The sequence below is a fragment of the Candoia aspera genome, chromosome 1 (genome assembly GCF_035149785.1).
Source record: "Candoia aspera isolate rCanAsp1 chromosome 1, rCanAsp1.hap2, whole genome shotgun sequence".
Taxonomy (NCBI): domain Eukaryota; kingdom Metazoa; phylum Chordata; class Lepidosauria; order Squamata; family Boidae; genus Candoia; species Candoia aspera.
In genome coordinates this window covers 94,900,340-95,044,518 of record NC_086153.1, presented here as the reverse complement: position 1 = coordinate 95,044,518, position 144,179 = coordinate 94,900,340, and the positions used below count along the sequence as shown (strand labels likewise).

The following is a 144,179-nucleotide window of genomic DNA, read 5'->3' as shown; positions in this document are numbered from 1 at the left end:
AAAATTTCTTGCCATATGTCCTTGGCATGTATGATTTCTACATCCTATGACCTTTTGCTCTCCTTAAATGCCTACTAATTCCTTCTTATGTTTAGTGCCTAAATTGGGAGAAAAGTTAGCAACATCTGTTCATTGTCCAAGGAATGGATTCCTTCTAAGGGATCAGTTCCTTCTTTCTCAATATTATGCTCTCTTTCCACAGGCCTTTCAGCTTTCTTGACAGCAGAGAAGCTGTTAACATGGGAAAAGAGTATTTCTTGCATGCATCTGAAAGTCTGTATAGTTCTCTGTTTTAGTATCTCCATATCAGCAAACACTTCTTGAAATAAATAAACTTATTCCACAAGAGCCACAAGTTCCCTGCAGCACAGCCACACCCCAAATATTCCCCAGGTATGATTTTTTTTTTTTTTATTGTATGGTATAACAGTTTGGTGTTCATGCTGCTTTTTCTTGCTGGGAAATCCTTGTGAGGTCCAGCAGCCAGAACTATACCTGGGGCATTCAGTGCAAAATATTAAATGCATACCACAAAATACTGAGGGATGCTGGGAGTTGTACTTTAGCTAAATATAGAGGGCTGCAGTGTATGCTGCACCAAGAATGACATTTATTCGAAGATAGCTAAGATTATGTCAAAGAAGGTATGTGTGCCATATTCATGTTATTGGTATGTGTGCCATATTGTGATATATTCATATTGTTCTTTCTTCTATTCTCCTGGTTATGGCAGAGCTTGCTGAGTCAGCCCAATCAAAAGGTTCCAGATGGCTTCTCTGTCAAGAGCTGTGGGGTGGGAGCAGGAATACTCCCTCCAGTGAGTATAGAGTACGGTGACTCTATGGTGTAGAATGTAGAGCATGGTGATCATGCTAAGAGAAAGAGAAGCAAATGCAAGTACATTGCACAGGCAACTGTAATGGGAGGAAGAGGACAAGAGCAGGCTCCAGCAGGCTCACATTGTCATTATTCACCATTCCATTATCTGCAATTTTATGTTGGGGTGGAATCCCCAAGAATAATGAGGCCACCTGGACATGGTTTAAACAGAAGTGTATTCATGCATGCACAAGGAAAAGAAAGGAAAGGAAAAGCATGACTACTTTGATTGTTTACTAGGGAAATAGAACTTATAAACTGAAAGTAGAACTGGAGGAAGAATAAGTATGAGTCCTCTATGAACGACTATTGAAGGATATATCAGTCTCGCAACAGAATGTATGGAAATTGGACATAAGGGAAGAGGAGGTGGAAGCTTCTTGGAATAGGCAGAAAAGAATGGTGCCACATGACATTACAGTGTGCCACAGAACCATGTGAAGTTATGCTAATATGAAGTATGCTGGGTACAGTGACGAAGTGGATGAGAAAAATGCGTATCAGGAAATGACGGGGGGGGGAATGTGGATTAAGGTTATTGAATAATGTGTACAGGGAGAAAAAGATAGTTGCAAAGAATGGTAGTCAAAGAGAGGAAGGAACTGTTAAGATTAAAAGAGGGAGAGAAAATAAAGCGTAATTTTGATGGAAGTATTATTTTTTTAAATGGATGAAAAGCACCAAACCGGAGATCTTTAGCAGGGTGAATGGAATTAAGATCTTTGAAAAAGAATAAATGCTGTGAGGATATTGACAGATGGTAAGACTGTAGCTGTAGAAGGAGTAACTGAAGGAGTATGAAAACATGGACGAGTTTTACTTCGGATTGGTTATGTGACTTATTTAATGTGTGTGTGTGTGTGTTTGTGTAGCCTGGATCTGTACTGATTACTGGAAGAAGGCTGCTACTGTTCTCCCATACAGAGGGAAAGGCAACAAGGATAAATGCAAAAGCTACACAGGGATTAATTTGTTAAGCGTGCCTGGGAAAGTTTTTTTGCAGAATTCTTATCAAAACGGTTCAAGAAGTGACAGGGAGCAAAATTTGGGAAGCAAAAAGCAGAATTTTCACTAAACATAAGAAAACTGGTGTAGAAATTTTAAGACTTTCAAATGCTGCTAGAGAAGTAGTGGGTATTATATGATTTGTACCAAGGAATGAATGTCAAAAGAAGCAAAAATGGCTGTGTGTTAACACCATGCTTCTGTCAACATTATTATATGGAATGAGAGTTGTATATGCTTGGAGCAACATATAAGTAAGCTGGGAATGGGGTACTTAAGAAGCGTGTACAGGTAGTCCTTTTTTAGCAACCACAATTGAAACCGGCAACTCGGTTGTTACACGAAGCAGTAGCTAAATGAAACCACAACTGTCCTTATGATCTCACTTCAGCTTTCCTTTGCTTTACAGACCTGCCAAGTTTGTAAATGCAACAATTTCATCACTGTCGTAACTCTGAATGGTCACTGTATGAGGCAGTCGCTAAACAAGGACTACCTGTATGATAGAACAAGAAAAGATGCAGTCAGTAATGAATTTGTACTGAACAAATATGAATATGAACACATAGTGAGTGACCACTGGGTAAGAGGTACAGTAAATTGAAATGATTTGGTTACATAGAGAGAATGAATGAGGGTTGAATTGTAAAAGAAATATATGAGGGAAAAATGGATTGAGAGGACGAGGAAAACTGAGAACTTCCTGGTTGAATAGAACCAATAAGATCCTCAGAAAGAGGGCGGTAAAAACTGAATAATAAAAGGCAATCTATTAAGTGGTGTGTGGATATGAGGGCAGCAAGAATGGTTTGTTAAGGTTAGAAAAGTATGGAGAGGCATAATGATTGGGGTTACTGTAGGTATATTTCCTTTTCTTTCTTCTAAACTCATTTCATTACCTTTTGGGCTTACTATTTCTTACTTCAGCAAAGGATCGTTACCTTGTCGTGGTGCTGGAGCTTGAGCACCTCAATGATGCCATGAGCTAAACCGTGAAGGGCCACCCAAGACAGGAAGGTCATGACAGAGAGGTCAGACTAAATGCGATCCCTGGGGAAGGTAATGGCAACCCACCCCAGTATTCTTGCCGTGAAAACTAAATGGATCAGTACAACCAGAGATATGTCGGTATACCATCGGAAGATGAGACCCCCAGGTCGGAAGATGGTCAAAATGCTACTGGGGAGGAACAGAGGATGAGTTCAACTAGCCCCAGACGTGAGTTGAGCTAGCCCCTAGTTTTGAGCAGCTAGCTCAAAGCCGAAAGGACGGCTAGTGGCCAACGGTGCTGGTGGTGAACGGCGAATCCGATGTTCTAAGGATCAACACACCATTGGAACCTGGAATGTAAGATCTATGAGCCAGGGCAAATTGGATGTGGTTATTGGTGAGATGTCAAGATTAAAGATAGACATGTTGGGTGCCAGTGAACTGAAATGGACTGGAATGGGCCACTTCACATCAAATGACCACCAGACCTACTACTGGATCTACAATCCAAAAAACGATAGAATGATCTCAATTCGAATTCAGGGCAAGCCATCTAATATCACAGTGATCCAAATATACGCCCCAACCACAGATGCTGAAGAAGCTGAAGTAGAGCAGTTCTATGAGGATCTGCAGCACCTACTGGACAACACGCCTAAAAGAGATGTTATTTTCATTACGGGAGACTGGAATGCTAAGGTGGGCAGTCAAAGGACGCCTGGAATTACAGGTAAGCATGGCCTGGGAGAACAAAATGAAGCAGGACATAGGCTGATAGAATTTTGCCAAGACAACTCACTCTGCATAACAAACACTCTCTTCCATCAACCTAAGAGACGGCTTTATACATGGACTTCACCAGATGGACAACACCGAAATCAGATTGACTACATCCTCTGCAGCCAAAGGTGGCGGACATCGATACAGTCGGTAAAAACAAGACCTGGAGCTGACTGTAGTTCAGATCACGAACTTCTTCTTGCACAATTTAGGATCAGACTCAAGAGATTAGGGAAGACCCACAGATCAGCTAGATATGAGCTCACTAATATTCCTAAGGAATATGCAGTGGAGGTGAAGAATCGATTTAAGGGACTGGACTTAGTAGATAGGGTCCCGGAAGAACTCTGGACAGAAGTTCGCAACATTGTTCAGGAGGCGGCAACAAAATACATCCCAAAGAAAGAGAAAACCAAGAAGGCAAAATGGCTGTCTGCTGAGACACTAGAAGTAGCCCAAGAAAGAAGGAAAGCAAAAGGCAACAGTGATAGGGGGAGATATGCCCAATTAAATGCAAAATTCCAGAGGTTAGCCAGAAGAGATAAGGGATTATTTTTAAACAAGCAATGCACAGAAGTGGAAGAAGACAATAGAATAGGAAGGACAAGAGACCTCTTCCAGAAAATTAGAACCATCAGAGGTAAATTCCAGGCAAAAATGGGTATGATCAAAAGCAAAGATGGCAAGGACCTAACAGAAGAAGAAGAGATCAAGAAAAGGTGGCAAGAATATACGGAAGATCTGTATAGGAAGGATAACAATATCGGGGATAGCTTTGACGGTGTGGTCAGTGAGCTAGAGCCAGACATCCTGAAGAGTGAGGTTGCATGGGCCTTAAGAAGCATTGCTAATAACAAGGCAGCAGGAGATGACGGCATCCCAGCTGAACTGTTCAAAATCTTGCAAGATGATGCTGTCAAGGTAATGCATGCTATATGCCAGCAAATTTGGAAAACACAAGAATGGCCATCAGACTGGAAAAAATCAACTTATATCCCCATACCAAAAAAGGGAAACACTAAAGAATGTTCAAACTATCGAACAGTGGCACTCATTTCACATGCCAGTAAGGTAATGCTCAAGATCCTGCAAGATAGACTTCAGCAATTCATGGAGTGAGAATTGCCAGATGTACAAGCTGGGTTTAGAAAAGGCAGAGGAACTAGGGACCAAATTGCCAATATCCGCTGGATAATGGAAAAAGCCAGGGAGTTTCAGAAAAACATCTATTTCTGTTTTATTGACTATTCTAAAGCCTTTGACTGTGTGGACCATAACAAATTGTGGCAAGTTCTTAGCGGTATGGGGATACCAAGTCATCTTGTCTGCCTCCTGAAGAATCTGTATAACGACCAAGTAGCAACAGTAAGAACAGACCACGGAACAACGGACTGGTTTAAGATTGGGAAAGGAGTACGGCAGGGCTGTATACTCTCACCCTACCTATTCAACTTGTACGCAGAACACATCATGCAACATGCTGGGCTTGAGGAATCCAAGGCTGGAGTTAAAATCACTGGAAGAAACATTAACAATCTCAGATATGCAGATGATACCACTTTGATGACTGAAAGCGAAGAGGAACTGAGGAGCCTTAGGATGAAGGTGAAAGAAGAAAGTGCAAAAGCTGGCTTGCAGCCAAACTTCAAAAAAACCAAGATTATGGCCACCAGCTTGATTGATAACTGGCAAGTAGAGGGAGAAAATGTAGAAGCAGTGAAAGACTTTGTATTCCTAGGTGCGAAGATTACTGCAGATGCTGACTGCAGTCAGGAAATCAGAAGACGCTTAATCCTTGGGAGAAGAGCAATGATAAATCTCGATAAAATAGTTAAGTGCAGAGACATCACACTGACAACAAAGGTCCGCATAGTTAAAGCAATGGTGCTCCCCATAGTAACATATGGCTGCGAGAGCTGGACCATAAGGAAGACTGAGAGAAGGAAGATAGATGCTTTTGAACTGTGGTGTTGGAGGAAAATTCTGAGAGTGCCTTGGACTGCACGAAGATCAAACCAGTCCATCCTCCAGGAAATAAAGCCAGACTGCTCACTTGAGGGAATGATATTAAAGGCAAAACTGAAATACTTTGGCCACATAATGAGAAGACAGGACACCCTGGAGAATATGCTGATGCTAGGGAGAGTGGAAGGCAAAAGGAAGAGGGGCCGACCAAGGGCAAGGTGGATGGATGATATTCTAGAGGTGACGGACTTGTCCCTGGGGGAGCTGGGGGTGTTGACAACCGACAGGAAGCTCTGGCATGGGCTGGTCCATGAAGTCACGAAGAGTCGGAAGCGACTAAACGAATAAACAACAACAAGTGGTAATTAAGGGTATCTGCAGGGGGAGGTGTCAAAAAAATCAAAATGGCAGTTTTTATAGCCAGATCATGGCTGCCATCTTAACTTCTTTCATACCTCTGCAAAACAGCAATAGCACACGTGCTGCCACAGCAATGCCAGATCAATCCATTATTTGGGCTGTGTCAGCTATCTTGGGCTTCCAAATCTCCCAGTCTGTGGGCTCCAAGTGATTAGCTTGATGGGTATTGTGTGAACTGGCCCAGCATATTTTCCCTGTGAAAAATGGCCTCTGGGGGGTGTGCTTATTAATGCTTGTGTCTACAATCCACAATCGGAAGCTCTGTAAAGCAAACCATGTAACACAGATCACTAAGGAAAACCCAACCAGGAATGTGAAGCTACTGATATCCACAAGGTTCACACTCTGGAGAGACAAATGCTTATGAAGAAACAATGTCAATATGTTTAGAGTGATTAGTTCCTTATGAAGTATGTAAAAGAATGCAATTTTACAGAGAAATCCTATTCATGCCTACTCAGAAGTCAGTCCTTTTATGTTTAATGTGAGTTACTGTTATGTCAGTAAGAACAGGATTGCAGACTTAGCAATACATGTGTATATACACACCCAAATATAAAATTGAAATATACATTCTGCCTCAACTTCCCAGCAAAGGTTGCATAAAGCATCCAGCAACAATGATGCAATTAAAATAAAGTAATAAAATATAACAATCCAATTAAAAACATAAAATAATGGAACTTCAGTCAGCAATACTTTCCATATGTAGGTATAGCCAAACGACACAGACAGCCAGTTAAAACCAACTTTAGTATGGTTACAAGTCTGCTTATACGCAAAGACGGTCTCAAGAAAAAAAAACTTCTTTGCCTGAGGAAATGAGTTCAGTAGAGATGGGGCTATCTTAGGCCACCCAGAGCCTAAGAACAACCCCTGAGAAGGCCTTCGCTTCAGCTCTTGTCAAATATGCTTCCTCTGATGACAGATTAGACAAAAGGCCTTTTCTGAGGATCCCAATACACTTTGTCCCGAGTCACATCATTAACAAAATGTTTTGAGAAGAAAATTCATTTTCAAATGAGTTAATCAAACATGCATGCCCTGCTTTTCTGAAAATTGTTCAGATGCTTGCAAATAAAATATCAATAAGTCTGATAAAGACAGAAGCAAAAGCCGTACATAAAAAAGTCAGCAGCAGCACGGCTTCAAAGCAGAAACGACCCACTTAAGAAAAAGAAGTCTTAGAGATAAGTTAAACATTGAAACACTGTTAAAAATGTCTTCAGTAGACATCAGAGATTGGCTTCCTGACTACAGTATCTGCTGTTTTTAGTGCCACCACCATTGGACCCCTGGCACCAAACTATCTGCTCTTGTGTATGATTAAAAACAAGGGCCAGCTAAACCAAGAAAGTTAATCAGGCACTGGATCCTACCTAACACCTATTCAGCAAATTTTGGATCATTATAAATCTGAATTGTTATTGTAGGCAACCTGATATCAACAACATTCCAATAAATGAATAGTGTCTATGGAAATATGGTGGATTATTTATTAACAATCAGAGATATTTCATCAGAGGGATAAATTCAGTAGTACACAACCAGGTTTCTCTTTTTGTAGCAAAAGCTTCCCTTTCCAACTTCTACATGTCAGTTTCCCAAATCTTGTCCAAAGGATTCGTGTATTCATGGAAATAAATCTGGGGGTCACCATGTGGGAGAAGGAATTCAATTTGCTAAAATTGCCTGTTAAACCCAATAAGATACATTTCCCAATAACATTTATTTACAATAAATTTACATGTTGGGATTATTGCTGTTATCTTCCTGCATCTAGTCACTTACTTAAATATAATTGTGGAAAAAACGCTATTAATCTATTGCAGAAAAGCAACAAATAGTTCTCTCAACTATGTTGTGGCACAAATGCAACTTTAAGGACTAGTAATGACTTTATCAGACTAAGGGGTTCTGATGCATGAAAGCTTACATCACCTTACATTTGTTAATCTTTAAAGATTTCATTTCCTTGTTCTTAGGCAACTTAAATCACAATTATTACTTCGTATTTGCCAAACCCACAAGGAATCACTAAAGCAAGGTGTTTTTGACCCCTTTGCACTAATAATACTGTTTTCTTCTGAGAGCTCAACCCTATTTAATTTCTTAAAAGTAGGTACCAGTGTGCCCAATCAGAAAGTTTACATAGGATTTACAGACAAGCAGATTATAAAGTAATGCATTTTAAAACAGTAGCTATTTTAATTCAACTAAACCTTGGCTCAAAGTATTCATTCATTCTTTAAAATCCCTGAAAGTAGTTTGTACATGTTTTTAGAAATGTAGTGTCATGAGTAAGGATGGCGAGCAGGGGGCTCCCATCCAGACTGTCAAGCGCATGCGTAGCACTGAGGAATTGTTCAGCCATTCAAAGAGACACAGATCGGGACCGCCTTAACCCTTGGGGGTTATATGTCTGGGTTTTTCCCACCTTCTTCAGTTTGTTAGGATTCCTGTTAAGTACTAGCAATAAATATTAGAGACCAGTTCATTGTCTCAGTGTGTTTCCTGGTTGTTAGGACATGTAGGATGGATAGCAATTTCTTTTATTCCCTTTTTTGCATGAGGGGTGGGGTGGGGAGGGGAAGGGAAGGGAAGGGAAGGGATTTTTGTTGCTCCAAGACTTGCAATGGCCTGGAGCAGGGCACTGATTGAATTTTTTGTTTTGCACTCTTCTTATTGATCAACTGGTGGGAAAGCATTGATTGACTCATGTTGTTCCTCATTTGTTCTGTGTGAAGATGTAGAAACAATGCCATGTGGAGTGCTTATTATCACAGACTTGCAGACTTATTTTTCTAGTATGAGGTTCAGATCTTAACATGGTTTCAGTTTAGTCAAATTAATACAATTGTTTTCTTGCTTGTTCATTGTTCAAATACCTAACCAGGGAAGATGATAATATAAATCTGGCCTTTGGTTGTTCTAACTTTCTGCTAGCTCAGACAGATCTATTCTAGCTTTGCTTACTATTACCTAGGCTCAATTTCTTAAGGGATCCTAGGCCACATTTAAATAGTCAGCATATATTGGTGACTCTTAACGAAAAGGCTGAATTGATGCTGTTTTGCACCCATCTGATTATAGAATCCTCAAGAAATTCTGTGATTGCCATTCTCATGTTCAATATTACCCCTTCCCCCTTCAAGGATCAATCCATATTCAACCATCATTTCTCCTTTCTGAATTCATGAATCCGGTATTATTGTGAAAGCTTGATGTTTGTGTTTAGACCATCCATCTACTATTTTGTTGGATTGTTACCATTTCATCATACTCTGTTGTTTGTATTGCATCAACAAATTTATTCAGAGTTGTGGCATGTTTATTATTGTATGCATTTCCTTTTCTCGGTCTTCCTGATCTGTAATTGAGCTCTTGACCATGAGAAACAATGGTAAAAAACTCTTTCTTGATTGGAGCATACCTTTCTTATGCAGATGTCAGTTCTCAAGACAGATAATCCACAGGAAGCCTTTTTTTTCAATACAACTCTCCTTGCCATCTAGGATCTACTGACCTTGCTCTGTTTGCATCAAAGTATTTTACCCTTGCTGCTTGAGTGGGGGTATGTTTCATTATTTCAAATATTTAGCTAAGATTATGGTCTCAGTGCAATTCACTATTTTTTTCCTTCAGATCTCTGAGAAGAGTTATGATTTCTACTAATCAGGGTACAAATTTAAAGATGTATGAGCCATATCATGTTTTGTCTCTAATTTCTTTGGGATGGTTGCTACCTTTGGCTGTATTGTGCCTTCCATGTTATATGAGTTTGGCCTTCATTGTGCTTCTTTCCAGGACAGTGCCCAAATAATTAACTTCTTCTGTTGATTTATGTATTGATTCATTTGATTTATACTCTGCCTTTCTACAGTATCTATTCTGAAGGTCACTCTCAAAATTAAAAAAAACAAAAACAGACTACAAAATAATTAAAATACTAAAATTGCTAATATAATAATTACTAAAACCATTAACTATCCATCTCGCTTTTTGTTCTAGTTTAATTTTTTTGTTATACTCTCTGTATCATGTTATTGGGACCTTAAATTTCTTGTCATGAACTTGCAGTAAAACCCAAGAGGTTATTCAAGGAGATAAAAAAAGTATCTTATTTAGCTAGGGTGACTGTATTGATTTATTCTGGAATCCTGTTTCTGTGACTATTGCCTTCCTTTGTTTTCCCTATATTCCCTATATTTTTGCAATAAACGCCTTTTATATCTATAGATTTGGCTTTACTGGCTTTAGAAGAGAATTTCTCCTTTAAACCTTCCTCAGTTGCAAGACAGCATGATTATAGAACTACTCCTTATGTTTCAGGATTGGTACAAGGTTTCTCAAGTTTTGGGCAGAAGAATCCAAAGTGTCTTCCTTCTCTTGACTAGAGTTGGTTTCAAGGAAAAAGTTCTAGGTAGAATGGCTAAGAATTCCCCATTTGGATACACAAAGGCATAAGTTTACTTTGAGTAGTGACTGCCTATAATCCCTTATAAGAAAACTCTAAGAAAAAGAGATATGTCAGGGAGTTTTTAAATTATCCCTCCTTCCAACTTGTAAAAAATGTTTGGCAAGTGCTGGGATTATTTTTAAGATTTTACAAAAATCCCAAATGGGAAAAGATGACTAAAATAAGGTTTCCAAAATAACAATGCAAACCCACATGCAGTGGGGGGCAGGAGTTGTGTTACATCTACTGTAACACAGTATTTAATCACAGTAGAAAATAGCAAGGATGGAAATAGGAAATCTCCTATGGGCCAACTTCCAGGAGAATCAAAAGAAGAGCACAATACTGTTCAGGAATCCAGCTGTGAAAGGAGGAATGAAGAAATCAGGTCAGAGAAAGGAGAAAGAGAACAGAGAGGAAGGGTTGCAAAATGAAACTACAACTGAGCTTCGGAAAAGAACTTGCTGGAGCATAGACTCATCCACATGTCCTACTAACTGCAACATGGGGATGCCCTGCTAAATATTTCTAAAGGAAATGGCCTTATGGTGTTGCCTTTGACCCATTCCAGGCTCACTGCAGAGGCAGCTTAACGTTGTCTTAGCTGTTCCAGTTTTAAAGAAGTGTTTTCCCTTTTCTCCCAAAGCCAGTCTTGTCATGGGTACAATCTACAGCACTTCATTGCTAATGCTGGAGATGCTGCACTCAGGGGCTGGGATCTGCCCAGCTCCAGTTGGTCACTTGAGGCTGCTGGAGCATGCCCTTCCTTCACTGGCCACTTTGGCCTGGGCTGCATCGGAGACCCACACCTGACTTCTGCAGAGGCATCTGCCCATGCCAGGCTCACGGAGCTTCAGAATGTGCTGATCAGCCATTATGTGGGCTCCTTGTAGATATGGCTGCAGACTGCAGTACCCTTTTGAAGGAGTGCTAGATTTGTTTTTAAATATGTGTCTAGTGTACTTTTAAAAAGCACTAGACTTGTGCTTAAAAAATCAGACTAATGCTCTTTTGTGAGAGGAGTTGTCCTCTGAGGCACAAGAGGTCATTCCAAACTGGGAAAGATTGCCAGGGGATGCCAGCTGGTTCTGTTACCAAGGAGTGTATTACTGGTTATCCAATAACATGTTTCACAATAGCCATAATTTTTATTTTTATTACTTGAGGGTGCTATCTTGTCTATTCTTGCAACATTTTGCCTACTCCATAGGCTACTTTTACTCCATAGTCACTCACTGCCAGCACTTTCTGATTTCTAATGTTCTTTCATTACACTGTTGAGCTAGAAACCAAATCCCAAAGGGAGCAGTCTAATTTTATACTATATGCTTAGTTTAGCTATCTTACTTATGCATTCTTTTTGTATCATACCTCTGTTAGGAAATGATGTTGTTTATAGTACCCATTTTATATTATGCATTTCTATTGTTTTAAGTACATAAGCTCCTTTCTGGTTGTCCAGTTTAGTCCAGGCTTTCTGTCACATAAAGCCTACCAAACCTAGACTTCACTGTGGAGATAGGTGACCAGCCCTTAGCTTTGGTATGTTACAGAAAGGATTTGACAAAGTGATCCTATGCTGATAACTTGAACAGATGTAAGTCAGGTTTTGCTTCTCAAAAGAGCTTTTCCTATGCAACCCATTTATACAAAAGCAAAACTGGTGAAAACCAGATTGTGCTTTTCTAACTCCACCAGTGGTCATTAAGGAGATGGGTTTAGCTCTTAGATAACTTCTTTGCTGACTTGATTCAGGACATCATAGATGGAACATTGGACTTGATTGTATAAAGTCTCCCCCTAAAGGCTGGCTTTCACTTATCCCCAGCATTCTATCAAGTTGAAGATAAATACTCAGAAAGCAGAAAAAACACCTATCTAGGAAAACTATGCAGAAGGCTAAAATGAATGTCTCCAGCCATCTTCTTTGCAGTGAACTTGAACTAGAATTCAGGTTCTTATTCAAGGAGGATAGATATAATTAGCTTAGCTAGGCTGACCATGGGCTGTATCCACCAGCCCTTGAGCCCACAGAAAGCTATATTGTGGCCTAGTGGCCGTCAGGGGTCCTGCTCCACAAGTGGCTGGGTGTGAGACCCTGTTCTTCAAGCTGGGTTCCCAAGAACAGTTGGGAGTGTTGCTACTGTACCAGCCTCCCTGCTGCATGGCAACCTCCCTGCCCAAGCTGCTGGAGGCCATCTCAGGTTTGGCAGTGGAGTTCCCCAGGCTTATGGTGTTGGGGGACTTCAATCTGCCTTCCCTGGGGCGGGCATCGGAAGCAGCCTGGGAGTTCATGTCTACCATGGGCCTGTCCCAGATTATTCAGGACCCGACTCGAGACAGTGGCCTCACCCCAGACCTAGTTTTCTTGTCGGAGCAGTGGCAAGATGATCTGAGGGGAGAATTACATCTTTCCCCTTTGTCATGGTCAGATCATGCCCTGGTGGCCTTGAGATTCTCTCATGCTGCCCTCCTCTGCAAGGAGGCAGGACCCATTCTATTGGTCCGCCCCTGGCAACTGATGGACCCGGCTGGGTTTCAGAGGGAGCTGGGGGTTATACCCAAGACTCTCCTGCACGGTCCAACAGAGACCCTGGCTGCTGCCTGCAATAGCGAGGTGGCCGGAGCCTTGGACAGGATTGCGCCTGTGCAGCCTCTCTTGCCCACCCAAACCCAGCACTCCTGTGGTTTACGGAGGAGCTGAGGCTATTGAAGAGGGTTAAGAGATGCCTAGAGCGCCACTGAAGGAAGACAAAAACTGAACCCGACCGAACACAAGCTAGAGCCGCGATTAAGGCCTACCATGTGGCGGTAAGAGCGGCGAAGCGCCAGTACTTCTCCGCTCTTATTGTGTCCGCAGAATACCACCCAACGGCCCTGTTTAAGATTACCCGATCCCTTTTGGGGAAAGGGGAGTCAGAAATCCATCAACAGGGCTATGTGGAGGAATTTTCGGGGCACCTGCAGGATAAAATCACTTGGGTCCGGACCGAGTTGGACCCCAAGCATGAGACAGAGTTGGAGGAGATACCCAGGGAATGTACTTACCAGGTTATCTGGGATCAGTTCAATCCTGTTGAACCCGAGAAAGTGGACAGGATCCTCTGGACGGTAAATGCCCCTCCTGGCTTGTGAAAGCAGTGTGGGAGGTAACATGTGCCTGGGTCCAGGCGATGGTAAACACATCCTTGAGAGAGGGGGTGTTCCCAGCAGCCTTTAAGGAAGCGCTAGTGCACCCCCTCCTCAAGAAACCATCGCTGGACCCTACTATACTGGACAATTTTCACCTAGTCTCCCACCTCCTTTTTTCAGGGAAGGTGGTTGAGAAAGTGGTGGCTTTGCAGCTCCAGAGAATTCTGGAGGAAACAGATTATCTAGACCCCTTTCAGTCAGGTTTCAGGCCCGGTTATGGGACGGAAACAGCATTGGTTGCACTTATGACCTCTGACTGGAGCGGGATGGAGGCAGTGCATTCATCCTTGCTCTTCTTGACCTCTCAGCGGCTTTCGATACCATCGACCATGGTATCCTTCTGGACTGACTTAGGGAGTTGGGGGTGGGTGGCGTAGTTCTGCACTGGTTCACTTCCTTCCTCCAGGGTCAGTCCCAGTCAGTGTTGATAGGGAGCGAGAGATCCGGCCCGCGGCCCCTACTTTGTGGGGTGCCACAGGGTTCGGTAGTTTCTCCGCTCCTTTTTAACATCTACATGAAACCACTGGGTGAGATCATCCGTCACTACGGGGTGAGATATCATCAATATGCAGATGATACCCAATTATACATATCCATCCCGGGTGAAGTAAGTGATGCTGTGGCCACCCTCCCCGAGTACCTGGGGGCTGTGGTGGCCTGGATGGGGGACAACAGGTTGTGGCTGAACCCGGGGAAGACAGAGTGGCTGTGGATCAATGGCTCCTCGATTTCTGGGAAATTGTCATCTTTAGTTCTGGATGGGGTTGCACTGCCCCAGACAGACCCGGTGCGTAACTTGGGGGTCCTCCTGGACTCAAGACTCCTGCTTGAAGAACAGGTTGCAGCCGTGGCTAGGAGGGCCTTTGTGCAACTTCGTGTTGTGCTCCAGTTATGCCCCTTCCTGGAGCGAGAGGCCTTGCAAACGGTCACTCATGCCCTGGTTATCTCCCATATAGACTACTTCAATGTGCTCTACATGGGGCTACCCTTGAAGAGTATCCGGAAGCTACAGCTGGTGCAAAATGCAGCTGCGTGGGCGATCTTGGGTTTCCCAAGATCAGCACATGTCACCCCATTGCTCCCCGAGCTGGACCGGTTGCCAGTCTGCTTCCAGGTCCAATTCAAGGTGTTGGTTATCACCTTTAAAGCCCTATATGGCATGGGTCCAGGTTACCTAAGGGACCATCTCCTCCCCATCACATCAACCCGTCCTACCCGGTTGTGCAGAGAGGGCATGCTACGGACCCTGTCTGCAAGAGAATTCAATCTGGCGGGGTCCAGGAGGTGGGCCTTCTCTGCAACAGCCCCTGCCCTTTGGAATATCCTTCCCCCAGAAGTGATATTGGCACCCTCTCTCCTGGACATTAGGAAACAGCTAAAGACCTGGTTCTGTAATTATGCCTGTGGCGGGAGAGAGAGTAGCCATTCCTGGGGATGGTTAGTTTCTTAGAAGGACCCTGCTCTGCTTGCAAATCACAGAGAGCTTCCAGCCATCGGAGTTTTTATCGTATTTATTTTATTGTGTATATATGGTGTTTTACAGTTTTATATTTTTATTCATGTTTTATTGTAAACCGCCCAGAGTCCCTTTTGGGAGATGGGCGGTGATAAATTTGATAAATAAATAAATAAATAAATATTGGCATAACATTTGCTTCCCCTAATGGCACTCCCTATCATGCTACAGCCATGAAGCTGGTAAATCCATATTTACACTGCACTCCCCTTAATGTGGGCTGGGGGGTGAGGATGGAGTTAAGTTTGGACAGGTGATTGGCCAGTCAAAATTTGCTCTGGTTTGAAGCAAGTATATCGTGTGGGTGTGGATATCAGCTGTTGCTTGGTATTCTATTGGATAGAGGTTTAGTGCTATTCCAGAAGGGGGCTAAACCCATGTTCAGTAACAGCCTGAACAACAGTAGACACACAAAAGAAAACTTGGCCTATGAAGCAGCAGAGAGAAAGATGGTTGCCTTTCTCTCCATCTTTACCTTGCAGATCGCCCCCACCCCCCACATTCAATTGTATCAGCCCCACTAGGTAGACCAGACCAAGAAATCAACTCCACAGGAGAACTAAAACTACTTTTATTGAGATTGTTTATAATAACCCGTGACCTATCATCCAGGTTATTTTGGAACATTGGTCTTCTACTCTTTTTATTACAATTTATCAGAGGAAGAGTTCTTCAGAACTTGAAAGGTTGCACATATTTTATCTGACTTTGGTTCCTAATAAAGTTATTATCCAGCAGTTATTATTTTTTATTAACTCTTGGTAATTAATGCAGAATTCTAATTTTACTCTTCATGTGCTTCATCCCTGAAAATAGTTGCTCACAAATGTACGTGCTGCCAAAACGTGATGTCATGAATAAGGCGTGATTGTGAAGCGAGGGATATTTTTCTCTGGGAAGATAGGTCTTATAAAACTCCAGTAGAGAGTCATGATCAAATGTTTCTTTGAATTGAATGTCTGATGGCAACTCTATGCATTCCATTTGAAAATTCAGAGATAATGTAGTTATGTCGACTGAAAATGGAGTCAAAAATATACCAAAATATTGATGATTTTTCCAGAAATCTTGAAAGCTGTTCTCAAATTCCTGTATCAAACCGAAAAGCAAGGCTGCATATTTCTCGCTGTTCACAGGACAGTGTTTAGCTAACGTATTAAAATGTATAAAATTATTTTCCATAACTTGATCTTGCCATACTTTAAGTTTCATTTCAAATGCTGTTATGGTTTGAAACATTGCAGTGATAAGCTGGTTTTCACCTTGAAGACGCATGTTTAACTCATTTAAATGAGCAGTCAAATCCACCAAAAATGCTAAATCTGTGAGCCATTTTTCATCTTCAAGTTCACAAATTTTCTTTTTGATTCCATAAACGACTAGATTTCATTTTGGAAATCATAACATCTTTTCAGCATTTTACCCCAACTTAGCCACCATATTTCAGAAAAGTAAATAATGTCGCCATAATCGGCATCCATACTGTTAAGAAACTCCTGGACTTGGCGATGATTCAGATCCCTTGGGCCTTATGAAATTAACTGCTTTGATGACAATCTGAATGATATTATCCATTTTTAAAGCTTTCGCTCATAAATTTTCTTGATGTAGAATGCAGTGATACTTCATCAAATGTGAGTTGCTGGCGGCACTTCATCATCTTCTATCAATTTTGTAAGTCCCTCACTTTTACCAACTATTGCCCGGGTGCCATCAGTAGATATACCAGATATGTTGACAATGGTTAAAGAAAATCGCTTTAATGTCATTTTTACTGCATCATACGAATCAAGAGATTTAGTTGTGTCTTTTAATGTCATCAAAGAAGCCATTTCATCAGTGACATTATATTCATTAACAATACCTCTAATAAAAATGGCAAGTTCAGCCATATCTCTAGCATCAGTATTTTCATCTATTGCCAAAGCATAAAATTTGAAATTAGCAGCTTTACTCTTCAAAACTCTCAATAGATTTTCCTGTTTCTTCAGTTCACCTGGCTATAGTCTGGTGAGACAAACTGATTTTAGAAAAATCCCTTTTTTTATCAGGACAAATTATATCTGCCACACTTTCAATACATTGCTTAATAAACTCACATTTGGTAAATGGTTTTGATTTTTTTGCAATCAGATTTGCTACAAATAACTAGCTTTTATAATAGAGTCCTTTTGAGTTGTGACTTCTTTTAAAAAATTGTTGAGATGACAGACTTTTTTTCAGTTCCGCTAATTTGTCTTTACGACAAATTCCTTGATACGTTTTGAATTTGGCAGCATGTTTTTCCGTATAATGCCTTTTCAAATTGTAGTCTTCGAAAACTGACCCATTTTCCCTACAAATTAAGCATAGTGCCTTAGTATTTGTCTCGACAAAAAAGTAATCATCTGTCCATTTTTCACTGAATACTCTTCCATCATCCGTGAATTTTCTTTTTTTATTTTCTTTTTTGGGTTCTGTTTTCTGTTGAAACGACATTGAAGCCATGCTGGAATAAATTTATTTAGGAATAAATATACTTTTAAAGAAATAACACAACAAGCCCATCCTAAATTGTTAGGTAAGCAAATAAACAAAGCAAAGTTTCATAATCAAATAAGAAAACGTACATGTCTACTTAATAATAATAACAATAAATGCCTGTGGTCACAGAACACATGTAGGTAAGTTGAAATATTATATATAACTCCAAGTCACCACAAGCTGATGTGTGTAGCAGGCGGCAGTGGTGTTAGCACTGCACTGCCCCCTCCCCTGCACAGCATTCTGTTGTTTCTACCTACACAGTCTGCGCTCGAGCACCGCGCGATTGAGTCATGAAAAAGATCACAAAATTATGTTAAAAGTTTGTGATTTGGGGGGGCCACATTACTAGCTGTTCAGGGCCTCATGTGTCCCGCAGGTCGCGGGTTGGACACGCCTGGCATAGAGTGTACTCTCATATGTGTCTACTCAGAAATGAATCCCTACTGAATTTGCAGCTGTAGTCAATTAATTTCCAGAATAGTAGTCAATAAATTGAATTATCAATTGAATTTATGTAGATATAACATCAGGATTCTTGATTTTAAAATTACATTTATTTACTTGAATGAATTATATCAATATTCAGCTCCATATCTTTCAATACTGAACCACTAATTCTGATCTCTCCCATTCTGAAGATTGTCACTGAAGAGAAGGCATAGCTGAAAAAGAGGAAGGCATAGCTTGAAAAAGAGGAAGGCATAGCTTGAAAAAAAGAGGTTCTCTGGACCTAGTCTGAGTTAAGGCCTGGTAGGGGAGCAAATCAGGTCACTCTTATGAACTTTTTAGGGAAGATCGCAGAAAGAATATGACAGTATCGATTTTCCTTAATCTCTTGGTGACTTTTGATAGTGGTGACAAAAATAGTCTCCTGGATCAGCTCTGCAAAGTGCATGATTTTCATAATGCTTCTGCTCCTACCCATATGACAGTATTCAGAGGATAATGCAAGGTGATCATACCTTATCCCCATTTCAGTGGTATGTTGAAGATTTCCCACCTATTTTTTTGAATCGTGAGTCACGAGAGGTTGTGCATTCCTGGACATGGCGATAGGGACAATAAATTGAATTTGAGATTTGATCAGGTGGACTTCTTCATCTTCTTCTTTTTTCCAATAATTGGGAAGGGTACCTATATAGGATTGTACTCTCCCTGCAAGATCAGGGGTTTTATCTGGAGGTGTTTCTAGAAATGGTCTTTATGGTGAGGACTGCCTTTTTCCAGGTAAGACTGCTCATCACTCATTCCTGGACGGAGATAACCTGCTCTCAATGATTGGAAGTCTCCATCCTGGTTTATTGCTGTCTGCTGTATATGGGTTAGCATGAAAAAGTGTATCCGATGCAAAATGCAATGCATTTTATGTTCTTGTCCATCAACTAAGATTTAATGGTGATACTTCTCTTGAGGGTGCTACATCTGCCAGAGATTCAGTATGCAACAACTTGAGAATGGACATTTTCAGTACAAGCCCCCCACCCACCTAGTTGAGACATTTCCTCCCTGTTGAGATATCAGTGACTCCAATCTTTTAAAGCTTTTGGTTCCTCCTTAAAACCTATCCTGTCTCCTGAGCATTCAGTTACAGTGCCCTACTATGCTTCTGAAGAGGTTTGGTATTCTCCTGCATCATAGCTTTTAAGCAGTTCATGGCCTCAAGCATGGTATTTTAGAGGCTGTTTATTGAATTATTTATATTTTAATTGTATTTAATTTATTGTTAACTGCTTTTAATGGTTTCCTTCTTTGAGATTGGTTTATGGAAAAGTGGGTTACAACGTTGCAAATAAAGTTTCATTGAAAGAAAGAAAAATGCATGACTGCTATTTTCAACGCTATGTGCATGCAAGCTAATGTCATACAAGAAAGTCCTTACTGGAGTTGGCTTGATTCCAACTGTGTCTAGCCCAGTGTGTGGGGTTTTTAATTCAGTGGTATGGTTTCACTGTGACATTTGGGTCAGAAGAAAGGGAGTAGTGTTTCACTTCCCCATTTATTTGTTAATAAGTAGGGGTTTTAAAACTTTAGGTTGTGACCCCACAGGGGGGTTGCTTGAGTGGGAAGGCTACAGTTTTGCCTCAGGCATGGTAGTTGAGATTGGACTTTTGAGTATTGCTCAGCTAAAGGATTGGTTTTCCACCTACTAGGCTTTCTTAATCAAATCACAAGGGTGCTATAAACTTCCCACAGTACTACAATATTATTTGGGTGCTTTGAGTATCTCTGCTGGAGTGGCATGCAGAAGTATATCCATAGCCTTTGGAGGATTTAGAAGTGTCTATCCAGTTGAAGTTCAGTATTTATATCCATTATTTTTTTTACGTTTCTAGCTTTTTTTTTAAAGTGGAAAAGGTTTTGTTGGGTGGTAAGAGAAAAGCAGAAGAGGGCCAATCTACTAGTAGTGATGATAAAACTAAGTCTAAGTCAAAGCAGTAGGAATAAAATAATTTATCTTTTTGTTCCACAAGTGTCTTTGCCACTGGAGAAGAACAACCTTAGTGTGCTATTTGTCAAAAAACACTGTCCATTGACAGTATAAAGCCAAACAGACCAAAACAATATCTAGAAACAAGTTCATTCCAAAAAGAGATTGTATTATTATTATCATCTGAAGTAGTAATTAAATGAAATTATTAAAAGTAAATGGTCTATTTTATTTTGCTTAGCCCTAATCCCAATGAAATCATTGGTTTTATTTGGAGGGGATAGGGGAGATTGCGCATATTCTTTTATCATTTTAGGGAAATGTCATACCACAAAGTTTGAGAAGTTCTGTGCTAGAGTGTTACTGTAAGGATTCAAAACACAGAATTTACACCAATTTCTAGTATTTGCTGCCTTTTAGACTATCCTAATGTTTATATAACATTTAAATTGGAAGAAAGAGCTTATAAATACTCTTTTGAGAAAGAATGAGAAAAAGTATTTAAGAGAGATGGACATGTTAATTTGATGATAGATTGTGGCGGTTGTCTTTGAACTAATTAGGATCCAGAGTACAAAAACAGTTACATTATCACTAGCTATTGAAGTAAACTACTGTTCATAATAAATTATTAATATTGAATAAAACAGGCTTCACTGTATGCACATTAAAATATGATGTACATACTAATTTCTGAAACTGAGAAAACTATAGAATCAGCAGTTCTGTAGAAAAACGTATGCAAGGAATCTGAACGTTCTCATGCTTACTAATTAAAATGCCTGTGAGCCTTTCTTACACAATTTGTGTGAATGTGACAAAGAACAAGTTTAATGATACTTTGAATGCTTAGAAGTGAATGTAATTGAGGCTAAACAGAACAGTGAAAGCATAACCTCAGATTCGTACGTTGTTGAAGTCACTTGTGATGATCTACCTGAAGCAAATGGTTGGTTCTCCATCCAGTGTTATTAACTTGAACTATATAAATTAATTATCCTGTAAGCATAGTGGAGTGTTCTTTCCCTTTTTAGCTGATGGGGACAAGGAAATCTTTAGTAAAGAAGAAACCTTCTCTTCTGAAGGAAGTGCATGGAAATAGCTAATATCCCAGCTGATACAGCAAGACATGATCATATCCTTTATGAAAAGACTCTTAGGATACAATTTATATCTTTATGGAATTCTGGTACCAAACCTGTACATTTATGTAAACACTACAGCTCAGGAATAACTTATACTGCAGTAATACGTGGATCCAACTTATGAGAGTAATTAAAATCAATGTTGAAAATGCTCCAAGTTAATAAATGTTAATAAAGTTATAGCAGTATAGCTAATTCTTTGTAATGGGTGGCAAGTCCTTTAAACAATGCATAGTCACTCAGAATTCAGTTAAGTCTTGGCAAGCATTGTTCCATCTACTGCAACCCCACACAACTATTGTCTAGTTTTGAGTCAATGCTATAGCCTTGAGCTTCGATAGTTCTAATGTGAAAAGACTAGTGATGTATTTTATTTATTAGCTACTTATAACATTTGCAGAATGATAAAAGCAGCAGTACAGTGTGATGCTGAAAGATCCACCCCTTTTGGGTAGGCATGAGATGTTATGATGCATCTAGAAAAGAGATGGGGCTTTCATCAGTCTGAGATACCTTGTCCTCACCTGCAGATACTACTGAATTTTTGTATGTTACATTAAAAAGTTCCCTGGATAATTTACATTAAATAAATATAAAAACAATTTGAATTCAATATACAGTAGACCATTACACTATGCTGTCAAAACCAGCAAGAAGTACCAGCCCCCCAAGCAAAGCCATAAAGGACCCCCAAATTAAATACACAGATTTTTTTAAAAAAAACTGAAAGGCTCAGAATATATGAGTTAGTTCAGTGGACAGTCAACTCTTCACCTTTTAAAAAAGCTTGGGTCAGCCATAGAAATTTTCCTGCATTTCCCCCCTTCCAATTCTCATTCAAATTTATGAGAGAGTATGTTTCAGCAATTCTTTACAAGGAAAAGAGAATTTTGGAGAAATCTCATGACTGGAATATGGTACTCTTGCATTTTTAGTTATAACTTGGTAAGAAATGCATATGAATTAGTTATATAATCATCTCTACAGTAGTTGGCAGCCTCCCTGATTTCCCACATGTCAATTAATCCCAAGAGATCATTCAGGAGGAACCTCCTTCCAATGGAGCTATTATACTACAGTAATGCTATTGCTTGCATCACTAAGAGATAGTCCAATTGCTGATAAACTGTTGAATGCTTATTTCCCCTGTAGAAACTGGGAGAATTCATCCATCAAATCATTCTGCCCACAAATTTGGTGGAGATTTTCAAAAGCTCATTTGTGCCTAGCTCTAGGAGACAAAAATTAGAAAAACTAGGCTAACGTCTTTGAGAACCCTTAAGCATTTCTGATCTACTACTGAAAAGGTCTCTCTGAGGTTGTTACTCACCTCAGTTCCTTTAGCAACCACAACTAGAACAGAAACCCTGAAAAAACTCTTATCATTTAGGAAGAAAAGTTATGGTGGAAGACATGTTTTCTTGAAACCTGGTCCAAGCTGTTCAGACCTGTGAACTAGTGCATTTACCACTACCAGTTAGAGCTGTAGAATTCCAGATAACCATTAGAGGTAGGTAACCCCCACCACCACCAAAAAGTCTTTCATGCCATCTAGTGATCACCTGGATTTTTGCAGATCAGATCTGGTAACCCAGTAAGATAGGCAAAATGTCTACTTCTGGCTGGTAATCTGATGGTCCTGTTCTGGAGCAAGTGCAGTTTCCAGACCATGTTTAAAAATGATCCCATATATAACATACTCAGATGGTCCCATTGTATTAACATAAAATTCCATGCTAGAGTGTCCCTATATTTTTTTTTCCTCCTGAAATAGTCTTTTTTCATTCCTTCCTTCCCTTTTATGCGGAATCCACATGATCTTATTGTTACCCTGTTGCAGTTCCATTTTTCTGAATATTTTTCCTTTGTCTTTTCAGTCTTTATTTGTAGCAATCTTTTTGTGATAAGATTCAGCTGCAGCTGCAACTTGCACTGAGATTTTCAAGGCTCATGTCATTGTGATTTCAAATCAAGTACTTCTTATTCTCAAGTTCACAGCCTATGTATTATTTCCTGTTGATCCTGGTAAGGTGAATTAGTGGTGATTTGCCCCTGAAAAGTCTCTTTATTGCCACAATCTCAGTGGAGTTTGTGGTGGTGGCAGCTGCTTTAATTACTAGCTTATTTTCATTTCCCCCTTTTTAATGGCAAAATAGTGTCATAAAAACAGTAAATAACCATCTTAAAGGAAAACAATGAGAGGAAGTGATTAATTATACCTCCGTAGTAGGAAGAAAATCTGGATGAGACAGTTTGCAAGGGGCAAATGAAAGGCTATTTCTCATTCATTCTCTAATTCTCACCTGATCAAGGGAAGAAATAAAAAAAGGACTGAAGTGCAAACAAGAAGCTTTTGTTGGAAGAATTTAAGATCTCTCCCTGCCCCCCATGTACTGTCTTCCTTCAATATTGCCTTCCCCTTGAGCAAGGTAAAAGGTTAAAAGTTACAGAATAGAATGGGTTCATACAAAGAGGATGCCAGAAAATTAAAATATGGCAGGAAACCCTAACTGTTTAGACAAAAGATTCCCTTCAGACTTAATCAGAGACCTTGTAAGACAAAAGGTCGCTCATTCACAGAATTTAGCAGAGCTCATTCAGGTGAACAGCCAACCAGATCTCCATAATCATAACAAAAGTTCCCTTCCAAGGTGAACAGTCCAGGCCAGTAGACAAAGCCACAGCCCCGCAGAGACCTGGACTGTCAGAACAGGAAACACAAACAGCAGGGGGCCTGACCACAGAGTTCCTCCTCTCTGAAATCCAAAAAACTGCACTTTTCTGAGAAGTTCTTAGAGGTGGGGAACACCTTTGCATAACAACCACCAAGCTTTCCTATATAAAGGGCTTGTGGGGGAAATACAGGTGTGGCCACCTCCAACCAGCATACTCTGTACATGCACTTGGAAAATAAAATCACCTCTGTTCAAGCAACTGCCTTCCTATCTTCATTCCCAGAACAGACCTGGGTAAGATTTCCTTCCAACATTTTCATTTAGCATATGAAAGGATGTTTACTGAATAGAAGGACATTTACTTAGGTAGGGAGGAAAGCATAGCTGGATAAAATTGAAGAGATTAAGAGCTGTGTAAGACATCCACTTGGATTCTACTTGGAACTGCAAAAAAACAAAAAACAAAACAGGCTGCTAGTAAAACTGCAGGTAGCAAGCCACAGTGTACAGTGCTTGAACAACATCAGAAGTTGGGACACTACACAGTTAACTGAATAAGTAGTTGCTACAATCCTTCCTAAATACATTTTTTCTAGCACAATAGCAGATAGATTTGGGCTGTTCTTAAGAGTGTTTACCATACATTGCAATAGCAAATCTGAAATTTTCCCCAACTCTGACTGTGAACTTTGAATGGAAACCACTTGAAACAAATGTGAAACGCCCACCTACAGGTCTGAGGACTTTGGTTCTTAAAGCAGCAATACCTATACAGAAAATCTAGTCTTCTTTTTTAATGCTTTTTCAAGGCTGGTTCAAAACATTTCTGACTGAGACAAAAGGCAAAATATTGGTTTCTCTCCCATTTCACAAAAGCAACTGCTGTAGTAGTTGAATCTTAGTTCAGTCCTGGGGATAGGAAAATATCCTTTACCATATTTGAAGGTAGCAGATGTGGTTGGAGTTGTGGGGATTGAGTATGGGGCTACTGCCTGGCATACCTTGTTCAGTCCTCAGACATCAGGCCAGAATCTGCTGCCTGAGGCATCGATCTCCCTCGCAGTGTTTCTCAACTTTGGCAACTGCAAGATATAAAAATAATAAAGGCAGGATAGAAAAGAAAAGAAAAGATATCTGGACGTCAACTCCCAGAATTCCCCAGCCAACGTGCTGGCTGGGGAATTCTGGGAGTTGAAGTCCACATATCTCAAAGTTGCCAAGGTTGAGAAACACTGCATGAATGAAATGCCTTGATAGCCAAATAATTAGAAAAATAAAAGCTAATATTTTAGAAAATTATGATTCCCCATCTTAATATGCATAGCCTGGAGATCTGATATATAATTTTACTCATTGCAAAAATCTAATGAATTGATGGTGACATCATATGTGGCCCAGAATTGTCTAGAGAAATTATGCAGGTACAGTGTGAACATCCTCTTTTACAGCATTGTCCTTTTAGAAGATATTGAACCCAGAAAGTTTTCCTGCCTCCTGGATTTTTTTTGTCTCAGACTGAATCTGAAAATATTTTCTTTTTCCTTCAGTTTCTAGCACAGTGGCAAATCTATTTGGTCACTTTAAATCCACAATTTAAATAAAATATTAAATACAGTATCTACATTGGAAATAGCAATCATGTACATTAGACTGTGGTGCTCTCTGAGCTTGGTTGTTTGCTTGCAGATGTTTCATTACCCGTCTAGGTAACATCATCAGTTCTAGTGACTATGGAGTTTGCTCCTTGTTTATATACAGTAGCTTGCCCTGCCAGTGTTGATGTGGGTGAGGTTTTCTCCTTGGTAGTTCCTTGATTAGGATATACCCTAATCAAGGAACTATACCCTAATCAAGGAACTATCAACAAGAAAATCACACTCCCACCCAAATGATGATGTTTCCTAGTTGGGTAATGAAACGTCTGCAAGCAAACAACCAAGCTCAGAGGGTACCAAGGACTCCACAGTTCAATCCTGAGCTACATATATTCACTTCTATTGGATGTACATTAGAAAAAATAATATTGTTGCTACTATGTTTTTGCATGAAACAGGAGTAAGGAACTTTTGGCCCTCCAGGACCAATTCACCAACATCTGGAAGGCGAGTTTGCCATTCCTGACATATAGTTTTATAAGAATGTAGACAACATAGTCAATTATTTCTGATTTTCTTTTTCTCTATAATGTGTATGTTTGCCCTCCATTTAGTGTAATGTTTATTGAGAGAGAACTAAAAGACAAACAGGCCCAAAGAGTAAAATATCTTTTATTTGATATGTATGGTTTTATTGAAGATATTGGACATGATCTGTTTTTCTATTTTATAAAACTTTTTTAAATAGTAAGCTTGATGTCTGGAGTCAGACAACCTCTAAATTGTATAAAGCAAACAAACAAACACCAAGGGATATTTGTTCCTTTCTCAAAGGACTGTTCTTTTTGGTTATCTGACATCTTTGAGGCGAGGATGATGAGAGAAAGTATCATGGATGCATGAAGAATCCAGCCAAATAATTCAAACAAGTAACCCAGAGAGGGCTACAGTAACTCCCTGTGGTCAGCTGAATTGTCCAAACAGCTGGAAGTGGGGGGGGGGGGAATGACTCCTCTGCCTTCCAGGAGGAGAGACAATGTCCTAGAGAGGACTTACAAAAATGGAGCCTCTCTAGGCACCCCATCTCTGTGGCTGTTTTTGTTTTCAAACATACATACTGTGGCTGGGGGGAAGGGGCAGAAACTGGTGGGAATGGGTATACAGTCCCAACCCCTTGTGTAATGCTGTTGATCCCCATTGGATCACCATACCTTTTTTTTTCCTAGCAGAAAAATGTGAAACGCCAGGAGTTGGGAAAGGAACCAGTCTCCAAGCCTCCTGTTGCCATACAGGAGGATCTTAAATAGGACTGACCACCATCAGGACATTCCTGATAGTGTGCTGCCAGTGCATGGAAGTGAGATGAAACAATGTTGAGAAGAGGGGCTGTCTTCATCAGCTGTGTCATGCCAACATAGCTTCTATAAAGACATAAATGCAATTCCTGTTACACATTTCCCTCCATTTCTGTTCAGTTTCTAGTTTCAGTTTTTTGTCAGCATTCATGACTCCCACTCTGTAAAATGTTAGTCATCTGTTACTGAAAGAAGAATGTTTCTCACTAATATCACCATGTTTTTCACATTAATTAGAACTGTGGTATTTCGAACTCCTTAAATAAAGTATGGCCTTTATTTCAGGAGTTCATGTAGGTTGGTGGGACTCTTAAATTTAACCACAACCGAGCTTGCTAAATAGTAGAAAAAAGGAGAGAGCGTCCACTCCTCTCACAATTAACCCCAGCAAGCTTTTGTGATTGCCTGGCTATCACAAATGAAAGTGCTAGTGTTTGAGGCTGGTTGTGGATGGCAGGAAGAACATTTGCTTATTGGTTTTTTAAACTATGTGCCGAGAGAGCAAGGAATTCCTCACAAACAATCAATCAGTTTCCTCATGAAAAAGAAATGATAGTCAGGCTTCTTAGAAAGGTTGATCTACCATTCCTCATCTTTTCCATTACATTTACTTCAAATCTCCCTACTGTTCATTGTGAGGGTTTGTCTTCATTCTGTTACCTCGACAAAGATTTATTCATAAAAATGTGTTTTTTGAAATAGAGACCAGATCTGCATACTATGCTAAACATAGGTAGGTAAAGGTAAAGGTTTCCCTTGACATTAAGTCCAGTCGTGTCCGACTCTAGGGGGCGGTGCTCATCTCCGTTTCAAAGCCGAAGAGCTGGCGTTTGTCCATAGACACCTCCGTGGTCATGTGGCCGGCATGACTAAACGGAACGCCATTACCTGCCCGCCAAAGCGGTACCTATTAATCTACTCACATTTGCATGTTTTCGAACTGCTAGGTTGGCAGGAGCTGGGACTAGCAACGGGAGCTCACCCCATCACGCGGATTGGAACCGCCGACCTTCCGATCGGCAAGCTCAGCAGCTCAGCGGTTTAACCCGCAGCGCCACCGCATCCCACATGCTAAACATAAGCATCTCTTAAAAGCCATGGGGATGTCATGCACATCATCATGTCATTGCACAAATAATGTGAGTTTAGTGATTGGCATTATTTTCTTGATATTTTGATGGGCATGATGTCACTTGTGCCTCCCTGCTGCATCTGTGCAAATACCTATGCGGTAAGTCATATGATTTGTCTGGTTTTGACTTAGTATGTTGTATGAACCCAGCTTTAGAGATTAGAAAACCATGACTTATACAGTAACTAAGCTGCGCTCACACAGTATTCTTAAGTCAAGGTTTATTTGATCATTGTTTTTTGAGAAACCCATAGTTGGCTGGGCTCACACAACATCCTAAGTCAAACCAATCACTACCACATTATGGCTTGGTTTGATGTGTGAACCCAGCCAATTATAGATTCACTAAACTGGTAAAGCAAATCTGTCAGTATAAAAGACAGTATTATAGATCTCATGTATGTGAAAGACAAATTGGAGAACTACCTCTGGATTCTCCTGGCTTACTGCTTTCTGTTTTTTTAAGTTTTTATTGGCTTTTATACTTTTAAGTCTGCTTTGATGTTTTAGGTTGTAAATTGGTGGTAGTAATTTTTGTTAAATCTGGTAGTATAGAAACAAAATAAAATAGTCTAAGGTCATTTTGTCCAGTTTACATAAGGTTCTGTATCTTAACTGAAAGAAAAATTTCAGTAATAATAATAATGGGATAATTAATGAATAAGGGGAGGATTAAGTATTTGTCTCTTTGCCTGTGTTAATGTTATAAGCCATTCATACCTAAGTTTAAGGCTTGGCACATATAATCATGCCATGCTGTAATGTAATTTGGTTGACCTATCTTACAGAGTGAAGCTTGCCATTGTGGTTTGTAAACCATGATTTATGATTTCGCATTTTGTTTCATTTATTTAAAATATTTATTTATTCATATTAAATGCACATCCACCTTTCTATTTATGAAAACTGTTAAGCTGGCTTACAACAGTGTCCATGGGAGGGGTCAAAATGTCAAAATGGTGGCCACAACCATGTGACTGAAGCCTTGCTTTTTTACATGCCTGACAGTTGTGGCATGGTTGTGGACACCATCTTGACTTTTTTGACCCCTGGTGGCTTACAAAAATTGTGATTTATTCAACAAACCAGGGTTAATTTATTCAATAAACCAGGGTTTTGCTTTGGAGCCAATCAAGTGGCTGATATGAATGTATTTGCTGCCATTGTGGGGAGGTGTCTATTGTGTTTTTATGGTTTTTAATTCTGTAAGCTGCCCAGAACACTGTGTGCGGCCTTATAAATCTGTTTAATAAATAGTAATAAATAAATAAATAGATAGTATAAGGCGTGAACCCAGTCCACCTGCAGCATTGAGCATTTAAAAGCTTTTTTGTTAGCCTGGTACCACAATGTCCTCAAGAAGCATTAGCATTCTGCAGTAAAGCTAGGCTGCTGAGCGTCCAGCATCGCTGACATGGCCAGCCTTGCTCCTCTTCTATTCCCCTGTAAATACTTCATCAAATTTTCCTTTGGGGGAGAGGAGGAGATGAAATATTTTTTATTTTATTTATTTATTTAAATTTGTATCACCACCCATCTCCCCCAACGGGAGACTCTGGGTGGTTTACAATAAAAATAATAATAAGTGATGAATGTACATTTCTAAAAATGTATGCCTGTCCCATGCCACTTTAAAACACTTTTTAAGAGATAGATGATACATGGCTAAGATTCAATACTGTCAGGAGGTTGGGACTTTCATTTATATCCAAGAATATGTGTGAGATAAATTGTGAAGTTGGATTTGCAGTGCTGTAACAAAATACTGTACTCCCCACTCTGTTAAAAGTTACTTTTTTATTTATCTTGCTCAAATAACATCCATTTTGACCAGCGTATTTATATCAGTTCATAGCCTCAGAATCCTGTGCTAGGTCTGTCTCCGACTCTCTGGCATTGAAAGAGAAGGCCTGAAGCCAGGAGTCTATCTAGACTTCCTTGTGTTCCTAATTGGGGAACTAATACTTGGTGAAGAATCATCATGACCAGCCTCACTCTGACTCCATGTGATCAAAACTTAATTCATCAGAGAGCCATATGACCAGAGTTTTGAGATCCTGTACGGTACACACATGCTTTTCATGATTCCAGCTTAAAACGATGGAACATATTTCAGCTTGGCCTTTTTGCTAGGCCTATAATTGTATCTTTGCCAGAACAGTTATGCTTTATTTCATGTTTTATTACACAGATCTAGCTGATTTTCAGAACAAGAGTTAAGATTGTATCGTTCTTACAGAAGTACTACTTTGTGTTTTGTGTATGTATAAGACACGGTACCAGGCTGCCCCAACAAAACAGTCATCCCACATGGTAGTTAAAATATTGTAAATATATCTAAAGCAATTAAAGGTTGAGTTCTGTGGCTTTAAAGCCAGAGGGCTGAATCTTGTTATGAGGTTCGAAGCTAGAAAGGTGAGAATGGTGATCGAGCATCCAGCATGTTCCAGAAAAAAAATCCATTTGTTGTAATCAAGATTTCATTATTCCTACATCCCTCTCTTGATTAATTGCTCATTGATATCTTCTTCTTTTTGCTTGCATGATAGTTTTATTAAAAACCAACCTTTCCTAGGTGTCTTTAAAAAACAGCAACAACAAATCTGTTTGTTGTTAGTATTTAGCTGTTAATTGGTAAATCCCAGAAAGACATGACATAAGAGACCCCTATGTAAAGTATGAAGTTCTTGCTTGGGCCTATTTCTTTCCTTCCAATACAAATTGGGAAGGAATGGGATACATGTCCAGAATCAGTGGACCATGAGTGATGACCAAGTCTCTTCACCGTCCAAATGGCTGGATTTGCACAAAGCTTTAAATTACCTTCTAGCATACCATACTATGTTGTGTGAACCCAGCTAAAGAAGTCTTGGGAATGAATTTGAAGCAGCTTATGTTTTAGGGCACTTTTACATATGATGCTAAGTATGCCTTGTAGTGAAACTTATTAACATGGGGTACCATGCACAAAAATGAGTAGTTTTTTAAAATTTTTTACAGTAATTTAAATATGTTTATGAGTTTATGTGTGTACACATATACACATAGCTTGATAATGTGTTAAATATCTTTATTAATAACAAACATTTAAAAATGCAGTGTGTTATATATGGATATCTTCCCACCTTTAAACACACACATGCACACACATTCTGGCATTTCTATTTGTGCTTTTTAAACCTGAAACAGTAGTGACAGACTGCACTGATTTCATCTTTGATGAGAAGATTAATAATAACTCTGATTCTACTATGTCTAGAAATAAATTGTGCTATTAACACTCTACCCTTATTTCTAGGAAATAGTGTTTTGTTGCTTTTTTCTTTGATGCCATGGAGTAATTCAGATTTCAGATCTAATAAATAACCTATTACATGGAAAATTTGGACCGAAGCTAGGATTTATACTTTCGAGCAAATAGTAGATGAAAATGATGGATTTTTTTTATCCTTTCCACTTTAAAGGACAACAATTATTTGTCTGGTATGGCTCAGAAGCAGTATATCTATTGCCATCCCAGTTTGGACTTGTGTCACTTTTAGCCTCAGGAATATCTAACTGATGATTAAATCCTATGGCATAAAATTCCCTGCAAATTACTCTTTTTAAAATGTTGGAGTTGAATCAATTTGATATGAAAATTTTAATGATTAAATGGAATAAACAGTTAAAGATTCCTATTTTGCCTAGACAATGGGGAGATGAGTTAATTTTAATACCAAGAACTGAAATGTGACTCACTCAACAAAATGTATTTTGGATTTATTGGGCATTGTGCTTATGCAGAAAAGACAGTATGTAGAAAAGACATAACTTGTCATGTTGGAGATGCAGTGAGATTGATGTTTCATTTAAACATGTTTGTACAGTGTCCTATTAGTGTTGTATTTTGGGAGGAAATTATTACACGTATGAACTTTGAAACAAGATTTAATATTTTCAGATGTTTATATTCTTTGAAATATATTTATTGCATGGAAATTGACATCTGGACAAAGGAAGTAGATTCTCCATGCTGAATTTATAGCTAGAAAAATTATTCTTCAGGCCTGGAAAGATAAATATATGGCCCCAACTACTCAATGGCTGTAGAGTTAATGTTATTAGAGATTTAAAATGAATCAGTTATCAACACGGATTAGTTAGGGAAGAGTGTGATGAAATATGGCAACCATTCATGGAAATGCTTGGGTAGAACTTTATGTATGAATCCACAAATACATGCCCTGTATGTTTTTATTTCTCTGTTTTTGTCTTCTTGTTTTTTTTCCTTCTAAGTTTGTGTAGTGTTTATTTTTCTTTCTCTTTGGGTTTTTTTTTGTTTTGGTATTCAATCAATACAAGCAAAACAAACAAACAAACAAACAAATATTACATTCCACCCCTGAAAATGGAGAGAGAGTTCAAGGCTGCCACTCATATACATAGCCCTGGATTCCTCTTCCACGGTTTCCATTCTATTGATAGAGCTCCTGATGCACCTTGAAGATGGTGCTCTTGGCGGAGCGGAGCGGCGACGCGGTGTGGAGAAGAAAGATACCCAGGATTACGGCTATCGCCTGCTTGCCTTTCCCAGAGTCTCAGACAGAAAAGCGAAGGGAAGAAAAGCCACTCCGGCGGCGGCGGCGGCGGCGGCGGCGGCAGCAATAGCAGCGGCAGTTTCCCCTTTCCCCAGCCCTGACTCTACGGGCGCATGCTCACTTGTGCCCGCAGCCCTGGACCATATTTGTCAGGACTACTCGAGAGACGGAGAAAAAAAATAAAGAGAGAGAGAGAGGATTTGGGGGGGTAAGGAAGCGGCTGGTTCGGATATGATTGCTAACCCATTAACTGCAATGCACAATGCTCGGGATGGCTTTAAAATTGCTTCCGTTCCTTCGCTGGGGATGAAAGTTGAGAGAGAGAGAGAAGGAGATAAAGGAAGGCAAGCGCACCTCCTCTGCCTCCCTCATGAAACGGGCAAAGGGGGGGGATTTTTTTTTATTTGGGAGGGAAGGCTTCCCCCTAAACATCAAGCGAAGGAAATGGAACTAATATGGGGAAAGTGGCCAGATGACTCTGAAGTGGCTGAGGAGTGGGTGGGTCGTGGGGGAATCTTTCCTAAAAACCTAAGTGCGTGAGAGTGAAAGAGGAACAAAAGAGCGAACCAAGGAGAGGGTGCCTTCGGTTTATGCGCCCCCCCGCCCGGGCTCTGCCTTTCCCCCCAATTCATGACGGGCATTGGGAGCGGGAGGGGGCAGGAAGGGGACCGAAGTGGCCGGGAAATAAGGAGGGCATTTCACAGTCGCCCACATATTGATGAGCCGGCGTGTGGGGGGGGGGGCGATTTGCGGCGTCCTGCCCCAGCACTGGTGAGCCGGGGCCAAGGAATTCTTGACACTTCCATAGGAATGCTGGGGAGGGGAGGAAAAAGGGGTGCCGCAACAAAGATTTGGGGTGTCGGGCGAGAGGGGCGAACGGTGGTAATCCATCCCATCGCTCACTCTGTTTTGTTTACGGGGTTCCCTTAGGAGAGAGAATAATGGCTTGAAGCGCGCGGGAAGGAAGGACTTTTTCCACCCAGGTTTGGCTGCAGCGGGATATACCGGTTGAATGTGTAGCATGTGTTGTGTCTCCTTTGCAGAAGGGAGGGAAAAAAAAGGCCTGTTCTGATCAGCGCGCAGCAGCCGCCACCAGCTTCAGCGGGAGTATTTATTAATGAATTGTGGTCATTTCGCTTCCTTGTCTCCCTTGGGCAGCTTATGGACTTTGTGGCGTGAGTGCGCGCGTGGCGGCGTATCCGTGTGCGTGTGTCTCGATCTATAGAAATATAATACTGAGCTCCCCAATTCCGCCATTTTGGGCAAACTTTGCACACGCACGCACACACCACACGCGCAGAGAGACGCGCCTAGCAGTTTGTAGTGGGAGGGAGCGCGCGCGCGCGGAATGGGGGGGAAAGCCTCTTGATTCCTGTGCACGTCTTTCACTAAGTGTAAACATGTGTGAGGTGGAGAGCGGGGCTCTTCCCGAGGGAGAAGAGTGCAATTCGAACCTTGTCAGCAAATACACACGCCCGGCCGGTGAAAGATACGGGGATCGCTGCGTATTTTCAGGGCTGCGGAAGGCGCCTCGTGTGAATTCCGCTTGCTATTAGCACCTAGGTGCCCCTCGCACTCTTCAACTTTGCTGCCCGTCTCTCCATAGAGTCTGCGCTTCCTGGGAAGCCTATGGATGAAACGAGAGCTGTGTACTGACACACTTGTTCTCAGCTCGTTATGGGGAGCCTTGGCAAGGGCTCGTCTGAAGCTCGCTGCGAGGGTGTGTGAACGGAGGCCTGATATGTGGTGCGTAGGGGAAGAAAACACAGAAATGTGTGTCTTGTGCGTGGGTGCTCCTGCGGCCCCCTCTGTTTTCTTCATAGGGCAAAGGAGGGGAGTGTGACAGGGGAAAAGTTTAAGAGGAGCCAGCAATCTCCAAAGGGAGACCCCTCCGTCCTCTCTCTTTTCGGCCTCAGGTTTGGGGCCGGCTAAGGAGACCAGGGAAAGCGAGCCGTCTCCCCTCCAGGAGGGTGACTGGAGCCCGGCAAGGAGAAGCACGGACCAAGTGAAAAAAGATGCTTGACCCCCTTCTTTCCTTGGAGTCGGAAGGCGCCCCGGGTTCCCCCGAGGATGGGGAATGTGGGAAGGGTGCTTCCAAAATGAGGGGACAAAAGACTCTGGAGCTTGCTCTAGGCAGCCTCCCCTTCCCGGTTTCCGTCGCAGCCGCCGTAAGAAAAACGGGACTCGATGAACAAACAAGAGCCTTTCATTATGCAACTTCCTCAGTCAAGCACCCGGTTCTCTTCTCCCGCCCCTGCCCCGTATACACCTTTTTGACCGCCGTGCAACAATCGCTCCGCTTTCTCGGACATTTTCCTGAAGATGAAGGGGAGGCAATCGGAAAGTTATTTTGGGCGTCCCTCGCCAAGCTGATTCAAGCGACTTTTCGTTTCTAACGAGAGGAAAGAGGCAGACGGGGTGGGGGAAGGAAGACAAACCCCGCTGCAGCCTGAAGGTAGGCTTGCGGGGGGGGGGCACTCGGGGAAGATGCGCGGAAAAGACCTGCACACTTCTTCGACTCCCCCCCCTCTTAATTTTAGCAAAAGGGCGGCGGGCGGACGGGCTGATCACAATATTTCTCCGGGAAAGTTTCAAGTGCAGCAAAAATTTAGTTCAAAACTGGCCAAGGAGGGACCCCTACTGGTCAAACGGAGGCATCCACCCTGGGGAGCAAAGTTCAAATTCAGTCCTCAAGTTTTACAGAGATTGTTTTTCGCGGGTTATGAACTGGCAAAGAATATACTAGGCAGATAATTTTAAAGGCATGTCCTTATCTTCTTTTCCTAACTGTTGTTTTCACTGTTTTTGTTTTGTATTTTTCAAATATTAAAACCTAAGGAAGAATGATATTTAAGAACTTACAGTGCTAAAGGCTTAATGCATAACACTTAAACATACTTGATATTTATATACAATGGTAGGTATGAGCTTATATTCTCCATTTATGTTCTTTGTTAGTAGTGGTCAGTTTCACTTTGTTTCTAATGCAGTTCTGTTGATCCAAGCCAACCTTAAACAGCTTTGTTCTCTTCATTAATAGAAATGTAGGCAATAGTATGAGATGGTCACTGCAAATGAACAAAGTTTTTTATGAATTGAAATTTAGATTTCCTCATAAAAATTGGAAGTAAGGTAAAAGTTCTGTATATTTTGAAGGTGGCACTGGTTGAAATGCTGAAACTGTATTTATAGTGTCTGTTTAACAAAGCTGGTTCTGTGAAAAGCTTAGAGCAATGAAGTTCTCTAAGGTAGAAAGCTAGAAAGTTAATGATGGAAAATTTGGGACAAATCTAATCATGTGTGGATTATAACTCTTTTCAAGGCCTGTTCTATGCATATAATGGCTGCAAAGAAGCTATTCTCAGGCCATTTCCCCACTATCTGCTTATAGTATCTTCAAGCATCACTCAGTTATCTTTGACATAATATAAAGCCTGTCCTTCATGAGTGCTATATTGAGGATGTGGACTTACCCAACCAGTTGATTAAAGCTAGCCATTTAGTTGGTGAAGTTAGAAGACTGACCCCCAATTCCTTACGAAGAAATTTTGTGAGACTGTTGTAAAAAGCCAGAGTCATAAAAACTTTTAGTCTGTGTTCTTCCTCTAATCGCCATCCTTCCAAGCTTTCATTTTACTAAACTGAGATTGTTTCATTTGGGCATGCTCAGTAATTGTACATGTGAAAAATCTGATGGAATAATGGATAACAGGGCCACTGCTTAAGTGCTCCCAGGAGGTGGCACTGTAGGTCTGCTGCTCAGCCCCTTAACCATTATGGGATTGATTGATTGACTGATCGATCGATTGATTTTCTATCCCACCTTCATGATTTTTATAAGTAACTCAAAGCAGCAAACATACCTAATACTCCTTCCTTCTCCTCTGGCCCTTAAGTTTTAAGCATCTTCTTGGAGCTGATTGAGGAGGTCACCTTGTTGATGTCACTATAGTTGATAATTCCTAGTTCTATCTTCCTTCCAACTAATGCTAAGTACACTACTGAAATCTTGAACATGATAGATTGGATATTGAGACTGAGTTCAGGAGAGACTATCCTTTCCATAGGTAGGCTAATGAGAGATTGGAGGAACAGTCTGTTCTAGTTGGAGGGGATCTAGTTCATGCCTTGGGAAGGGAAGGGATGGTTGTGTCTAGGAATGCAATGGTTGGTGCAGAAGTTAAAGAAAATTAAGGATGAAGGTGGTTGGTCTTAGCAACATAGTGATAAATGGCATGATACTATTTTGTTAGGCTACTGTTGACAAGTGTATATAAAATGCAGTTACTGTCAAAGGTGCACATTACTTATGTGTGCACACTTCTCCCAAAATATACAATACCTACTCCAACCAATTATATGAACATGTCTATAGTTTAAAATTTGGTTCACATTCTATTGTATGTCCCACTATCCAGAAATCTAGTTCAATGGGAACATAAAACAAGGCCTTTTCAGTGGCTATATTCAGTTTGTGGAATTCCATCCCTGAAGAGTACAGGGTTTCTCAATTTTGTTTAGTTTTATGTGGGTGCGGAAGGGTTTTCTTTTTTTGGCTGTTCAGTGATTACAAATATGATTAGTTCTACTCCTTGATCATGTTTAATTTCTTTTTTTCTTTTGCTCTTAACTTGTTTTTTGAGATGATATTTTTAAACACTTTCAAACTGAATATTGCCTTGGGAGCTTTTTGATGCAAAAATAATATATAAATGATGTTATAAGTTAATAAATATAAATAATTTTGAAACATTTCCAATTTTGGTTATTAGAATGAAATTTTTGGCATAATTTCTTCAGATGCTTTTTATTTATTTATTTATTTCAGTTTATATGCTGCTCTGATTCAAGCAGTGCTGTAAACAGCTAATGATCTGGAGGTAATAATCTTATCATTTTTCACTTATTTATTCTTAACTGGGAGAGATAGCCTTTCAATTGTAAGGATGGTATATTCTCATGTGGATGATATAATATAGGGGGATTCTCTTCCTCCATTTTGTATTAGGTGCATCTAAGTTTATTGTAACTGTTGACAGTGCTGGGAATATTGCTAGTCCCTGACAGGTAGTGTGACTTCATTTACTTTTTCCAGCTGATTGCTAAATCAATTAAATTAGATTAGGATAGCTTTTTCACATGCTCTGATGTATGTATTAGGAAGTTTTATAGCAGAGTTGTCATTTTAAAATTTGTCTCATTGAGTCACTCTGATTCTAAACAGTACATTTCAGTACATTAAGTTGTGGAAACAAAGGATTGTTTGAATGCAAGATGGTGTTTGTTATGCTTTATGTAAGAGCTTGGCCTTAAGCTGTTCTTGAGCTGAAATGAACAGGCTTCTCCTGATGCATGTTGACAAAACACTTTTCTGATTGATTGTAATTCTTTTTACACATTGCTTATTTTACACTGTCAGGGCAGGTATGAATAGTGCTGAATAGTGCTAGTGCAAAACATATTGATTAATGTTGAAAGGTTAAGCCAGTACTTCCCAAACCCAAGGAAATTACCCCAAACGGAGTAAAAGTGGTTTTTCTTTGGGTAACGACACACGGATCCATTACCCAATCACAACAGGGGCATTTAAATTGACTTAAAGTGTTTTGCCTACATTGAGTAAAAAGGATTTTCTGATAAGTGGTTTTGGGTAACGAAGGAAAAGGTTTGGGAAGCACTGGGTTAAGCAGTGCTATCTCATTTGAAACTTGAAGAACAAGCTAATCAGCTATAGAGCAAATCTGTCAGTGCCACAGTAATTCAGTAAATTAGATGTTTAAGAACAATATAACATTATTGCTAAAATTATTTTATCAATTTTTTTCGGAATAAATTGTCTTTAGAATGAGTTTATAAGGTTTGTGCTGAACGCCAAACCAATGTAGCAGAATGGGATAACTAACTGGAGGAGATTCCATAGCATAATAATATATTGTCTGGAAAAAATGGCTTTAATGTTCATTGAGGATCTTTTTACTTTTCTTTTTCCAAATGTGTATTTTCAGTCTTGATAAAACTATTTGTGGTTGTAGTAACAGACAGTCCTGAACTCCTGTCCATAGCTTGAGGGACTATCTAGTTTATTGTATTTTTGTGCTAGGATGAACTGGATTGCGCATTAGCTGGGCTGCTAAACTGAAATTGTTATTGCAGTAGAGACCTTCATTCAGCTTCAGAATGAGACCAATTTTCTGCTACAGTATAAGTGCTATGAAAATGTTTTTAGCAATCCATTGCTAATTTCTGATTTGATGATTGTAAGTTACGCATCGTGTGCCATGAGCAAATCCATCTGTCTTTTTCTTCCTTACCTTAACAACATATGTAAACAAAGAAAAGAGATGAGGTTAGCCAATACTCTGCTCTACAACTCAGGGGAGTTCCTTGATTACCTAATACAAGCCTTAGGCATGCAAGATAGAGTGAAAAGAAAATTAATGGCATTTATGGTTGAAAGAAAATACATCAAAGCCAAATATGCTGTAGGCTCTGAGGGCCAGAACCACTCCAAACTAAAATGGGGCAGCCTGCAATGTTGACATGTTTTCAGGTGAAACAGTTGCATCAGTGAGTGATAGGTTCTCAGATGATTATCTAGGATTATGTGCACAGCATGGTTCTTTGCAGGCTGCTTTGAAAAGAAGTACCACTGAATGCCATTGATCTTATTGCTAAATAAATGGCTATAGGATTTTGCCTAAATTAGACTGCCAAAAATAATGAAACTGATAATGATTATGTGCCATCAACTTGGTATCGACCCTTAGTGACCATGCAGATAGCTTTTCTCCAGGATGATCTGTCCCCAGCCTGGTCTTTCAAGTCTTTACAGTCTGCCCATTGCTGCTGTAATTGGGTCCATCCACCTTGTTGCTGTTTGTCCTCTTCTTCACTTTCCTTCCACCTTTCCCAGCATTAGAGACTTCTCAAGAGAATTAGGTCTTTGCATAATGTGTCCAAAATATGAGAATTTGAGCCTGGTCATTTGTGCCTCAAGTGAAAACTCTGGGTTCATTTGTTTGGTGATCCATCAGTTAGTTTGTTTTCTTGACTTCACCACAGTTCAAAAGCATCAATACTGTTTCTATCCTGCTTCTTTGAAGTCCAACTTTTGCTTTCATAGAGTAACACAGGGAAAACCATTGCCTGCACAATTCTAATCTTTGTAGGTATAGACACATGTTAGCCCCACTATGTATACCAGACCAAGAAAGTAACTCCCAAGAATAGTCCAAACTACTCTGTTATATTGGCTATAATAACAGAATCTCCCAAGTCTGATTGTGCTTTATTTCTGTCCCCGTCACTCCATCCCCACATTGCTGTGGAACTAAGGAGGTTCTACCTGAATTGTTTCCTCCTCCTTTCAGATTGTTTTGGGCTTCAGTTACACTTTTTACCTCATTGCATTGGGAACAGATCTGGCTTATCTCTATCAAGGTCATCTTCTTTATTCTCTACATCACATCATGGTACCTGAATATCTTTAGTCTGAGGCTTATTTCTTGACTGCTGGTTCTCTGACTGTTGCTAGTCAATCTTAAAAGGCAGGAGCTATACTTCAGTATCTTTATTACCATTTCTAGGGCTGGTTGCTCTACGTTATGTCATTAGTTTGGTCTTTTGGATTTTTAATTTTAGTTCCATGTTTTCACTGTGCTCCTTGACTTTAATTATTGGAGCTTGCAGATCATTTGCATTTATAGCTATCCACATACCACAGGTTATTGATGTTTCTTCCTCCAATTTTAAAACCACACTCATCTTTTTTGAGTCCAGTTTCCATTAGATTGAATAAATAAGGGGAGAACTCACAGCCTTGTCTCACTCCTTTGCTGATCTAGAGCCAGTCTGTTTTGACATGTTCTGTCTGGACTGTGGCTTCCTATTCTACATATAGGTTTTGCACAAAGATAATAAGATGTTCTGGGATTCCCATTTCCTAAGCACATTTTATAGCTTCACTTGGTTGACATATTAAAGGTCTTCTATAATCAATGAAGCATATATTGACTTATTTTTGGTATGCTTTTGCTTTCTCAGTTATCTATCTTTCGTCTTGGTATGGAGACTGATGTCTCCAGATTTTTTAGCAATTGTATTGTTCTACAGATTTGCTGCCGTAGTTTGATTAGAACCTTTACAGATTCTTCTTTTGTTGCTTTCCATATTTCTACAGATATTCCATCAATTCCTGGAGTCTTATGATAGTAATAACTATTTAATTGATCAAACTTCATCTTCTAGTACTAGAGGTTTTTTGTAAATAGGGATTATCTGCTAAGGTATTTTGGAGGTTGGTATTTCTACTGTACAGAAATTCAGTATACTTTTTTCATCTTTGCTTAGTCTTCTTTGAGTCAGTTACTATCTGTCCACTTGCATGCTTTAGCATTTGAGGTTGGAACCTCCTTCTGAGTTCAGAGATAATTTGAAAGACTTTTTTCCATGTCTGTTTCCATCTTCAATGTCTTTATAGATTTCATTGTAATAGCACTTCTTGTTTCTTCTAACAGTTCTCTGAAATTCCTGAGATCTTTGTCTTTCTTGGCTTTGGCTTCTTTTCTCTTCTTGGCAATTTCCACCATTTATTTTGACATCTAATTTGCTGTCTTCTTTTCTTGGTCTTTGGCAATCTCTTTTTCACATTCGTTCTTAACTTCTTTGATTTCATTCCATAATCTTGGTCCTTCCCTGCCCCCTCTCTGTCTGTAGTGATAAAACCAAGGATAGAGGCATCTGGTTGAAAGGTTGATTGGATTACAAATCTAGTCTGTGCTGAATTATCTTGAATTAAGAAGAAAAGGATAATCCTGCAAGAAGCCCCAAGAAGATCTGTAAGACAATGAGAACTGGGAGGCCTTTGGGTACTTGCCCTTGGACTAGGCAGACAGTATAAAAAACTTGACTTTTGGACCAGCCAGTAAGGGAAGGAAAAAAAAAGTTGTTGAGATTTTTTTCTCCATCTCAAGTTGAAATCATTCAAGAGAAGCTGTAGTAGTTGGGAGTCCAGCTCTGATCTTTCATCCTCCTAACAAGCCTTTCTTTATGCCAGGAAACGTTTCTGAGCAATCAGAAGCTAGCTTAACAGGCTGGACTTGAGCCTGGCCAGTGTGACCATGAAGTGGGCAGTTGAACTTGCAGTTAAGCCTGAAGGAGGTCACTGGGCCATCCAGGACTAAACTTAGCTCCTGCAGTAAACAGCCTCTTTAGACCTCAGAAACATAACGGTGGTGGTTTGAGCTCCTTCATCATTAGAGTCAGGTGTTAATGGAGTTCAAGCTCATGCAACCAAGACATTATTCCTACAGCCTTGTTGCTTGCAATTCTTTGGTCAACTCCTATAACAAGGAGAATATGTCTAAGTATATAGTGTCAAATGTCCAATCAGCTTTTTGTTGTAAGACTCAGTAAAGATAAATAATATTTGCTATCTAGATCCCTAATTCTGATTTTAGAGTTGGGCCAATTTAATAGATCTGTTAGCACTGGAGAGATTGATACTTGTAAAACTAGATTATGCTTTGTCGAAATGGTTAATTATTCAGACAGTTATACTGTAATATATGTATGTATAAGAAAACAAAAACAATAGTGTCATGGGGCACAGACTACATCCTGCTATTGAACATGAGAAATCATATAATTATATTGACCAACACCATTAACTGAATGCACAGTGTTGTCCTTAGCCCACCAAAAAGGCCACCTCTGCCCATCTTTGCTTGCTTTCCATCAAAAGTAGTATTTGCCAACTTCTGCCGGCACAAGCAATGTTTGTATGATATGCTGCACTCACTTTATTATAGGCAAGGCCTCTGTTCCAATTGGCTATTGTGTACTGTACACTGGTTGCTCCTCTCCTCTCCTGGGCTTCTGGACTTGTGAAACATTGGACACTTACGTTAGCCAGTCCATTAGTGAAGCATACAACCTTTGTTTGTTTTATTCAATCTATTAGTGAACTAGTGAAACAGTGATTTAAAGCAAAACAAAAACAAAAAGTGAACCATTAGTGAACCACTGAAATGGAGGACCTACCCTTCCCTTCCCCTCCCCTCCCCTTCTCTCCCCTCCCCTAAATCAGACTCATGGAAATGACTTAAAAGCATGAAAATGGCAGCGGCTCAGGAGGCTGAGGGTGGCCAGTAGTGACGAAGAGAAGCTGCAAGAAGGAGAAAATGTGGGAGAGAAAAAGTTCCTCAGTGTGTGTGTGCATGCACACGTGCTTGTGCACATGTATATTACTCCTGCCAATGAGTGCAATAAGGAAGCATGCAAGCTCCAAACCCCTTCCTGACAATTATAAAAAAAGGCGGAAAGACCCTATTTCCCTGCTCTCTTCTCTCTCATAGCTGATATGTTTCCAGTTTCCAGTTTCTTGGACTACAATCTTTTTGGCTTGTTGAAGCTCTCCTGACAGGAGTTGCAGAGCACAGTGCTAGGAGAAGTTACCTCTCTGAACTGAACCAAGGGTTGGGGGAAATTGATGAGTTTGCCAGTTTCCCTTTCTAACTCAAGTGAACAGCAAGTCTAGTGCAATGGTGGGATGAAGAAGCAGGGGAATCCCACCAATTGTGGAGGCCACCATCTGGAGAGAACTCCTGGCCAGCATTGTTGCCAAAGCTTGAAATCTGGTCAGCAGTTTCTTAAGCTGTCTTCATTTCCAGCTGATACCAGCTTAAGGCTGTCATGCAGAATTTCACAGACATTCACTGGGATTGCGTCATTAGTAACATGACTGTCCTGAATACTGAGTGTACATGTGCTACCATGGTGTCTGTAAGAAAGTTGTTCGGTGTTTCTCCTGAACTCTATATCTTGAAGTTCTCATTTGAGACAACTTTTTCAACATGCTAACAGCTCACTCTGTATATGAGTTACTAAACAAACATGTTACTATCTCTGTTCTAAATCAGAGTCTTGAGATTTGATCACTGACAGATTGAAGTTGAATCCAGACAAGTTGAATGTGATGCTAGTGGGATCTCTTCAGTTCTTGAAAGGGCTAGCCTTCTCTGAGATGGAGTTGCAGACTCTCTTTTGCATCAGGTCATCTGTACGGGTCAGTTAGGGCATCATAGATATGGCCAGGGGCTGATTGTGGAACAGATCACAAACTTGTCATGTGCAAGTTCTCACTCAAGGTAAAAATGACCAGGCTCATATTATTCTCCTTCACACACATTATGCTAAGACCTTGATCTCTGGAGAAGACTCTAATGCTGGGAAAAGTGGAAGGAAAGAGGACAATCAGCAACAAAGTTGATAAACTCAGAATGGTGATGGGTATACTGTTGGAAAACCTGAAGGACCAGTTTGGAAAATCATCATGGAGAAAACCTATCTATCTGTGTGGTTGCTAAGAGTCAACACTGACTTGATAGCACATAATCAATCAATCAATCAATCATCTGTATGGAAGTTGTTTTTGACCCCTTATTTCTTTTAACAAACAGGTTGCTAGAGCAGCTAGGACTGCCTTTGATTAACTCTGCTTTCAATTCAGGCCCAGTCATTTCTTGGAGAGAAAATTGTGTAATGGCAATGCATTTTTGTGTGTGTATACATACACATACACACTTGTAAGTGGAATTGCACTAGAAGTCAATGCAAAATCTTGGCTAGTGCAAATGTTGCAATGAATCACCTTATGGAAGTAAAATTTCACAAACACATCTGGTGATTTTTGTTATACAGCATGGACTACCAGCATAGATCTAGACTTAATTCTGGTTATTGGTGTAACCCTATAATGCCTTTCACAACCTGGTTATCAGATATTTCCAAGAATGGCTATCATTCTAGTTTTACTTGTCTTCTTAAGCTTACCTTCCATTCTTAACCCTGTGCAAAGTAAAACAATAGTGCTGAGGCAATGGCTTTCATCTCAGCCCCTTCAAGGCTCCGGAATGAGCTCTCCTCTCAGATCTACAGTTCCCTCGCTGTATTGGCCTTTTGGGGGATGTACAAAACTCATCACTTGTGCTTGGCCCTTTAATTTTTCTGCTTACCTTATTTGTTTTAGGAGGTGTTTTTATTTATACATTTGTTTATTTTTAGGTTTCCTTACATTGCTTTTATTCTCTGATAGGCCTGGGAACTTCCAAGGCAGTTAAGGAATAGTTTAAATACAGTTTAGCAAAGGAATCCATTAGGTGGTGGTGCTAACAGAATTCTGTGTGGCAAGTATTAAATAACACGCTTGCTGCAGACCATATCATGAACATGTTACCTAGCAAGGGAGATTTCCTTTCATAGATCAGGCTAGCTCTGTCTCTCCAGTTACCTGCCTTGCTCTTGAAGGCAGGGCTAAGTCCAGTGTAGCATAATTAGAGCCTTCTGATACACCCAACTGAGTTTTTGTTACACTTTTCAGGTGGTCTCTTTCTTTTGAATGAAATACTTAATGTTTTTGTCAAACACATAATAGCACTGGCTGAAATTGATGAGGCCTTGGCTAAATACCAAAATGAGGTTGACTTTTCCATCACCTTAACCCTCTTTCTTGATAATAACACTATATTGCCTTTTCTTACTTCAGAATCTTCATAATAATACTATATTGCCTTGTCTCACTTAGAAATCTCATTTCTTTCACATTGTGTTTTTGGCATATTAAAACAGCCTTCCCCATTCTGGCACCTCAAGACACATTGGGCTGTGACTTCCAGAATTCCTACTTCATTTTTAATTGATAAAGTCTTTGCCTTTGTTCTCTGGCCACTTCCAAATGAACAACACCTGAATTCTGCATTTGCAATCATGCTTAGCTCACCAGATCAAGGCCCAGGTACCTTGTTCACTGTACCCATTTTGCATGCATAATTAATGCAACTGTATAGCTTAGCAAGCCTTGCCAATTCAGTGTATGAACTTTAAAGAGCAAATGCTTTGGTTGACAAATGTATTTCCTTATTTTATATGTGTATAATGCATATTATTTACTATACCTGGACACTTATCTGACAATATAAGTATAAATATAATCTTTGGAGGGAGATGGGCAGTGATAAAATTTGATAAATAAAATAAAAATATGACAGCAGCCAACTTATCCAGTTACATCTTTACAACTTCTATACTTGTACTATTTTAGAATACGTATTCTTTATAAATATTTCTTTCATTTGCATAATAAATGTTTAAATCTATTGAATTGTTTGGTCTTACTTGTATATATACCTATTAAAAAGCAAATATTTTTAAAATCAAATACACACGAAACCTCATTTACCAGATCTTGATGCCACAGACTGCATGCAGTAAACTAAGTTTCCATTGCAATTTACTTAAGGATGTCATTGTGCAAATGATATAATTTACATCAATCTACATTGTGTGGTAATGCAAATAAAGTGAATTGATGCAAATGACACAATCTGTCACAATGACTTAAATCCATGTGATGCCTTGCTCTTCAATTTAACAAATTTTCATCAATGGACAGTTAATGCATTAAATCAAGGTAAGTATTAGTGAAGGCTAATAAATACAACTACGACTAACTAACTACAACTAACATATGTTTTACCCATAAGTTATAGAAATTAAGATTGGCAAGTATTTAGTACTTCTCAAAATTGAGATGACTCCCACAATGTGAGAATAAAACAAAGGTCCAATCAAAAATCACAATGGAACCAACATGGATAGTTTAGACAGGTCATATGGTTCCTGTGAGCACCAGTATGTCCATGGACACTTCCCTTGGTACTTACCACTTTACACTGAAATTTTGCACAACATCAGAATGCCCTGTCAGAACATAAATAGGGTAAATGTTTCAAACCATATTTTGATTTAAAGTATGCCATCTGCCTTAAAAAAAAAAGGGAGAAAAATGTAGATGGTAGATAGCACCTGTGATGGCTAGGGAGGGTGACAGTGTATCTCCTTCACAATGAAAGCAACCTTCATTGTTTTCAAAGAATGTTGTTTTTTAACTACTGGATTTCAGTGTTGCAGGAAGTTGTTATATATATGGCAGAAATGATACTGAACTGAAGAATGAATATATCTTACAATGGCACATACAGTATAAGAGAGAACACAATTGGGTTGGATGCACATACATATGTATTCACCTTCTGCTGTTTATACCTGTAACTATACAGTGCACATTCCCCATCTTAGAAGCCTAGGTCCAAAATTTGAGAATTCTTGAGCATAGAAGCAAACAAGGGTAAAAGCAGAGATTATAGATTTCCAAGGCAGGAACTGCTAAGTATTGTTCAGATCCACTTATGATATTGACCCAGACTATTAGGTCAAACTGTTTCTATACACTGTATTAGCCATTATGATATAGATGTAAAACACCAGTCACAGATAAGTGATTGGGAGAGAGAGCTTTTGTGTGTTAATAGTTTGGCTGGATGTCATATTTTGTCTATTGGCAATGAAAAAAAAATGTGAGGGGTCATTAGCATATGATTTAATCTTATGAGTTATAGGTAACTTTTTAGAACCATATTTTAATACATATAAGTAGATTTATGGGGAAATAGGAGGCAGAAGTATTGTATTAGGTATGCTTGCCGCCTTGAGATAGATGGATTGATGGATGCGGGGATAAAAATCTAACAATAATAATAATGTTAAAAATGTTAATGTTATGTTGAATATCCTTGTCAGTTTCCTTTTAGTCTAAAACTAGTGTTATATATTCACCTGTGTGTGAAGTAGTAAAACACTTTGAAACCAGAATTGTGGACTAACAATGTTTTGGTCTGATGCAGCATTTTTTTCTCTGTACATTAGGGTTTATTTCCCAGTAAGTGTCATTTGAGTCTTCCTAATGACTCCCAAGAGCCAGTTGATTCTATTTTGAAGGGTGATGGGATTTTTTTTCTGGCACATTGCTTTGTGGAGATACATATGATCAATCGTATAATTAATTATGACAACTTCTGTAATTTATAAAAATAATAAAGGCGGGATAAAAATAAATAAATAAATAAATTTAAAGTAAGTTTTAGTTATAAATCTTTGAAATCATGGCAAGCTGAAGTTGCCAAGATCAATGACTGCGATTGTACAAGAGAATGGATATTTGGCTATAATCTGAATGGTTCATCTTAGATAAAAACATATCAGCATTTAATTAGGCTTATATAATTGTCACAAATATCTTCAATTCTGAAACACAGTATCCCAGGCTGAAAAAAATTATATTTTTGTTGAGTTCTTGATGAAGCCAATGCATTTATCATAATGATGGATTCATAGCGAAAGAATACTTCCTATTAAAGATTTAGTGAAATCTGTTCTTACAAGTAAGGCTTATTCTATCTTAGTTCCAGAATTTGTAATTATATTTTATCTATATCTTTTGGACCTGACTGTGAAATAAATAAATAAAAATAAATAAAATATATTATATTTATCTCTCCTGTTCTTATAGCATTGCAGATGAACCAACTGCATAATAAGCATCCACTGGTGATTATAGGCAAAATCTAAAATGGAGATTTTGGAATTAAGAATATTACTAGGATTCGTCATTTTTTAAAATTTCTTTTAAATATTTTTATACCACTTCTCATGCCAAACAACTGCAAGCTCAATGTGCATTAAAATAATGTGCATTAAAATACACAGTATTTTGCAGTAAACTCATAAAGCAATTAAAAAGTTAAACTGTATAAAATATATAAAGAGGCTGTTATTGGAGCAGTACTGTTATAAGGCATAAAAGGCCAAGGTGAATGTTTTCATCATTTAAAAAAATTCCTGAATAGTAGTAGCTAGGTCCAGTGGGCTGTATGCAATTCTTTATGCAAGTACTATGCTTTGTTAAGTTCTTTCTTGCTTCTTGGTTTCCAGCTTTAAAATATGCATAATATTTGATAAATTGGCAATTTTTATATTAGTAAAGCTGGAAATTAATTTTAATTGTTGTACAGTATCCATTTTGCTTAATGCTCGAGATAGTTTTAGGTAACAGCTGGATTTTATAACTTGAAAATATACGTGAAACATGGTAGATATAGAAATGCTAGCTTCTTTATTCTAGCAGTGGTTTGTAAATTTAACTTTTGGGTAATTCCCATTAAATTCAGTAGGACTTACTTCTGAGTAGGTATGCATGGGATTGCATAGCTATTTATCTCCTTTTCCATTATGTTTTTGACAGTCTACCTGAACTCAGACTTTTCTCTGTCCTATATTTCTCTCCCAGGCATTCGATTTGATCAATATTCAGGATGGTGAAGAATCCTGGTCAACTGAGAAGTTTCACACTAATCTGTGATATTTTGCTTGATTCTAAAAGAGTTTTGTGAATTTTGGAATCATGTAGAACTTGTTATTTAAATATGGAACAGATGAAAATGTTTTAAAATAATGTGATAGGTAGTTTCTTAGATGAAAAAAGTGAAACTGAATTAGAGATATGACCTTCCTTATTTATTTTACAGAGTGTCCACCATGAACGAACCAGCTTCTAGTGGAAACGGGCAAGACTTTGATGTTTTTAGTGTAATGGACTGGAAGGATGGAATTGGTACCTTGCCTGGAAGTGATTTGAAGGTACTGTAGGTGCGGAGATGTACATAGAGAGATGTGCAATGTTTTATAAAAAGATGTGATTATTTTAATTAAAGAATTAAAAAGTATGTGAGTTTTAATTGTAAAACATTACATAGCAACAAAGTAACAGTAAAGGCAACAGTGCATAATATAAAAGCAGCAGTAAAATGACTTAGTAAAAACTTAGCAGCAGATTACACGTAAGTCTCAACTTTAAAATCTTAACTTCAGATTCTTAGAAGTAACAAACTTTGGAAAGAAACTTGATTTTTAAAATCTGACAAAGAAAAAGACAGTAAAGCCAGTTTTAGCTGAATAGACCCAGGAATAGCATTCAATAACTGGAATGTCAGTGCTGAAAAGACCTTGTCTTGAGTTGCCATCTACTTCATTTTTGTAAATAGTAGCACCTGGATAAGATAATACTTAAATCTTCTTGTCCTAAATCACGTTGGGTTCCATTGATCAGACCAACACTTCGAAACAATTTGAAAATTAATAAAAAATTATTAGCACATTCCAGGAAGCTGATATTAATATAATGCTATATTCCAACTAGTTCTTACATAGTTTAGGGGCAGTGCTATGTTTAATAACTTAATCTTAATTTGTCAAGGGATGGATAACTGGCAAAAGTTGACCTATGAAACTGAATGGGTAAAAGGTGCCTAGTGCCAGGCAGACATCATCAGAATATGAATGATAAGGATGTCACCTTGTTCAGAACAGATTGAACACTACTTCCTTATCCCTTCAAATTACTCATCACAGTACCTCTTTCTCAACAGGGCTGAATTTCAGCTTATGTAGTTCAGTTTGCCTTCTAGAGTTTTATTAAGACAGATCATAATATGGAGCACAAACAAGGTTCTGTGACATTCTATCTCATCCATTGAACAATACAAAAGCCCCACTCCATTTCCTGCCCCCTATAGGTAATATAAGATAATATGGTTTTTTTTTAATTGTTTATGAAGCTTCTATATGTACTGATTCTAGTTAAGGATATTGAAAACTGGTATTTCTTGCACACTGAGACGTGTTGCCCATGAGCAGTTTCTTACATCTTGCTGTTTATTTTATACATCTTAGCTGCTTCAAGTGCCCTGTGTTCAGAAAGGAGGATATGGTATTAATTGAGATACTCATCAACAGCATCATCTTTTAGTCGCATCACACTGAACTTCGTATGATCTCAGTCAGCACTCTTCTTTCAGTGAAGGAGGTTAAAGCCATGTTCCATCTCTGGGAGATACTAGTTTGAGATTTTGGATAGCTTCTTTGTGTATGCATTTTCTCTCTTCCTCCAGGGGCATACCTAGATGATTTTGTACTGGCTTTAGTTCTTCCTTTCTGCTGCCTCTATTTAGATGACCATATTAGAACTTCCGGTGTGAAAACGAATATCCCTTTCATTGCTTTCTCCATTTTATGCTTTAGAAGCATTTCTATTACGTTACAGTGAAAGCAGAATTGTGATATCTTGGTAAGCCAGGTAATGCATTCCTGTAATAAAATATAAATTGGAAAGTGCACTTCTTCCCTTCTGTTTGGTTACATTTTGGGAACTGGCTTTCTTATTATAATGACTTGGGGCTTCCACTGGAAAAGGGATTAGTGCAGCTATAAACAAACAACAGAAGGTTTTATTATTAATTTATTATTTCTCTAAGTTTGTTTTTTTAATACAGTACAACCAAGTCTAAATATGGGCCAAATGCACATATATATATTTTTTTAAAAACCCACATTCAACACATGAAAAGTTTCTTACTTAAGCATTAGAAAGATGTTTTTGATTTTTCTACTGCACTTACAGTTCAACACTGCTCATTCTTCTCCGGCTCCAAACACTTATATTTGACTTACTCTTCTCACCCAAAAGGCACTTCATACTTCACTCATACTAATCCTGCACAATCCTTCAGTTATTGTTGATCAGGGTCCTTTAACCAGCTAAATGTGGGAAGACCTCTCCTGCTTTGGGATAACAGTAGCTTGGGGCAATCATATTACTAATGATATTAGACGAAAGACGTTGCCCCTTGTTTAGCGGTAAAGGTATCATTGATCCCTTATGATCCTCAAGGGAATAGATCAGCGTTCAGGTGAGGGCTTTGAAAATATGGGGAGGATCTTAAGGCAATTCTATGTGCTTTGGGTCTTCAACTTCATCCAGAGCAGATTACTTTTGATAATTCAAGTAGTGAATTAAGACTTGTATTAAGTGAGAAGCCTTAGAATCACACCACCAACAATTCTAGTTGGTATGGACAATTTCTTCTTAGCCTCAAAAGAAGAGAAATCAAATGGAGGGTCATTCCAGAAAGAATATTTATTAGTAGTACATTGAAATACAGGTCCTTTGAATTTTCTAAAAAATTCACACAGCACTGTTATTTTTCTTGTTTTTAGTATAAAAAGATAGATTATTTATAGAAAGCAATTTCATACATGAGCCATTTTTTCCAAGTGAAGACTGCCTGAAAGAAAATTGCTCTTCTTGAAAAGTCATTCATTATTCAGATTTGTTTCAAACATTGTATGTTGCAAATTATTTCAACATCCAAATTTGTTAATAAAATGTACAGACAAAATGAAATAAAAGTGGTGCAGCAGTCTGGCATTTAATGCAATAAACAACTTTAATCTGCTGTAGGGTTTCAAGGTTTGGGACTTTTCCATTTGTTGGGCTAAGCAGTGTGTTCAAATCAGAAACACTTCAGTATATTACAATTGCTGTGAGCTGTGTAGAGGACTTAAAAGTTGATACCTTCCAAGCTGAAGAACATACATAAAAGTAAAGGATCCTGCTTTTCTGAATCACTTTGATGAGTACATACAGTCACCATCACCTCTGGATTCAAGTACTCCAATCAAATTGGACAAGCTGCAATAATTTAAAATTGCTTTCTGGTAAAGTAGCAGTATGTGGAATATTTTTGGTTTTTTGTACTTGTATGCTTTTCAAGTGCCATGTTTTCAAAGTGATGTTACAAGTATGCCTTAGTACATTGTCACTGCAGCTGAACAAGTGAATGTATCTATTTTAAAAAGGATTCTGAAAATAGATATAGCTGAGCCTGGAAATGCATTCAGAAAGGATGTGTGCCAGAACCTAATGGCCAAACAGAGGTAGCCAGGAACAAATATATTATCAATTCTGGTTTGCAACAACCTGAGAGCACTTTAAATATTCCATTTCTTTACTCAGAAACTGTATTAGTATCTTCCATTTACAAGCGATTCCCATTGTCATTGTGTGATGCAGGGGTGAGCAGATTTAAGGCTTGGAGGTGCTATTTTGATTATGTGTAGAACCTAAGGTAGCAAACAGGAACCAGGTGCAAAAGACATACACTTAAAGAATGCTGAGCCCAGGAGGACTCTGCTCCTCAAAGCAAATATCAGAGGATGGATTTTCTTCAGGACCACAGCAGGAGAGAAAATAATTAAATTCTCCATCTATTTCTGCTGCGGTCCTAATCCACTCTCCCAGCTGCTGCTATTTCCATTTTTAACCACCTGCATGTTAAGTGCAGTTGTCACAGATATGCATTGCTTTGAGAGTGCAATCCTTTGAAGCAGAACCATAAAGTGACCTTTCATTTTTAAGCAAAGTGGCTGTGCTGTTTTGCCTTGATTAATCAAAGTGATCTCTGCACATGCACAGAAGCCACTTCCTTCAAGGCAAAGGCACCAGTTTAAGGATGACTAGCCTCATATCCATGCTTTGCAAGGCACAAAGCAAGACTCCTCTTTTTGAAACACTGAAATGGAGTGGGCCCACTTTCCATATCCCTAGAAAGCACACATTTACTTTCATTTTGATCTCACTTAAAAGCATAAACACAATGCAAGTAGAAATTTATCAGAAAAGCAATAAGATTTGGCATCCAGATTACCAAATAAAATTATCTTTACAAGATCTGTTCAGTTTGAATGGGTTCAGGGTGGACATTTTCTTTTGTAGGCATCACGGAATTAAGCAAGTGGAAAGGACTTTTGTAGGTTTCTGCCGTTCTGTTGTTTTAGCAGAAAAACAAAATTCTGTTGGGAAGACTGAGGTGATGGTAAAAAGTAGTCTTAGGTGGACTTTCCGAGGTACTGTTTACAAGAGATTTAAGAGTTAGAATGCTGTCTTTTATTAGAACTGCTGCCTCTTTTAAATTATTGAAATAAATTTGATTTAGTTAAGTATAGTATAAATAAGAGAGCCAGTTTGGTGTAGTCATCAGCTAGAAACCAGGAGACTATGACTTCTAGTCCCGCCTTAGGCACAAAGCCAGCTGGTGACCTTGGGCCAGTCACTCTCTCTGTGTCCTGGGAAGGAGGCAATGGCAAACCACTTCCAAAAACCTTCCCAAGAAAACTGCAGCGGCTTGTCCAGGCAGTCGCCAGGAGTCAGGACTGACTCAAAAAAAAGTGTAAATAAGGTTCATATACTTCAATGTGAGCACTGAATAATAGTGAAGAAGCAGAATGTCAGGAATGTTTATGCGGAACATTCTAACATTGGCTGAAATGACCTTAATATCATCAATTTTGTACCTACATTGATATTATACGTAGTGTGAGCCTGTAGCACATCAAAGATTTTCAGAGTATATATGTATACTGCTCATTCTTGAACTACATAATGGTGTTAATAATACCATCAGCAAGTATGGCATTTTACAGAGTAGAGAAAAAATAGCCCCTAGCTCTAGGGAGTTTACGATCAAAAATTCATCGCAGGGGAAACAAAAGGGGAGGGAAAGAGTAGCAGAGACAGGAGTTCCCTGTATGCACTTGTTTTTGTAATAGTGCTGGTAGCTGAAAAATTGATGTTGCCTTTTTTGTTGTTGAAAAAGGAAACCGCATGAAAGCAGTTCGGTCTCATCCAGAAAGTTCATTTTCAAATGTATTTTTCCGTGGAATTATATGTGACCACTAGATGGTACTGGCATTCTACTACTTTTTCTTTAAATAGGCTTTCTTAATTTTACTACCATTTAATTCTATACCTTTGTTTCTCTTCTCTTCAAATTTCACTGATTTTTCCCAACATTTTCACCTGGTGTTTTAAGTTTTTTCATTTATATGCATGCTACCCTGAGAATTCTGGTCCTTGGAAGTCTAAAATTTGGAATGAATGTTTAAAGAATAAATAGAAAACTCAGACACTAATTTTTGCATCTCAGGAATATGTTCACTGAGACAGAAACACTCAGGGATGAGCAGCCTTTGCTCGTTATTTCAGTTAATGCAGTAGAGACTGTTATTTTTAAAATTCCGATGATAACCAATATATAAATTAGATACTGAGTAGGATGTAATAAGTGCTCCATGACTTCCAAATGAATATTTACGTATTTGACAGATTAGAATCTTTTAAATAACAAAGTACTTTATAAGCCCCAATATGCCAACACTTGGGAGAGGCAGGACAAAGAAGAGGCAATAGTTATGGTGCTATGCTGCAGTATCCCAATGATATCTAACATATATATTAGACCTATATATGTAGAATTGTAAAAGCCACATCTGATTTTACTGTCTAAAATTATAAGTTCACTGGCATTTTAAATGAGGGCTGAGATAATAGGGAACCGATATGATAAAGAATAATATACTGTATAGTACCATGTATGTATGTATGTAACATACACAAACTACAACTGATATGGAAACGTTTCCATTTTTTTACATTTTAAAATCAGTTTCGTGTGAATGAATTTGGTGCTCTAGAAGTAATCACTGATGAAACAGAGATGGAAAGTGTTAAGAAGGCTACAGCTACCACAACTTGGATGGTGCCAACTGTCCAAGAAGGTCAGTACAGTGATTTTAATTTTGTTTCTTGGAATCACAACTTCATATGGATATCAGTGTGTCTAGCTGTCCTAGGCAAGTTTGTAATGTCCGTAGTGCATATATTTTAAATAAGAAGAGATGGCATCTGAGCAGAATTGTTCTACAGATACTCTAAAATGTGTTCCAAAGAATGAATCTTGGTGTTATAGTAAATGCCTTTTTTAAATGATTTGGGACCATGGGGGGGGCGGGGTAGTGAAAATCAAGACCACTTTGGATGTGATGATGAGGCCACTCTCCTCTCACAGAAGGGAATATGTATTTGGCACAATCCAAGCATTCTTCCTAAATACATATCCTGCTACCTTTCCCGCTACTGCTATTATAAGATGCACAACAGGGAAAGAAAGGGCTCAACCTGTTTCTCTGCTAGCTCAGGCCCCAGTCTTGATCAGGCCTTGTGCTTGCTCTCTTGGCTTAGAAACAATAATCATGTTAAATGCAGTTAAAACATTCACATAAACTTTGGCTCCAGGTCAGCAGGATTTACAGGTAGTCCTCACTTAACAACCATTCATTTAGTGATGGTTTGGACTTAGATGGTGCTGGCAAAAATGACTTATGACCGGTCCTCACACTTATGACCATTGCAGCATCCCCACAGTCATGTGATCATGATTTGGGCACTTGGCAACCAGTTTGCATTTATGACCCTCACAGTATCCCGTGGTCATGTGATTTCCATTTTCTACCTTCCCAGCTGGCTTCTGGCAAGAAAAATCAACAGGGAATAGTGTGATTCACTTAACAACCACATGGTTCGCTTAACAGCCACGGTGATTCATTTACCAACCACCACACAAAAAGTCATAAAATCAGATCAGATTCACTTAATGACTGCTTTGCTTAGCAACCAAAATTCTGGGCCCAACTGTGGTTTTTAAGCGAGGACTACCTTCCTAGAAAACTAGGAAGTTCCTGTTAATGAATTCTGCTCAGAAGAAGGTTGCAGCTTCTGCTTTCTTGTAAACATACAACTCCATCTCTTAGATCACAGAATCACATTTTGTCTCTTGAAATAGTTAAATCATGATTTAGAGACTGAACAAAAATAAAGATGGCACCAAATAAAAGGGTCAGAGAAGGCAGTTACATGGATTGTTTAAGGTTCTTGTTGTTCCTGTTTATTTGTCAGTGGCGAAGCTAAAATGCAATCCTGTTCTTATGCTCACGGAAAACTAGTAAGAACCAATTAGGAACCAAGTGATAGGTTTTTGAATGTTTCAGAAAAGAGCTACTGCATTAATTTGTATTCTGGCCTGGGGTAGGCAGTTTCTGGCTTCAGGGATGCGTAAGTCTGTGTGGGAAGCACCTGGAAATTGTTTTGTAAACCCCACAGTGGTCTTAACCCAGTTTTAAAAAGACACAAAATAAACCTCCCAACTACTTCAACTCTACCCACTAATTTCCCTACTCACTGTGGCCTCACTCTCCCCAAAACATTATATTTGATTCCCCAATCACCAGAAGATTGCCCATTCCTGCTCTAAATACTGGATATATGCAGACTTATCCTGCCAGGAACAGGAGGACATATTTCAGCCATGAAAGAGACCCAGATTCAGCAAAACCATACCAGTGCAGAGAGGCTAAAGGAGATTGCCTTTGTGAATTCTCTTGTTGTCTTGCAACCTTCATGCTGATCCACAGTCCTCTGGAATACCTCTGCAGGAAGATGACAAATTCATTAAAATCACTTCTCCTTATTTCTCTTGAAAGTTCTAGAGAGCAGAATTTTGCTCATCTGGGATCCAGTCCAGTATCTTTTATATATTGAAATCTATTTGATAGAATATTTTTCTAAACTTCTCAAACTTGCAAACCACTTGGTAGAAATAGCTATTTAAATGTTGGCTTATAAGAACATAACTTAAGAAGTGCCCTGCTGAACCGAACCCTTGGCCCATCTAGTCCAGCAATCTGTTCTTGCAGTGGCCAACCAGATACACAAGAAAGAATTCTTCCATGAATTGGGCCAACCCTTTTTTTGAATCCAGCTAAGCTAGTAGCTAGCACTACATCTTGTGGTAGCAAATTCCAAAGTTTAATTACGTATGGTGTAAAAAAATACTTCCTTTTGTCCGTCCTGATTCTTCCAAGGTTGAGTTTCATTGGGTGATGTCTGGTTCTAGTATTTTGGGAAAGGGAAAATAGCTTCTCCTTGTCCACTTACCCAGCACCATGCATAATTCTGTACACCTCAATCATGTCCTCTTTCGTTGGCCTCCTTTCTAGATTAAAATGCCCCAAATGTTGCAACATTTCCTTATAGGGAAGCTACTCCAGTCCCTTGATTAACTTAGTTTCCCTCCTCTGAACTTTCTCTAGTCCCACTATATCCTTTTTGAGGTGTGGTGACCCAAACTGCACACAATATTCTAGATGTGGTCGCAACATTGATTTATATAAGGGCATTGTGATATTGGCATCTCTATTTTCAAAACAAATTCTTATTATCCTTAACATGCTGATGGTTTTTACAGCAGATGCACCCTGTGTTGACACCTTCATTGAACTGTTTACCATTACTCCAAGAAATAAGACTGTTATTGAGTAAATGTATTAGATGAAGCCAGAAAGATTTTTCTAATGTGTCAGCACAGATAGCTTGTGGGAAGCCTGAAGTCACTTTTCAAAATAGCATAAATGTGTATCAGTAATTAAAGATGTGCAGCATGCTGGACTCAAAAGCAGAAAGGTGCTTTGGAGCATGCAAGTTGTAATGCATAAACCAAATGTGTCTTTTCTGTGGATTTTTCTGCAACTGAGAAGCAGCCACACAATCCTGGGTAAAGATACCTCTGCTTTAAGGAATGGTAGACATATGCTATGGGTGTTTCCCAGCTGAAAGCCTTGGCCATTTTGTTTGATATAGTTTATAAATATATTTTTTTCACCTGTACATAATCCTAAGACTTCACTGCTTTCTTTCTTCTGCGTAGCATTCTCAGAAAAAACAGAAGTACCACCAAAACTGAAGGAAACTGCCAAGGCAGATGGGCTTCATTTCTGTGAAAATTGTTTTCAGTCTGCAACATCAGTGGGGTTTGTAGCTGGAGAAAGGACTTGCAGCCAAAAATGTGCCCATCTGTTTAAAAACAAGTAAGAGTTAATATAATACATGCAACACAACATCATAGCAAGTACAAATTCTGTTGTTGCCTAAGGGAACATTGGGATAAAAATACTTGCTGAACTGACAGTTGACTTTAAAAAAATGCAATCTATGTTGTATTATTGTTGCTAATTAATGCTGTTTTTTCTAAAGCAAAGGAGGAAAAGGTAGTACAGGGATATTAGAGGCACCAGGTGCCATCACCCAATCCTGTATAATGGTTGCAGGTGCAAACCGCCCACCCCTTAAGAAATGCCAGGGCAAGCACTGATGATCTCACAAAAATTCAGCCATCTTGGAGGGGTTGTCCTCCAGATTTATTTATTAAGAAAGTTTCTATGTCACTTCAGTGATGTCTTTTGGAGTTATTGTAGATTGTGTAGTGCTTTGGATGCCGCATTACTGACCCCTGTTCAGTTAGATAAAACAAGGCAGATACTTTCTACAATTATTTAAATAAGTTTATGAATAAAAATCCCCAGGAGCTTGAAACAGAATTGACATTTTACATCTCAGAGAAGCCGTATTTTTCTCAGTAATTACCACTGTTTGTTTGGGAACCGTAATATATATCTTCCAGATCAGTCATACGCTTGATTACCCTTCAGTATAACTCGTAGTTAAGTGTCAATAGGATGCAGCCCTCCAGTGCAATCTTATACATATTAGGGCAGCCATATTTTTTGAAAGAGGTGCTTTGCAAAGAACAGGAGCATGAGAAAATATCCAGAAGCAGTCTTAAAAGCAGCTGAAGTGAGCCTGCAAAAAAACATGGCTGACAAAGAGAGGTGCTTTATTCACATTCCTGTGTGCTACAAAGCACTTTTGAGAATTGAACAGTTCTGATACATCTCTATTAAGAAATAAATCCCCAAAAGTTTGACTTCTTGTTAAAGGTTGCAGCATTGGTATATATTAATAGAATTTTGCTTAGTATGATCCTTGTGATCAAAAAGTTTGCATTATTCTTTTTGATTTTATAAAGGTTCTATTTACATGCAATCCAATATATTGGAATTTACAGCAGCAAATTCATGTGTGCATTTGTTAATTTCAAAATGGAAAGAATGCATACATTTTGCTTTCTTCTCTGTCAATAATAATGTAATTCAGTTTGTCGCTAATATCAACAGCTATTATTGCATACTTGCTTTTACTGTGTTCATTTGAGTAATTTGTTTTACTGGGATTGTACTCATTCTTGCTTAATAATCTCCTCAGTCTTTCAATAGATTTGAGTGTTTCTATTATTCCACTTGACAGCATTCAAATCTGCTAGTTACTCCTTTCCTTTCAGATGCCCTGAAATTCAAAAGTACGTCCTTTGATGAGAAACAGGAAAGGAAACAGGAAAGGTTTGAAAGATGCAGAGCCTGTTTTGTGAATCATAACTTTTTCTTTGCAGTAATTAATGCAATTTAATTCTCATTCTAGGGAATCAAAGGAGGAAAAAGACACGTCAGAATGCAGTGATGAAGACTATTCTAAAGGCACTCAAAAAAGAAAAAGCAAATTGCCGTCCAAAGGAGAGGGTATTGAAGACAAAGATAAAGACAAGGAAACAGTTAGTACTCCTCAGTTGATAGTTCCAGATTAAGCCATATCTTCTAGTTTTAATACTGTTCAGTAGTCCCTGCATGTGGAACCTGTACATTTTTAAGCCTGTTACAGATCATAAATTTCTCAGTAGTGGATTGAGAAGATATCCAGAAGCAGTCTTAAGAGCAGCTGAAGTGAGCCTGCAAAAAAACTTGGCTGTCAAAAACATGGCAATCTATAAATGGAACGCTATATTTTAATCTAAATTAAATTGATTGCCCCAATCTCAAGAGATTACTAAACTACATGAGATTTCAGCAGTCTCAAATCACTCCCCCAAGATCTTATGAGCTTGATGTTTTTATTTGAAACCTCACAAAATATAAGAACGTTGAAATCTTGTAATATTCAACAATATCATGGCATTCCAGGCATTTGACAGACAGACAGATAATCATTTAATTTTGCCATTGAGAAGTATGATGAATCCTTGTCCTGTTGCATGTTGGAACTGGGCTGGAGTTAAAGGAATACCATAACTCTTCTGATCTGTTGCATTTATTTTCATGTAGATAGAATGAGAGAATAGTAAACTGCATCAGCTCTACAGTGTAGTCATATTCTTACAAAGAACATGTGTGTTGAGTGAATACTTTTGGAAAGTCCTGCACTGTAGTTCACTGTTAATATTGCAGGTCAAATTTGAATTTTGTTGATATATCTGATTCCAGTGTACTTAAGTTGTTCATCATACCATCTTCCTAGTTTAATCAAACACCACTCTGCAGGCTGAAACTTCATCCTCCACTGATTTTCACATGGACTGGTTTCATATTTAAATATTCAGAATACTGTCAGAACAGGAACTTCTGTGTTTGATAATTATGAATGATAATTATGCCTGCTGCAATATTTAATTCTGCAATTCAGGAAGAGAACTCTGAAGGAAGAATACTGAGAGTATCTCAGAGAGCTACAAGGAAAAGGAAACGAGAGGTGGCAATTTTAAAACAAAGTGAGTCGCTATATAATGCTTTAGCAGTATAAAGTTTTCCTTCAGTTCCTCAAAAAACATAAAATACGTCTTGGGGATAAATGGATTGACTGCCAATCTTCTGGGCATTGATCCTTCATAACACCACAGGTGAACATTCTCACTGTATGTTTAGTCCATAGAATAGCCGTAACTCCCGCCCTGTGGAACATCATTCCCCCCGAGGTGAGGTTGGCCCCAGCCCTGTTGGCCTTCCAGAAAGCCCTTAAAACATGGGTCTATCAACTAGCTTGGGGATACCATGGTAGAGCGCAGCCTATTAGATGATTTATATGACAATTAATGGAATGCACTCTCTGTTTGTTTTTTTGCCATTTTGCTTTTTTTGTTTTTATCTTGTTTTTATTTTAATTTAAATTTGTTGATGTTAACTGGTTTTTATACATTCTTGATAATTTTTATGTACGCCGCCCAGAGTCACTAAGTCAGATGGCTGACTATACAACTGTGAATAAACAAACAAACAAACAAATAAATAGAATACACAATTATGTTACCTTATATTTAGTTAGTGATATCACCTTATTATAATTGCTATGCTGTGCATAGCAAACGTTCAGTATTTTGTAAAAGAAAAAATTGAAGAGTATTATCCTTCAAGTTACACTTTATTGTTTTACTAAAAATGTTCTTCATATTCTGTCTTTAATATTGCCCACTCCACAGGAGAGTTTAAAGTAGAAGTATAAAGGAAATTAAGATTATTCACTTCCCTGAACACTGATAGGGATTTCTGTTTTGCATAGGTGAAATTGTTCAAATAATTTTTGGGAATATGCAGAAAATCAAGAGATTTATTTAAAAAAACAGTGATAAATAAATCCAAAGACTTACCTAAGTAGTCAAACACTATCATCATGGAGTCATTTTCCTAACAGAGTGAATATGCTTATTTAAGAAAAATGCAGCATTCGTTATCTGCAAGGTGATCTATAATTTTCACTTTGAATGTAACTATCTATCTCTGCTCTGTTAATCAACAGCAAGCTGTTGCAGTGCTGTTCACACAAATATAGTAACACTGAGTTACTAGATCTGAAGTATATGGGACAATACAGTGGACTCTTAGTTAACCGGCACCTATGGGGATTGGTAGATGCCGGATAAATGTAGTTTCTGGTTGCTTGAGAGTTACTATTAAACCCTGATTTCCACTAGATGGCAGCAGAGAGGTACAGATTTTTTTTTTGCGGATTGCCTGAGAGTGCTGGGGTTTTTTTTCTGGTTGCTTGAGAGTGCCGGGTTTTTTCCAGTTTGATTTTTGTGCCGGTTGCTTGAGAGTGCTGGTTGCTTGAGTTCCAGTTAACTGAGAGTCTACTGTATTACCATATCTACCCAAGAGTAATACAAGATTTTCCCCAAAAACAATTATTATCTGTGAATGGGGCAGGGAAGAGAATCATCCTACACTTGCTGGTAAGAATACTTTCAGTAGTTTGAAAACAAAAAATGGACAGATATCTTAGTGCAGAAAATAGCTTACACAAGTCATCTGTGACTGGGTTTTATTTTCTAATTTCTTTAAATGCTTTCATTTCTAATTTCAGCTTTAATGTCAAAGGGAAAGAAAGCATGGAGTTGGTCTTCATATTTGGAAGAAGAAAAGGCTATAGCAGCACCTCCTAAGATTTTTAAAGAGGTATGCTGTCCTGTAAAATCCTGACAGATTGGTTTGAGGAATATGTATTTTGTTAGATAATTGTTTAAATAAAGGTGAACCTAAAAAATTGACATGGCTGATATGGTTATCTTAGTTCCCTTGTTTATGAAAGGCAGTTCACAGCTGATACTATGATTTATATGTAGTAACTGATGTAGATGAGATCATCTCAGATGTCATTCTGGGTAGACCCTTGCATAAGAGTGGGCCTTTTCAGTGGTGACAACATACTTCTGGAGTGCCCTTTTAGTGGGACTGTGTTTAGCCCCTGCAAACGTTTTGAACAGCAGCTGAAGACCAGCAGGCTTTTAATGTGGTTGTTGTTTTAGCTAATCATGCTGCTGCCTCAGCTTTTAAACTCTGTTATGCATAATGTTTGAATTGCTGCTTTATACTTCGTTATATATTTGTATTGATTGATGTATTTAAGTTTGACTCTGTATGCTACTAAGTTTGATTCCCAAACATTATGGAAAGAAGTCACTGGTATTATTATTGCTTGCAGTCTGAAGTGTGAGACCTAGGTGTATGTATTCTGTGTTTGTTTTTGGTTTGTATGATGGTGAAGATCAGGTTTTTAACCTGTACCCCCCATCCCAAATTCTGGGATAAGTTGGGTATGTCTATTTATAAAAATAATAAAGGCGGGATAAAATTAATATTCTCTTTTGCTTTATTTAAGCTATTGTGCTTCTTTTTAAAAAAAAATTGTGTGCAGCCCAGAGTCAGTGATGGGGGGGCTTATAAATCTAAATTATAAATAAATTTTGGAGCACATGGTAGGAACAACTCCTACATGAAACAGAAACCTTTCAATAGTTGTAATAGTTAGATAATAGTTAATGGATTTTAAATTGAAATTATCTAGAATATTTTTGTGTAAACAAAAGAAATAAATAAACAGAAAAACAATAAAACATAAAATCGTATAATTTCACAGGCAGTTAAAGCATTCTAGATTATATTATAACATATCAAAGAACATAAAAACTAATACAAACTAATAAATAATAAAAGGAACAAAGAAAGAAAGAAGAAAGCAAAAAGCTAAAGTGCAAAAAGAAAACAAAAAGCAAAAGACAGAAAGAAAATAAATAGAAGGAAGAAACTTCCAGTTTCCTCTGCAGCAACTATAAGTACAATTACAAAATTAACTCCATTAATTAATAGAGTAATGAATTAATCATTACTCTATGATTACAAAAAAGCTAACTTTTTTTCTGTTATCCATTTTTTCCTAATCATCAAAACCACAAGTCATAAGTGCATTTTTTTCCGTTTCATGCAAAAAGTCCAGAAGGGGTTTCTAGTCAGCCATAAATGTAGACATTGTTCTTTCTCTAATCAAAGAAGTTAATTCAGCCATCCCTACAACTTCCATCATTTTCACCAACCATTCCTCCATTGTGGGTAGAGTCAAACCTTTCAGTTTTTGAGCATATGTCTTGCTACAGTTGTCATATACAAAAACAAAGTTTCATGACTTTTTCCAGTTGCCTGTCCCAAAAAGAAAGTCTCTGGACTCAGCTGTACTTTAATCTTTAAAATCTTCTGAATTAATATATGTATTTTTTACACGCCCACCAAACATGATAAAATATCCCTTCATGTTGTTCACATTTCAGCAAGAAGTCCCTTTATACATTCTAGACAATTTCTCTGGTGACAAATACCAACAATACATCATTTTATAAAAATTCTCTTTAAGGTTAGAACATAATGTAAGTTTTAATCCTTTTAGCCCATTTGATCATACATTCTTTCACTTGTTGTTCTTCTGTTTCATATTTCAACAGAAGTTCATACATTTTAGCAGTAACATGTTCATCATTAGTACATAATTCTGTTTTAAATTCAGTCTTACATTGTTCAAAACCGTAAAATCTTTTATCCATTTTAAATCTTTCTAACAATTGTACATAAGAAAACCATTGACAAGGATATCCTTCTATTGTTAAATCTTCTCTAGGTTTTATTTTACAATCCCCTTGAGAAAATTCTAATACATCACGGTACGTGAACCATTTATGTTTACTGATCATTTTTCGTCGGTAAGATGCTTCTTGCACTGAAAGCCACGAAGGTGTTTTTGGGCAGAACCTAAAGTTATATTTATCCCATACTCTAAGAACCCTTCCCCCTGGACATAATGATTTTAAAAATCTACATTCACCTTAGCTTTGTCATACCGTAGATAGCTATGCCACTCAAATCTCAGATCATGACCTTCTCAGTCCAATAACCTTCTGTTTCTCAGCAACATCCACTTTTTCATCCAAACTAAACAGCAGGTATCAAAACATAATTTCAAAACTGGTAAGTCCAATCCTCCTCTTTCCTTCACATCTTGTGCTATCTTATATTTAACTTATGGTTTTTTCCCTTGCCATACGAATTTAGATACGTATATCCTTCTGACATGGTTTAAATGGTACTTCAGTTGTCAAAACAGGTATTGTCTGAAACAAAAATAACATTCTAGGTAAGACATTCATCTTAATCACGGAAATTCTGCCCATTGACATTTGTAGTTTGTCTCATCTTGACATACTTTTTTTAACTTCATTCCATGAACCATTAACATTGTTATTTTGAAATAACATACAATTCATGTTTGTCAGAGTAAAAAACATGGTTTGGTCAAGTCTCCATTAATGATTATTCATGCTCTCTGTGAAGTATAACTCTATTTCACCCACTTTATAAAATTCTCTCCAAAATTCGTATCTTCCCAAACTTTAAACAAAAAAGTTCAGTTCAAATTATCAAAAGCCTTCTCTGCATCTAAAAAGAGAAATGCGGCTTGTTTTCCATTATATTCTTCCAAGTATTCCAAAAAGTCCAATGCAGTTCTAACGCTATCTTTCAGCCGTCTTTTAGGTAAAAACCCATATTGATCCTCATGAATAAAACAATTCATAATTTCTCTTTGTTCTTCTGTAATCTTCTGTACATTTTCTTTTCTAAGATACTCATCTATTTTTCTCACCTGTTGGAAACTTGTAAATCCATTCATTCATTCTTATACACTTTCTAGTACAAGCAGTAATGCAAAATCCTATTTGTAAAATTATTATTTAAAAAGATATATAGATAATCTTATTTTGCATATTTATATCTTCATGGCGTAACTTGAAAGAATCATTGTGCAAGGAGCAGACGTTTTGTACAAATCAGCATTTACAGTATTTAACTTAATATAAGAAATTTTTCAAAACCTTGGTATTAAAACTAGTTTTAGCACTGTGGTAGAAAAACTCATCCACTGGAGAGGATCCATATGGTCATTTATTTTTCAAAGCTAGCAGGTTCACTAAGTCAGTGGTTTCTTGTACCCACATAACCAAGAGCAAGAACCACTAGGTTACATACAGTAGGTCATATAGAGTATGTTGATCAAGGACAGTTTGATAATGTGTCTATGTTAATAGGAGACTCCAGTTGAGAGAATTGTTTTACAGCTGATAAGGAAACATGATAACAGAAAGGAAGACATGAGTATTCTTCATGGTGTGGAAACATTACAGATGCATTCTTTGAAAGGCAGCTTACTTATAAATATGATTTATGCCAAGTCTCTAATTGTTATTCCATCAAGCAATTCCTGTGCTTTGCTGCAAAGAGAGATAAGGAAGCACAGCTGTACTCATCTTTGTACTTACTGTCTCTGCTTAAGGCACCAACTCTAAAATCAATTAGAAACTAAAAGGCATAACTGGCACGGTAAAGAAAAACCCATTCTTAAAGGTCATGCAAAGAAGTATATGCAATACTGTATTGTATAACGAAACATATGATGACATAATTACTTAAACCTGAGTTCCAAATACAACTCTGCCTAGTAGGAATGTAAAAGATGAGAGAGGAATTACACAGAGCCTCTGATCCAGAAATATATTAACATACTTAATATTTAAGAGGAAGATAGTGTGCTTTATATTGAAGATTTTGATCTTCTAATTTATGTCCATATAGTTTTTCTTGATAATTGGAGGTGGGGAAAAAGTCTCATTGGTTGGCATCAATATGGAAGACCTGGAAATTTTTTTTTTTCCCGAAAGGAAGACAATAAGATCCATTTGAAATACATGTCCATCTTGGAGTATTTTAGAAATGCTTATGGTGAAATAAAACTTGACATTTTACTTCTAGTATCAGTCCTTCCCATACAACAAAAATGGATTCAAAGTTGGAATGAAACTAGAAGGAGTGGATCCAGAGCATCAGTCAATGTACTGTGTGCTTACAGTAGCAGAGGTGAGTGCCAGAATGCTAAAACAAGGAACTTGATTTTAAGAATTTTATCTACCTATATATCTATACTAACGGCGTTCCGTGAGTCATACTGGCCACATGACCCGGAAGTGTCTATGACAACGCCGGCTCCAAGGCTTTGAAACGGAGATGAGCACCGCCCCCTAGAGTCGGACACGACTGGACTTTACGTCAAGGGAAACCTTTACCTTTACCTTTATATCTATACTAAAAAAAAAATACTCTGCAGGCAATAAGAAAATAACCCCCTCAAATTATTTAAAACCAGGTAGTGATACAGAATTATAGATAAGAATATAAGAAGAACTTTGTTGGACCAAGCCAAACACTCTGTGTAGTCCAACATCATGTTTCCCACGATGGGCAACTGTTTGTTTGAGACTCACATGTCCCTATAATGACTTCATCACTATTGTTTTGCCTAGATACTTTCAAAGTCATACTTCCTTTGATCCTGGCAGTTCTGTAAAGCCACATCCTCTTTTAATTTAGCTAAATTTCTAAATTCATCTAAGTTGGTAACCATTGCATCTTTTACTATGTGTTGTGTGATTCAGCTTTGTTGATTAGTCCTAAATTCTAATATTACAAGAAATACATAAAATATTCCCTTGGATTATAGCTGACAAGAAGTATTGGTCTCCTACTTATAAACCATATAGATGTTCAGTGAATCTAGATGAACATGTGATATGTTTGCACTACTGCATTGAATGATTATACAATCTAAAGTTTTGTTTGAGAATTCTTAATTCTGAACATACCTGTGCCACTATTCAATAACTGACTCTGTGGTCTGTAAGTAGATATACTTTTACTCATTTGTATATTTTATATCTTACGATTTTAGATTTGTGGCTACAGAATTAGACTTCATTTTGATGAATACCCAGATTGTTATGATTTTTGGCTGAATGCTGATTCTTCAGATATTCACCCTGTTGGGTGGTGTGAGAAAACTGGGCATAAACTTCATCTACCAAAAGGTACTATGTTATCCATAAACAATTTATGAGCTATTAATTTTTTTTCTTTGTACTGTGTTAAGGCAGCGAAGTTACACTCTTATGGTAAGAGATGTGGGAGTCCACAAATAAAATTATATGCTGGCTTTGGAAAAAAAGTATTATATATTTTCTTTTCAGGTATTCTTACAGTATAGAATATAAATAAATCCTGAAACATTTAAATTCCAGGGTCTGAAGGTGTCTATTTCTTTATGTTCAAAGGCATAAATTATTCTTTGACCAATGCGTTAACGATTGGAGAGATGACGAATCACGCAGCACCCTCAAAAGGAAGCCTCATTAATGTTTTTAATAACTATATCAGTTTAAAATTAGGATGCTTGATTAGGATATGAGTGGTTTCAAAAAGGTATAAACCTAAATACTGTAATTATTTTTCTCCTCTTCCTTGAGCAGGAAGGAAAGAAATAATAAATGTTTGAAAGCACTGTATCTTCATCATCGTCAGTGTGCATCAGATGTGGGTTCAGTGCCTGCACTGATCCTTTTTCAGGAACTTTCTGTAGCTGAAGAGATTTTTGGAGAAAGTCTGCACTACTGCACATGCTCACAGGCAAAATCCTTTCTTTCTTCTCAGTTCCTTTTCATCTATGCTACATAGCATAGGATTTTTCTTTGTACTCTTGTGTGGAGCTGAACTGAGAATCATCCTTATGTTGTTTTGTTTCTTTTTAGACATTTGGTGTTTACTTCATTGTTTTGATTTTTTAAAAAGGAAAAAATACACTGGGAAGATTGAAGAGATAGCTCTAGCCTCAGGCCTTTTTTGTTTTTTACCATGCCTATACCTTTCACAACTCCCTTTGTAAACGCTTGATGGTGTCAAAAATTGGCCAACACACCATGTTACATTTGATCTTTACATCTGGGATCTCTTCTTTGAGAGAAGGCTTAGATGCTTATAATACGACCTGCATCCCTGTTACTGCCTTGACTTCAGTTTCTGTCTGTTCTAAGCTACTGCCAGCAGTGACTTAACCATTAGAAGCATCTTCTACACCAATACAAATTTTGGTATCAACCTCTCAAAACATTCAAGTTACCAGAAAGAGTCTGTCCACCTATGCTTAGGGAATCCATAGGTGCCTCTGCAGCAGAGGATGACAAGACTGAAAGCTCAAGGATACCAGGGCACAAAGGAATTCCTGTTCAGAAAGTTAAAGCAAATGTGTTAAGATCATCTTTGTCAATGTCTTCTGCTGTTGATGGGTTCATAGTGCACCCAATTAATTAGATCAGTGTATCCCTTGTCTTACAATACTGCTACTCTCTGACCAACCTCAGAAGATAAAATAAGAGACCTCTCTGTGTTACATGGAGTGGAATTTTCTGATCAGAAGACAGTTGGTCAGATCAGGGGAACTTTTATCACATTTATTCCTTTTCCCTTCTGAGTCAAACCCACATTCCATCACAGATATGTGAGTATCAAAATATCTAAAAAATATCAAAGTATCAAAATAATGTCTGGTTATATCATCAGGTTAATGATTTTTCCCTTAAAATTATTTATGTTTCCCAGCCATCAGGGCAATTGGCAGAAAGAGTTCTTGCAATCAAATCAATGCCCTTAAACCCAAAGAGGAAAGACTTTTATTTTCATTACTGTGCCAAGTTGAGAAAGATGGAGGAGTATGGTCTATTTTGGATCTTCAACTAGTGAAGAAATTCCAGGTGGTGGTTCTACTGAGTATCTTGGAGCTGGTCTTGTTTCCATAGATCTCAAAGATGTGATGTACAACTTAGGGATTCACCTTCTTACCATTCTTTCCCTCCCAAATGGTCATCACAGATGCATCAATGAACTGTGACATCTTAATATTTTTGGCCACTGAGTTGCCAAGAGTCACCTCTATATCAGCTACCTAGATTTCTTCACCATTGTGAATGCCTTCTAAGCTTTTGAACCCATTCTTCGGAAGCAGGTCTTACAGGTTACTTCCAAGAATATCATTATGGTCTATTACATCAACAAGTAAAGGAATACCTGTGTCAGTTGCCTAACACTTCTTTCCTTTTGTGATTCATGTCATGAGGATATTCTCACTACCTTGGTGGATCTTCTCAGCTGTGATCACACAAGACTCATGAATGAATGCTTTACCCTTCTATGGCTTTCTTCATTTTTAGCATCTAATGCTAACATTGATAACAATTCTGTTTTCTTGCATCACTGCATGAGAGGTGTTTCCTGTTCCTCTTTGGTATTGCTTTTATTTTAACAAACACATACATACATTGCCATTTTTGGTGGCAATCATCTCTACTCTTTCCTCCCTGTTTCCATCTCAAGAAGGTAGTCCTGCATTGTGACCTCATCTCGCTCCCTAATCTGACTTTTGCCTCAGTGAAGTTATTCCACTTCTCTCATGTATCTATTCTGAACCTAGAATTAGATTGTTCTTTTCACTTTTGTTTGTCATGTGTTGGCTTTTTGTGTACTCATAGTAACTCTTTCCACACAACATTGTAGTTACTTTCTTACTCTTTGGGACAAAAGAAAAGATTTCTGTTTCCTCCTAGCAATTTTTCCACTGGATTAAGGATGAGAGTTATTAACTGGCAAACCTCTTGCTTCTAAATGTTTATGGAGTCACCATATTAGAGCCATCTCCATTTTTGCAGGTTTATTTCAAGGGCTTTCCCTTTCAGTTCTCTTTAAGGTGGTCACATGGTCTAGCCTACCCACTTCAGTTAAGCAAGATTAACTGGATGTTTGGGCTCAGGCAGGTCCCTGATATTGCAGGGTGATATTATTATCCATCCTGGTTTGAGAATGAGACATTGGCACCAGTTCCAGGTAAGACTGATGCTCATCTAGAGTTGCTTACCGGTAACTGAGGTCCCTAAGAGTAGTCATCTCTGCATTCACAGCATCCTTGAACCATCCTGTCTGCAAGTGCTTACACTCATGGATATTCCTAAGTCCAGTACTGGAAGGGAATGCAGAAGTATTTACCTATAGACATGTGCAGATTTCCACTCAACACTTTTACAACTGCAGAAGGTTCCAGAGGAGGCTGCAGCATAGGCATAAAACTCATATGACCCCTCAGAAAACCACAGTCACAGATAAGCAATTGGTTCTTTGTAAATCACTTCCACTGGAGATGTTTTGAGGCAAAATTTACAGTTTTTGCAAATAATATCCAAAGAAGGTTTCAAGAAATCTTGGATTTAATTGAGGAAACTAAGCATATTGGATGCAGTGTCATCTTGGGGAGAGGGCAATTCCAACTTTGAATACTTTTGGTCCATATTTCTGTACTGGCAGAAGGTAGTTCTTTGCTTTTCTCAAGACAGACCAGAGGTGTCTTCTCTAGGACAGACCACAAAATCAAACCCAGAAAAATAGAGGGGGTCTTGGTAACAATGTGCAACATGGATCTTTTGTTATTGATCTTTTAAAAAGGTTTGGATATCTTAGATTAGTTCACTTGATCTTAGCCAAAAGGCTGAGAAGCTGGAGAGGTTGAACCAGTACAACTCCTGGGTTTTCAATGCTGGTATATCCCTGCCCAAAAATTAAAAAATAAAGGGTAAGCCTCTGGGGGTTTATGCATTCTTACTAAGGAAGAACTGCAAGGGCAGGGTGAGAAATATTACTTTCCTTGTACTACTACTTCCCACTAAATTAGCACACTATTATGTTGTGATGTTGAACATCTGCTTTCTTGTTATGTTGGTCTATGACTGTACTAATGATTTGAACTGAATTGCAACAATATAGATAAATAGTCACCATAATTGGACTCTAACTTTTAGTTTTGAAACCATAATCACTCCTTATTCATTACAGCATTACATTTTTTCTAGATGCAATAATAATATTAATTACAACTTTTCCATAGCTTTTAGTAATAGAATGGTTCTATATATTTCACATTGGTAGTTTTGCTATTCTGTTGTTTTGAACAATTGTTTAGTTGCCTTGGATAAAGTGTATCATACTTTACTATGTCGATTTTTGCGCCCCAAGTTCTTAAATTTTAACTTACAATTTTATTTGTACTGTTCTATGATTTTATAGCTTGTTTTACTTTAATCAGTTGTGACCCTTTGGGTTTGTTTTGCTGGTCAATGACCGAAATAAAATGACTGACTGACTTAGGTTAGTTCACACATAATGCTTAAGCCATGCTTTGGCACTATTTATTCAACCTTGCACTAATTCAGCATTCTTGACACACTTTTTTCATCTCTTCTACTTTTGTGGAAATAGTTACAGTGAAATCATCAAACATAGTTCATATTGTACCTTTATACCAGGATTGCAGATCCTTGTTATTTTCATTTCATAAAATGATAAAATATTAGACTTGTTAGTTACAAGAATTAGATAGACTTTCAGAGTGTGTTACCTGCAAATACCTCATCTGTACCTCACCTCTGTTAGAAAAGAGATACTTGTGACTTCTGAAGACGAGCTGGTGTTTTCAGAAGAAAAAAATAATACTGGCTAGTCTTGTTTTATAAATTAGAATGGTGCCTATAATTATATTCTCAAGGGGCTTTTAAAAGTTAATTTTTTTTCAGTTTGTTCCTGAAATGGACAGTTTGGCAGATACTGAATGGTGATACTAACAGAAGCAGCTGCAATTAAAGTAAGTGCACTTCAAATTAAAAGAATACTTTATTTGTTTTATTCTTTTTTATGGTTTCCAGGATATAAGGAAGATGAATTTAATTGGCCTGCATATCTGAAGAAATGTAAAGCTCAGGCTGCTCCTAAATCCTTGTTTGAAAACCAAAACACAGTAAGTTTTTTTATTATTATATTTATTTCTGTGCTCACATTAGCATTTGTGTAATATGTTGATATGCGTAATCTATCTGAAAAAGCAATAGTTTTTATCAGTGTAATCAACTCCTTAAACAAAGGAAGAAGCTCCTAAATCTATTTATCATAGGATAAGTTCACATGAGCATAATCTGGTAATACTTAAATATATAGTAAATTTGCACATGTACAGTACCTGTCTCTTTACTTACTTTTTAGCAGATTTTTTTTGTATTTTATATATCTTTTTTTTTTCTACGCAACTTGGATTTATGTTAATTTAGTTACTTGATAATGTTTGTTAAAAAAAATAGAATTAAAAAAATGAACATCAGAATAGTATTTTCCTATATGGGTAGAAGGAGGTAGCCATCAAATAAACTCTGCTTTGCATGCTTTTGGTAGAGATTAATTTCAGATAAATTTGATAATTATTAAAATAATAATTGAACTCATATTTTCAAGTCAGAGTATAAATTAATGTGACCTTGTAAGACTTACATCAAAGAAGCATCATCAAAGGTTTTTCCCATATCCTTTTTTGAGTAGCTGACAACAACTCTCTCCCTTTCATTGCCCTAGTTAATTAAGTTTAAAGGATGATGATGTGGGGGATTACCAAATGGATCAGATAGAAACAAAGGAAGGTGAATTCAAATTCATTTTGAAATAAGCCAACTATTTGGTTTGGGGAAGAAGAGTTTATTTTATCTCCAAGCCAATCTGATGTAAGATGACAATACAGATATCTGTAATACATGGTCACACACTTCACTGACTTCACATAAGTCCTAATTTGACTAAGTGATTACATATTCACCTTGGTATGGCATTTGGTAAATGGTCACCAGGATTTATTTTCTCTTTTGCCCTACCAAGGTATGCAAATATTTTCGGTCCTTATCAGATGGAGATGTGTCATCATCCATCACTAAACTATTAGAGAAGGACCCAGATTGCCAATAAAACATTTTATTTCATAATAAACTAGGAAGGACAAAACTATTTTGAAAAGTCTGTGAAAGGTTACACAGTTTTAACCCTCAGTATAATTTTTTTTTAAAAGTTCAAGATTGTGGAAAGTCAGAAGAATTTGGATGTATAGTTCATTATTAATCTGCAGTTTTAGTATTCTTTTATGCTGTCTTGCTTTATGTGGTTAAAAAAACAACTTCCCACTCAACATTACTGTTAAACCTCTCTTTGATTAGACTGTGATCCCATCAGGATTTCGAGTAGGGATGAAGCTTGAAGCAGTAGACAAGAAGAACCCTGCTTTCATATGTGTGGCTACAGTGACTGACATCGTGGACAATCGCTTCCTGGTTCATTTTGACAACTGGGATGAAAGCTATGACTACTGGTATGACTGTTTTGATGATAGAAATTTGGAGATCCTACCCTTTTCCCCACTGACTGTCATGTATTGTAATTTTTGTATATAATTAGGATGCTCAGTGTTTTAATCATTTCTCTTCTAGAAAGATTTTATGTGTTATAGACCCCCTTAAAGAGATGTGAGTGTTGGTAAAAGAGTGAGGAATAAAGGCATAATAAATGTGAAAGTCAGAAAGAAAATAAACTGAAGAGCGCAGAAAGGGGTAAAAAAGGAAATGTAGGCTAGAAAGTAGGAAAATACGGTGGAAGTCATAGAAAAGTTGTTGAAAACTTTTGCTTGGTCCTCCTTGTGTTAAGACTAGAATGTGGAAAGCCAGAAACACACAAATAATGAAGTTGGTGAGACTGACTCTACCTTTTTCCTGAGTGGGCAGCGCCTCCGCGGTCTACTGATGAACCCTGTTGAATGGGCAGTATTGTTATGCCAGAAGGGTTGAGAGGGACAGGGGCTCCTTGAACATGATAGGTAGACAACAACTTAGAGTTGTTTCTGCTCAAATTCAGTTGGCTTCCTTCTTCACCTCTAGCTCCTGCACACCCCATTCAGCAACATGCAACCCCAGCAACATTACATGCAGTGATTGCAGTGGAATAGAAACTAGGTTTGAATAACTTGCCAAGGGAGTTGCTTTCCCATGAATTAATCCCATGGATTGGCTTTAAGTTACAAGAGGGCCCCCTGGTACCTCATGGGTAGGCACAGTCTCCAAAGCTCTTAATATGACATTGTGATTGGCTCAATTCACATATCTGGAAAACTTTGAGATGCTGCCAGAGTAAAGCTTTGAAAGGACAAAGTCTATAACCTCATTTAAAACTACACTGTAATTCTAAGAATACAACCAGCCAGACTGTAACTTAAAGAGAAAACACAACCCCCGTAATGAAATGAGGACAGAAATAGAACCATTTTCAAGGGCCATTTAAAATCTAGGATAAATAGGGCCATGCTTATTTCTTTGGGAAAGAGGTTGCTACTGAAATACAGTCTGCACTGCTTTCCCACCTGATCGACCTTGTCGCCTGGCTAATGAGCAGAAACCATTTATGGCAGTCAACCTGATAATCTGGTCCTTTAAAAGTCGCAGTGGTGCCACAGGATGTACTCAACAGAAAATCTTAGTGTTGCGCCACTAACACTTAAATTTATATTCGCCAAAAGCCTTCCCATCATCCTCTTCAGATTCTACCCCCCATCCACAGGTACTTTTTCTTAGGGAAAGCAGCTGCAGATACCTTCAGATTTTGGGAAAAGTGGAAAGGTTGTTTAACCCTTCTCAGCAGTTTGTCCCTTCAAATTCCTTTTTTTTGTTGTTTGTATGTTACTTGGACACAAATGGAAAAATAGCTGCCCAGAAAATAACTGCCCATTCCTAATTTGTAATTAATGTATGATTTTATTTCAGCCTTGCATTTAACTATATTCCTGGTTGTGAATATGTAGAATATGTAGTGAAGAGTCGTTTCTCCTGTACCAGCTTACTATTATTTATTTGTTTATTTAATTTATTTATATATCCTGCCTTTATTATTTTTTATAAATAACTCAAGGTGGCGAACATACCTAATACTCCTTCCTCCTCCTATTTTCCACACAACAACAACCCTGTGAGGTGAGTTAGGCTGAGAGAGAGTGACTGGCCCGAGGTCACCCAGCTGGCTTTCATGCCTAAGGCCGGACTAGAACTCACAGTTTCTAGCCCAGCACCTTAACCACCAGACCAAACTGGCTATGAATATGTGGTGAAGAGTCATTTCTCCTGTACCAGCTTACTATGCTTCTTTGCTGGCTACAAGTGAAGTGAGCTTCTACCTCCACTCCCAGTTGCAGCTGACAAAACATTCAACAAGCGTGCATTTTATTTCTAAGGTGACACCTTCCATAAGTCAGAGACAGGCAGAAAGAAAAAGAAAAACCTTTATCAAGGATTATACCTTTGGGAGACAGTCGATTACTAACAAGACCACTTCCTTTAACACAAAGCATGCATGGGTTACAATTTCTCATCTGAACACAAGATGGGGCCATAAGATGATCTGTGTATTATGAGATGGTTATCTTGTCTTATTAAACAGAAACTTGCAAAGAATAGTTAGTTAGTTAGTTAGTTAGTTGATAGTATTTATAAACTATCCCAATTTAAAAAAACCTGAACAGTAGCATGGGTAATAGAAGAAAAACGCAGGCAGAAATTCCATTGTGTTTTGTTTACTAATGCAGAATATTTTTTTTTAAAGCCAACTATTGAAACTAGCATTTTGTATATAGTCAACTATTTTTAATGTATTTATTTTTATGTTTCATTCTCTTCTTACTGATATTTAGTAGTTACAGCTACCTGGGACACAACTTTTTGTAGAACAAAGGCATCTAATGTAATACAATTTAAATATTCATTTTTCACCTCTCTGTATACTTAAGGCAATTCCCAGCATCTAAAAAGATGCTTATGAGCACAAGAAATACAGCAACAAAATTTGATAACAATAAAATAACTATAAATTAGTTTCAAGTAAAACTTATTAATATTCACTGAAATATTCAACTATGTTCAGTGATAATTTCTAAGCATCCATACAGGGCATTCTTTCTGGATTAGAAACTTTTAAGTACAGTTTTGTTTGTTAGATTATTCCAAGCCTTAAGCCAAATGTTTTTATTAGCAAATGTACCTTTCAGCTTTTCCTAAATATGTTCAGACAGTCTCCCTCTGAGAAAGCATTCCAATAGCATATGGAGTTTATTCAGTGTCCCCATTTAACAGGTACTCCATACGTGCCCCACTGGCCTTGAACTGTAATAGAAGAAAATCTTAATTGCAATTATGGTATCTTTAGGAAAGATACACAATTAAAACAATGTTTTCCCTGCAGGTGTGAAGCAGCTAGCCCGCATATTCATCCAGTTGGATGGTGTAAAGAACATAGAAAAACACTTGTAATTCCTCCAGGTCTGTATAAGATAGTGCAACTTTACATATTTATTACACTAGATTAAGATTTACAATGAGAAATTATTAGTGTGCCAAGAATTAAAAATATTGCAGTTTAAGAGTGTGTGAGTTAGATAAACATAAATAAGAATTTATTATTGGATGTTATGATTGGACAAGTTAGTTTCACATACATTTTGGATAATGTTTCAGTAAAAAGGAAAAGATTTTAATTATATGTAGAACTTAAATGAATGAAAAGTTCATATGAACAAATGATACATGAAAAAAGTAAAAAAGGCACCATGCAATCACTAATAATTAGAAATAAACTGTATAAATTGTGAATAATATTTTGTAGCTATAAAATTAGGACATGCAAATCTACTTATTGAACAGCCTTTACATATGCTATAAATATTTAACCTGTAAGTGAATTAATTGTAGCTTCTCTGGAGCAAACTCTTTAATATAGCCCACACATATCAGGGTGCAATTCATTACCATACTATGAGTCACTTGGAAAAGCGATACTTTGCAAAATGTTAACTATTAACAGGAGGCATTTTATCAACACAGAAAACTGAAATGGGCCTACTAGGATTGAAAAAAATTCTCCCATGATAGCATTTAATATGAAACTATCCTTTGTATATACAGTCTTGTCAGAAATTTTGTTCAGTTGAACTTCACTAAGAAATTGCTTGAGCCTGTGAATATCTATATTTAAAAGATACGTATGTTCATACAGGTAGTTCTCACTTTCCAATCTCAGTTGGGTCAGGCAACTCTTGTTGCTAAGCGATGGGATCGTAAAGTGAAATGTCACATCACCGTGCCAACTTATGATTTCAGTTCTGCTGTGGTTGTTAAGTGAATCACTGTGGGTTGCTAAGTGCGATGTCACATGACCGCAAGTTGTGACTTCCTACTGGCTTCCTCATTGACTTTGCTTGTGGGAAGCCAACAAGGAAGTCACAAATGGCAGTCACATGACCGCAGGACACTGCAGCCATCATAAATGCACACCAATTGTCCAACACCCAAATTGTAACTGTGGGGATGCTGCGACAACCGCAACTTCATGGACCAGTTGTATGTCTCCATTTTCAGCCCCATTGTGAATGAGCAGTCGGTTAGCAAGGACTACCTATATTAGTATATGATCCAGCAAAGCATTGAACTAAAATGTGCAGACCTCCCAGATTCTGTTGCCTAGAAGGGAAAAGTTGCAGCAGAATTTTTGGGAGACTTGCTGTTCATTATGTTTTGTAATACTGGTTTCTGTTTGACATTTTACAACTGGAGTGCATTGGATTATTTTGTCCATTCTGTCTTTACAATGAAGTCCCTCTATTGCATGCTATCCAAAGCTCTTTTTCTTACATATAGGCTAATCATATATAGAAGAAAAAGTAGAGCTATGATGCTGGAATATGTCATGTACACTTAGTGTAGAAAGTAAAAAGAGGTATAGAAAGATGAATTTGAGAGCAGCTACTCAAAATATTCTTCCTGAGGGATGGTTTCTACTGAGAAAAAGAAAATATACTCAAAAGTGTCTTATTCTGATATACTGTGCTGCAAAGGTAAACCTGTTTTTACAGAAACTGTTTGAGTAAATATAATTGCTCTCACCTCCTTACACAAATTTGCTGTCCATCTGGTTATATTAGCTCTTAGAGGGCTGATCAAAGAGCCAAAGAGGCATTTATCTCCCAAGATGAGATGTGAGACATCCAGGGACAGCTTCTGGAACTTAGACAGTTTTAGGCTACCAGATCTAGAGGGCTTTTTTGTATCTCTCTGCTGCTATCTAGTGATTGTCCTGAATTTTGCAGTCTAGATTTGGTAGCCTTAGTTATTTCCATTAAAAAAAAAACATTTGTACAGTACTGTGCAGTGGGGAATATTTATCCCTCCAGAAGTTACTGAATTGCATCTCCCAGCAACCTTCAGCATTAGCTATGTTGTCTGAATCTGCTGAGTGTTGTGGATCATCTGCTACAAGGCTGGGTGACATCATGCAGGTAACATTTATTTTATTCCTTCTTTTAACCGAATGAGGTCTGAAACACATTCAGTGCACGATATATTTAAATCTTGTATCATTATTTATCAATTAGACTATCCCCATGGCAAACATTTTTCTTGGGAAAAATATTTGGAAGAAACCAGTTCTTTACCTGCACCTGCTAGGGCTTTTAAAATGGTAAGAAACATCTTTTGTATTTTCATACTTATTCTGCTTATTATCCATCACCACTGTTGCTGCTGTGATCAATATTATATCTATCCTTATGATCTTGTTGCTTTGACTTTAGATATGCTTTTCCCATTTTTTATCTTGTGTAGAAGTCAGCAGTAGCTGGCCTTCAGGCCAAATCCAACTCCCTGACAATAGCTATTTAGTCAGACTTAAATGTCTGAAGTTTTATTCTTTTCCTTTTCATCCTTTAATGACATTTAATGAAAAGAGAGTTGAGGAATGCCCTACCTAAACATGGCTTATTTTCAGTGTGCCATTTTGCTTCCTGAACCAACACAAGAAAAAAGACGGCTTGTTAATCACTAGAAACATGGTTTATTTTGTTTTTATTTATTTACTGAGCTTATAGGGCTTTTAATTGGGATTAAAAGCGATATAAACAAGTTTTAAAAAAATGTATATTATGATTACATAAATGATAAAACTGGGAGAAATACTCAGAAGAATAAAATCAATCCTGCCGCAGGAAGGATGGTTACAGTGAACTAGCCCCCTGATAGAACAGCCAGAATTTTCACTAATTTCCTGAAAGTCATGAAGGAGGGGCTATTTTGATGCTGTGGGAATATTATTTGATGGAAAGAGGACAGCAACTGAGAAGACATGATTTCTTGGCTCCTGAAGATGGCATTCTCTGATAGAAGTGAGTTATGTGGGTGCCATGAGATGCACCCATAACTACTTGACCCACTGCATTTTGGACCAGTTGTAGCTTCCAAATGCTCTTCAGGGGCATTTCCATGTAGAGTGCACTGCAGTAGTCCAATTAAGAAGTCACTGAAATGAGTCCAGATAATCAGTTTTCTCCAGAGTTCTTGCAGCTGCAGCCCAACCACTTTTTCCACAACCTTCCCCAAAAGAGGAGGTTGGAGACAGGTCAGTAGTTATCCAGCATACCTGGGCTGAGCAACGACTTCTTGAAGAGGGGGCACACCACTGCATAGTTCAAAGAATGCGTCCTCTCTCAAGGGTACATTAACCACCATTCCATCACCTCCCTGGAGGCTTTCATCAGGACAGGGGTCCAAACTCAGATGATTGAGCTGCTGCTACAGAGAACTATGTCCATTTCCTCAGGATTTGCAGGGTCAAACTCATCCCAGATAAATCATCCCAAGGTTGATTATCTGAAGCTAAAGGTCTAATGGATGAGACCAAAGGGTGTATAAGTCAGGATGGACAGCTATCTGTTGACAATTCTCAAGCTCTGGGTTTCTTGAATCAAATCAGGAACTTGGACTAGATGGCTAACAGGCTTCCTCCAACTATATGGTTGGGTTCATATTTCATGTATGAACCATGGTTTGTCAAATTAGCTGCAATGGCCATATTCACATAGCACACTAAGCCATACCAAAATTAGTCTTAGCACTTTGCCTAGATCTGATCCAGAACCAAGGTTATCTTGAAGACAAAATGTCTGCGTTTGATAGTTGAGTTTTATTTGTTTTCAGTGTGTAATAGTATATTTTCAATTTAGTTACATTAATCAGTTTGAGTGTTAAAATAATTTTGTTGCAGTTTGGATCTGCCAAGGCGCAAAAAGTGTTTGTCTTTCTTCTCTGTCTCCAAATCTTAACCAGATATTTAAGAGTTTAAAAATGATTTAATTAAATAAGTATAAATACTATCTTTTAGACAAAGTATCAGGCATTCCTCATAATCTCTGAGAATAGTTTTAACAAAATATAAAACATAGTTTTGTTTTTTTTTAATTGGTGATGATATTATTATTGCTATGATTATATTGTTTTTTCTTTCTATAGTAAGCTACTTTGGTTAGCATTTTATAGACCATTGTGGTATAAATAATAGATACAATTTAAACTATTTTTTTTTTATGTTGTAGAAACTTTCTCATGGATTTCAGAAGAATATGAAACTTGAAGCTGTTGACAAGAGGAATCCTGGGCTTATCAGAGTAGCCACTGTGGTTGAATCAGATGATCATAGAATTAAAGTAATTTACATTCTTTTTTTCAGCTCTTGACTTTTAAACAGGAACGTCTATACTCTGATGAACAATTATAAATGATAATACCTTATTACACACAGTACTCCTCTGGTTTTTCCATTCACTTCATTGAATAAGAGGAACATAGCTTCACAAGTGCAGAAATGCCTTCATTCAAGGCAGCGGGCTAGAAACTGGGAGACTGAGAGTTCAAGTCCAGCCTTAGGCATGAAAGCCGGCTGGGTGACTTTGGGCCAGTCACTCTCTCTCAGCCCAACCCACCTCACAGGGTGGTTGTTGTGGGGAGAATAGGAGGAGGAAGGAGTACTAGGTATGTTCCCCGCCTTGAGTGATTTATAAAAATAATAAAGGCAGGATAGAAAATAAATAAAGAAATAAAGTCTGTAACAATTTAAGTTCCATAATTATACATGAAAGGGGTTTTTTTTAAATGAGGTGGGCTGATCTCAGATATATACTCACCAGTTGTAACAGAAAGTCTGTCTGGAATGTAGTGTGGTAGACTGCCCAAAGAATACCAAGGTAAGGTCTTGTTTCAGTTCTGTTTAATAGAATTTTGGTGGACTTTCAATCAAAATTGGCCTTTAACTTCACAGGTATCTGTACAGTGGGCAATCTTTTTGCAATGAAGAGTTGCACATAAAAGTAAGCAGCACATCAGGGCTTGCAAGCTATGAGTGGACATGAGGCTTTCACACATACATAGACACCCCATAAATTTGTACACTAGATCTCCTGTAAACACATATTCAAGAAAAAACACTCACTTTCCTGCTGTCTTTCTCAGTTTGCAAGGATTGTGAGGTTTGCATCCTGTGGAGATCCCATATTATGCTTCCCTCCTAATTACACTGTTAATTTGTGCTGTCAGTAGTTAAAGAAAGAATCAGCTGTTTTCAGTGTTAATCCAAATGATTGCACCAGCTATTTTTGCTGTTACACTATAGTGAAGGAAGTGACACATTAGTTTGGGAAAAGAAGTGGGAAATTAACCATGGTTTGTGATTTCAGACCTACAAAGTCAATCATCATCATATGATTTATCTCTGTCTGATAACCAGAATTTGATCTCTTGGGGTATATTTACTTAACTCAGAATTACAGTATAACATCTGCACAGAGATTAGAATAAAGAGCTTTCAGGATCTAAACGTTTGATGCTTCACTTTGGGATACTTGGAGTACAATTTGCAACAGCTTAGTTAAGAGAAGTTATACAGTTTTCAGAATTATAACTCAGGATGCATTCATTTGCAGTTTTAAATATACTATTTCATAGATTCAGTTTAGTTGTTCAGGACTTATTTAAGCAAAGACACTTGCAGCAGGCCCAAAATTCCTGAAACAAATAAAGTCAAGCAGAACACACTGGAATTCACTCTCCTGTTTTCGCAGCATGCCTTGGACTAAAGCAATAGGCTCTATCAAGCATTTGGCAGGCTTCAGAAAAAATGGACTGAGCTTTACCATTGGGAGCCAAACATCATGTGGAGATTGGATTCAGGAGCATTTGTATATTCAAGAAACTTTAAACTCCTGCATTAAAATCTTAAAGAATGAGTTGGAATATAACTGGAATTCCTATCTCAGCAAAGTAAATGTAAAGCCACCATAATTAGAGGCTGATAAGTACTTTTGTACCATTTGTCATTTACAGTTCTTCATAAAGGTAATGCATGCTATATGCCAGCAAATTTGGAAAACACAAGAATGGCCATCAGACTGGAAAAAATCAACTTATATCCCCATACCAAAAAAGGGAAACACTAAAGAATGTTCAAACTATCGAACAGTGGCACTCATTTCACATGCCAGTAAGGTAATGCTCAAGATCCTGCAAGGTAGACTTCAGCAGTTCATGGAGCGAGAATTGCCAGACGTACAAGCTGGGTTTAGAAAAGGCAGAGGAACTAGAGACCAAATTGCCAATATCCGCTGGATAATGGAAAAAGCCAGGGAGTTTCAGAAAAACATCTATTTCTGTTTTATTGACTATTCTAAAGCCTTTGACTGTGTGGACCATAACAAATTGTGGCAAGTTCTTAGTGGTATGGGGATACCAAGTCATCTTGTCTGCCTCCTGAAGAATCTGTATAACGACCAAGTAGCAACAGTAAGAACAGACCACGGAACAACAGACTGGTTTAAGATTGGGAAAGGAGTACGGCAGGGCTGTATACTCTCACCCTACCTATTCAACTTGTATGCAGAACACATCATGCGACAAGCTGGCCTTGAGGAATCCAAGGCTGGAGTTAAAATCTCTGGAAGAAACATTAACAATCTCAGATATGCAGATGATACCACTTTGATGGCTGAAAGTGAAGAGGAACTGAGGAGCCTTATGATGAAGGTGAAAGAAGAAAGTGCAAAAGCTGGTTTGCAGCTAAACCTCAAAAAAACCAAGATTATGGCAACCAGTTTGATTGATAACTGGCAAATAGAGGGAGAAAATGTAGAAGCAGTGAAAGACTTTGTATTCCTAGGTGCAAAGATTACTGCAAATGCTGACTGCAGTCAGGAAATCAGAAGACGCTTAATCCTTGGGAGAAGAGCAATGACAAATCTCGATAAAATAGTTAAGAGCAGAGACATCACACTGACAACAAAGGCCCGCATAGTTAAAGCAATGGTGTTCCCTGTAGTAACATATGGCTGCGAGAGCTGGACCATAAGGAAGGCTGAGAGAAGGAAGATCGATGCTTTTGAACTGTGGTGTTGGAGGAAAATTCTGAGAGTGCCTTGGACTGCAAGAAGATCCAACCAGTCCATCCTCCAGGAAATAAAGCCAGACTGCTCACTTGAGGGAATGATATTAAAGGCAAAACTGAAATACTTTGGCCACATCATGAGAAGACAGGACACCCTGGAGAAGATGCTGATGCTAGGGAGAGTGGAGGGCAAAAGGAAGAGGGGCCGACCAAGGGCAAGATGGATGGATGATATTCTAGAGGTGACGGACTCGTCCCTGGGGGAGCTGGGGGTGTTGACGACCGACAGGAAGCTCTGGCGTGGGCTGGTCCATGAAGTCACGAAGAGTCGGAAGCGACTAAACGAATAAACAACAACAACAACATAAAGCCTCTGATATAAATAATAAATAAATAACCTACTAATGATTTTGTTTAAGTTGTCCGAGAGACTACAAGGAAAATATACTTTGTTTTAGTCTCACCATTTTGTATCTTTGTGTTTTAGATCCACTTTGATGGCTGGGATAGTATTTATGATTATTGGATTGATGCAGATAGCCCTGACATACATCCTGCAGGCTGGTGTGGAAAAACTGGACATCCTCTTCAGCCTCCTCTTAGTAAGATAGTAAAAATGTAAAAACACAATAAATATTTGCCAGTCTGTTTTCTTCTGGGTCAACAAAATAATGTGGCATTGGTTACTGTTGTAATAATTCATGTGGAAACCAAGGGATCTCCTGGGGAACACTGATGATCAAAACATCTTATAAGTATAATTGTGGGTATTCTGATTTTCAAGAACAGAAAATGTATACATGTTTACTAACCCATGAAAAAAATGACAGATTCCTTCAAAGCCGTAGAAATAATTGTTTTATCTATATAAATACAATTTGATTGAGAAGGCAGTCAAATTGTTGCAGTATAATTCAAATATTTTATCTTAACTTGGACTGTCTTTAACATTTAAAAAGGGATTATAGGGACTCATTGTTTACATTCTAGTATGATTTGAGTAAATATGAGGCACACCTTCTATTCTTGCTAAAGTTGAAGTTGGTTTTTATGCTATTTGTCTAGGTCCACTGGAATTAGTAGAAGCTTTAGAACAAGGAGGGTGCCCTACAGCAGGCTGCAGAGGAGTCGGACACATAAAAAGAGCCAGGCATATGGGCCATCACAGGTACGTGTTATGAAGAACTGATGCTTCAGTAGCTCAGCCCCATTAGAAGGCGCCATGAATTTGATTTAATTGCTGTCCATGAGACAAGATATTGTTGCTAAGAAAAGGACAGTCGGGTATCCATTTAGTTAGATTGTTCTGGAGATCATTCTGAAACAACATACAGTATGTTGTTGGTTAATTTTATTGGCATAATTCAGGATTACCATTCAATTGCATTACCTCATGGTAGCCAGAATATAGCACCTGATCAAGAGAACACTCGCAATTGAGCAATGAAGTTTCAGCTTTTCATATATGGTGTTCTCTAGGACGAGATTTCTCCTTAGCATTCAGTTAGGTATATTTGCCTGTGGAATATGGCCATTATTTTGTGCGGAACTGTTAGTCTGATTCCTTGATGAAAATCAAGAACTCATTCTGTATTGTCATTAAAGCTTAAATAGATTTTTTTTCATAATTTTGCTCCAAGTTATAAACAAAATAATTGAGGTCCATATGCTATTATAACTCAGAGTCCAACCAAATGTTTCAGCTGTATCAAAATTGATCAGCAAATTTTATGCATTTGTCATTTGGCAAAACCACAATTCAAGTATTTATCCAGCTTCAATATTTTACAATGAATGTGGAAACTAATACTCTATCTTTTCTTTAGCCTTCAGTTTTTCAGGCCCTCTTGCCTACATTCATCCTATCCATATGGGATATCAGGAAGAATATCTTTCTTTTGATTCTATCTACATTTGCTTTTCCTTCCCCTTGAACTGGACTGGACTAGAACATAGAGTTTACCTTTTGCCTTAAATAGATTTTTTTAATACTTGTATTGTGAATGCCAGATGGCCAATAACAAACAAAAAATACATCCAATGACCAGGCATTATATCGATACTAACTAACCCATTTGGCTAAATCAGTAGTTTTGAGAAATTAGGCTTACTGGGTGTCATTTTCATCTCTTGATAAATTGTAGGCGTAAATGCTTTCCTTGAGCTGGAGTGGAAAATAGCATGTGCAGAGAGAGTCAATAAATACATACTGCATTTATTATTGTATTTTGTATATCGGTTCTGGGAAACATGAGCAGAAGGGTGCTATTATCTTATGGGCTTCCTGTCAGCAACTGGATGGCCACTATGAATAATAATGAGGAACTAAACTATTAAAAAGCATGCTTTTGTTTAAATAACAACAAAAATAGTTGTAATAACTTGCATTTGCTGCCACTGTGGTTTGTAATTTAATGTGGGTACAAATTTGCTATACAAAAAGCATGGAAATATAATAATGTAAGTACTATTCAGGGAACAAACGTAATATTGATATCTCCCCCTGAGCAAATCCATGTTGTCCCTGAACTCTCAAATTGCAATTCCATTTGAATTAATAGAGGCTGTGCAAAATGGGTACAGTTATTCCCATCAGGCTCCAGTCCATTGATTCTTTTATCTCTGTTGAAACTCTACTTAAATATGCTTTTGGATATGTTCATGACAAGGTGCATTTATGTTGTCAAGTAAATGTCTGAAAGCAGGTTGATCAGTCATTTTCTGATAGCACAATGCTTAAATTGGATGAAAACGTGCAGTGATTAATTATGACGGTTAAAATGAACATCTTTTTAAATGCAAATGTTAAAAAGGACCTCAGGGTTCTACAGTGGTAAAAAAAAAGTTCAGGTTTGCATACAAATGAATTACTCAATATCTTGTGTTTCTTTATGAGAAACTCCGTATTACATGCTATATGGAGTAGAGTAGACTTTCCAACTGTTTTGTAACTCACACATCCAAGTTATTAAAACACATACACTTGTGGTAGTTCAGTCTGCTAGTCTTCTAAACCTTATGTATGTTCACAAATACAAAATGACAAAAGAATTAAATGTAATCCATTGGCTGGGCTCACCCGCAGTAAACAATAGCATACACAAGAGCTAAAATGCAAGATGGAATATTATAAAATTTAAAACATCTGGGAGAATAAAAAGGGCCATATCATAGTTGCCAAGTGAGCCCTTCTTGGGAGGACATTCCACATCCTTCTTGCTGCCACTTTCCTCACCTTCTTTGGTGGGGGCATTTGGAGAAAAGGACATTCACTGAACATTGCTTGAGGCTTCAACAAGACATAGAGGCAGATAGGCTTTAGTTGTATAACTTATTATTTAGCTTAGTTGGAATGGCACTGCAGTTATGCAAGTTTGGGAGCTAGGATTGAAAGCAACTGCATATCAGACAGTAATGGGGGTGGAGCAAAGGTGATGAACTTGACTGATACTAGGAAGAGTCGCTGCATTGTTTTATTGGCACACGCTGAGCAAAAAAGGTAGAACCAGAATCTTATCAGGATGGACCTGGCCAAACAGTGATTATGAAAAATTTCGATGGAGTCAAGGGTGTCAGGATAATGGAAAGTGTACCTTAAGTGCCTTGACCAATCACAAATGAAGATGGCAGGGACCAACATCAATGAACTGCTGAACCTAGGTTTGTTTTTTTCTCACTGCTTTATCTGTTTCTGTGTTCTTTAGGTTTCTGGTTAGATCAACTACCTGACTAAAGCCTATAGCAATTAGGAAAAATCTTTGTATTTTGAAATAAAAGAACAATAGAAGAGAGTATCTGTAGCTCAGGGTTGAACTGGGGAGTCCTTGGTGTTCTCTGAGCTTGGTTGTTTGCTTGCAGACGTTTCATTACCTGACTAGGTAACACCATCAGTGCGAATGAGTGTGGGGTTTGCTCCCTGTTTATATTCAGTAGCTTTCCCTGCCAGTTTGGGTGGGGGTGTGGTTTTCTTCTTGGTAGTTCCTTGATTAGGGTATGGTTTTCTGCCTGATCGTTTGTCTGGTGTTGATCCCTGCTTGCCTGGGTGTTGGCTGCTGGAGGAGGTACAGTATGTTCTGGTCTTTTTTGTTTCCTCCTTAGCTTTTTGTTGTCTCTTTTGAATGGTGTGTAAATACGGTTTATTTCTATGTGTCTATTGATGGCTGACTTGTCTGAGTGCCCAGCTTCCAGGAATTCCTTAGCATTTTTGGATTTGGCTTGATCTAGGATGTTTAGTTTCCATGTTGAAACTACGGTTGAGTCTGTCCATGTGTTGTGAGATTAAGGAGTTTTCATTGTGTTTCTCACTACCAGTTGGTGTTCATGGATGCGCTCTGCTAGTCTTCTGCAGTCTTCTAAAAGAACAATTTCTGTGAAAAAGAATTACTTAGGATTTTTGCCTGGCTGGTAGAGCTTACTTGCTTGGTTTGCTATTGTCATAAAAGCATTGATTGTGTTTCAGATTTTGGGGTTTCCCTCTATAGATCACCAAAACCATAAAAAGAACGCACTGTAGGAAGGAGCCGTTCTGCCAGCCAGCAGCAGGTAATTAAAGGAGTAAGCAAGAGTGTTTTCAGAGATAAGGCTGTCACTAGTCTACGTATTGTAAGCCCAGAGAAGAGGGAAAACCCCAGCTTCCACCTGAAACATGAAGCACATGGAACTCCTGTACTTCTGGGGAGAAGTATAATTCCCAGAGGATCTCAGTGCTTTGAATATAATTCATTTCTGGCCAGTAGGTGTCTTTAGTTGGCATGTTCATCCTAGGCTATTGGTGTAAAAGATATTCAAAGAGGTGGTCAACTGACAATTCACACAGGCAAATGTTCAGTTCAGTCTTTTACTTAGAGGGCACCATGAAGAAAGTTGGGCTAAGAGGATTTCCTTTTAGCAGATAACATCATGGAAAAGTATTCCAGAGTCAGGCTGCCACCACAGAGAAGGTCGCCTTTTTTGGAATTCAGATGCAAAACTTGCAGCCCTACAGCCACATATGGCTCTTCAGATCTTGAATGGAGCACCCACAGCCCCTGTGAGCATTTCTCCCAAATTATACCAGTTTTTAATTTTCTCATTGTCCCTTCCAACTTCTTTGTTATGGCCCTATCCCTGTATTATGCTTTATGGGAATCCCAGCAGTAACGTAGCGGTGTGTGAATAACTATTGCAAGACTTCATCTGGGTGGGCTTGTAGGTATTCTATCAGTCTGAGCAGAATCAAAAGTCTGTGCATCAAGTGGCAAGAATCTTTCAAAATGCAAATTTAACCCTTTAGAACAAAACAATCCCATCCAAAATAGACAAACAATGGACAAAGCACCATAATCAATATCTCCAAAATAGCACTGGATTATTTTCTTTTTCTTTTCTTTTTGTCCTCCACCCATCTGGTTGTAATCAACATATTGGTGATCTCTTAACATAATCACTAGAAAACATCTCTCAATGATTTCATGTAGAAATTTCATGTAGAAATTTCACTTGGTTTTGAGAAATTAAATCTAGGTTTGAATGGGGCTGGATAGATCAGGAACAGGTGTGGGAGAAATGCTGATACACAAGATTCTAATACAGTTGTAAGAGTTTCTTTTCCTCACACTTGCTCCTATTGCGCTGCTTTCATTTGGAAGGATTAATCACTGTCATCTAACCCCCTATTTTTCTAGTGGAAGTTAGTTTTGCTTAGTGCTCTTAGAAATGAGAGCAAAGAGTTAATACAGAAATTCAATGTTTCTTTTGCTTTGTGTGGCAGTGAAACTAGGACATAACACTGAGGGCTCTATTGTGCTATTAAGCATGCTTAGGATCTGTGTAGTACTTACTTAAATTTAAATCCTAAAAGCCTGAAAAATCCCTTCTTAGCAAAGTTGCTGTCAAGTGAATTGTATAATTTCTTATTCTTCACAAACATCCAGTTTTCATGTTTTACTTGAAGGGGATATCCAATCCCATTGTGTTCAAAGGCTATGTCTCAATGTATGGAGTAAATCAATTAACATTCACTGATTAATGGTAGGCTTGTTATATTGAGACTTGGAGCCTGTCTTTACTCACTGTTTTAAAAAACTGTTGGCTTCAAAGGATAGGCTGAGTGGAAAAGACTCATGGTGGTTGATGGCTAGCAGTCAATTTTGCTAATAGCCAGGGATTAAGATAAGCAAAGCCAGTAATAGAGGGAACTAATTAATTCTAGTTTTCTTTCCATCCTCTGTCACTGCAAAATCAAGAACTTTCCTGTCCCTATACAATCAAATCTGAAGGCCTTTATTTCAAATGTTGTTTCCATCCACAGGGCTGCAGATGTGTATACACTAATGTGAACATAATTCTCTTTTGTTCACAGTGAGGCTTTTATCGGAATACAATAGAAAGGATTGAAAAAACATATTAATGGAGTGGGGAAAATCCCAGGCTAAACATCATGGTCCGTGGAGGTAGAAAATATACTGCCCATGCATGGCGGGGTCAGCAGGGAAGTATATAAGAAAGAAACAGTAGAATTAATGATCCTGGGAGCAGTTATGCTGGTTGGCTAATTGAAGCCTATCAAAAAACACACATTACATTTCAGCAGTTGGTCTCAGGGTATGTATATTCAACACTGCATTCATGTTTGTTGATATAGTCACATGTGAATCCCACACAACTGCACACGTGCACAGGATTGAGTTGTTGTATTCATTTTTTGTGATTTTGGTTTTATACCTCATAAAGAAAGACAGTTCAGCTGAACAAAGGCAGTTCCCAAAGTACTGAATCCAGTCTTCATCCCTTCCAGGCTTGTTGTGATGATTTTCCTTGGCATGAACTTTCTGAGGCCTTAGGCTCATAGGCCTGCTGACTTAGGAGTCTAGGAATTTAACATCAGGTTTTCTGCATGCAACAATTTTTCTACCAGTGACTTCATTCCTATTATTGAACTGAAATAAATAGGCACACCTCTTTTGAGCATAAAAAGATCAGGATGAAAAGGATCATGATGAACAGCGTTACAAGCAATATATAATAAAAACGGGGGGTGGGTGGGCAGAAGGAAATTACATGAACATGAAAATCAACTTGAAAATATTTTAATTGTCCTTTATTTTATTATTTTATTTTATTTTATTTTATTAAGTATACTAATTCAAACAGTGACCAAGAATACAAATGAGTGTAGATTTATCCTTTCATTGTTGTAAAATAATACTTGGCTTAGGCCTACAAAACAATGCACCTGCATTCTGTCCATCCACTGACCAGTAAGAAAGTGACAAAATATATTGACCCTTTGTGACTGATGAAACTCAGTAAAATGATAGATGAGTCTTATTTGAAAAGTATATATAAGGATGGAGTGATCCAAATTATTGAATAAAAATGGTATGAATAAAAATAGATTAATATGAGAAAGAGCTTCTTTGAATGCACTGCTTCTTTAGCTTAAACCCCAAAAAGCCTGGTGTCATGGACTGCTCAACAAAATAAGTAAACAGTAAACAAACCAGACTGTTTTTGTTCCCATTGCAGCTAACATTTCAAAATGATTATGCCATACTCTTTGGTTAGGACTCTGAAGAGGTTTGTGATATTAAAAACAATTCTGTCACAATGAGTGATAAATGTGGGATGGTATGTGGAAAAGTATCAATGGCTTTGGAAAACAAGAAACAGCATATAAAATGTTAAGGGTTATTTTCCTTTTCTTCTCTTACATGAAGAAAGGCCTTCTTGGGGGAGAAAGAATTAACATAACATATTTCACCTCAGGTGCTTCAGCTTATTGACAAAAAAAAGCATTTTTAAATAAGTTTATTGAAGTTTTTAATAGTAAAACCCAATACAAACTAAGCTAGAAGAAAAAAGAAAAATAAAAGTAAAGTTCAGAAGGTGCAGAAAAAAGAAAAAGGAAAGGAAAGGAAAAGAAAAGAAAAGAAAAAGAGAAAAAAGTAGAAAAGAAAAGAAAAAAGGCAACAAAGACAATGATAAAGAAGTGGCTTCCAACCTTCAACACACTGAGCATAAGCTAATATAACAATTTTTCATCCTCTTTTAAAGTTACAAATAAAAATACTCTTAAATAAAAATACTCTTCTCCCCATAGCCTAACTATTATCTACTGTATATGCAATCCAGAAATTGTCATCTTTTCAGTCCTGGTTCAGCAAAAAGTCCATTATGAGTTTCCAGAAGTATCAAACAGATAGTTTATCCGTGATCAAATAGTCCAACTTTATATTTCTTCTTTTTGCTCTTCACAATCTTAACCTTTAAATCATTCCAATGGCATCACAGGATTTGATCTTTCATCAACCTTTGGCATTCAAGAGGAGTCTTCAAAGCTTTCACCAGCCTACTTCGTAAATCTCATAAAGGGGCACTGTCCAGGATTTCTTATCACAGCTGTTCCACATCCAGATCCTTTTCTTGATTTGTCTTTTGTATTCCCATTTTGGTGATCTCAATTTTGTTGTTTTCCATGCCTTCAAACTCTATAATGTCTATATCAGGTAAAGGTTTTTAATTTTTTTTCTCATCTTCTAAAAATTTATCCATTGAAATCTGTATCCTTTCTGAAATTTGTCTGACTGAAGACGTCTCCGTGAACAAGCGGAGATGACGACCGCTGTGTAGAATGAAAGACCAGCGAATAGACCAGTCCTTCGAAGCTCTCTGGAGCAGGAGAGAATGGGAGATCGCCCACAAATGCTCTGAATGGCAGCTCCTCGCGAGGAGACAATAAACAGTCTCCCATGGGGTTGAGTGCTGCTCTCAGCAGTGGCAGAGCCTTCAATAAGAACACTAAGACAGAGGAACTCACTTTCTAATCACATTCAGAAATGTTTAATTTGACCATTTCATGGATATTAGAGACCTTCAAAACAGCAAGTTTAATTTGACACCTGGTGGGTTTTACCTTCTTGTTTGGATTTAAGAAATATTAAACAGACTTAAGAATTTAAAATAATATACAATTGGTAAAAAGAAAAAGAAAAAAGGATTTTGATTTAAGAAACTTTTAAACAGATTGGGGGACCCAAGAGATTTGGAACATTGGTTATTTTTGCTGTAAGATTTGAAAAACAAGTATATAATCAAATAATATACTCATGGGAAATGACTGAAACGGCACTAAACCCATATTAGGAGCTAAGGCTTGATGAAGGTTACAGGTGGACACTAGAGAGAACTAAACAACCAGGCAGGAAAGAGTTTAAATGGCTAAGCCGTCTATCATCTTTTCTTATCTTAAAGAGTTTTTTGATAATTGGACTGAGATATTAATAACAAAACGAAAGCATCTTTTTAATATATTTTCTGTTTAGTCTAGCAGGAAGAGTGCAAGAGTATTTTGTGTGTTCCACTGAAAGCACTATATCTGTGTGTTCCTCAAACTTTGAGGAAGTGATGTTAGACAGTTTGTGTGGCACTTAAGAGGTGTGTGAAATACAATGCCAGCGTCAGCCCCTAAGCATGCCCATTTTATAATTTCCTGACTTCAGAAAAAAATATTGAAGGGGGGCAAGTAAGTGAGAATAAGATCTTTGGATGATATCTTATGGTATCTTTGGTATCTTTGCTGACTTCATAAAGTGGGTTACCTTTTCAAAAGTTAGGGAAAAATAAAGCCGGGTGTTTTTATCTGAACAAACTAAATTGAAGAACAGAGGTACTGGAGACTAGCCACTTTCATGGAACAGTGGGTTGGAACCAAGATTTTCAAACTGTCTTTTGGGGAACCCTCAGATTCCTCAAGTAGTTGATGGGGTTCCATGAAAGACTAAAGAAAGTTCATTTGAACACAGGCAGTGTTCTATTACTAGAGCTTTGCCTCTTGATCAAAGATTACGTGTTTTTTTTTTAATGAAAAGCTCCACAGCCTGAAAGTTTGAAAAACCCCGGGATAGACTGTGAGCCTTACTTTTCTTTCCTCTTCTGGAACCTTATAAAATGCAAGCATTCTGCTTCATATATTGTATTTTTCTTGCCAGATGGTACAGCAGGGCAAGAATATTTAGTTAAAATAATGTGCTGCTATATAGTCTCAAAAGTATTGATGCTCTAGCAAAGAAGAAAGGAAAAAAGTGGGAGAGGAAAATCAACCAATTAACATTGATACACTTCAACATACTTGGCAGAATGGGATACTGCAAATAGGAGCACAAGGCATTCATGCTTCTGTCTGCTAATGAATTCCAACAAATTGCAGAGAAGTTGGAATCAATATGATGTTTGTTTCAACTAGGAAGTGTTTTCAGTGTCTAATCTTTTGGTTTTTCCTTCTCTGTCTCTAATTTTCAGTGTGGTCAACTGCCCATATTCCGAAATAAACCTGAACAAAGAGCATACCCTTTCAGACCGTTTAAGTGGAGAGACGCCTCAGAATAATCCACCGATGCATTGGAATCGAAAGTCTGAAATAAATGAAAGATCAGCCTCTCCTATAATCAAGTAATCACAATCTAATGAAATTCTGGTAGGGCTTTATTGTACCATGTGTTTTACTGTGGCTGAAGTTGAAGAACATCTGGCATCTGTGTGCTGTTCATTTCAGGAGACAAGGGTGAACTCATAAGGCTGTGATTGATATTTTTTAAAAATGTGAATTCTTTAAGTCAATTCATTTTGTATTTGTGGGAAGAACTTATTTGGAAGTTCTTTTGACTCATCAGGGTGTATTTCTAAGGCTGAAATTAGAGAAGCGCTTTAGGAGTCTGCAGTAAAGGCTGTAGGTATTCTCAGGGGATTTCTGTTTTTTCTTCCTCTTGAGCAGCTTAATCCCACATGTCATCAGAACATGTGTTTGAATTGTTCTACACTTTGAGGCTTTTCCCCATAGGCAACATGAGGAATTGCTATTCAAGAAACACCAACCCAAGTTCCACTGGGTGTTGGGAACAAATTGGTGTTTTGAATCCTGATCAATGTAAATACATTTTGTCAATGGCAGTTATAGCAGTTATATACATGCTTATATTTATAATGCATGGTTTTACTGAAGACAGATCCTTCAACCAGAGGCACACAAGCTGGGGAATTAGGTTATGATTACACATTTTTTGTTTTTGTGAAGGTAAATGTATGTGTTTGGGTAGAGAATCAAACACCTGAAAATGAGGTTTGTATATATTATTATTAATATACTCTGTGTGTGTGTGTGTGTTTAACATATTCAGTAAGCAATAGAGGAAACAGATGCCTTCAGGTGTTTGTGTAGAGGAGTTTCTGAAATAACTGTAAAACTCAAACTTTTATCATCAGTTTTTAATGGTTTGGTTTTCTATAGAATTCAGTCATAATCTAATCCATTTCAGAAATGAAGATCAGATATTCACCATAAAGGTTCCTTTCTGTTTTGTGCGAAGGACACAACCATAGGAGATCCCCCCCCCCAAATTAGGAAAGGTAAGGGGCAAGGATTAAGTTTTCTCTGCTTATGGCCTTCCAGGCTTTATTTCCCTTCCAATTATTTCCATCGAAAGACAGTCATGAAGAAAATCTGCCACCATCCCTCATACAGGAAAGTTGAAGAGAGACATTCCAGACAGAAAGAATATCCTGCCCTTTAAGCTACAGAATGGCACACATTTTTTGATGTGCAAAAATTATTAAAAAGTAAGGATGGAGATGAATGCCTCCTTCACACCAAACAGGAAGGATTTTTCAGAGTGAATATCTAATATTGCTTCCCAGTCTGATGTTCAGAAAATCCACACAGTAAGATTTGTACAAGGTGTTAGGTTTCCAGAGCGTATATAACTTCTTACATTAAATTTTAGAAAGAACTATTTGCTTTAAGACCTTCATGCATTTTGCTAAAACCCATGGTTGCAAATAAATGTATACAGTACAAAGACCTTCATGCCAAAGGCCATTTATAGCAGATACAGAAGTGTCAATTTTTAAGTGTTATAAAAGCATACTGATCAAAGTAGAGGTTGAAGATCAGGTGACTGCTTTGCACATTTCTAACAGAGGCATGTTGATAGAAAAGGCAGTAGACATTGAAAAGACAATGTTTATTGCCCGTCATAAAAAACAAATGCCATAGTCTGAAAGTTTAACTTTGGACAAGTCTGTCTCATCAGCAGGATAAGGAAACAGAGTGCTGCAAATCTTACATATGGCTCTCCTGTCATGGTTATTATTCAATAAAGTGAACCAGTCTTACATTTCAATCTTTGATTCTCTTGATGAATAAAATCAGAACATATTAACCAGCTTCCAGAAGCTTTATGTATGGGCAGAGGCACCCACAGGATCTAGTGCTTTCATGAAAATGAGGAAAACAGTGTTGTGCTATCATGACAAAAGTTCTATTGCATTTGTATGTGTATTCAAGTTCAGTAAAATTTACATCAGTAAAACGGGTGGAGTTCACACTGCATTCGAGGAGCGCCATCTGCTCCCTCTTTGAGCCTCCCATGGATGCTCTGCTTAAGGAAACAGGGGCAGCCTAGATACTGTTGTTCACCCACAATGGAAAGGTACATTTAGATTACTGTAATGCTCTCTTTGTGGGACTAACTTTGCCATTGGTCTAGAAGCTGCAGCAGATATAAAATAAGGCAGCCAGGTGGCTGAGTGGGGACCCTGACATACAATGTTAAACCTCTGTTGCAGTAACTGCACCAGTTGTCAAGTCAGTTACCACATCAGGTACAACATTTTGCTTATGATTTATCAGGAGCTAAATACCTGGAGACCAAGATTCCTGACATACTGACTTTGCTGTTAAGCATAGGAGGTCCTACTGCACATTCCAAGATTGTCAGTGTGCCATTATGCTTCCTGGTGGGTAGGTCTTCTCATTGGTGGCTTCTGCATTCTAGGATGCTCTCCACCCATGAGGTGTTCCTTCTAAGTGGCTTTGGAGACCTATTTCTTCATTTAGGCTTTCTTTTTATGAATATTGGATGAATGGTTCTGTTCTGTTCTGTTCCGTTCTGTTCTGTTCTGTTCTGTTCTGCTTTGCTTTGCTTTGCTTTGCTTTGTTCCTCTTACACCCTTTTTCATTAAATTTGTTTTTCTTATCTGCATTTCAATTTGCTTTTATTATTTGTTTTAACATTCAGTTGACATGCATTTCTTAACTGTGCTTTAATTTGCTTTTATTACTTGCATTTGTTTTAATATACATGGTTTGGAGATGCAATTGCATGGAAATTGATACATAAATCTATTTTATAAATAAATACTACTACAGTTGCCCATACTAGGGAAAAAATAGCTGTAGGTCAGTTTCTGAAATCTTGGACATATACATGTTTAAAATAAATAGCCAGGTTTATGCTAATTATAATTAATAAATAAGAAGGTAGACTCATTTGGAGGCTAATATTAAGAGCATATATAGTATTATATTCAGTAATATTCAGCTTTACTTTCTAGTTTGTTTGCATTAATGCAGGGTTTTAAAAGGTTGCTCTTTTTTTAAAATAACAGTAATAGAAAATGTCCCAGTCCCAGTCATACTGGAGTAAAGCCTGCACCTCATTTACAGTCATCAAAGGAAGAAGACACAGATGTGAAACTTCTTTGCAAAAAGCCTCTAATGTGTGATGTCAAAGAAAAAAACTACAGGTATCTTTCAGATTTGTTTCATATACTGAATACTGTACTCTGATCTATGTAATCTGAATACCATTAACTGTTGCTTCTCAGAACAAAATCTTTTATTCAGCCCCTTAATTGTATCATATAAATGATGCATTCTACAAATCCATTACTGTAGCTAAATTCTTGACAGTCGTTCCTAGACAGTTTGTTGTAGGACTTATAAATGAGGATGGTATTGTAATGATTGCCTATCCTAACAGACTCAGACTCACAAGCAAGAGCTTAAGAATATCTGGTTTATTAAAGAATAGTATGCAAGTACAGAGAAAGCTGAGCATGAGCAAAAGCGCGCCAAATACAAACTAAAAACCCTCGGCGCAAACGTAATCCCTCCCCTCGCCCAACTGTTTCAAATTCCCCACCCCAGGTGCTGGTAACGAGTTCTGCTGATCTCCTGGGAAGAAAACCTTGAACACAGTAGATAACCCAAACACATTCCATTCCCCTGAAGACAGATAACAAACCCAGCAGAAGGAGTTCACAGACCACTCCCAGACAGAACACGCATCAGCAACTTGACATGGGAAACGTTATGATGTACAATGCACATTGAAACGGTGAACATGACAGGTGTCATTCAGTTCTAGGTATTGTAGTGTTTCTAGTTTATCAGGATATTCTGAAACCTTGAAGATTAAGAATATTTACACTTGCCATTTAAGATTCTAAATGCACAAACTATTAACAAGTTCATCAAGTTGGGTGTTTTTAGAAAGTCAACTCCATGAATGACCTAATCCCTTGATCATTACAAGAACTGCAGGACATAGTCAGACATTTAGTGTAAGGGGAAAAAAAAACCTTTTCCTAATATTAAGCATTATGTGATAGAGTGCAGTGCAGTGCAGTGAAACAATGCAGGAAGTTGCATAAAGATACTAGCAAGTTTTGTAGATACATATTTTTAAAAATATATAAAATGAGGCTCCTAATAATGTCATTAACATTTCTTTAGCTAGCAGGGGCAAACAGAAAGGGTCATAAAAGTCACGAGTGCAGCTGTGACCATGCGGTCAAGGCCCTATTACTTTTTGCCATCGCACATGTAAAAGAGAGCCGAACTTTGATTGTCACAGCCGCCATTTGAATGACTTTTTTGAATCTGCCTGCAAATGCCCCTGTTAGGCTTTAAATTGGTACGTGTTATGATTAAACAAAGGTGGAGAGAAAATCTATGCATGAAAAGAAGTTATAAGGATGTTTGTTCTCCTGTTGGGTAAGGGGGCTGGAAAAATCTTTTTTGTAAACAGTCTTTTGTATCAAACCTGTAAATGGGCACAGGTTAAAATCAAGCTTTGAATTCTTACAAAAGCAACTAGGAAGATCCACACCATTATCGTTAGTTATTGCCTACATATTTTATTATTTTTATTATATTGTTTTATGATTTGTTTCATTTTATATACAACCTAGAGCCTCTGAAGTGAGGTGGTATATAAATCTTATGAAGATACACAATTTAAAAAATGATAATGGCATTCTCAATATTTAGCAATACATATGTTTTTATCTAAAGTTCATTTACTGCTACATATTTATTTAAATCTTGAAGGATTTTACAATGATAGCAAAAGACAAAAGCAAAAAAGGAATCTCGTGTAGAAATGAGCGACTGAGGTTAGCCAGTCCAAAGGGAACCTATAATATGCCAGAGTTGGGGCTTGCCCAGAGGACATCTATAGAGGGGGGAAAGGGTCAATATGGTGTTTGTGACGACATAATTTAGGCCTCATTCTTTTTTATGTTCATTGCACATGTAATGCAATGTAAAAAAAGTGGGGCTTTGATCTCCAGGTTGTTACTGACATCTTGACTTTGTTGACCATGGATGCCCCTAGGTTTGGGCAATATTACTGGCCTATAGTTTTAATTCCATTCTTAAATTAAATGTTCTGTAGTCCTTCACTTATCTATAGAAATTCTTCTACATTCTTTTCTGCAGGTATAGATGTTTATTGCTTTAATTTTTTAAAAAGAGAATACTTGTGTGTGAAAGAAAAAAGAAAATAACAACACTAATATCACTAAATAAAGGGGACAATCTCTGAGAAAGTCGATGTGGTTATTATGCCACAGATAGGATAATGGAATATCCCAAATTTAATGTTAAACATGCTATATTCATAACATCCATAGTGTTAACTGATTATAACAACACGTGACTAGGGATAAAGCACTATGTTGGGAAAGTTAACTGCATGGAGTTCATATCTCACAGTATTGTTTGGATTACCAAAGCTTCCTATTTAATTAAAAAGCAATTCAATCCCTTGAAACCTGGATCAAATTATTTTCAGTAATTACAATGTCTAGAAGCTTATTTTTCAATATTAGTGTCTTCCTATAAAGGAGAACAGAATAGCCAGAAACAAACATTCAATCTTTTCTAATTATTAGGAAATTCTTCATACCAGTGACAAGAACTGTAACAGAAATTCTACATCCATTTAAAAACTTCATTAAACAGCTTCTTTACTATTTTAATGTTTATGTTCTATTTATATTTTCTATTTATTTTTGTATTTTCCAGATTCAGAATGTATAATAACTCATTCTTCCTGTCACATTTGTTTCTTGAATCCAGGCTGTTTTTAAATGAGCATCACATACCTTTGAGAGATGTAACATAGCCACAAAGAAGAAAAACATTAGATACTAACTAGCTCCTAAAAGTAGTAACACATTTTTATTAACCAACAGAATCTTGGTTAACCCACTGTAAACTCAACAATGACTAAATTTTCCTGGAATGAGTGTCTTGGTCTTCAGTAGTTAGGCTCTTCAAAACATTTGAAAAAGGTGCTTCACAAATGTAAAGGAGTGCAATCCAATCATTTGTCTTTGATTTGTGAAAGCAGCCATGCCTTTTGCAAGGTTCATGTGGCTGCTTTGAAAGTGAGATATCAGAAACTGAAGCAGCCACAGGAGCCTTGCACCACTGTTGGCTGCTTTAACTGTGTGAACAGAGGTACTTTATTTTCAGTTCTCTGTCTTGCAATGCACTTTTGAATGCTTTGCACAGCCCTATTTCGTGGCTTGGAGCTACAGTTTTCACTGTTTTGGTGATTCCAAATTGGCTTGCCCTTCCCAGGACACAAGGATGCACTTAGCTCTCTTCATACATACATGCATAACCAGAATCTGCTTCCTGAACCTGGAAAAATATGAATGTGAATGGCTGTTTACACATGACCGCATTCATAGGTCACACTAAACCATGCTTAACAATTAGGTGGGTTCACAGCACATTAAGCCATAAACCATGATTTACAACTCACAGTGGTGAAGTTCATACAGCATACTAAGCCAATATCAAAGCCAATGAGTTAATATTGAAGTTTTCTTCACTGTATTCTGAACATTATTGAATTAAATAATAAAGATGAATGTGGTCTTGCATTGCCACTAATGATAGGGAGTCATGGGTAACTGTCTTTATGTATTTGAATCTGCATTTTGTTTTGTCCAGTTTATCTGTTTTCATTACTGAAGAATATCATATTTTTCAATATTGCACACACTTATGAGACTTATACTTACGATTGTAAGTGCAAATAGCAGTGGAATGATTGATTGAGTCACCTGAGTGTTTTTCCAATAAATTCCCATGTAACTAGTTTCTGTTGCAGTTATTTTCTTTAAAACCATACTGTCATGAGTGCCGTTGAGCTAAAGTAATCAGCGCAATGGCACTCATGACAATGACAAGGAAATAGGTGAAGGGGTACAAGTTAAGTAGCCATCAACCCACAACGACTAACGGCTAACAAACAATAGATAAACGGATCACGGAGCCACCCAAGCCATCAGCAGCAATACCACGGGGATCGCCCAGCTGAAAGCAATCAGCAGAAGAATGAAAACCTGAGGATGGGCGATCCTAGAAACCCTCAACCAATGGCAGGGCAACGCATGGGACAAAGGGGGGTGACGTGACCGAGAGCGAGGGGGCGCTGACCGGCGCGGGGTATTTAAACCCCGCACCGGCGCGCTCCTGTCACTCTCAGCTTTTTCTAACAACGTTGTACCTATCCTGAAATAAACCAGAGCCTGCTTTGCAACCCAGTGTCTGAACGTTATTCAGAGGTAGGCAGCGCATGACATAAAGCTGAGAGTCATAAACTCAGCCTCGCCGAGCCCCACCGGACGACAACGAGCCGCGGGAGGAGTAGACGGCGAGAAGACCAGCAAGATGAGGCCGGAACGGCGCGGGCAAGGAGGGCGAGCCGCGCGGCAAGAGACAGAGGAGGACCGACCGAGGCCAGAGGCACCGCGGACTCCCGGAGCCATGGACGCCCGCCCCACCCGACCCGAGCCTCAGCTCCAACCCCAAGGGGAGATGGCGACGGAGGCAACCCGACCGCGGGAGGGAGCAGCACGACTTCCGAAACCAGCGGAGGACCCCGCGCCCCACATCGCACCCCAGCAACGGGCGTGGAGCGACAGCCCCACGGTGCTCGACACGGAGGAGGACGACGGAGACACCCATCAGACGGAGGAGGAAGCGGACCCGCGGCGGAGGGACGATGAACCCCCCCCCCCCGAGGACGCGCCAACGGAACCGGCCCCAGCGGCGGTGCGGGCTGTGGACGAGGAGGCACGAGCTGAACTCGCGGCCATGCGGGCTCAGCTGACGGAACTCCGGACCATGCTCCAGGCGCTTATGCCCCCCGCGCCACCCAATGACGTCCCCGCACAAGCCCACACCCCGAGCGAAGCACCGAACCCACACGAGCCAGCGGAAAGCCAGCAGACGGCACAGGCGGCCGACACCACATCCCGGGAAGCGAGAGGCGGGGCCGCGCAAAACGCCCGGGCCCCAAAGGACTTCCCCATCTTCTTCGATGGGACCCCCTCAAAACTCTCGTTTTTCGTCACCAACGCTAGGGAGTTCATGGGGAGGCACGGACACTCCTATGACTCCGAGGCCGACAAGATCGGCGCCGTGGCAATCAAACTCCAAGACAGGGCGGCGGACTGGTACGTCCAACTGTACGAGTCCAGCTCCCCCGCCCTCGCCACCTTCCCTGCTTTCATCAACGAGATGAAAAACTATTTCGAAGACCCCCTAGCCAAAGTACGGGCGAAAAGCGCACTCCAGAGACTTAAACAGGGCGCACGCACGGTCCCTGACTACGCCCTGGAGTTCAAAGCCCTCGCGGGAAAGGTCTGCGACTGGTCTGAGACCACCCTGCTGGAAATCTTCAAAAAGGGGCTCAACCGCGACGTTCTCCAATGGGCCCTCTACCGCGACGACCCAGAAACGTTACACGGGTGGATCCACCTCGCGGGGAAAGCCGAACACGCGCACCGCACCTTCCTTATGACAACCACGGAAGACACAAACTACGTCGGGAAAAAGGTACCCGCACCACACGGGGGGATGGCCGGCCCCATATACCCTAAAAAGAAGTTCAACCGGGAGCCCTGCGGGAGGTGTGGCAAATTAGGGCACAAGACGGCGGACTGCTTCGCCAACCGACCGCCGACCAGCGCGCCCAAGCCCGCCCCGAAAATTAGCCCCAAACCACCCAACCCGGGGCCGCCCCCTCACCGCCGAATGACCGTGGCCACAGCGACACCGGAAGAGGGCTGGGACGCTTACTGGGGAGAAGAGGACAATACCGACCCCGACCAGCCGGCGGGAAATGCCCCCCGCTTGCCCTGAAACGCGTGGCGAGGCAGGCGGCGGGACAGCAACGCGAACCACCTCAACGAAACGACAAAAGCTCCGTAATATTGGCAGCAATTCAACTCTCTGCCGGCAACGGAGCCACCACGGCCGCGGCACTAGTGGACTCGGGGTGCTCAAAAAACCTTATCCACCCCGACCTAGTCGCCAAACTCGAACTCCGCTGCTTCCCCCTCCCCACGCCGCTGGCATTCCACCAGCTGGACGGCTCCACAGCGGGGGGGAAACCAGCCACGCTACAAACCGAGCCGGTCACCCTGCAAATGGGCACTCACACCGAGCGCACATCGTTCGTAGTCACGCCCATCGGACGGCCCATTGCAGTCCTGGGGATGCCATGGCTCGCGAAAAACAACCCGCGGATCAACTGGGCGACCCGCACCTTCACATTCGGCGACGGCGAGTATCGAGCACCAGTACCAGCTGGCAAAAGCAACCCCACGGTAGGACGAGCGGAGGCGACCACACAAGACAACGCCGCTACCACTGCAGACCTACCGGAACAATACGCCGACTTCTCCGAGGTCTTCGGAGAAGCAGAGGCAGACCAACTACCCCCCCACCGCAAGACGGATTGCCGAATCGACCTACTGCCCGACGTCCCCCTACCTAGACCAAAGATCTATTCGATGACCCCGAAGGAGATGGCAACCCTCCGGGAGTTCATCGATAAAAACCTAGACAGGGGATTTATAGAGCCAGCATGCTCACCGGTCGGAGCCCCCGTCCTATTCCGGGAGAAGAAAGACGGGACCCTACGGCTCTGTACCGACTACCGGGGCCTAAACGCGGCTTCCCTGTCCAACAAATACCCCTTACCCCTGGTGAAGGACATGCTCGCCCACCTGTCCACGGGCAAAGTCTTTTCCAAATTGGACCTGCGCGAGGCGTACTATCGCATCCGAATCAGGGAGGGGGACGAATGGAAGACGGCGTTCAACTGCCCCCTAGGCGCTTTCCAGTACAAGGTACTGCCCTTCGGACTCGCGGGGGCCCCTGGGGTGTTCATGCAGCTCATCAATGAGGTACTGCATGAACATCTGTTTAAAGGGGTCCTGGTCTACATCGACGACGTCCTTATTTACACAAAAACATACGAGGAACACGTAACCTTAGTCAGGCAAGTCCTCGACAAGCTCAGAAGGGCGCAGCTCTATGCAAAGCCCACAAAGTGCGAGTTTCACAAAGACCGCCTAGACTATTTGGGGTATCGAATCTCCGGGGACGGCATCGAGATGGACCCCGCAAAAGTCGAAGCGGTACTAAACTGGGAGCGGCCCCGCAACAGACGGCAACTACAGAGCTTCCTGGGATTCGCGAATTTCTACAGGTCCTTCGCCCGGGGGTTCGCTGAGATAGCCCTACCCTTAACGGACCTCCTCAAAACCAAAGGGGTGGGGGACACCAGACGCGCCAAGAACCCAGGCACAGTGCTGAATTGGACTCCCGCGTGCCAGACCGCATTCGACAAGCTGAAAGCGCTGTTCACGACGGAGCCAATCCTCGCGCACCCGGACCCAGAACGGCCGTTCGTGGTCCAAGCCGACGCCTCAGACTTCTCCCTGGGAGCCATCCTCCTACAAAAAGACTCCACGGGGCTCCTGAAACCATGCGCCTACCTGTCAAGGAAGTTCTCCGAGACAGAGAGGCGATGGCACGTCTGGGAGAAAGAAGCCTTTGCGGTGAAATCGGCACTAGAAACATGGCGTCACCTACTCGAGGGAGCCACCCAACCATTCGAGGTCTGGACGGACCACCGGAACCTCGAGGCCCTACGAACGCCTAGACGCCTTAGCCCAAAACAGGTCCGATGGGCACAATTCTTCAGCCGCTTTGATTTCCAGTTGAAGTTCATGCCGGGCAAGAAGAACTTCCTGGCCGACGCCCTCTCCCGGCTGCCCCAAGACGAAGAGCCCGCCCCAGACACCATTGGGACGGTCCTATCCGCCTCGCAACTGGGGATGGCCGTGACCACCCGAAGCGGCGCACGGAGGCAGCTCGACGCTACGGCGCAGCCGACGGCGGGACAACCGGCGACGGAAAGAAGGCAACCGCAACTACCAGGGGGAATGCGCACGGACCTCGCCGCCGCCCTCAAAACCGACCCCTGGTTCCTGGCAAACCCCGACAAGGTAACGATGGCGCAAGACCTAGCATGGGGGGAAGGCAGAATCTACGTCCCGGACTCGCAACGCCAGGCGATCTTGCATAGGTCACACGACGCCAAGCAAGCGGGACACTTTGGGTTCCTCAAGACCCTACACCTAACACGGCGGCAATTCTGGTGGCCCGCGCTCAGGCGAGACGTAAAAACCTACGTGGCGTCCTGCCCAACGTGCGCTCGGGCCAAACGGGCACCAGGCAAACCCGCGGGGCTATTGCAACGGGTGGCAGAACCCTCCCGCCCATGGGAGGAAATCTCTATGGATTTTATAGTGGACCTCCCACCCAGCCAGAAGAAAACGGCCATTTGGGTGGTGAAGGACTACTTCTCAAAGCAGGCCCACTTCATCCCCTGCACGTCAGTCCCATCCTCACAACAACTAGCCAAACTCTTCCTCATCCACGTGTACAGGCTACACGGATGTCCCGCACGTGTGGTGACCGACAGGGGCACACAGTTCACCTCCAAATTCTGGCGGGCCTTCTTGAAGCTGACGGGGACCCAACAGGCCCTGTCTACGGCTTGGCATCCGCAGACGGACGGAGCCACTGAGGTTCTTAATGCCACCTTAGAGCAATTTATACGATCCTATACGAACTACCACCAGGACGACTGGGCTGAACTGCTCCCGTTCGCCGAAGTCGCATACAACAACGCCGTCCACACGAGCACGGGAAAAACCCCGTTCGAAGTGGTCTCGGGGCGCGACTTCGTCCCCATACCGGAGCTACCTCAACCCCCGGAACCCCAGGTGGACGCCAGCGACTGGGGACGGAAGATCGCGGAAGCATGGCCAGTAATCACGGCGGCGCTGAAGGAGGCACAGGCTGCTTACAAAGAGCAGGCCGACAAGCACCGGCGCCAACAACCGACGTTCCAGGCGGGGGACATGGCCTATCTCTCCACCAAGTTCCTAAAGTCAACCCAACCCTCGAAAAAACTGGGGCCTAAGTACATCGGGCCGTTCCGAGTCACGCAAATAGTGAACCCGGTAGCAATACGCCTGGACCTGCCACACAACCTCCGGAGGCTCCACCCGGTGTTCCACACCAGCCTCCTAAAACCGGCAACCACCTCCCGATGGCACCCAAGCACGCCTCAGCCCGCACCGCTTATGATCGACGGGCAACACCACTTCGAGATAAGGGACATCCTCGACTCACGCAAGCAACGAGGAACCCTACACTATCTGGTCAGGTGGAAACACTTCCCCCACCCGGAATGGGTGGCGGCGCACAACGTTAAAGCGCCTGACCTGACCAGAGCATTCCACCGGGCATACCCCGACAAACCGCAATCAAGGTCAGCAAAACCAACCCCCCCCCCCGCAGGCCTCCCCCCGCCTCCCGTGCCCCAAGGGAAGGGGCCCCCCCCAAGCCCGCGACTTGGGTGGACCTTCCCCCCCCCGGGACTCACTCCCCCCGCCCCGGGCCCACGGGGTGGTGACAAACGATCGCCAGCACCCTCCCCCCGCCCCCTGGCCGCGGGGGAGTGGCAAGCAAGTCAACAGGGCAACCTGGGGGCAACGCCCAGGAGACACAACAAAGGCGACACACTCCAAATAAGCAAAAAAGGGCCCTACCTGGAGCTGAGCAGCACCCGACCAGCCACGCCTCTCGCCTCGCCGAACTGAGCCAAACAAACAGGGTGTGGTTGGAGCATGCGCACGCCAGGTCAGAACCCGAGCATGCGCACCATGGACACACCCTGGGAAGGCACGTGGTAGAGGGAGGAGCAAAGGGAGGGGCGACAACTACTCCGGCGGGAACTTTGAAAAAAAAAAAAAAAAAAAAAAATGGCGTTTTGACAGCTCCATGGGGGAAACCCAGAAACCCGGGGGAGAACACTATTCGGAAAGGGGGCAGTATGTCATGAGTGCCGTTGAGCTAAAGTAATCAGCGCAATGGCACTCATGACAATGACAAGGAAATAGGTGAAGGGGTACAAGTTAAGTAGCCATCAACCCACAACGACTAACGGCTAACAAACAATAGATAAACGGATCACGGAGCCACCCAAGCCATCAGCAGCAATACCACGGGGATCGCCCAGCTGAAAGCAATCAGCAGAAGAATGAAAACCTGAGGATGGGCGATCCTAGAAACCCTCAACCAATGGCAGGGCAACGCATGGGACAAAGGGGGGTGACGTGACCGAGAGCGAGGGGGCGCTGACCGGCGCGGGGTATTTAAACCCCGCACCGGCGCGCTCCTGTCACTCTCAGCTTTTTCTAACAACGTTGTACCTATCCTGAAATAAACCAGAGCCTGCTTTGCAACCCAGTGTCTGAACGTTATTCAGAGGTAGGCAGCGCATGACACATACCCAGTTGTTTGCGCTGTTACTGATACTAGAAAATTGTTAATTATCTTCTGCATTTCAACATGGAACATCTAACAATTAAAGCTTAATTAAGTGCATCTTTATTTGTTAGATCATAGAATTGTTGGTTAATCTGTTCTCTAATCAAGCTTGGGTTTTTTTCACATCACTGCAGTTGCAAAAGAAAATACATCTAACAAGTTTTATTTTTACTTGGAAACACAGGAAATTAAAACAAAGGAATCTGATGAACAACATTTTTTATACAACCAGTTCATGTCATAATAGATTTCGTGCTGCATACCTGCTTTTATCATTTAAAAATCTGAGAGGGGCATTTCTGCTCCATAGGTGAGATAATGAAGAGTCCTGCTGTTGGGTAGCCTGCTGTTGAGATAAAAAGGTCAATGTCTTCCTTTTTCAGCACATTTTAGTTAATGCATTTCCACATTAAATGAAGGACAGAGAGCTCTTTTAGGGCACTTTCAGGCTGAGCAGCAACTGGTTTCCTCATCTAGTGCCACCTTGTTATAGGCACATATGTGGACCTTTGAAGGAAATAGGGAGAATATTGCAAATAAATATGGTAGCTGTGCTGCTCACACAGCAGTGGTAAGCCAGAATTCTTAAAAGGAAAAATAATGGTCTGGTTCTAATCTAACATAATACACTAGGTGAATCTACAAAGATAAAAATTGCTTTATGACTTAGCTGTGACCAAGACTAGTGATAGCAAATACAGAATTCAGATATTCCTTCCCTTGCGCCTTTTGCCCACATTCTTACTTCATCTGCATGTCTAGTTGAAAAGGACTGATGCTTTGGTGTGCAACAGCTTATGGTTTGGCATAATTTCCTAGCCCTGAAAATAGTTCAGTAATTTTTATGGAGTATAATGGGGTACTGTAAAGTTCACTGGAGGATCTGAACAGCCTTGAATGTCTTAAGCTTGACAGCTGTGTAGTGGAATATATCATGAGAAGGTGGCAGGAAAATTATAATTACAAATTATCATCCTGAAAAATGCAAGTTTGCTGTTTTTCCTCCCTTGTTTTCAAGGTTGTCAGCTTCCTGCAGCTTCAGTAGTCAAACACCAAAGGTTTCTGGTCGACGTTAGTTCGTTATGAAGTTACTTATTCATAGAATGGTAAAATATCCCACTAAGGCACTGTTCTTCAGTGGTTCCTCCTTCCTCTGAAGCCAGCTCCAGTTAGTGGCGATAGGGTGGGGAGAAATACACCCTTAGCCTTCTGCTTTGTTGGGTGCCACAGGGCCCAATACTCCCCCTGCTCATTTAACATCTACATAAAATGGTTGGGCAAGGTCATCCGTCAGCATGGGGATAAGTGTCATCAGTATGCTGATGATACTTAGTTGTACATCTCTGTCCTGGGCCATCCAAATGAGGTGCTTTCCCAGTGCCTGGAAGAAGTATGGGTCTGGTTGGGGAAGACTTGGCTTCAGATCAACCTTGACAAGACTCAGGGGCTTGAGCACCCCAGATCTAGTGATTTTCCATTATTAACTCTTAATGGGGTTGGTGCACAATGAGGAGTTTCTACTGGACTCACAGCTCCAGCTTGAGGAGCCTTTGCACAAATGCACCTTGCACACCAGTTGCGTCTGTTCCTAAATTGGGAGGCATTGCTCGCAGTCATTCATGCCTTAGACATCTTTTAATAGGACTATTGCAATGCACTACACATGGGGCTGCCTTTGAAGGCCATTTGGAAGCTTCAGTTGGTCCAAAATAAAGCAGCACATATACTTTTGGGCATACCATGATATGCCCATATAACACTAGTGCTACTGGAATTGCACTGGCTCCCAGTAGGCTTCTGGGTGCCATTCAAGATGCTAATGGTCACCTTTAAAGGCCTACATGGCGTGGGACCAGGTTACTTGCAAGACCACCTATTTCCAGTGGTTTCTACCCATCTCACAAAATCTGGCAGAGTGAGCCTGCTCTGGGTCCCTGGGTGAAGCAGTGTCACCTGCTGGGTCCCAGGAAGCATGCTTTCTCTATCATGGCACCAGCCCTATGGAACAGTTTCCCTTGAGATATGGATGGCCCTGACTCTTGGTCTTTCAGAAGGCTGTGAATACCTGGCTCTTCCTCCAGGCATTGGGGCTGGGATGTTAGTTCTGGAGCTCTGGCATGAATGTATGTGATAAGTGGGAAGTGAGATTTTTATTGGGGCCTTGATTTGGTTTCTTTTTTATTTTAATGGAAAGTTATGTTTTATTTTGTTCATTGCCCAGAGTTTCTTGGGTGGATGGGAGACCATATATATTGGGTAGATGGATAAATTTCCTGTAATTTCTAGATCAGGAATATACAGTGCTTTTAGTTTTTGACCACTGTGCCTGCAAAACAGTTATTTCATGCCCTGATTATTTTATTTCTGGGTTATAATAGTGGTTTGCTTGCTTCTTCCTGTCTTCACTCTTCATTCATTTGTTCATGTCCAGAACTGTAGCTCCCCACTTTTCTTGAACTTCTGCATCTTTTGAGGCAGGGTCTCCACTGGCTTTGAATTTAGTCATATGACTTGGTGGCTTCATACTTTTTAAATACCTTACATGCCTGAGCAAGTAATATGGTTTGTAGATCAGAGGGTGTTGTCATTTCTATTCACTAGAAATGTGATATCACATTTTTGGAGTTTTATATGCCTGGTATCCATTTGGTGGAATCAATTACCTTTGACCCATCAATTAACATTAATATAAAACTTTGGAAGGAGCTTAAAATGATGTTATCTGATGCCCCACTCTAGGGAAAACACTTTGCCTTCTAGAGATCTAAAGATATAATTGATTTGTGTTTTATTATTTGTGGAAGCCAAAGGAGATGGAAATAATTATGTTGGTTCTTGGTTTTTACTATATTATAGCCAGCAAAGTGGATTGTGCAAGTTAGTTATTAGTTAATGAAACTAGACTTGTTGTTAGCATTTGTTTTGAGAAATAATTTGATTTCAATTTGTATATTGTATTTTAATTTGTATTACATATCTTATAAAATGCTTAGCTAGAAGTGAAAAAAAACACATTATCATCATTATCAGTTAATTAAATGTGAAAGTTTTGTATTACTTAGGGGAGAGCACACCAAGGAACTTGCTGGGAAAGATGGCTGTGAAGAAAGAAAAATGGAAAATGAAGAGTTGTCTGTAAATGAAACCAAAGGTAACTGTTATTTCATGCTATACTTGCTATACAAGAGTTTTTATAATGCCACAAATTAATACTTTAAATTGGTTTTATGGAATAATTTCATTAATGAAGCATTTCAGGAAAAGTCAGATTTGAGATGGTTGCCTTCATGGGACTGTTTCGTTTTAAAATTGTTTTTAGGGTATAAGGTATATCCCCCTGAATTCTACCATGGAGTTCATGTTGGCAAAAAATCAAGATATAAGTAAACATGCAAACAATGAATAACACTAAATGACAAAGGTGGTATTAACTTACTTATTATTTTTAAGAGGTAGAAATCTTTTGAATCCCAAGGACTCTAGGCAGTGTACAGAGTAGAAAACTTGCTAACAAAGTAGTATATTGTCGTCGTCATCATCATCATCATCAAACTGGTAGTTGTAGACAAGGAAAGAGAGCAGTTCAACCTGTAAAAATGGAGGAGAAGCAGTCTCACGCAGAAGAATGTAGAGGTCAAGCTTTCATGGGTGATAGGTGGCTTGTGATTGAAAAGCTATGAGTTGCAGTGAGTTCTTCAGTCAGGACTAGTTTGTGGTGGATTTGTGGAGCTGGTAGTTATTGGCAACCAGAGAAAGGAGTTTTCAGGAAAGTTGAACAAAAACGTTACACTGGAGTGCCCAGTGAGGAATTTCAGGTTCGTAACTTGAGGAGTTAAAAAAAAGGCTGTGAGAATTACATCTTTAGGTATATTTCCAGTTGGAGCTGAAGCAATTCAGCTTCAGAGATCAGGATGTCCCCGACCCTGTTGGCCTTCCATAAGGCCCTGAGGACCTTGTTATGTGCCCAGGCCTGGGGCCCCAAGTGTGTTAACGGCCCCGTTTCTTGATTATGTTAACATCCATGCATTGTTTACTTGGCAACTATATATATTTAGTTTGTACTTTTAATTGTTTTTAATTATTTTAACTGTTTTATGGTTTTTATGATTGTAAGCCGCTCAGAGTCACTTGTTGAGATGGGCAGCTATAATGAATGAATGAATGAATGAATGAATGAATGAATGAATGAATGGTATACTTTCAAAGACAGGGGGAAAAAAGATGGCTCAACAGTTTCCAGTGCATTGTTTTTCCTGACAAGCAAGCACATAGAGTAGCTAAAACTGTGTCCAAGGAAATATAGTTATATATCTAGCTTAGAAATAATTAGTATAGATTAGAGTATTTCTTAAGTAATGTAATGCTATTTGGTAATAATGAATCAAATGTGCTGAATACGTTAAACTGAAAATATCTTTTTTTTTCTTTCCTTTACAAGTGTGGTCGTATGCATGTACCATTTAGAACTGGATCTAAAACTTGTTTTATTATTGCTTGCAGACAGCAAGGAAACCAATAGCAGAAGTTCCCATCTGCAGCCAGTCATTTTATCTTCCAAGCTCACAATTCCTGCATTTCCATTGCGGTGGGAACAGCAGAGTAAGCTCCTTCCTACGGTGGCTGGAATTCCTGCCAGTAAAGTTTCCAAGTGGAGTACAGACGAGGTATGGCTTAAAATGGAATTTTCACTTTGAAAGATTAGAAACCTTTTATGGACTTTTTGCTAAAAGAAGAAAAAAGTGAAATGATGATTTATGGATTATATGATTGAAAAAGATGAGAATTAAATAAGAGGCTGAAGGGATTTCTGGAATAGCTAAGGGGGAGGGGAGATGATGGATTTGTTAATATCTGTTGAAAAGAAGGTTGGAAGTCATCTACTTTCGTTTCTTTAGTTGTTCCTCTCTCATTTTTCTTTCTTTTTCTTTGCACTTTATTTTCTTTCTCTTTTTCTTTATTAGATTTGTTTTTTAATTATGAAAAAGAAATCTTTAACAAAAATTATTTTTTAAAAATGGAATTTTCACTGATGTTCACCGTCAGCTAACATTGCTTGATAGAGTTCTATTAGTATAGAATATAATCAATTGTGATGATATATTCATAGCATATTGCTATTGCTCTTTCGATTTTGTCCATTTTACTGTGAGGGGTTGCTATTTAGAACTTTCTTTCATAATAATGTAGGCTAATGAAAGTTAAAGCTAATCTGTTTATAGTTTTACATTTTTTCTATCTTTTGTCAGGAGAAAGATATTTTGTATTGTCCTTTTTATTTATTTGTTAGATTTATATCCCACCTTTCATTCAGGCACTCAAGGTGGCATAAATGGAAGTCCCTCTTCCTATTTTTCCCCTCAACCACAGCCCAGTGAAGTAGGTCAGGCTGAGAGTGAGTGGATCCTAACTCCCCCACTGTCCTTCCATGGTGTCCCTCTGCTCCTAGCAATGCTGAAACCACATCGGTTTTCTAAATGTGCTTTAAAGTTAACTTGTTCCCATTTTCTTCCTCCACCACTGCCATAGAAGTGAGAGAATAGAGAATCCAGTGTCTGGTTTCTTTGCCTTGGGTGAAAGATGGGGAATCTCACAGGTGATGTGTACACGTGCTTTGGCTCTGTATCTGCATCCTTATCTTGTTCTTCTGAATTTCAGTGAACTGAATTTCAAGTTTATTGTCAGACTGTATTTTTTCATGTATCTTCCTTAGGATAATTTTAGTACAGGTCACAAAGTCCAAAATTAGTATCTTCTTAAGGGGATTCAAACTTTACTTCTTTCTAGGTATGTCCAAAACTTACTGTTCTGGAGATATTTTAGGGAACATTGGAATGCTCTGTTTCTCCTCCAGACCATTTCAGTCTGGATGTTAATCTTCCAAACTGGAAGCAATACAAACTATTCTCTACATGGTGTTCTGGATGAAACAGGCCTGTTTTGGTGCTGGATTCCCTTCAGTGTTCTGTTCCCAGACTTTTGGTTTCCCTTCCTGTCTATGAAAGCAACACTGTTCCTTCTTTATGTCCTGAGTAGTAAACAGTATGTTCTTCTGACTGAAAGTGTCCCTTTCATTTTGCTGATGCCTTAGATGTCAATATGTAGTCAATTCATTTCATCTTTCACTGTGCTGAGCTTTCTTATGTTCTTGCTTCATAAATTCCATGTTCCCACCATAATTCTGTGTTTGCAGCCTTGGATTTTCTTTTCCAGAATGGCAACATCAGCGACTAGAGGTCCTGAAGGCTTTAATCTAGCTGTGTAATAAAATACATTAATCCTCCAAAAGATCCTCAGCTCTTCCTCTGTAGCAAGTTGAGGGCCATCCAACCTGGAAGGCCATCATCCTGCACTATCTCGTCAATCACTTTATATTGTTTATCAATTTAGTTTTCTTGGTAGAATACAGGTTGGTTTATCACTGCCTTCTCCCATTCAGTATGCCTTTGCTATTGTCACTAAAATGATCATCCATCTCCAGCATCTTCCTGTATTGCTGCTACTTGATATAGGTGCCTGCTTGCTTTAGCTGGGCAGCTGGGATGACCTTCATGGCTTGATTGATCCCACTGGAAGTATCTATCTATCTATCTATCTATCTATCTATCTATCTATCTATCTATCTATCTATCTAATTTCTCACCCCCATCTCCTTCCACCAGAGGGACTCTGGCTGGTGTACAACAAAATAATCAATTAAAACAAGCACTCTTGGCTGCCAACATCCTTTGCTCATCCCTCCCAGGAATACCTCCATGCTGCAGTGAGGCAGCATAGGCAGAGTGGGGTTGGTGTTAGAGTCTAAATGGTAAGCAATGTTGGCCATCAGCCAATAAAATTGAAGAGGTAGAATTCATGATTTGTAGATGAAGTGCTATTACTTTAAACAGGACTAAAAGAGGTTAAGTGGAGAATAGGATTTAGAGAATTTGACCATTACTATTTACAAAATTGGAAGAAGGCATAGCACCCTTACCATCTTTTGAAACAGATTCTGATTTTTCTACTTCCTATCATTTTGCAGCAAGATATTGAGCTAAATGGACGGTTACTCTATTATTCTAACTCTTTCACTCCGCTAAACTTGGTTGGCAGGTCTCAGAGTTCATACGGAGTTTGCCAGGTTGTGAAGAGCATGGCAAAGTGTTCAAAGATGAAGTGAGTATAACAGATCAGTCCTTTGGTGATCAAGGTTCAATATTCTTACAGGGTTCTATATTAATGTTTAGTTGGCAGAAGTTAACAACATTTTTTTAATTAAATCAGCCCTGTTTTTAATTTCATTTCAGAAGACAGTCTCTCAGCATGGTTTTCATCAAAATTGGTTTCAGTGAAACAGAACAGAACCTGTAAACAATTTTGCCCTAGAAATTCAAGTGGAACTTGATTTCTCGAATCAAGGCTGCATTTTTCTGTAAAAAAAAATGGAAATACGCCTTTATTTAAGCATGGTTTGTTAGAACTTTTTAAAGTGTATTTTAAATTACAGCATGTGACAATGTTGTGTACATGTGGCAATGTACAATGTGTGGCAAGTTCAAATTTTCAATGTGATGTACTCTTCAGAGACTATAATTATTCTTGGAAGTAAGGGATTCAGTAAAAAGAAATCCAGCAGTGATACTAACCTCCCTTTTAAAAAATCAATTAATTATTTTTTAATATAGTGGAACGTTGTTTACTGCATGTGTAACAAACTTGTGAATTTTTAAATGCTGCTAATCTAGTACCAATCCAACCAACATGGTGAGCAGTGTAATTCAGTGCTATCAGGGGGACTTTGAGTTCTCCATCCCTATTTCTTGCTTGTGAAGGAATGAAAAAAAGGGGAACACTAAACTAATGCAGTGGCTTTGATGCCATTTCTGTCTTGGTTAATACAGAGAGAACATTTAGGAAAAATGTACCACTGTAATAGAAAATACTAGGATTTCTCTGAAGGATATGATACAACATAATAACTTTACTGCATATATCTCCTATTTACTTTTTAACCCGACTAAAGAGTTAAAATTGCCATGCAGGAATTGGCATATAATCAGTGTGACAGCGTTCAAAAGCTCCATATCAGGGCTGTGCCAATCCTTTGAAAAGGGGGCTTTGGAACCATATCTCATCTTGAATTTGCTTGAAGTGGCTATGCATGCACACACATGCAGAGGCAATTTTAGGCAGTTTCAGCATCAATGAAGCAGCTTCTTTAAGAACATGAAAAGAGCTTTGTATGTGTTTCTGCCTGTTCCAGAGCACTTCTTCTGGAGCCTTTATGTATCCTAAATACAGCAAAAGCATCTCAAACAACACACTTCTGGCTTGTCTGTATTTTAGGAGACAAATTTTTCCTATTGGCATCACATCTCTTTAGTCGTTTGGTAAAAGTTAAAGGAAGCTCAGACTTAGCTAGAATCTTATTGGCATGAGGCGAATAGGTGCTCAAACAATTCTGGAGTAGTTTTTACGAAAGCCATCCTGACCTCTGTTCTTATAGCTCAATCACTTATACTAACTATAGTGCACAAAAGGGACAGCATTCTTGGGGGAAAGCTGATTTAGCGCTGCTGGGGAATATTTCTCATGGGATCAAAAAACGGAGAATTCAGAAACAGAATTTACCTTTCAGATTAACAAATCCCATTTTGATACATCTGAAGTGAATATTTGGTGCCATTTTAAATTACTGTTACAGAGTTGAAAGTACACTCATAACTGTGTGAAGTCATTAACATGTAGATTTTTTTTCTTTAAGCAAATTGATGGAGAAGCTTTTCTTCTAATGACTCAAGCAGACATTGTCAAAATAATGAGCATTAAACTGGGACCAGCCCTAAAAATCTTCAATTCAATCCTGATGTTCAAAGCTGCTGATAAGAACTCCCATAATGAACTCTGATAAAAGCTCTACAGGACAACCTCTGCACTGCAGCTGATGTTTTACCCAAAGCACAAAGATACAGAATGATAACCCAGGATGAACTCTTCAAAGGGAAAAAGTCTGCGTGCATGAAGTAGAGATACTTTCCAAAAGCTAGGGCAACTGGACACTTCTGGGAAGTGCTTAAGGTTTTTAGCAAGATAAAAATTTAGTACAGCAGGTACCTAATGTTTACCAACCTGGTGGTTCTAATTTTCCCACAATTAGCCACCTTAATTTAATTGGGGAACCAGTAACTATGGGAACATACTAGAATCATGGTTATATTAGCCTTTTTTTAAGGAGTCACAAAATACATACTTCATGAACTTACCCATTGGGCTTAGTTAATCTCTTCATCCTATTTGATCATTTTCCTAACAAGTTGCTCACAATTTAAAAAGAAGTGGGGTGCAGTTTAGTTAATGGAAATGGTTAACTTTAATTTTGCACTACATTGAAAACTGCTATGGAGTCTGGTCTGTTTATTGTAAGAAAACATTGCTGAAGATCAGTGCTGTTTTTTTTAATTATTTTTGCATGGTTAAAAGAAAAAGAAATACTTCCAGTAGCATATTTGGTATGAAGTTATTAATAAGAACTATAAAAGGTTAATGTAATTATATTTCATGTTGCATTATATTACTTTAGTTCAGTCTGTTCAGATAGATACCAATTAATTGTGCATATGCAGAATAAAAAATAATCCTGCGTCTTAAAAAAACACAATTTTATAAGAAATTAAATTGGTAGAGCAGGAATATTACACCCAATAATCTAAAGATAGCAGTAAGGTAAAAGTTAAATAAAACAGTTCTATCAGATTCAAAAGGAATTTGTAAAAGTTAGATTGCTTGACTTTAACATGTGCAATAGAAAACAATGTGAAATAAGGTCATCAAGGGTTATATTGCATTGTTCTTTTCAGTCTTTTTTATAAATGTTGCATCTTTTATATTTTGTTCTGACTTTTTACACTTAAAATTGCATTTAAAATTGTTACTGCTTCATAACTTCAAAAAATGTGGGAGAACTTTTGTATGATTCATTTTTCATGCAGTTCGTTTGTATCGTTATTCAATATTAGTACAGTCATATTTTCCCACCTGTCTTAGTTTTCACTGAAGGTTCTGGTGAACAGTTTGCTTCAAAGGTGAGAGAGGCCAAAACATTTAAGCGTATTGCACAGCCCTTGGGGAAGTGGGATCTCAAAGACACAACTGGAAGCCGGAAGAGCAGCCAAAGCTGTGGCTGGTTTCTCCCTTTCCACCTACAAAGAACATCCACGCACATTTATATTAAATGGCATTTTATTTCTAGCACCTCTTGTTCACACTTTCACCTGGTTTAGAAAAATGCTTGTAAAATCTACTTACACAAATTCTGGCATGACTTGTATAGAAGGAAAATGAAGGATTATGAACACCATCATTCTCTCAAAACTTGGCAGAGAAGTATCTGCCTGCCTCTCTTTTAGGTCTTGTTATTAATTTTGTGAGTCTGCCTAAAGGACATGTGAATTGGTACCAGCTTTCTCCTCCCTGATGGCTGGAACATTTCTGGCATGAGATGATTCAGGGCAAGAGAAATAACACGAAGATGGCGGTTTCTGCCATTTCGTCGATTTCCAGCTGACAAAAACAGGTAGCAGATTCAGGATCCAACCCTGTCCCCCTAACTCATTTACAGTGTATGCTATCATTTGTGTAGCTGTGTGCTTTCCAGTCAGTTTTGGCTCCTGGCAACTGCCTGCATTTTTCAGGGCAACATTTTCAGAAATAGTTAGCCCTTGCCTCCTTCCTAGGGCTGAGAGACAATAACTGGCCCAAACTCAACCAGCTGGCTTTGTGCTTTAGGCTGGACTAGAACTCACAGTCTCCCGGTTTCTAGCCTGCCTTGCCCTGGCTTTCTTTACAATCATTTAGCACCTTGTAAATAATGAGCTATTACTGTCCCTAAGAGAACAATTAAGTACTTCCATCTTCTTCAATGTCAGAAGCAAAGGCAGTGTTGAATTCAGAGAAAATGGTTCTTTCCTTGGTGCTTATCTTATAACCCAGGAATGACAGCTCAAGAATTCAAACTGAAAAAGCAGGCTAAATAATAAGATCATTACCAAATAGACTGAACTGCCGGCCCTCATACTTAATACTAAGCAATTAAGTATGAGTTTCAGAAAAGTATTGTCAAAGAGTAGATAAGACAAAAATCTCCACATTTGCATTGATTTAATGACCAGCATTAATTGCATCTTTTGCCAAAGATGTTATCTGAGGGAAAAAAACATATTGTTCCCTAGGCTACCCCCAGGTGTTCAGCTCTTTACATACTTCCTCATTAACACCAGCAAACAAAAACAAATCTCCAACACATCTGGTAAAAGTGAAGATGTGGCTGTCATCTTCATACCTGGCAAAGTTGAGGGGGAGGGGATTATTCCAGGATTACACCAGCAGTCAAGAGTTTTCAAAAGCAAGAGTGGTGGCCAAAGCAGAATAAATTTTGGTTTTTTTCCTTAGTGCTTGATATATTAATAAGCAGATTGTTTCCACACACTATCAGCATGACAAAGGTGTTCATTATCTTTAGAATGAGAAATTAAACTTTTTTTTTTCAGTCAAATACTGTAGACTGTTTAGATCGGTGCTTTTCAAATTTGGCAACTTAAATGTGTGGACTTCAAGAATTCCCCAGCCAGCATTCTGGAAGTTGAAGTCCACACATCTTTTCAAAACACTGGTTTAGAGTCTACTTAAAACCCAATATAATGAGTCTGGGATGAAAAGCTAATTCCTAATACCCTTTTACTCTTTTGGAGGTAAATTTAGTTCACAAATAATGAATGTTGTTCATTGTTTTATATTCCGAACTGCTTAGACCAACATTTCCAAATGTTTTCATCCATGTGTTATTTCAGACTTTTTTTTTAAATAGAACATCAATTTGATTGTTCTTCACCCAGTTTGCTGTTAATTGTGTTCTCTGAATATACTTCCAAATCCTCAAGAGCTTTCTTATAAATATCCTTGTGCATTAGAAACTGAAACTCTGTAAATAGCTAAAGGGAGAAAAAATGGGATATAATTCAGAAAAGGGTTTTTAAGCAACTCTCCCTACTGAAGAAAAAGGCAGGCTTAAGACTCACTCTTCAGTTACTGTTTTGAGCAGCATCCAGTCACATCCCGAATGTCAGCTGAGAGGCCGTGAAAAGAAGTTGTCTAAGTGTCACTCTCTTGGCCAGATAACAATACCCTGCAGGAGATGCAGGGCAGGATGAAGTTTGCTGTGTACAAAGTCCTTTTGGTTTCTCCAAAAAGCCCAGAAATAATGCAAAATCCTGCATAGGTTGTGTGGCTGATACAGTTATTTTTGCACTATCCTAATCAATGGAAAGTAGGAAGCAATGGTCACTGACCCAAACCATTTATGTTGCCAACAACAAAAGGCAGGGCAATGAATGTGACAGTTGTTCTACTAGGCAGATCCCAGATGGGGTGTACATTGTTCTAAAAGGTACAAATGCTCACTTTTCTATAAACATGCTGAAGCACGGGCAATGTACAGTAATCATTAGGAACAGGGCCTTACAGACTTCTTAAAATGGGAATAACCTGAGGATTTTTCACCTTATTCCTAACGTTTTGGCCATTCTATTACTCACTTCTACCCAATTTTTCTCTCTCTCCATATATTTTCCTTAAGCGTTCATCCCAGTGTCAGATTCTTCACTGTGAACATTGTCAACTTTCTGGACTGTGCATTAGTTAATTTTACCAAAGTGCATTTTTCCAAAGAATAGTCACAAGTGAGAAAACAGCAATGTAGCCCTAAATCAAGGGCAGCTCTACCATTAAACAAAATGAAGTGTTACAGCTGCTTTAGGCAGTGGAGTGGGACAGGTGCTAAATTAGGATCATACCCCCAGCAGCTGCTCTTCTAATCCATTTTTTATCTATTTATTATCATATTTATGTGCCACCCATCTCACAGAAACATGACTCTCAGCAGTGTACAATAAAACCATAAAAAACGTAAGTATTACAAATAGAGTATTACTAAAATACTTTAAAATTAAAACATAATTATAAAAAAACTAAAAAGTATAGGGAGAGCATAGATATTACACACAATGTAGCCACCTCAATAAATCCCCACTTCTGTGTGACACCCCCACCCCACCCCAAGCCTGTTGAGATTACCAAGTTTAATGTAATTCCGGAAGGACATCAGGGAGGGGACCAGGCTCATGGGGGGGGGGGGGGGGGGATGATGTTCCACAGGGCAGAAAATCCCCATCTCCTGGGTCCCACCAAATGTAGTTCCTTAGCAGGCCTCTTCTGCCAAACCTGATAGGGGTGAAAGTAATCAGGGAGAGATGATCCCTCAGGTAACCTGGCCCCATGCCATGAAGGGCTTTAAAGGCCAAAACCAGCATCTTGAATTGGACCCAGAAGCAAACTGGCAGACAATGCAGCTCATGGAGCAGAGGTGTAATGTGTGCTGTTCTAGGGACACACACAACTGCCCACACTGCTGCATTTTGCCCCAGGTGAAGCTTCTGTATACTCTTCAAGGGCAGCCCTATGTAGAGTGCTTTATAGTAGTCCACCCGGGAGGTGACCAGGGCATGAGTGACCAGAGCCTCCTGGTCCAGGAACAGGCACAACTGTCATACAACTTGAAGCTGTACAAAGGCCCTCCTAGCCTAGACAGCTACCTGCTCTTCGAGCAGGAGTCGCAAGCCCCAGAGGATCCCCAAGTTGTGTATCAGGTCTGTCTGGGGCAGTGCATTCAGTACCAAAGGTAGTATAGTCCCAAAACCCAGAGCTACTCAGTCTTACCAGGGTTCAGTTGAAGCCTGTTGTTCCCATCAAGATCCCCACAGCCTCCATGCACCAGGTTGGACATCAACAGCATTGCTTAGGTCACCAGGGGCATAGATGATAACCTCACCCCATGGTGACGGCCGAGCTCACCCAGCGGCTTCATGTAGATATTGAATAGGACTGCAGAGAGCACTGAACCCTGTGGCATCCCACAAAGTAGGGGCCAAGGAAGAGATCTTTACCCCCAGTCACCACCGACTGGTATTGACCCCAGAGAAAGGAGGAGAACCAGCACAGTACTATGCCACCCACCTCAATCCCTGGAGCCAGTCCAGAAGGATACTGTGGTTGATGGTATTGAAGGCCATGGAGAGGTCAAGAAAAGCAAGGATGGATGTACAACTCCCATCCAACTCCCACCAGAGATCATCCAAAAGCGTGACCAATGCTGTTTCCATCCCATACCCAGGCTTGAATCCTGACTGAAAGGGATCCAGTTAATCCTTTTCCTCCAGGGTCCTCTGAAGCTGCTGCATGACCACCTTCTCTATCACCTCCCCCGAAAAGGGGAGGTTAGATACTGGATGAAAAGTGTCCAGTATAGTGGAGTCCAGTGATGGTTTCTTGAGGAGGGGGCAAACCAGTACCTCCTCAAGAGATAGAGGAGCAACCCCTTCACCTAAGGAGGAATTCACCACCACCAGAACCCACTCGCACGACATCCCTGGGGCAGCTTTAATTAACCAGGAGTGGCATGGATCTAAAGAGCAGGTGGCTGAGCTCACAGTCATAAGGACCCTGCCCACTTCATCAGGCCCAACAGGTTCAAACTGTTCCCAGTTAACAGGGCAAGACTCCTTGGGACCTGAAACAAGGCTGGCATCCAGCTGAGAATGAATTTGAGCAACTTTACTTGGCAGGTGCTTAGCAAATTCTTCCACACAGCCCTGCAGAGGAATCTCCACACCCCCTCTACCCAAGATCACCCAAAGCAGGGCTGTGGGACAACTTTCTGTGGACACAGCAAGGGTGGAGAAGTATTGTCACTTTGACACCCTTACTGCCACGAGGTAGGCCTTAATAGCAGCATGAACCCATGTTCAGTTGAGTTTGTTCCTCATTGTGCACCAGTGATGCTCTAGCCATCTCTTCTCCTGTTTCATCTCCCTCAGTTCCTCCCTAAACCACAGAGAATGATGGGATCCACAAGAGGGGAGAGGTTGCATAGGCACGATCTAATCCTTGGCAGCCCTCCTGTTCCAGGCAGCAACCAAAGCCTTAGATGGACCATGCAGCAGACCAGCAGGAACAACCCCCAGCTCCCTCTGAAACCCATCTGGGTCCTTTAGTGGCTGAGGGTAGACTGATCTAATAGGTCTTGCCTCCCTGCAGTGGATGCCAGCTCCCCTACTGATCCACCATCCTGAGCAGCTACTTCATCATGTAGTAACATCATGTGTTACTTTGAGAATCATTTCATTTGTATATTTGAGGAGAAGGAGAAGGAGAACTGCAGCAGCAGCAACATAGGCCACAGAGGGCAACAGAGGAAAGTGGATCCTCTTCCTAGATGGAAGCCAATCCTAGTGAACTTAATGAGGCTTGCTTTTGATTTAATATGCACAAAATTACCCTAGAGCAGTACTATCCTAATGGGACACAACAGGGAGAATCTACGGCAGAGGAATAACCAAATCCAAAGCTTTTGTCTTGCTTATTGGCTGCTGTTTTTTACTATTTTCCTTCCAATTGGATGATGTACTCTACAACCATCCAAGGATTTGGGGTGGCGAGGGGAGAAGGAAAGTGGATTCCAAACCATTCCAGTGCTATCAAAATTCCTCTTTTTCTGTACTGCTGGAGGTACAGAAGCAATGGCAGTAATGTTTTCCAGCAATGTATCTACAGAGAAGGTCTGTATAAATCCTATAGCCTTTGAGATACTCTCTCAGGGATCACAGGATAGGAGCATTTATTTTGCTAAATAACTTCCAGATGCACAACAGTTCTCAGGGATGTTCACATTTTCAGTTTTTCAGTGACAGAAAATCCACGTTTCAGTACTAGACAGTTCCTTCAAAACTGGCCTCTAAACTTTATTTTTTAAACAGACAACTGAATTTTTTCCAAGCTAGGTATTAACACAGTCATCAACTTCTAAAATAAAGAGTTATTTTCTTTCAAGTTGTTTCTATATTTGGTGGCAATAGTCTTTAGGTGTATTTGTAAGATAAAGGCATCCCTTTGTAAGCATTTTTCTATCCATAATTCACTGGAAAACCGGAACCCTTAAGTACATTCCAGTGAATTAAAAACACTACTTATTTATCATTATTCCTTGGACCAGAAATGTGTTATTTGATGCCAATTTGGTGCCAACTTAGTTATGCATTTAATTATCTGGAGAAAGAATCCCTCCTTATAATCACCACAATTAAGTAATTTAAACATTGGTTTGAGCAGTTGATAACTCTGTGCTAAAAAGAGGATTATTATAGTGTTACTAACTAAATCTAATCTCACCAGTAACTACAGGATAATACAACTAGTAATTATCATGGGTAGCTTTGAAACTGAATTAGCATACATGAAAAATACAGGATTAAGTTCCTTAAAAGTAGAGGGAAATATGTTTTTTTTTAAAAAAAGATTAATACTTTAGCTAGAATCTTAGGATGCATTGGAACTGATCAAATGTATTAAAAGCAACATTTCATCCAAAACTAACATGGTACCTACCAGTTTCATTATAGCTTTCTCTGTATAAATCAAATTGCAATAAGCAAGGATACATTGGGAATATTTTAGCAGAATCTGTATCCTCCAGAATTCCCTGTTATTTTAGCTATTATGGCTTCCTCACATCTGGAAATAACCAGGTAGGGGAGGACTAGGCTACACTATCTTTCTATGGAAATACCATTGTTTCTGTCATGGGGGGCTTGGGCTCAGAGTCCATGGGGGGTTCAGGCTCAGAGTCAAGAGTCAGATGGGGACGGGCGGCCAGCCTCTGATGTAGAGTTGGAGGGCGAGCAGACAGGTCTAGATGAATGGTCGGGCACCTGAGTAGTCAGAGGAAGTGGGGCTGGTCAGCAAGCAGCAGGCACAGGCGCCGCTGATGAGTGAGGACGAAGGCTTCGGCTGCCGCCCCCTCCCAGTGCTCGAGAAAGGAGAGCAGAAAGCAGGGAGGAACAGCAGAGGTTGGCAAGGCCACGCAGAAGAAAGTAGCCCCACCCTCCTAAATAAGCTCCACCGAGTCTGCTTCTATAAAAAGGGCCCCGCAAGCCCAGACCGGTCATGGGAGACAACCGTCTGCTCAGGACCACAACTGGGGGGGGGGGGCAAGCGGGGCATGTGCCCTGGGCGCCATGCTGGGGGGGGCACCAAAATGAGCACTGGGGAGGGCGCCAAAATGAGCACTGGGGGGGCGCCAAAATGGGTGCGGAATCCATGTTTGCCCTGGGTGACATAGACCCTAGTTGTGGGCCTGCGTCTGCTTACCAGACTCCATGTTCCTTGACTCCTGATCGGAAACCTCATGATCCAACTTTTGACTCTTGGACTCGCTTGACTAATCTTGTTTTAAATGTGAAACTCCCTTAAGGCAAGCTCACAGGACTTTTGGGGCTTGTTTCTATAGAGTGTGTGCATTTGTGCTCTCACTTCTTTGCCACCTGCTCATTACCTCACAAATTTATCTCACCAGTTTCTCAGTAAAGTTTTACAACCGCCTCCCTGGTGTATTGTGTATGATTGGGCTGGGACAGGACGGTTTCTAAGCATTCAGGTTCTGAACACCATCCCTCAGCTCAGGAGTAATATATTCATCAGACAGTTCAGTTATTTGCATATATACAAAAACAAAGAAGTCACCAGCAGGCCATTGATAAATAAATGACCATCTCTATTAGAAAACATTTAAGAGACTCAGAATGTGGCAATACCTGCTAGATTTTGTCTGAGCCTGGAAGCTAAGCAGAGTCTGACTTTGTTGGTATTTGAATGAGAATCCTCCAGAGAATACCAGGCTCTTGGATATACTGGGAAGTTGGAAAACATCCTGGGAAAGGCCAATGACAAATCACTGTGAACAAGGAAACTGCATGGCTGTGTCCATGTACAGTGTTCACCAGGGACAAACTCAACTCTTCAGAACAACAGAGGAAGACATATCTTTAATTACTGCCCATGTGGAGTTAATTAAGAAGGTTGATAATGATACAGACCAAGTTTATGAGAGAGAATGTCCCCCTCTCCTCTGGATGATCTCCTGCACTGCTCCAACAAAATAAAATCTGGAATACTGGAACGGCACATACTGGGATGGGAAGAAATAATTTGGATCATAAATGTAATTTCATTTAAGGAAGTTCATGGAAGAAATACGATCAGTTTTCCTCCCACCTTGGAAGTCACTCTGTATCCCTCCCCTTTCATTCAAGAAGGCCTTTCCTTCCTGAGCTTTAAGTCACTATTGGAAAGCTGATCCACTGAAATCAATGGAATTTTAGTATTCAATCTTGGATTCCTTTTGGAAATCAAAAGAAGATTCTGATGGGTACAATGACTTCTTCAGTTGGAGGAAGCTCAATACAAAAAGATCCAGCCTTTTCCTTCTCCAGTACAGACAGTAAAAACAGATATGACCATTAGTTCTCTTTATTTTCTGAGCCCCTCATGAGATGGATGAGAAGAACAAGAAGTCTTCCCACTCCCCACTATAAGGAGAGGGCAAGTGAGTAATCAAGATAGAGGCAGCAGTTTTGTAGTTCAAACATATTGTTCTCAGGATCCATTCCAGGCATTCAACAGGTCCCAAGCAGCTTAACTCCAGGCACACTGCCACTGTGCTTTTGGACAAAAATCTAGGAAAGGCTATATTATTATTTTAAGGGATGCAATTCCAGCCCATGGAAAAGCTACTAGATTACTTCCTACATTTAGCTCATCCAATTCTAAAATCGAAGATTGATGTAGAATGTAAGAAAGAAAAGAAAAAAGGTCTAGTTTTAATCCAGTCTATTGCAGCTCTTCCATAAAAATGTAATTGCCTATTTAATTCAAGAGGACAGCAGCACAATAGAAGTGCATTCATTTTAATAGTCACAAACCCACTTTCATCCTGATCAAGGAAAGGGTATGCCTGCAGCAAACAGATCACTGCATTGTACTGTTCAATGATATGACATACATGTTCATCTTGTGTGCACCGACAAGTCAGCTTGTTTAAAGTTCTGTATGGAATATATTACAGACTTAAATGCAGAAAAAAGAACAACGGCACTACAAACAAAGGTTTTAAATCTTTTTATGTTAATGTTTGGCTTTAGCTTATCAGCAAATTGAACAAATAGTAAGATTCTTGGTTCTTTCCATTCATTCCTCTGCCCTGTCTTTACTGTTGCTATCACCACTTTCAGCTATAAAATAAATAAAATAAACTGGGCATCCAGGAACCTGAGACAGGAGAAGGTATGAACTTCCAGGTGATCAGAGAGTGAAAAGAATTTTATGATACTTTGCTAGTATGGTACATATGGTACAGTATGTTTAAGCAGTGCTGATTGCACTGTGTTCCTAGCACTGTGAGTTCTACTCTATATTATATGTCTTTAATCTTCACTGAGAACTATACTAACTTCAAAGTTTTCCATTTTAAAGACACACACACACACACAGTGTATATATACATATACATAGGCCAATCAGCCAGACATTGTGGTAGTAGGCAAGGACCAGAAGACAGCGGTGGTGATAGATGTAGCTGTGCCAAGTGACAGCAACATCAGGAAGAAGGAGTATGAGAAGCTGGAGAAGTACCAGGGCCTGAAGGAGGAACTAGAGAGGATGTAGAAAGTGAAGGCCAAAGTGATCCAGTGGTGGTAGGGGCACTCGGGGCTGTGGCTCCTAAGCTGGGAGAGTGGCTCCAACACATCCCAGGAGCAACATCAGAGTTCTCTGTCCAGAAGAGTGCAATGCTAGGAACAGCCAAGATCCTGCACAGGTCCTGGGAGAGGACCTGAGTTTAGGGAGATACTTTTCACTCATAGGGGTGAGAAGGGAATTTTTATTTATTTATTTATTTATTTGGAAAAGCAGACTGTTTGATCCTTTAAGAATCTATTGCTTAAACATTGATTTAGTTTCTTAGAAGGTCTTCCAGTCAGAATAAACCATCTAACCACCCAAGCTACATCTATCAGAAGCAAGTACAAAAACTCTTTATCTCTTTAAGTTTTCCTGCATTATGGTAAAGTATCTTCTAAAATAAGGAGTCTTTCAGATGTATTGGAATATATTTCTCATACCTCAGCCATCTGACAGATCTGGAGAATGCCAGGTGGTAAACATTGTCATAACACAATATTAAACTATCTCCCTAGGTTTTCCTACATGTTAAACCTACCATACCACATTGTCTCACTACTTCTAATAATAGATTATCTTTCCTCTACCAAACATTTCCTTCCCAAATGGTAAAGTCAGGTCTCCTTCAATCACCCTGACTTCTGGTGACATCATAAATACCTCTGTGCAAAAGTTGTTTGCCATTTCAGGATGATTCTTTTACTCCCTGATCTAATCTACAACACCAGTGTTCCTTGGTGATCTTCTCCCCAAGTACTCATTAGGCCAGACCCTGCTTAGATTCTAGATCCAGTCAGTTAGGACGATATTTCTCAACCTCAGCTACTGTAAGATGCTGACTGGGAATTCTGGGAGTAAGTCCACATACCTTAAAGTAACTGAGGTTGAGAAACACTGGGTTAGGGGTTACTACCTGTTGTTCGGTTGGTATCAGCTGGAACATCTGTAAAAAATTTTTGTTATCATTGAACTTACTGTATGATTCTGACTATAAGGCTATACATCTGGCTATACATCTTGCCAATAATTTCTGGAATCATTCTTTACAGCATTTACTGTGTGCAATTTAGGAAATTTTTTGGATGCTACCCATCAACTTTCTTCTTCATGCCTTATTACAAAACTTAATTTAAAATCTGGCAAATTGGCAACATTTGCAGAATGCCATGCAGGATGCCAATTATCTCAACATCTGTGATAGATAATGGTCAGGTCATTCTTCCATTCTTCCTGGCTCTCTGCTTGACATCTTTATCCTAAAGGAAGGGACCCTGCTAGAATTTGAGTTCACAGTACATATTTTGAACTACTAAGGTTATTTTCCTGCATGCTACATTACTCAAAGCATGTAGCATAAATGAACAAAAGGAAGCAAAATCTAAATGTAACTATCTCATGCAGCAGTTACTGGGAGTTAGCAGTCAGGTCCCTATTCCAGTGCACAAACAAAAACCCTCATATATTTGGGGGTTCAGCACATTCCAAAGAGAATCACTGTTGTTTACTCACCCTGCAAAACAGTTGAGAACCTTCTTCACATCCCTGGATCATGCCCCTCCCCAACCCAACTACTGCAAAATTGGTGGTAAGATTATAAATGCTTGCTCTACCATGGCTACAGAAATCACATTATACTGTACAAATGAAAAATAGAATAAAATTTAGTCTCAACAAAGCATTATTGCATACAATAATACAATGGTGTTATTTTAAAGAATAAGGTACAGTCACTAATCTTCCCTTTTCAATGTTTCTAGACATTTCCAAAGAAAGAGAATAATATATCCTACCTAATGAACTAAATTGGCCCAGATCTCCCAGCTTGACCTTTCCCCATTCATTTCATCTTGCTGATCTGCACCACAGACAAGCCAAATCTATTCATCATATTGTTAGGGGCAAATACCCTTGGACCTTCCTCCTGTGAGTAGCACCTATACCTTATCTAGAGTTCCACTGTACAGGTGAAGAAAAACATGGCAAGATTTTTTTTTCTTACCTTCTTTCTAGCCCAGGACCTATAACCCTGTTTCTCCTCCCAAACTTGGTGTAGCTTGATGACTAGGAAGTAAAGCCAAAATTTGTAGGCCATTATTCCCAGAATTTATCAAGTTGCTTTGCAAAAGAATAGAAGTAACGAATGGACTAGATCCTGGCTCTCCTCCAGGCTTCCCCATTTGATTCCAACTTCTTGGCAGCTCCTATTGCATTAATTACATCTTACCTCTAAGCATCTTTCACGACAAAGTTCACAGCAGGCCGAGATCAATTTATTATCATCCTTATAGAAATTCACCTCACATCAGGCTTCTCCCACAAGGCAGAATGCTAAAAACAGCCATACTTACAGTGATCCATCAAAGTACTTTATCATGTCAGCTTGCAAGAATTCAATTATCCAAATTCCCATACTGTGGTCAGAGTACTTCCCCTCTGCTAATACACATTTGACATCATAAGGAAATACGGGCAGAATATGCGAATGGGTTCACTGCGGTACTTGCTATCTGGCTAAAACATGTTTCATGTTTTTTTCTATTAAGGGAAGAGGGCACAACTCTTATTAGCTCTTTAAGTGCTAATACCCTGGGGATTTTTAAAAACTGGTCCTGTCAGTTGCTTCTTTATAATCAAGGACAAACCAACCTTGATTATCAAACCAAGTCTTTGTGTTACCATAATTTGTTCTGCAGAAAGGTGAGTTACATCTAATGTTACTCCACAGATTCTACCCAATCTTCTGAATGCAGAATGGGTTTCTTTTTCAAATTAATGTCCTTTATAAGAAATCATTCTTTCCTATCATGCAGAGCTCAGACATGAAGCTGTTCAAGCACTCTGCATTAATATTATGGATCCTGCAGAGGGGTTCAGCAGAAGCACTGTACAAAGGTCAAAATAAAGTCTAACTCAATGAAGCCATTAGTACAGAGTTAAAGTAAGGTGTAAAGGTAAAGGTAAAGGTTTCCCTTGACGTAAAGTCCAGTCGTGTCCGACTCTAGGGGGCGGTGCTCATCTCCGTTTCTAAGCCTTAGAGCCGGCGTTGTCCATAGACACTTCCGGGTCATGTGGCCAGCATGACGACACGGAACGCCGTTACCTTCCCGCTGAAGCGGTACCTATTGATCTACTCACATTTGCATGTTTTCGAACTGCTAGGTGAGCAGGAGCTGGGACTAGCAATGGGAGCTCACCCCGCCGTGCGGTTTCGAACCGCCGACCTTCCGATCGGCAGCTCAGCGGTTTAACCCGCAGCGCCACCGCGTCCCTCAAAGTAAGGTGTAGTGATGGTCTTATTTTCCAACATTTGTATTATTTTAATTGAACACTCTTTTAGACCTGTTCCTCCCAACTTCTACATCCCTTGATCCAAGGCACAATGCTATCATGAGTCTTCTTTTCACCCTTCTCACCCCAAAAAGTATATGCATATAAATATTTCATTCTGCTGGGGAACACACCTTCTTAGGGTAAGATGTCTTAGAGTCGAAAGCAGCTATTCTGTGAACAGCAGCAGCAACATAAGATGTTAGTTTAAAATAGATTAAACATAAGGTCTTGTAAGTAAATCTTCTTGGCAATATTACAAATATTCAGATATTTTTACCTAATGTATGCAGAATCAGCAGATTTTCTCATTAATTTGCTTTTGTTTAAGAACTCTTTGGTTAATGGATTCATTCTCATGGTTTTCATTAACAGAGAAAGGGTTGACTTGTTCTACAGCTGGCTGAATGCCAAGGGTCCTGTAATAAAATCAAACACTGATTGGTTATAACTTCTACTTAAGCACAGCTATGTAATGATATTGCATAAGATTTTTTTTAATGGTGAGGAAGAGTAACAGAATACACCAATTTTCCTCTGGACATAAAACTTCCTGTTTTTTATAGTAATTTTATTAAAGATTATTATTATTTTATTTGCAACAATAAAAACTAACACAAACTAAAAAGAAGAAGAAAGAAAAAGAAAAAATAGAAGGTGCAAAACAGAAAAAATAGAAAGAAAAATAGAAAAGAAAAAATAAGAATATAGTAAAAAATAAAAAAGAAATATATAAAGAAGTGACTACCCCCTTCATCACAACAAGTATAAACAATTTTAGTAACTTATGACCTTCTCTTAAAATACAACAAATGGTCTCTTCTTCCCATATCCCATCTCTTATCTATAAAAAAATCCACAAAGCCTTGTCATTTCAATCCTGGTGTCAGCAAAAGTCCATTAAGGATTACCAGAAATAAAATCATACCTATTTTAACCTTGATCAAATAAACCTACTTCATATTCCTTGTACATAAAACTTTCAATGTTCAGAAAATTTCTAAATCCAAAATCATCAGAGAATGGAAGCTTAATGGAATATATAAGGCAAAGTGTCTCTCTATTTGAAAGACACTACAACAAAAAAGTGTGAACCTTTCTGGTAATTTTATCAAGGAATTTTTATTAAATTCTTTATCAGAAAACTACCAATGGTACAGCAGAGTTAATCAAATTTCATCACAAAATTTCCCTTGAGAATATAATTGCCAAACTAGAAGCCTATCCACATGTTTTGAACAATGCAAGTGAAGACAGTTCTTTAAAAAAAGTAAAACTGTAATTACATTAATAGGAAAGGGCATATTACAGCAGTACACAGACTTTACAATGCTATGCCTCCTACAACAGAGAAAGATAAACATTTGATCTTTGCTGACATTGAATAAACATCAAGAGGTGGATGTAGATACAGGTAGTCCTTGACTTACAACCACAATTAGGACTGGAACTTCTGTTGCTAAGCAAGGTGTTGTTAAGTGAGTCACACCTGATTTTACAGCCTTTTTTGCTATGGTCGTTGAGCAAATCAATGCAGTCATTAAGCAAATCCTGCTTCCCCCATTGACTTTGCTTGTTGGAAGCTGGCTGGGAAGGTTGCAAATGACGATCACGTGATCCTGGAATGCTGCAGCTGTCTTAAGTGTGAAGCTGGTTGCCAAGTGCCTGAATTTTGATCATTTGACCATAGGGATGCCACAATGATCATAAGCATGAGGATCAGTCATAAATCACGTTTTTAAGCACCATCGTAACTTTGAATGGTCGCAAAACAAATGGTCATAACTTGAGGACTACCTGTATAGATATATAATTTGCTAGCTGTATTGAGTGGCATGTGTGCTTGCTCAGATCGGGATATAGGAATTGGCCCGGAATATGCTGAGAGTCAATTAAATTGGAAATTACCCACAGTAATTCTCCAACCACAATGACAAAGCGTGATCAAACTAACATTACTAAAGTGCCTTATAAACTCAGAGGGTTGTTTTTTTAAAAAATGTCTGTGTTCAAGTACATCAAGCAAAGAATATTCACTATATGTTTCACTAAGCTTACAAATGTATGGCTTTAGGAGCATTCTGTGAGTGCAAATGAATGAGCATTACAATCCAGAAGAGATTGCACGCAGTGCCATTATTTCGGCTACTTTTTAAAAGAAACTTACCCACTAGTTGCTCCTGGTGACTCAGAGTAGAGCTGTTCAGAGAGAAGGGCTAGCCCCCTGTCTGTTCTTTGCATGTCTTCATCAGATCCATTAGCACCGCCTGGTGCCCAATTTTCTTGACCAGCTGTTGGACTATCCTATCACTGAATGCCAAGAGAGCACCTCTGCTCCCATCTTCCCTTACGGAAAGAATCAAGTAATAATTACTTTTTTATTCCCCTTTGCTGCTAGTAGGCAGATGTTTCTAGGCACTCAGAAAAAGGCACTCAGAGTCTTTTTGCAACTATTCAGAAAGAGTGCTCTGTAAAAATTGAAATAAACAATTGATTTGGACCATGTATTACCCCCTTTTCATTGCATCAGAGGATTAATCAATGTTTTTAGGATAGCTGCTAGCTTTTTAGACTCAGTGAGCATCCAGGACTTAATTGCCAACAAGTCAGGAGCCAGGTAGAGGTCCTGTTTTGTAAATGCAGAACTCTTTCCTCCAATCACATTCCCAACCATTAGGCTCCACTTACCTAAAGAAGCTGAAAGTGCATGAAGGTGAAGAGGCCACCATGTTTACAGTTACTTCAAATGCTGTATGGCTGAGCCTTAGCAATTAAAAAAGGCTTTATAGGGATAACTTCTGGGCTTACTTTGCCATTCAGTTTTGGAAGTTTTGGAAGTGAAAATGCCTTTCCTAGACTCAGAAACCACAATCCCATAGCAGGAAAGAAGGGAGGCAAATATTTACTTTCCAAAGGAATAGTTTCAAACACAATGAATAATTAAATATATATAGTATATGACAATCTCATTCTATTTAACTCGTTGATTTATGGCATACAAATATATACATGTTATATATGCCTGCACAAATACAAGCATACAGAGAGAAGGAAATAGGGTACACACAGTCTACCATGAAATTTAGGAACCAGGTCTCCCAAATTTGTCTCCAGCAACCAGTTGCAGACTTGCTAACTGACCAACTTTCCATCTTTGGATACTTTGATGGTAGCTTGAAGAATAATATTTATTATTTTGAGTTCTCAGTTTCCCCTTTCTCCAAAGATCTGCAAAGGAACTCTTTTTTGCATAGGAACTCTTTTTTGCAACATTATGTTAATGTTGTGGGATTGAAGCTGATCAAAGCTTCAATCCCACAACATTAACATAATTCATTCCACTATTTTTACATGCTCCATTCATGCCTGCTGAAAGCAGCTGGTTTCATGATACCTTTTTCACCTGCTTTCAATATTCCAGTCTTGTTTTTGTCTGTTCCGAACAGGGAGCATAATACTTCACAATACAGAGCACTCCCAAATCCCACACCATTAACACTCAGGTTTCCACACAGACATGAGAAATGTGTGAAATGCACCACCGCTACCACCCTTCTCATTAGGAAATGGCTGACATTTTACAGAAAGAAGGAGAGGAAGAGATTTAAAAGCACACAGAGAAGAGCCTTTCAAGTAGACACGTGTAATTATCTTAGCACAGTAACCCTGTCTGCTCCATAAAGAAGTTAGTCAAGTGAATATTTTGGTCCAGAGAGAAAGCACAGTGAGTCACATGCATCTTTTCTGAAATCATCTGCATGATCTATTTCAAGGAAACAAATATCTTTGTGGGCAACTTTTCTGCTCCTTAGAGGACTGAGCTATTGGGGCCCAATTCCTATCACTTAGAAGAATTGCCCAAAGGAGTCAGAGAAAGAAAGAGGCAGTTGTCTCTCCTTTGACCAATTGTCCAAGGGAGTCAACAAGCAAACAGTGGTGTCCTCTGATCTTTGGTATGCAGGAAACATTCCCAGCCTAATTCTTTCTGGCCTGGTAACACAGAGAGGGAGAGCAAAACAAGGTGGCAATAGATTCTGCCTTCTTTGGTTTGTGGCTCTTTTACAAAGCTCAGGGGAGTTGCTACCATAGGGAGGAAAAGAGGGGTGGGAGTTCTTGGCAGAGAAGTCATCTTTTCTGATGGTGCTGGAGAAGGAGAGAGTCTCATTTAATGTTTCTTTGGCTGAGCTGCATGGCATCCTGGACAATAGACCAGTTAGTCACATTTTAGCTGATGGTTTCTGCAAACCTAGCCCATATGATTAGTTTATGAGTTAGAGCATCATGACAACTCAGAACCCCATATTAATTCAGTAAATTGTGTTTCAGTTAATCATTGTGTAAATATAGATGTTCCTCTTCTACTCCAATTCACTCCAGAATGCAGCAGCATGCAGTGCTGGGTGCATCTAGATTTGCCCATGTTACCCCTCTGTCACACAAGCTGCACTGGCTCCCAGTTTCCTTCTGGGTGCAATTCAAGGTGCTGGTTATCACCTTTAAAACCCTACATGGCACAGGACCAGGTTATTTGCAGGACCGCCTCTACATGAGAGTGCCTGCCTGTCCTACCAGATTAGATAGGGTATGCACACTTCAGGTCCCTTCCCTGAAATCTTGCCATCTAGTGGGACCGCAGAAGCTGCCCTATCTTGTGGAACACCCTCCCCCTGGTAAACCAGCAGGCCCCCACCCTCTTAGCCTCCCAGAAGGCCATCAAAACCTGGCTTTTTATGCAGGTGCCGAGGTAGAGTGAGGGTATCTGGGGTTGGTGATGGATTTTGGGTTTGGTTTCATGTTTTTATGGTTCTGTGGTTTTATTGTTGATGTGAGCTGCCCAGAGTTGTGCTTTAAGAAGGCCAGCCATACAGGTTTTTTTAAACAAACAAACAAACAAGTAGGTTGCTCTTCTTTCAAAATAAGAGCAACAGCATTCATGTCCTTTTCCAAATATTCCAGTTATAGCTTTTCAAGACCAGATAAAATTTGACAGTCAGTATCTTTATTTTATTTTTGTGCCAACCAAAATAAGATAAAAGGGTATGCAAGCTTTTGAAAACTTTAGAGTTCTTCATCTGACAGGATGTCCAATGATATTTATGTTGAGGTTTTCCTACTAACAGATTAAGCTGCTGTTGTACCTAGTCATTTTGGCCGGGTGAAAAGGTTGCAATTGATTGTCTCCTCTCACGTGCTTCATGCAAATCACCTGGGGGAGGAAACCTGCCCGGACTTGTTTCTTACTTCCTCTTTTTTCTCTGCCGGCAATGTAGGCAAGCAAGGCTTGCTCCAAAGGGAGCTAAGTCCTTTAAATATGTTTTTTGTTTTGCTTTCTGTAAATAAATTATTTTTATAGAAATGCTTGGTGTGTGACTTTTTTGACCTCTCCTGGGCTAAAGGCTTTCCCAGCATTCTGCCAACAGGTTATGTGCCCAGTGAGCAACGCAGTAAAACCCAGAGAGATCAGCTCCACACCTCATGCACAATTTAAAGGCAGGTAGCAAAGACCTGTGAAGATTTTCTTTGGAGCCACCTGGAGATTTTCCAGCAACTGCCGGTCTACAGGACAAAGAAGCCAGCTGAGGTGACTTGCAAAAGAAGGAAGAAGCCATGGCTACCTCCCAGCCCTCAGCGATGCCTCTGGAGCGCCTATCAGAGACCAACTATTTGAATTGGGCCCTGAAGATGGAGATGTATCTTCGCAGAGAGAATCTTTGGCTGCCAGTTGGTGAGCAAACCCCCCAAAATCCCAGTGCTGAATGGCTGAGACAGGATGAGCGGGCTAGAGCCACCATTATCTTGGGAGTTGAGGACAATCAGCTAGTCCATGTGCGAGGCATGCAGTCTGCAAAGCAACTTTGGAACGCTTTGAGAGACTTATATGTAAAGGCAACAGCAGGGAGTAAAGTTACTCTGCCGAAAAAGCTGTACAGAGCCTACCTTGCAGAAGGAGAAAGCCTTCCTGAGCACCTGCATTATATTCAGCAACTGTTTGTTGAGTTGCAGGAGAGAGGAATGGAATTTACACCTCTCACAAAATCCTATATCCTCCTGTCCTCACTAAATGCAATGTGGGACACGCTGATTTGTACCCTGGAGGCTATGCCTGAAGCAGACCTCACCCCATCGTATGTTACACAGCGCTTACTCGCTGAATGGGAGAAGAGAGAGGAAAGATCCCCCCCATCTCTTCTGGAAAGCTGCAATACCAGAAAATGAGGGAAAAGAAGGGAAAGGAACCTGAGGCCACAGCGCTAGCAAGCCAGCGATGCTTCACTTGTGGTTCAGCTGGACATTTGCAAAGAGACTCTGCCATGAGACCCAAGAGTAGAAAGACAGAGAAGAAGAACACAAGGGCAACACAGAAGAAGGCTCTTCAGACAACCCAAATTGCACAGGTTGCTGAGAAGGGTAATTCTGATGTATGGGTGTTAGATTCTGGGGCCAGTTGTCATTTATGTAATTGTAAAAGCTCTTTTGTGTCACTGTCTAAAACTGAAAGACAAAGTATCTTTGGCTGATGGGTCTGTGACCAAAATTATGGGACAAGGTGACTTGTATTTATCCTGCTTAGGAGAAACTGTAAAAGGTGTGTTGTATGTGCCAAATTTACAATCAAACCTTTTATCTGTGGCACAATTGGCTGCAACAGGGTATATCATAACATTTAAGAAAAATGGTTGTGAGATACGAAAAAACGGGAAATTGTGTGCTACTGGTATGTTAAAAGACTCCTTGTACATTGTGCAAAATGCAAGGAAGCCAAGCTGCAAGGCTGCAGTTGGCAACACTCCATATCATGACCAATGTGTACACCTGATGCACAGGAGATTTGGTCATGCTAATTTCAAGTATATAGCACAAATGCCACAGCTGTGTGCTGACCTAAAGATAAAACCCTGTGATAAATACTTAGACTGTGTAGTTTGCAAAGAATGCAAAACACTGAAAGCTCCTGTGAGTAAGCACAGTGACAGAGTTACAACTAGACCTTTGGAAATTGTACACTCTGACATTATTGGTCCTTTTGCTCCAAGTCTTGGACAAGCAAGGTATGCAATGACCATCATTGATGATTTCTCAAGATACACATTTATCTACATCTTAAAACATAAAGATGAGGCATTTGAGAAATTTAAAAGTTTTGTGACATGGGCAAATGGAAAATTCCCTAGGCCTGTATCTGCACTCCAATGTGATAGAGGAGGAGAATACCTTTCTCACAAATTCAGAAGGTTCCTAGTGGAAAAAGGGATAGAACAAATTCTTTCTAACCCGTACACCCCTCAGCAAAATGGTGTTGCTGAAAGAAAGCGCAGAACCTTGCAAAATGCGATGGAATGCATGTTAAAAGATTCACGATTATGTTTTAAGTTCTGGGGAGAGGCAATATCGACTGCCACTTATGTTCAGAACAGGTTGTATAACTATGATTCAGGACACTCCATTCCATTTGTTTTATGGTGTGAAACCAAAGGTAAGCCATCTTAGAGTGTTTGGTAGCACTGCATGGGTTCACATTCCAAAACAGCAGAGAAGGAAAGGAGGCCCCACAACAAAGAAAGCCATCTTTGTTGGCTATGAACAAAGCCAGAGGAGCTACAGGTTCATAATGGGAGAGAAATTAATAATTAGCAAAAGCGCTTCTTTTGCTGAACAAAACTGGGGGAGATTAAATTCTAGCTCTCCAGTTGAACTGACCACCACAAGAGAACAGCAAGGACTTGCTGATGGTGATCTTTTGCCTGATGAGGACATTAAACAAGAAAAGCAAACTGAAGATCTGTCTGATGAGATAGATGCTTCTCAGGAAAGTGATAGGAGTCAAAATTTAAGCCCTTTATTACCTCGCAGATCTCAGAGGAGTAATAAAGGCGTTCCTCCATCACGTTTTCAGGCTGAAACAGTAAAGGCTTTTCACATATTCACAGAACCTGAGTCTTTAGAACAAGTGAATGCTTTACCACCTGAGATTGCACAAAATTGGCATTCTGCCATGCAACAGGAATTAGCATCCTTGAAAGAAAATGAAACATGGAAACTGGTAAATCTACCTCCCAATGAACGCTGTCTGGGTTGTAGGTGGGTTTTCAAACTGAAAAGGGATGCTGATGGCAAAATCCAAAAATATAAAGCAAGGTTGGTTGCAAAAGGGTTCACTCAAAGGAAAGAGTTAGACTTTGACAAGACTTTTGCACCAGTTACTAAAGGTGAATCAATGAGATTACTGTTAAAAGTTGCTGCACTAAAAGGAATGTCAGTTAACCACTATGACATTCAAACTGCATTTCTCTATGGAGATTTAGACCACAAATTATACATGCAGCAACCCCCTGGCTATGAAAAAGGGGAGAATCTAGTCTGTGAACTGCAGAAGTCAATCTATGGGTTAAAACAAGCTGCTAGATCCTGGAACCAAAAAGTAGATGAAAAACTGCAGAATTTTGGTTTTGAAAAAGGAAAAGCAGATCCCTGTGTATGTATGAAGAAGGACAAACAAGGCTGTATGTATCTGTGCATTTATGTTGATGATTTGCTGCTGTTCACATCAACAGAAAAACAAAGGCTTGATTTTGAAGCCTGCATGAAAAGCCATTTCACATTAAAAAGCCTTGGAATTATAACAACCTAGGTTTGGAAAAACATAGGAAGAAGAATGGTAGCTTTCTGTTAAACCAAAGGGGAGATAATGGTAAAGTAATGTGAATGGAAAGACATATAAAGTTGTCAGAGAAGATTGGTTTGCAACTTAATCTATAGTGTAAAAAGGGGAGTGTTGAGGTTTTCCTACTAACAGATTAAGCTGTTGTACCTAGTCATTTTGGCCGGGTGAAAAGGTTGCAATTGATTGTCTCCTCTCACGTGCTTCATGCAAATCACCTGGGGGAGGAAACCTGCCCGGACTTGTTTCTTACTTCCTCTTTTTTCTCTGCCGGCAATGTAGGCAAGCAAGGCTTGCTCCAAAGGGAGCTAAGTCCTTTAAATATGTTTTGTTTTTGTTTTGCTTTCTGTAAATAAATTATTTTTATAGAAATGCTTGGTGTGTGACTTTTTTGACCTCCTGGGCTAAAGGCTTTCCCAGCATCTGCCAACAATTTATTCATGCATTCGTTCGTTCGTTACTCAAATTGTATGGCTGCTCATCTCAAACAAGTGACTCTGGGAGGCTATAACAGTATGTGAAAAAGATCTTGAAAGATGGGGTGAAGAGAAGCTCCTTAGGGAATGGTCAGGTAAGAGAAGGCATAGCCCACAGCTAGATAGTGGGTAGAGAAAGAGGCTCAGAAGGGACCCTCCCTAGCTTCCCAGGCTGTAAAGAAGACAGCGGGAGATTTGTACTTTCAGACTTGCAAGATTCTGTTAATATAGAGTTACAATAAAGTAGAATTAGCTCACCTGGTCATGTTTCCTGTCTGGTCTACTTGAGGCGAACAATCATAAAATCAATTGAAAACTGAATTACAATCACAATACTAAAAATTAAATACATATAGCATCTGAGAAAAATATTACAATCAATAAATGTTAACATAACCAGGAAACAGGGCCCTTCACACACTCAGGACCCAGGCCTGGACATACACCCAGGCCTTATGAAAGGCCAACAGGGTCGGGGCCATCCTAATCTCTGCAGGGAAGATGTTCCAGGAGGCAGGTGCTACAGCAGAAAAGGCTTACCTCATGGTCCCTGCCAGCTGACATTCCTTGGCTAACAGGACCCGGAGCATGCCCATCCTGCTAGACCGGATTGAATGGGTAGAAACAACTGAGAGAAGATGGTCCTTTAGGTAACCCAGTCCCTAACCCTAACCCTAAAGGTGACAACCAGTATCTTGAATTGCACCCGGAAGCACACTGGCAACCAGTTCAGCTCATGAAGCAGTGGTGTTCCATGTGCCGAGTAACTGACACCATTTACTACCTGGGCGGCTGCATTCTGCACCAGGTGAAGCTTCCGAATGTTCTTCAGTGGCAGCCCCATGTACAGCACATTACAGGAATCCAGGTGGGAGGTTACAAGGGCATGAGTGACAGTGACCAGATATATTGGTGAAGAATTGCAGTGGGAACTGAGGTCTTGCTTTATTATTTATTTTTTTAATGTGATAAAAAAAGGAAATTACTAAACACAAGGGGAGCGGTCATTCTAATGGAAGGTAAACGATTTAATTCTGCTTACTTTACATTATAGTATATGTAGTTTTATCCTGCCCCAGGCACTTTGGGGAATGCATGCCATTCCAAAGTGAAATTGATCCCCAGCGTAAAGACATGGTATGCCCCTGATTTGTCATTACTTCTCTGCTAATCCAGCACAGTTGTTAAACATATGGTTAAAAAATAAAATGTAGGATCTAATAACCTTTCCAAATTCATGAATCTCAATTTGGAAAATGTCATGTTCTATACATAATACTATCCCCTACAGCTCTATACAAAAAATTCCTATGAAGTTCTCATATCTGAAGTTCTTCTATTTGATTTTAAAAATCTAAACTAATGCAATATCTTTTTAAAGAATTGTGGCAGCAGGTTTGACTAGTTAGGACAACAGAAGCCAACACTTGTCCTGCAAGGAACAAGTAATAACAAGTGTGAGAAATCATTATTTGCTGAGAATTTGGTGCAAATTAAAAATCACACCTCACTGTTATACACCTTGCTTCCTTGAATAGATAATGATTAAAAATAAGCATACCCAAAGATAAAATAGCATTTTATTGGAAAGCTATAGTAACTCTTATTACACTTCTAAAATTTTACATTAACAGAGCAAAATTTCTATTGCTTAAAAATGCCTATGTGGGTACTTTAATCCTTAGTTCTTAAAAGCAGAATGACTACAATAAACAAAGATGAGGAAAGCTGAAGTTGTAAGCACGTTTATTATTGTGTCATTGACAAATTCCACCTAATAGGTTCTCTCCATCCCCATGTTGCAAATATAATCTCTTAGCTACATCTAGCACATTTTGGAAGTGTAATAGTGCATCCAGTGAGTCTCTAACTCATCCTCACTTGATCAGTTCCTCTGCAGACACTGGTAGAGACTTTACCCAAGTTCCAAGTAGCTTTACTGGATCATTAGGTGAAAGCTTCTAAAGAAACTGAGTAAATAGATAACAGAGATTCTGCTCTCAAAAACAGGGTCCATTTTTGGAAAAGATGAACACCATGTATCCTGAAAGGTTCCACAAGATGTTACAGTGAGCCACTGAGATGCCTTCTCTTCTGGATGTCGATGAAGATTCTCAGTCATCCAGGTGGAATTGTCTGTAGGTTGAGTCATGGCAACTGGATTTCTTTCTTTTCGGTTGAAACATTCCGCTGCTTGTCCAAGCAGCTTCTTCAGTCTGGGCAAAGGTTGGTAAGGGGACCCCATCGATAGATAGATAGATAGATAGATAGATAGATAGATAGATAGATAGATAGATAGAGATAGAGATAGAGATAGAGATAGAGATAGAGATAGAGATAGAGATAGAGATAGAGATAGATAGATCTTCCAGGGTAGCTGCATTGTCCCTACACCTGAATGGCTTGTTAATGGTGCCATGGAGGTGTGGATTGTCTTTGGGATGCCTTACTCCGAAATCCCTCACTCATCCCCAAGTGGATCATTAACAGTGGCCTTCCTGGTGAACTTGTGAAGTGGTCTTAATCTTCCTGGGGCTAATGAAAGAGCAGCATGAAAAATGGGGGACAAGTTGTGTCTGAGGCCTCCGCCTCTATTGAGGGAAGGATTTTCCACTTTGGCATGAATGGATTCCTTAACCCGTCTCTCAAAATCCAGTTGCTGTGACTCAATCTACAGACTTGTCTTCTGGAATGTCAAATTGTACCAGTCTGTTTGTCATTTGGAATAACTCCACTGGAGTATGGAGGTGTAATGATTGCCTATTCTATTATTCATCAGACTGATAAGCAGGAATTCAAAGATATCCGATTTATTGAAGAACAGCATGCAGGATCACAAAGAAAGCTGAGAATGCTGAAAGTGCACCAAATTCAAACTAAAAACCCTTGATGCAAATGAAATCCCTCCCCCTTAGAATCTTCCCAAGTCCGCAATCCCAGGTGCTCCTAACAGTTTCTGATGGTCTGCGGGAAAAGTCCTTGAGCAGAGAAGATAACCCAAACACATTCCATTGTACTGATTTCACATACAGAGTTTGGTACAAAGTCTCACAGCAGCTCCCTCCCAAACAGAAACACGCGTCAGCGCCATGGCATGTGAAACGTTACGATGGTTGAAATACATGGAAACAGTGAACATGACAGGAGGAAAAGGTTGTCAGCATCACTACCACAAGTATGTCCTCAAATATGCTTAGCTCAAAGTCTCCTTCCAGCATTGTTGCAGTCGTCTTCCTACCTACAGCCTTCCCCAAACCCAGGGAAAACTCAGATATGGCTTCCCAATTATAATCAGGCCATGGTCTTCAGTTTCTTGGACACTGTCTTGCATTGTGTGATGTTGAAAGCAAAGTGAAAATCATGAACTTTGAGGTGGGCTGAGCCTACCATCTGAAAGAGTGAGGCAACCACCTCAAATGACAAATGCTAGGAGGCACAGTGATAGTTCAGTATCTATTTTTCTTCTGCACTTTCCTTTCTTGGATGACTGGGCTGTGTGTGCCACATCATCTGTTGTACAACTGCCTAACTTAGCCTGTTGCCTTTGAGAGTCCAGTTCGATTGCTAGTGTTGATATATGATAAATAACGTTGAAATGAAACTGATATATGTGGAATGGAAAAGGGCACCATTTAATCTTTTGCCTCAGCCAATAAGGGACTTGAGCTGACCACTTTGGAGGATATTTCAAATTCCTTTTATTTATACTTTAGTAAGAAAGGAGGAAATTTTACAGTTTCTGGACAGTAACTGTGTTATAGTATCAGTGCCTTTATTTGTAATTACTGACAAAATAATTTGCAATGCCTTATATCTGGATGCAAAGAAAAGCATTCCCATAATCTGAAATTTCTGCCCATGATGCAAATGTACTTAAAAGCTGTATTTTTTTCACATCAGCACCCTTCTAAAAGCTGTACTTTCACATCAGCACCCTTTAAGTTAAGTTCGCATAGATTTCTTTCACTGTGCTTTTATAATGCAAAAAGGTGATATGGGTAGAGAGATACTACTTGACCAATAGGAAAAGTCCTTTGTTATCCTCCAGTGAATCCACTGAATGATTCAGAGCATGTCTTAGGAATCCACTCATTCCAGATTATTTTCCAAGATGAGTGTAGAATCCAGAGGAGCAACCCAAGAGCCTCCCACCACCCATTTAGCACTTAGAAGAGGCTTTGTAGCATGTTGGACTCTGGCTGTTCATTGCACATTCTGTTTTCATGACCTCCTAGCATTTATTATTCTGCTTCAACTGAAAAGGTAGAGTTTTTCCAGCAAAGTAATTACTGTACAGGTTCCACCGGGGCATCCTCTTCCAATTTAGCCAAGCACCATGAAATGTAAGTATCAGCAGCATATACCCATGTCTTCCCTACTCATAAGGCTAGTTGTTGTGGTCCCATTGACAGCTGAGTGAAGCAGCTCCATCTCCAGGTGTCAGTGCTAGGTGGAACTGAGGGAGGGGCAGCCCTGTTCATCTTCTAAGATCAAAGCAGGAACAGATAGGCCAAGCTAATCTAACCTTCTGA

General features: G+C 39.5%; 2 protein-coding genes across 5 annotated transcripts; one reads left to right on the top strand and one right to left on the bottom strand.

The window, feature by feature from the left end:
• Nucleotides 1–32,775: 32,775 nt before the first annotated feature.
• L3MBTL3 (L3MBTL histone methyl-lysine binding protein 3) lies at nucleotides 32,776–117,596 on the top strand. 4 transcript variants are annotated; one of them, XM_063310120.1, is made up of 22 exons: nucleotides 32,776–32,850; nucleotides 49,064–49,175; nucleotides 54,878–54,989; nucleotides 57,974–58,133; nucleotides 59,581–59,710; nucleotides 60,616–60,700; nucleotides 62,287–62,378; nucleotides 66,552–66,656; nucleotides 67,525–67,660; nucleotides 72,368–72,459; nucleotides 73,694–73,845; nucleotides 76,755–76,831; nucleotides 78,940–79,025; nucleotides 80,932–81,042; nucleotides 84,256–84,370; nucleotides 84,834–84,936; nucleotides 94,047–94,196; nucleotides 97,191–97,328; nucleotides 110,646–110,734; nucleotides 112,084–112,247; nucleotides 114,676–114,738; nucleotides 116,327–117,596. In XM_063310120.1, exons 2-22 carry the CDS (start codon nucleotides 49,074–49,076, stop codon nucleotides 116,468–116,470), a joined length of 2,406 nt encoding a protein of 801 aa, XP_063166190.1. In that variant the 5' UTR covers nucleotides 32,776–32,850; nucleotides 49,064–49,073; the 3' UTR covers nucleotides 116,471–117,596. The 4 variants fall into 4 exon arrangements, with proteins under 4 accessions (XP_063166190.1, XP_063166202.1, XP_063166210.1 ...); XM_063310132.1 differs by lacking the exon at nucleotides 32,776–32,850 and adding an exon at nucleotides 34,845–35,097; XM_063310113.1 differs by lacking the exon at nucleotides 32,776–32,850 and adding an exon at nucleotides 37,480–37,522.
• A 1,833-nt stretch (nucleotides 117,597–119,429) lies between these two features.
• Nucleotides 119,430–133,664, bottom strand: SAMD3 (sterile alpha motif domain containing 3). Its single transcript, XM_063295094.1, is given in 9 exon segments — nucleotides 119,430–119,549; nucleotides 124,238–124,379; nucleotides 126,429–126,503; nucleotides 129,531–129,720; nucleotides 130,834–130,931; nucleotides 131,841–131,853; nucleotides 132,734–132,858; nucleotides 133,580–133,646; nucleotides 133,649–133,664. Coding segments are annotated over 9 exon segments (846 nt in total).
• Between the last annotated feature and the right edge of the window lie 10,515 nt (nucleotides 133,665–144,179).

What these genes read in the sequence shown, in the direction of transcription:
- L3MBTL3 (XM_063310113.1), top strand. An exon ending in CTGCTAGGGCTTTTAAAATG is followed by an intron (nt 79,026 to 80,931) that starts GTAAGAAACATC and finishes TTTATGTTGTAG; the next exon opens with AAACTTTCTCATGGATTTCA. An exon ending in AGGCATATGGGCCATCACAG is followed by an intron (nt 84,937 to 94,046) that starts GTACGTGTTATG and finishes TCTAATTTTCAG; the next exon opens with TGTGGTCAACTGCCCATATT.